The sequence below is a fragment of the Elaeis guineensis genome, chromosome 8 (assembly GCF_000442705.2).
Source record: "Elaeis guineensis isolate ETL-2024a chromosome 8, EG11, whole genome shotgun sequence".
Taxonomy (NCBI): Eukaryota; Viridiplantae; Streptophyta; class Magnoliopsida; order Arecales; family Arecaceae; genus Elaeis; species Elaeis guineensis.
In genome coordinates this window covers 4,095,962-4,233,249 of record NC_026000.2, presented here as the reverse complement: position 1 = coordinate 4,233,249, position 137,288 = coordinate 4,095,962, and the positions used below count along the sequence as shown (strand labels likewise).

General features: G+C 37.7%; 13 protein-coding genes across 29 annotated transcripts in view; 5 read left to right on the top strand and 8 right to left on the bottom strand.

Moving 5' to 3' along the window:
• The first annotated feature begins 20,054 nt into the window (after nucleotides 1–20,054).
• Nucleotides 20,055–30,480, top strand: LOC105050710 (two-component response regulator ORR22). Of its 4 annotated transcripts, none has more exons than XM_019852218.3 (7): nucleotides 20,055–20,709; nucleotides 21,037–21,189; nucleotides 21,488–21,901; nucleotides 22,003–22,079; nucleotides 22,543–23,799; nucleotides 25,748–25,831; nucleotides 30,148–30,480. In XM_019852218.3, the coding sequence occupies exons 1-6, from the start codon at nucleotides 20,562–20,564 to the stop codon at nucleotides 25,817–25,819; spliced, it is 2,121 nt and encodes a 706-aa protein (XP_019707777.1). In that variant the 5' UTR covers nucleotides 20,055–20,561; the 3' UTR covers nucleotides 25,820–25,831; nucleotides 30,148–30,480. The 4 variants fall into 4 exon arrangements, with proteins under 4 accessions (XP_019707777.1, XP_019707776.1, XP_073098476.1 ...); XM_019852217.3 differs by lacking the exon at nucleotides 30,148–30,480 and adding an exon at nucleotides 26,927–27,329; XM_073242375.1 differs by lacking the exon at nucleotides 30,148–30,480 and having other exon boundaries at nucleotides 22,543–23,548; nucleotides 23,648–23,799; nucleotides 25,748–26,078.
• A 202-nt stretch (nucleotides 30,481–30,682) lies between these two features.
• On the bottom strand, nucleotides 30,683–37,512 carry LOC105050711 (uncharacterized). Its single transcript, XM_010930829.4, has 3 exons — nucleotides 37,076–37,512; nucleotides 35,712–35,735; nucleotides 30,683–31,123 (listed from the first exon to the last, which is right to left on the bottom strand). The coding sequence occupies exons 1-3, from the start codon at nucleotides 37,278–37,280 to the stop codon at nucleotides 30,819–30,821; spliced, it is 534 nt and encodes a 177-aa protein (XP_010929131.1). The 5' UTR covers nucleotides 37,281–37,512; the 3' UTR covers nucleotides 30,683–30,818.
• Nucleotides 37,513–41,151: 3,639 nt separating this feature from the next.
• Nucleotides 41,152–42,241, top strand: LOC105050712 (temperature-induced lipocalin-1). The gene is made up of 2 exons (XM_010930830.4): nucleotides 41,152–41,614; nucleotides 41,744–42,241. The coding sequence occupies exons 1-2, from the start codon at nucleotides 41,234–41,236 to the stop codon at nucleotides 41,927–41,929; spliced, it is 567 nt and encodes a 188-aa protein (XP_010929132.1). The 5' UTR covers nucleotides 41,152–41,233; the 3' UTR covers nucleotides 41,930–42,241.
• A 1,624-nt stretch (nucleotides 42,242–43,865) lies between these two features.
• LOC105050713 (protein transport protein SEC13 homolog A) lies at nucleotides 43,866–46,007 on the top strand. Its single transcript, XM_010930831.4, has 2 exons — nucleotides 43,866–44,017; nucleotides 44,780–46,007. The coding sequence occupies exon 2, from the start codon at nucleotides 44,867–44,869 to the stop codon at nucleotides 45,773–45,775; it is 909 nt and encodes a 302-aa protein (XP_010929133.1). The 5' UTR covers nucleotides 43,866–44,017; nucleotides 44,780–44,866; the 3' UTR covers nucleotides 45,776–46,007.
• A 7,265-nt stretch (nucleotides 46,008–53,272) lies between these two features.
• On the bottom strand, nucleotides 53,273–54,585 carry LOC105050714 (probable CCR4-associated factor 1 homolog 7). The gene is made up of 2 exons (XM_010930834.4): nucleotides 54,282–54,585; nucleotides 53,273–54,194 (listed from the first exon to the last, which is right to left on the bottom strand). The coding sequence occupies exon 2, from the start codon at nucleotides 54,161–54,163 to the stop codon at nucleotides 53,336–53,338; it is 828 nt and encodes a 275-aa protein (XP_010929136.1). The 5' UTR covers nucleotides 54,164–54,194; nucleotides 54,282–54,585; the 3' UTR covers nucleotides 53,273–53,335.
• Nucleotides 54,586–60,187: 5,602 nt separating this feature from the next.
• LOC105050716 (uncharacterized) lies at nucleotides 60,188–65,575 on the bottom strand. Of its 4 annotated transcripts, none has more exons than XM_010930836.3 (3): nucleotides 64,356–65,575; nucleotides 61,548–61,629; nucleotides 60,188–60,430 (listed from the first exon to the last, which is right to left on the bottom strand). In XM_010930836.3, exon 1 carries the CDS (start codon nucleotides 65,460–65,462, stop codon nucleotides 64,422–64,424), a length of 1,041 nt encoding a protein of 346 aa, XP_010929138.1. In that variant the 5' UTR covers nucleotides 65,463–65,575; the 3' UTR covers nucleotides 60,188–60,430; nucleotides 61,548–61,629; nucleotides 64,356–64,421. The 4 variants fall into 4 exon arrangements, with proteins under 4 accessions (XP_010929138.1, XP_010929140.1, XP_010929141.1 ...); XM_010930838.3 differs by having other exon boundaries at nucleotides 64,363–65,575; XM_010930839.3 differs by lacking the exon at nucleotides 61,548–61,629 and having other exon boundaries at nucleotides 64,363–65,575.
• A 142-nt stretch (nucleotides 65,576–65,717) lies between these two features.
• LOC105050715 (gamma-tubulin complex component 2) lies at nucleotides 65,718–78,196 on the bottom strand. 3 transcript variants are annotated; one of them, XM_073242373.1, is made up of 22 exons: nucleotides 78,064–78,196; nucleotides 73,943–74,045; nucleotides 73,770–73,828; nucleotides 73,549–73,594; nucleotides 73,288–73,422; nucleotides 73,079–73,210; nucleotides 71,929–72,012; nucleotides 71,750–71,848; nucleotides 71,241–71,332; nucleotides 70,971–71,043; nucleotides 70,737–70,889; nucleotides 70,514–70,633; nucleotides 70,367–70,420; nucleotides 68,555–68,638; nucleotides 68,385–68,459; nucleotides 68,121–68,270; nucleotides 67,902–68,027; nucleotides 67,709–67,816; nucleotides 67,568–67,630; nucleotides 67,401–67,475; nucleotides 66,212–66,408; nucleotides 65,718–66,112 (listed from the first exon to the last, which is right to left on the bottom strand). In XM_073242373.1, the coding sequence occupies exons 2-22, from the start codon at nucleotides 74,009–74,011 to the stop codon at nucleotides 65,986–65,988; spliced, it is 2,121 nt and encodes a 706-aa protein (XP_073098474.1). In that variant the 5' UTR covers nucleotides 74,012–74,045; nucleotides 78,064–78,196; the 3' UTR covers nucleotides 65,718–65,985. The 3 variants fall into 3 exon arrangements, 2 of the variants coding, with proteins under 2 accessions (XP_073098474.1, XP_073098475.1); XR_012133821.1 differs by lacking the exon at nucleotides 78,064–78,196 and having other exon boundaries at nucleotides 66,212–66,368; nucleotides 73,943–74,220; XM_073242374.1 differs by lacking the exon at nucleotides 73,943–74,045 and having other exon boundaries at nucleotides 78,064–78,192.
• LOC105037628 (probable CCR4-associated factor 1 homolog 7) lies at nucleotides 75,408–77,945 on the bottom strand. Its single transcript, XM_073242376.1, has 2 exons — nucleotides 77,460–77,945; nucleotides 75,408–77,371 (listed from the first exon to the last, which is right to left on the bottom strand). The coding sequence occupies exon 1, from the start codon at nucleotides 77,943–77,945 to the stop codon at nucleotides 77,544–77,546; it is 402 nt and encodes a 133-aa protein (XP_073098477.1). The 3' UTR covers nucleotides 75,408–77,371; nucleotides 77,460–77,543.
• Nucleotides 78,197–90,194: 11,998 nt separating the features above from the next.
• LOC140859661 (uncharacterized) lies at nucleotides 90,195–95,560 on the bottom strand. 4 transcript variants are annotated; one of them, XM_073261830.1, is made up of 3 exons: nucleotides 94,361–95,560; nucleotides 91,555–91,636; nucleotides 90,195–90,437 (listed from the first exon to the last, which is right to left on the bottom strand). In XM_073261830.1, the coding sequence occupies exon 1, from the start codon at nucleotides 95,465–95,467 to the stop codon at nucleotides 94,427–94,429; it is 1,041 nt and encodes a 346-aa protein (XP_073117931.1). In that variant the 5' UTR covers nucleotides 95,468–95,560; the 3' UTR covers nucleotides 90,195–90,437; nucleotides 91,555–91,636; nucleotides 94,361–94,426. The 4 variants fall into 4 exon arrangements, with proteins under 4 accessions (XP_073117931.1, XP_073117933.1, XP_073117934.1 ...); XM_073261832.1 differs by having other exon boundaries at nucleotides 94,368–95,560; XM_073261833.1 differs by lacking the exon at nucleotides 91,555–91,636 and having other exon boundaries at nucleotides 94,368–95,560.
• A 161-nt stretch (nucleotides 95,561–95,721) lies between these two features.
• LOC140859660 (gamma-tubulin complex component 2-like) lies at nucleotides 95,722–104,069 on the bottom strand. Of its 2 annotated transcripts, none has more exons than XR_012143356.1 (21): nucleotides 103,946–104,069; nucleotides 103,774–103,832; nucleotides 103,554–103,599; nucleotides 103,293–103,427; nucleotides 103,084–103,215; nucleotides 101,934–102,017; nucleotides 101,755–101,853; nucleotides 101,246–101,337; nucleotides 100,976–101,048; nucleotides 100,742–100,894; nucleotides 100,519–100,638; nucleotides 100,372–100,425; nucleotides 98,563–98,646; nucleotides 98,393–98,467; nucleotides 98,129–98,278; nucleotides 97,910–98,035; nucleotides 97,717–97,824; nucleotides 97,576–97,638; nucleotides 97,409–97,483; nucleotides 96,216–96,372; nucleotides 95,722–96,116 (listed from the first exon to the last, which is right to left on the bottom strand). XR_012143356.1 is itself a non-coding variant. In XM_073261828.1 (21 exons), exons 1-21 carry the CDS (start codon nucleotides 104,012–104,014, stop codon nucleotides 95,990–95,992), a joined length of 2,121 nt encoding a protein of 706 aa, XP_073117929.1. In that variant the 5' UTR covers nucleotides 104,015–104,060; the 3' UTR covers nucleotides 95,722–95,989. The 2 variants fall into 2 exon arrangements, 1 of the variants encoding a protein (XP_073117929.1); XM_073261828.1 differs by having other exon boundaries at nucleotides 96,216–96,412; nucleotides 103,946–104,060.
• An 8,245-nt stretch (nucleotides 104,070–112,314) lies between these two features.
• On the top strand, nucleotides 112,315–115,302 carry LOC105050717 (U-box domain-containing protein 4). 5 transcript variants are annotated; one of them, XR_012134034.1, is made up of 4 exons: nucleotides 112,315–112,969; nucleotides 113,044–113,982; nucleotides 114,180–114,972; nucleotides 115,054–115,302. XR_012134034.1 is itself a non-coding variant. In XM_073242901.1 (3 exons), the coding sequence occupies exons 1-3, from the start codon at nucleotides 112,449–112,451 to the stop codon at nucleotides 114,140–114,142; spliced, it is 1,524 nt and encodes a 507-aa protein (XP_073099002.1). In that variant the 5' UTR covers nucleotides 112,315–112,448; the 3' UTR covers nucleotides 114,143–114,323. The 5 variants fall into 5 exon arrangements, 2 of the variants coding, with proteins under 2 accessions (XP_073099002.1, XP_010929142.1); XR_012134035.1 differs by having other exon boundaries at nucleotides 114,648–114,972; nucleotides 115,054–115,300; XR_012134036.1 differs by having other exon boundaries at nucleotides 112,316–112,969; nucleotides 114,687–114,972; nucleotides 115,054–115,299.
• A 3,758-nt stretch (nucleotides 115,303–119,060) lies between these two features.
• LOC105050718 (stromal cell-derived factor 2-like protein) lies at nucleotides 119,061–127,967 on the bottom strand. The gene is made up of 6 exons (XM_010930841.4): nucleotides 127,586–127,967; nucleotides 127,340–127,480; nucleotides 124,475–124,615; nucleotides 119,860–119,909; nucleotides 119,649–119,778; nucleotides 119,061–119,459 (listed from the first exon to the last, which is right to left on the bottom strand). Exons 1-6 carry the CDS (start codon nucleotides 127,685–127,687, stop codon nucleotides 119,376–119,378), a joined length of 648 nt encoding a protein of 215 aa, XP_010929143.1. The 5' UTR covers nucleotides 127,688–127,967; the 3' UTR covers nucleotides 119,061–119,375.
• An 8,075-nt stretch (nucleotides 127,968–136,042) lies between these two features.
• LOC105050719 (NADP-dependent glyceraldehyde-3-phosphate dehydrogenase) overlaps nucleotides 136,043–137,288 on the top strand; it is a 6,488-nt gene continuing 5,242 nt past the window's right edge. The window contains exons 1-3 of the mRNA XM_010930843.4: nucleotides 136,043–136,330; nucleotides 137,001–137,194; nucleotides 137,280–137,288. The exon at nucleotides 137,280–137,288 is cut by the window's right edge and continues 120 nt beyond it. Coding sequence (XP_010929145.1) covers nucleotides 136,186–136,330; nucleotides 137,001–137,194; nucleotides 137,280–137,288 — 348 coding nt within the window. The 5' untranslated portion in view covers nucleotides 136,043–136,185. The remainder of the gene's footprint in view (nucleotides 136,331–137,000; nucleotides 137,195–137,279) is intronic.

Genomic DNA, 137,288 nt, shown 5'->3' with positions numbered 1-137,288 from the left:
CTGCGGCCCCTCGACCTGTGCTCGCCGCGATTTCTCGCCGGAAACCTCACCGAAGTCGAAAGTAAGCCCCGGCCCTCCTTCCTCTCTTCCTTCCCCTCCTTCCCATGGCTTCGTACACCCTTGCCGGCCGTCGGGTTCGTCGGAAAATCCACAAAGATCCAAGATCATGTTTTGCTCTGTTCGGCCGAGCCATCTCCCTCCCTTTTCCGGCCACCAGCGCCGCCGTCCATGGCGCCGCACCCCTAGGTCTGGACCCCCACCCCTCTACCTATCTTCCCCGAAGGTCATGGCCGCCGGTGATCGGCCAATGACCGGAGAAAATTCAAGGAAAGGGGCGGTCCCCTGTTTTTCCATTTTTTTTCTAACTTCCCACCGGCCGAACCTCGCCGCCGGCCATCTCCGGCTCCATCGCCGTCGGTCGCCGCTGCCGGACCACCGATCGTGCCGCCACAGCCCGCCGGACCGCAGGCGACGCCCCTCTGATCCCCTTCCGTTCGGCCAAAGAAGAGGAAAGAAGGAAGAAAAGAAGAAGAAAAAGAAAAAGAAAAGAAAAAAAAAGAAAAAGAAAAAGAAAAGAAAAGGAAAAGAAAAAAGGAAAAAGAAAAAGAAAAGAAAAGAAAATATAAAATAGAAAAAAAAAAAAAAAAAAGAGAAAAATTTCCTCTCTTCCCTCTTTCTCTCTCTTCTCTCTCTTTCTATCTCTTTCTCTCTCTAAAAAGAAAAAGAAAAAAAAAAGAAATATATATATATATTAATAATAAAAATATATATATATATATACATGTGAGAGAAAGTTTCTCTCATCTCTCTCTTAAATCTTTCTCTCTCTAGAATTGAACTTTCTCTCTCTACCAAGAATTAGGCTTTAACAACAATTAAAACAATATTATTGCAGGTTGTTACTACTTATATGATGCCAATTATATGAATGGGGAGGGATTTCTAGCGCCATATAGAAGCCATCGGTACCATCTAAATGCCTAGAAGGATAGTCAGCAATCCACTGTGCATGAAGACTATTTCAACATGAAACATTCGGATGTGAGGAATTGCATAGAGAGGTGTTTTGGGATCCTGAAAACTAGATGAGCCACTATGAGAACAAAATCATACTACCCGGTGAAGACTCAATGTCGAGTCATATCTGCATGTGCATTGTGTTGGGTGGATGTATGGCCAGGACACCACCTCCCAAGACCCTTTCAGTACTCCGCGATGCAGCAGGAAGAAAGAAGAAACAAAACAAAAGGAAAAACAATCAAAATATGTGGATCAGCCACAAAAGGGCTCGCCTCCACGGGGCATGCAAACTTCATTATGAAAAGAAAATTTTACAAGAGGAGATCTCACCCTCAACCCTTGTACACCCAATTATCTCTCACATGAAGTTTCCCTCACAAAAGCTCTCTCTCTCTTGGAAACCCCCCTGAACCCCTGAAGAGCCTGACGACCGCTGTCCAGGAGCCACCCATGCCTCCTGCTCCTTCTCTCACAGCATACCCGCGCCTCTCTCTCTCTCCACGGGTCGTACGGCGGCGAGAAACCAAAACCCACTCCTTCTGTTTCGTTCTCAGGCCTTTTAAAGGCTTAAACAAGACCTAAAATGTGATTAGAGAAGGATTAGGTCTCCTTAATCAAGCCAAATCACCCCTGGACCGTTGGATCAAAACCGGGAACCACCCATGCCGTTGGATCGCGCTCCGGTCCACGGAATAGTGCCGTGGACCGCGAGAAACGCGTGGGAAACGCCCACGCGGTCCACAGGCAGGGCCGTGGACCAACCGGTCCACGGTGGACCGGGGCAAAGGGCCAGCAGGCCCGCTGGCCTGGGCCGGCCCGCGCGCGCGGGCCCGCGTGCGCCTGGGCCGCGCGCCCCGCTGGGCCGCTTGCCCGCCTGGGCCGCGCGCCCCCCGCGCGGGCCTGGGTCGGCGTCCCGCGCGCCGCCGCCTGCGGCCGCGCCGTCGCCGTCCGCCGCCGGCCGCCGGCGTTCCTCCGCCGCCTCGGTTTTCGTGCCATCTTCGAAAGCTTGTATCTCCTCCATCCGAGTTCCGTTTCAGGTGATCTTGGTCTCGTTGGACTCCGTTTTTCGCCGCGAACCTCGCTGTGGGCTCAATGTGGGCTGAATCTCGAGGCGTCAAATCCTAACACATTGCTTCATAATTACATTAGGGGAGAAATGTCAATTGACCCCATGGAGATTGTAGTTGGTGAGGGTGATGTTCAAGGTGAGAATAATATGGTAGATTACATCGATCATGTGGAAACCAATAATGCTTGGAGTGGTTGGCGAAATGCTCTAACTGAAGAGATGTTCAACAACTGGATGAGAAATCATCCTTGATTATTTTGATGTCATTGAGTTCAGATAATTTTATCTTAATGTTTGATTGTACTTTGTGCTTTGGAACTTCTATATTGTGTTTCTATTATATTTTGTGCTTCGGATTGCAGTTTGATTGCAGTTTGAGCTTCGGCTCTTTCTTATTTTGATTTTGAATATGGTGATTGTTTTTATTATATTTTGTGCTTTGGAAATTATCCTTCTTCGTTGTTTTGTGAAATTTTGATTATTAAACATATTCAATATGATTTTGCTATTGTGATATCAACAATTAGAATGTGCACATTCTCATTTTTCTTTAGGAATGGAACCCTCAAGTTCAAATGGAAAGAGGAGAATTACTAGAAAAAAACACCAATGGACTTCAAAGGAAGATGAAAAGTTGATTGAGTGCTTGATGAAACCTGCACATAAGGGTCAAAGGTGTGACAATGGCACTTTCAAGACTGGATATCAAGCGAAGGTGGAATAAATAATGGAGCACAAGCTTCCTGGATATGGCATCAAGGCATCTCCTCATATTGACTCTAGGGTCAAACTTTTGAGGAGGCAATATACTGCCATATAAGAGATGTTGGGGGCTAGTGGCTTTAGGTGGAATGAATCAATGAAGTATGTTGAATGTGAACAAACCGTATTTGACGAGTGGTTCAAGGTATGCTTTAGGGATTTTTTTTTTTTTTATAATATAATGGTGCTTGTATGTTGACTTAATGTTGGTGGGTATGATGGCAGAGTCATCCATATGCCACAGGCTTGAGGCAGAGGCCTTTTTTGCACTATGATGATTTGTGCATCATCTTTGGCAAGGATAGGACAACTGGAGAAGCTGCAAAAAGTCCTGCAGATGCTACTAAGGAGTTGAAAAGGGAAGAATCCCTAAACCTTGACTTGGATGATCGAGACTTATCTGAGAAATGTGATGATGGTGATGCTGAACTTCCTCCTTCGGGCTCACAGCCTATAGCACCTGGGAGCTCTTCTAGTACCCAACGAGGATTCAAGAAGAAAAGAGTAAGGAATAATGATGGCCTTATGGAGTCATTGGCAGAGGGGTTTATGACTTTTACTGAGGCTTATAAAGAAGGAATCAATGAAATGAGGAACATGGCTTACTCTTTTGAGGTGCAAGTTGGGATTGATGAGAAGAGAGCAAAATTGACTGAAGAGCTCTAAAAAGTAGTGGCCTTACTAGTCGTGAGTTGTTCAAAGCTAGTCGTGTCATAAGAAAGGAGCCACACTTGATTGAGATGTTTTTTGGGTTGTCACCTGAGCTGAGGGATTTCATTCGTGAGGAGATTGGAGCAGAGGAGGAGTGCCATCGTCCCACATTTCACTTCGGTGATTAGTCTCATTAGTGATATTTCTATGCTCTTGTTTTTACGTTATGTATTAACCTGTGGTGATGTATGGTTGTGTGCTATGATTTAAATATACTAGGTTTATTTTGTTTTACTTAATTGGATAACTGCCTCGTTAGAAGACTTATCTTGTTGGATGGAAACAATGTGATGATTTATTTTGCTAAATATATGACTTGGTGGAACTTGTGTTAAATACAGGACTTCTGCGGCTGTTCTTTTCTATTATGCCTACATGACTTATCTTGGCCTTTTTATAATATTACTACAGCAATGGCATTAGACGCATCACTATGTACTTGTGGTAATGACTCATTTTATTTTATATGAAGCAATGTTAAGGATAACATCTATCTCATGCAAGATTTATATAGAAGTCTCCATCAGATTTATATTATTCAATTAAGTGGCATGCATTGGTTGATTGTACATGATTGCACACTGGATTACTCCCACATAACATTATAAAAGGTTCGTGCATATTGCAAAGATTTTGGAGGAGAAAAAAAATAGTAGGAAGGACAAATAAAGAGCTGTCTTGTGCTGCATAGATAATATTCATGAATTTCTTGGCGTTTTGTGCTGTTGTTTGCTGTTTCGTTTTTATTGTCCTCTCATCTTTCGATGCGCTCTTTTGCTTTCCCTCTCGTCTCATTCCTTGCCATTATCACTTGACTTTTGTGGCTCTCAAATTTTTTATCCAGTTCCAGCTCAATTTTGACGAAAAGAGAAACTATTGCTTGGAACTGCAAAATATACAAAACAGCTTTTTAGTGAAATAATCCTATGTCCTAAACTAATTTTATATGATAATAACTAACAGTAGAACTGTGTAATGCATAGGACAAAAAAAATGGACTAAGATTTTTTCATATACCTCATATGATTCTCTACACCATTTGCCGGGGAATCCATGTCCCTAAAATCCACATTAATTAATAATAAATAAGGTATTTGAATGATGATATTCATGGAATAATTGATTAAAAATAAATGAATTTCTAAACCATATATTAGAGTGTGGTCAAAAAATAAATGATTCCAGTTGGAATGTGATTCTAAGAAAGCTTGAACCAAACAAAGTTATGTCAAGAGTAAAAATATAAACTAACCCAAAATACCAATGATATTATCCCCTTCAACCAAACACAAGAAATATGATTCCTCCGTAATATAACATGTCAACCAAACAGCTTTGAAGGTAATGTAATTTCAGGTAATGTGCCATAATCACATTACCCCATAATCACATTATCTCTATGCAATCACATTACCCGAACCAAATACTGCCTTAGGTTCATTGGTTTACCATCCCTGATTAAATGTTAAAATTTTTATGAATCTCTGAAGTACAATCTTTTCTTTTTTTTTTTTTTTTTTTGATAGAAGAAAATTGCATGCTCTTTCTTTCTTTGATTTTGAATATGGTGATTGTTTTCATTATATTTTGTGCTTTGGAAATTATCCTTCTTTGTTGTTTTGTGAAATTTTGATTATTAAACACATTCAATATGATTTTGCTATTGTGATATCAACAATTAGATTGTGTACATTCTCATTTTTCTTTAGGAATGGAACCCTCAAGTTCAAATGGAAAGAGGAGAATTACTAGAAAAAAACAACAAATGGACTTCAAAGGAAGATGAAAAGTTGATTGAGTGCTTGATGAAACCTGCACATAAGGGTCAAAGGTGTGACAATGGCACTTTCAAGACTGGATATCAAGCGAAGGTGGAATAAATAATGGAGCACAAGCTTCCTGGATGTGGCATCAAGGCATCTCCTCATATTGACTCTAGGGTCAAACTTTTGAGGAGGCAATATACTGCCATATAAGAGATGTTGGGGGCTAGTGGCTTTAGGTGGAATGAATCAATGAAGTATGTTGAATGTGAACAAACCGTATTTGACGAGTGGTTCAAGGTATACTTTAGGGATTTTTTTTTTTTTTTTTTTTTTTATAATATAATGGTGCTTGTATGTTGACTTAATGTTGGTGGGTATGATGGCAGAGTCATCCATATGCCACAGGCTTGAGGCAAAGGCCTTTTTTGCACTATGATGATTTGTGCATCATCTTTGGCAAGGATAGGACAACTGGAGAAGCTGCAAAAAGTCCTGCAGATGCTACTAAGGAGTTGAAAAGGGAAGAATCCCTAAACCTTGACTTGGATGATCGAGACTTATCTGAGAAATGTGATGATGGTGATGCTGAACTTCCTCCTTCGGGCTCACAGCCTATAACACCTGGGAGCTCTTCCAGTACCCAACGAGGATTCAAGAAGAAAAGAGTAAGGAGTAATGATGGCCTTATGGAGTCATTGGCAGAGGGGTTTATGACTTTTACTGAGGCTTATAAAGAAGGAATCAATGAAATGAGGAACATGGCTTACTCTTTTGAGGTGCAAGTTGGGATTGATGAGAAGAGAGCAAAACTGACTGAAGAGCTCTAAAAAGTAGTGGCCTTACTAGTCGTGAGTTGTTCAAAGCTAGTCGTGTCATAAGAAAGGAGCCACACTTGATTGAGATGTTTTTTGGGTTGTCACCTGAGCTGAGGGATTTCATTCGTGAGGAGATTGGAGCAGAGGAGGAGTGTCATCGTCCCACATTTCACTTCGGTGATTAGTCTCATTAGTGATATTTCTATGCTCTTGTTTTTACGTTATGTATTAACCTTTGGTGATGTATGGTTGTGTGCTATGATTTAAATATACTAGGTTTATTTTGTTTTACTTAATTGGATAACTGCCTCGTTAGAAGACTTATCTTGTTGGATGGAAACAATGTGATGATTTATTTTGCTGAATATATGACTTGGTGGAACTTGTGTTAAATACAGGACTTCTGCGGCTGTTCTTTTCTATTATGCCTACATGACTTATCTTGGCCTTTTTACAATATTACTACAGCAATGGCATTAGACGCACCACTATGTACTTGTGGTAATGACTAATTTTATTTTATATGAAGCAATGTTAAGGATAACATCTATCTCATGCAAGATTTATATAGAAGTCTCCATCAGATTTATATTATTCAATTAAGTGGCATGCATTGGTTGATTGTACATGATTGCACACTGGATTACTCCCACATAACATTATAAAAGGTTCGTGCATATTGCAAAGATTTTGGAGGAGAAAAAAAATAGTAGGAAGGCCAAATAAAGAGCTGTCTTGTGCTGCATAGATAATATTCATGAATTTCTTGGCGTTTTGTGCTGTTGTTTGCTGTTTCGTTTTTATTGTCCTCTCATTTTTCGATGCGCTCTTTTGCTTTCCCTCTCGTCTCATTCCTTGCCATTATCACTTGACTTTTGTGGCTCTCCAATTTTTTATCCAGTTCCAGCTCAATTTTGACGAAAAGAGAAACTATTGCTTGGAACTGCAAAATATACAAAACAGCTTTTTAGTGAAATAATCCTATGTCCTAAACTAATTTTATATGATAATAACTAACAGTAGAACTGTGTAATGCATAGGACAAAAAAAATGGACTAAGATTTTTTCATATACCTCATATGATTCTCTACACCATTTGCCGGGGAATCCATGTCCCTAAAATCCACATTAATTAATAATAAATAAGGTATTTGAATGATGATATTCATGGAATAATTGATTAAAAATTAATAAATTTCTAAACCATATATTAGAGTGTGGTCAAAAAATAAATGATTTCAGTTGGAATGTGATTCTAAGAAAGCTTGAACCAAACAAAGTTATGTTAAGAGTAAAAATGTAAACTCACCCAAAATACCAATGATATTATCCCCTTCAACCAAACACAAGAAATATGATTCCTCCGTGATATAACATGTCAACCAAACAGCTTTGAAGGTAATGTAATTCCAGGTAATGTGCCATAATCACATTACCCCATAATCACATTATCTCTATGCAATCACATTACCCAGACCAAATACAGCCTTAGGTTCATTGGTTTACCATCCCTAATTAAATGTTAAAATTTTTATGAATCTTTGAAGTACAATCTTTTCTTTTTTTTTTTTTTTTGATAGAAGAAAATTACATGCTTCTTGAAAATTTATACTATCGACTTGCACCAAACATGCAGCAGAACTAATATGCACGTGATCGGTAATCAAGCAATCATATATCATGTCTATGAATTGAGAATGTACCTTGCATCATAAATTTGACACAAGTGAAGTCTCCCTTATCTCGTTGAATCTACTAGAAATTAGGCGACAGATCAATTTTTTTCTCTCTAGTTCTTCGACTTCAAGAATTGGTATCCTCCTAAAGTTTACTTTTAGCCAGGAGAAAGAGAAGAGAGAGATGGGATTCCTATATTCATAGCTGCCACTCTACATTTCCATAACAATTGAAGTTCTAGCAGAATCCTTATCACTTACCAACATGTGATTAGGAAGAGTGTTTGAACTTAACTGAAAAACCTTTTTAAGGTGATTCAAATTTCAGCAAACCAAAGTTTTAAGGAGTTTTAAACTAATGATAATTTAGATCATATTGGTGGAAAAGCAAAGCTAAACATATCATTCTAGTGTAATGCACCCTATTTTCTTTTAAAAAAAACATAATTTTAAGTGGAACTATACCCTCATATATGCATAACAATTTGGATATTACTGATCAAAACATGTGCATAAGCAACTTAGGAAAATAACAAAAAATCAAGATTCTTCAAGTTGTAAAAAAAAGGAGAAGATGTAGAGTGAGGAGGTTTATATATAACAAATTTATCCACACCATTAATAAAAGAGGAGTGTAAAAGTAGAATTGATTAAGTTTAAATAATGTCTACAAACTTTCCTGGCATCACGTGTTCTCAACGGATGCAATGCACAACTTCACTTCACGTACAAATAGCATGAGGTCCGGTATTGCTTTTTCAAATGGAAAGCTAAGTAGATATACAAGTTATTCAAGTATTTTACATCGGTATACCATATATAGAATTTTAAAATATTTTAAATGAACATGAACTATGATAAATTTATTATATGAGATTTTGTTATGGTCTAAATCCTTCTCACTTACACCAATACATTGTGATACTAAAGCCATACTATTAATAGCATATAATCAAGTATATAATGAAAAGTCCAAATATAGCTATATAAGATAATTAATTACAGATGGTTTGACCATTGTATGCTTTGTAAAATCAAGCCAAAACTTAACAGATCCATTCAACTTGTTAGCAATTTAATATTCAAGACATTGAAAGAAGTGGGATTTAAGTCTATAATTCATCATCACCAATGCTAGAACATCAACTCAATGCTTGATACAACATCAATTCTTGAGTTCAAAGAAACAAAGTATATCATAGGAGTGATCGAAAGTATTGTAATCTAGTTTTAAATTCATCCTATGTAAAGTGCTCGATAGCTATAACATACAAAAGGTATGATCAGCTAAATACTTTTAATAGAATAATAATAGAAATATGTTAAAGTGCTTTAGTTATTAAAGAACTTCCAATAGGGCCTACTTATATGAGTATGAAGTGAGCCTACTTCTCGGAGTTAAAGCTCGGCTCTTAAAGCAACAATGCAAAGAATGTAGATATGAGCCAATAAAAATATTTTGTTTAATCAATATAAGAATACAACATGCAGGATATGTTCAATTAAACAATATAAAATTATTGATTTCAAAACTAGTCTACCATGACATTAAAACTAGCTCTAACCTATCTTCGCCGACTAAATATTCAAATTGCTGAATATAGTTATTTCTGCATAAGCTTTACAGAATTATCAAAGATCAAGTTACTAACTTATTTTGAAATATAAAATTCTATATAAAGTAAAAAACAAAATCATTTTTGGTTGAGCGGCTACGAAGGCAATTAATCAGATATTTTTAATTTGAATTAGTTTAAATTTTAAAATAGAAAATATCCGTTGATAAAACTAAATATTATTTAAGAAAATGTTTGTGATATATCTATTTAGAAAGAATAAAACTAAATATCATTTAATAAAACTAGTGCCAAACACTAGCGAATGCTCGGTGGTTGGATTTAGTTGGCTTAACATGTTATCAAGCAGTGGGTTCCACTGCATCTCAGAGACCTATCGTTTTTTTTGTGCACACCAGATTGGTGAAGCCGAATCAAGCTTTTTTTTTTTTTTTTTTTTTGTGCACACCAGATTGGTGAAGACGAATCAAGCTTTTTTTTTTAAAAAAAAAATGGTGATTCTTTGAAGTCTTTCCTTAAAAATTTCTAAATTTTTTTCCATATGGTCTAACACAAAAGGCTGTCTGCGAGTGCGTAAGTGACTCCAAAAATTTGATTGTCCGGAGTCAACTCCGACTATAAGAAGAATTGAGAGAGTGTTTGATTGGGGGGAGTGAGAGTCTGAAATCAAAATCGAAATAGATGGCTTTCATTCCAACCATTTGATTGGAAGGAATTTCATTTCGATTTCGATTACGAGATAAAATAGAAATAGATCAATCTATATAGAACACAATCCCTACTCTTCTTTATCGATTCAATTTTTCATTTCGATTCCGATTCTGATTATGAATCAAACGCTTTGGGAGATTTGGTCATTCCGATTTCGATTCCAAGCCATTTCGATTCTCATTCTCATTCTGATTCTGATTACGAACGAAATACCCTCTAAACTCAAAAAATCTTCGCAGTTCAACTGGCGGGCACCAAAGTATCTTTGATGAAATAAGTTCCAGCAAGGCAACCAAGTGCGTCTGGTTTGGTGCCCATTCAAAGAGGTCCGGCTCATATCATAATAATATCACACAATAATTTCAAAATCATTTCATTATCAGGTGCAGAGCAGTTCTCATTTACCACTTTATGTAGAGAAAATTCTTTGTGCACCATCGATGGTGTAGAAAATCCGACGTGGAGTGCACTACCTCATCTAATTGATCCATATAGTCATCACTTTCCAATGCGCATTTAATGCTTATAGATCGACTTTTTCATTTAAAAATTTTATATAACTAAAATACACTTATCTTTTGAAAAAAAAATTATGACATCCTATAGCGTAATATAGCCCAAGGTGTCATAATATAGCTTAAGATATCATGATATGAGAGGGATATTTTTCTTCAACTACTTTTCAACGCGCATTTAATACTTGTAGATCGATTTTTTTCATTTGAAAATTTTGAATAATAAAAATATTCTTATTATTTAGAAAAAATTATGATATTCCGTGTATATTATGGACATAGGATATTATAATATAGACATAGAATGTCATAATTTTTTCAAAGAGCAGGAATATTTTCGTTATACAAAATTTTTAAACGAAAAAGCTGATCAGCAGGCATTAAATGCGCATTGAAAAATAGTGACTATCTGGATCAATCGAATGGATGATGCACTCCACATTGGATTTTCTATACCATCCATAGTACACAAAGAATTTCACCTTCACATGAAGGTCCGAAAGGCGCAATCATGCATTTCAGCCCATCACCACCTTGATCAAATGACTGGATGGTTGACGGGGAGGCCTTTGCAAGAGTTAGGGCAGATGTAATTCTGAAATCGAGCTCAACATGCTTGGTTAGACTTCATACAAGTTTTCACAAATAAATTATAATGTCACCAAGTTCGTAGTTGGAATAACTTGAGTATTAAATATTGATATGCGAGGTACATGATATGAGCTTCAAATGATATGGACAAGCATGGCCTCGTTAACATCAACCAGCCACCACCCTTTCTCCCTAGGTATGGACCACTTAGTTAATTTCAGCACAGCCAAAAAAAAGACCACCCATTCAGAACACGAGTAATCGCACCTTTTAGAAAAGCTTATGCAACAGGACGCATGTGAAAGATTCCAAAAGAGTGATCACCACAATGGCATGGAAGAGAAAATGAGGAAGAGAAGGCAATGGTTCACCCCAGCGCTAGAGTTAGGGTTTTTGGGACCACAATAACAATACTACAAAACCATAACCATAACTAGCTTTGCAAATATGCATCATAGCACATCCCACATCTACCCCGGCCTATAATCCCTTCTAAACAATGATGCTTTTGGTCAAGGATCACAGCTATGTGTGTGTCCTTCATGCAAAGCGACAGCAGAAGCATGCTCTCCAAATTTTGCAATTTATTTGTAGTTTTGGTACCATCCTATCTGGTTTTATCGATATGGTTTTCCTAAATGGCTAGAATACTCTTAATTTAGCTTGTTTGCACTTTATTGAGGTAATTAGGTTTGCTACCTATTAGCCATCTTGTACACTGGAATGCCAATGCTGTGCCAGTAAGTTGGGAGAGGATCAATATTATCCCGAAAATTTGGATTGTATTTTTTGTGCAAAAGAATTTTTGTTCTTCTTTCACAACATTAACTATTGAATTGCATCATGTACACTATTGAATTGCATCATGTACAGATCTCAAAACATTTCATGCTTTTTTATTCGTCTACCTATATAGATCTCGAAGCTATCATTAGGCGATCCAACTGTAACTTTGTACAAAGGAAGATGAATCCTTCTTTCGTGTGAAAGATATAACCCCCACACTCAATTGAAATACATTAAGTCGCTGACCTCTCAAAGGGCCAACTTGCTAGGTTCAAACCCTAGAGTTAAAATTAATGGAACCTAATTTTCTAATTATACTTGTAATCAGTCAAATGAAATTAAACCAATATGACCTAGTATAGATAGACCTAACCAAATTTAGATGAACCTAGCATAGCATACTTCATGAAGTGGATTAGGTCTAGGTTAGATTCTGAAAACTAGGTTTAATAAAGGTTCAGATTCAAGTTATTATAATGTCTTATGCGGTTCCGTATAACCTGCACCATCTACTTCATTCTTAGTGGCTCGTCAAAATTAATTATTTTTGCCCAGCTCCAAAGTTCAGATCATCGTATAAATAACATTGGATTTCTTCAACCAGTAAATAAAGCAAGGCATGTTTGAAAGTGCTTAGGAGCATCAACTGAAACCAACCATGATTCTTTAATGAAGAAGACGTGTCTTAAAAATTAAAATATGGTAGAGATCATGATTTTGTAACTTGAGTTCTGTGGGTTATAGCTTTCTTATTCGTTGGTGTAACATAATTTGAAGTGCCTACACCCAATTTTCCAGCACCATCATCTTTTTCTCCTACTTCCTTGGAATTCCACCTTTAATTTTACCTGCTCCATTTATCTCATCACCTTCCACTCGATCCAATCAACCCGAACCACCTCCATCTGAGCACCTTAATCAGTCCAATGCTTGATGACCTGCAAAAGTCCAAGCTACACCAAGTCATTTTGTCTCTCATGACCTTACGTCTAAAGTTTGTTTTAACTCTCTCTCCCACTTCAAAACAAATTACTGCTACCTTCACCAAGCCACGTCGGAAGGATCGACTTCAATCTTTGAGTAGCAAGTTGGGTGTTCTTGAGATCCACACTCCAACTTGAGAGGGAGCGTTAAAATATAGAGAAGGTTCCGATTTTAATTACCTTGGTGAGAATTCCAAGTAGTTTGAACTACTCTTTATTGGTTGTAACTTGAGTTTAACTTAGTTGGAACGTCCCTGTGATTAGTTCGAATTTTTCATCCAATGCTATATATATATTCATCATGAGAAAGCTAACCCAACAAATCAGGGAAAACAAAAGGCGAAGAAAAGAAAATGGGGATGCTTGTTGGATTCCAGAGTCACATGGCCATCGGGTATCCAATTATTATATAAACCAATTCTTGATAGTGCTGTAATGTTGGGACCAACCTTATCAATCTCATACTTGTTAAATCTTGAGGATAACAAATGGACCACACGTTAACATATAAAATCAAATGCAACCCTCAGAGTCCAAGTAGAATTACTGTATCAGTCTTCTGCTCCCCCTCTCCCCTGAAGCAGGATTCGATTGCATTATTGATAGGCTGAGATCTTTAGGCAAACAGTACTCCATGTGAGGAAGTACAAGGTTTTCAGCATTTTAGTACTAAAGGTTGGGTTCACCCCCACCTTAAAAGGTGGTGGCATCTTTAGTTGAGCTTCAACTTTGACGATTATAAAACCCGCCTAAACGTTATGTAAGCCTTTCTGACCCACTAACCAATTATACCACTCAAGCAAGTGTGTGCCAGGTGACTGCAGAAAGCAAAGAATCTACAGACTATAATGCAGATAAGAAGCGTAAGATAAGGTTAGTGGGAAGATTAAATAAGGTAGGGGAGGGGTGGATAGCCACGCTGTGGACAACAACTTCGATCCAATTTCTTTTATATCAACTAACTTTATTATTATGTTTTATTTTTAATTCTGAGCATGATCGGTTAATTTTAAATTATGAGATGGTTCCACCAACCAGAAAAGATAGCCTTTCTGTAGGCAGATTCCCAAGGATTGGCATCAGTTGCCTTCTAAGTGACTCCTTGTCCTCATGGTGTCAATGAGGATATGAAATTGGATGGGCTTGGCTAAACCAGAAGTTGCCTTGGAATTAAGCCCAAGTCTCAGCTTGATGAGTCTTAGATTAGGGCTAGTCATTTGGTCCACAAGACAACATGATTTCACATCAAGATGCAAATACATACTTGCATGCAAACACAAAAAATATATGTATATACAGCATATTTGTGTGCCCATGTTAATATGTCTCTATGCATGGATAGATTAATGGATTGTACCTAACTAGGTTACTAATAGTGGTTGGAAAAACTAGTGAAAAGGTTTCTTGTACAATGGTTGTCATATGAAGGAAACCTAGAGTTGAGCTCTATGTTGCTGCATATTAACATAGATATGATAATCAACAACTTAAATGTGTCCTCATTTTTCTACAATTAAGGCCAATCTATATATTGAAAAATTTATTGATAGCCCTCTTATCAAATAAGCATTGCCCTTAAAATTTCCATGCAATTTTTTTTTTTTTTTTTTTGCATGTATTGATTCGGCTTTTTTATAAAGCACTTGAGTAAATACATCCACTTGCATCAGTCACCAAAATATTCTGAAGATAATCCAACAAAATAAAGATCTTTCGTTGCTTCGAGCCATGGTGATAAGCCATACGATAAACCACCCAATCAACTGCTTTATTAGCCTTCCTGAAGATATGTCTTATAGCATATGAAATGAGGTTCGATTTGAGTCTCCAAATATCCATCATTAGGAGATACCTAGGTCTCTAATTCTGCCATCCATATAAACATTAGAGAGATCCTTAGTTGGAATTAGGTAGTGACTTTTCTAGCATAGTTCTCAATATAAAATCATTCACGCATTAACACACTTCATGCCATATTTCTGTGTGGAAATATTTATTTAGAGATTTCTCCATCATCAAGATTTCTATAACAATAAATTAAATTCTATGAATTAATAGAAATGTGGAATAATATAATTGAAAACATCACACTTCACAGATTCCTTGAAAGACAAAATTGAGGCTCTTTTGAAAAACATAGATCTTTCTCTATAGAATCTATATATGAACCCCTCAAGATCTGTAATTTGTGAGTATCTTCTTGTAAGTTGGTAAAGTTTATATTAGTTATATTAAGAGATCTAGAATCAAATTTCAGTTCACCCTAATTTGGGAAGACTGAGGGATTTTCCAGAATTGTTTTTATTGCAACTTTAGGTTTAAAAAAAAAATGTAACTTAGTAAAAGACCATCTCATGCTAAAAGTTACCAGCTTGAGATCATTTTTTTCGTGTCATCTCTTGAATGCAATTTGTACTGTGCATCTACGATGCACAAGTTAAATCCCGCGCTCCATTAATTGAAACATTCAATTCTCCCAAACTGAATTAAGCCCTTCTAGTCTGCTACGTAGTGATTGAACCTTGTCCTTGCCTTGTCCGGATTTCGCCACGGCCGGGCTCGAGACCCGCCCTCACGAGCCCAGATTCGGTTGTCGGTCTCGGCGGCGGCCGGCTCTGCTCGCGTGCGCGTGGTGTGGTCCCACCACATCCCCGCCCACTTTGTTGAGGCGCTCCGCGGCCCGTACACTTGCGCGAAAAGCGGGAGCACGCATTCTTGAACGAATCAAACGGCAGCGGACCGTCCGATCCCCGGCACACGAGGAGCCCAGGTCAATACGGTGGAGCAGCCAACGGCAGCTCACTTTTGAGTGTTCCCCATCCAACGGCATGGGATAGCGGCCGTCATAAATGCCTTCACTGCAGGCCTTGCTGTCCATGGCAACGGCAATCGCGACAGTGTTTTCGGTTCCACCCATAGCCGGAAGAATTCAGCAAGTTCATCAAAGGTTCCAAAAGAATTCACGTAACCAATAACTTAAAAATAATAAACTTAAAAATAAATCTCATAATATATTTTTAAAATTATTTTAAAATAAATATAAAGAATATAATATATCACCACTACCAATAATATGTGATAACTATAATTATTAATATATATAATTTTTTTAGATTTTATGAATGATGTTGCAGCTAGAGAGCCGAGCTGACTCAGATCATTGAATTGGAACCAAGAGAGACGGTCGAAAGGTAGCTAGTCAGGACCTCCGAATTGAATGCTGATGCTGAGACTTTAATCGATCTCTTAAGTTGAATCTACAAAACCACTAAAGAAAAGAAGCTCCTCACAATGGGGATTCTCTAGTGATGGACCCTTCGATATCCAAATCAACCTCTTACAAAAATAAATAAAAAATGATTGAGCTTATAATGGAGTCAAGTATGAAGTATGGAAAATTGGAATAAGAGAATGGAGAGTGAAAATTCAGAGAATATCATTTGGAGCATGGAGATCATGAATGGAGTCATGAGAACTTAGAGCTTTATGGAGAAAATAAAATATGGTTTGTATAGAATCAGTCTGTGGAAGAAGGCATGCAAAGTAAGTGTTCACTTATCTAGAGAGTTTTAGGGAGTAGAGTTTTATAGATGAAAATATGTATCTGTCATTTTCAGAAACATGCACCATTCGCCAGCAACGATCGTGAGGATGTGCTCTGGCTATTAGGAAATAATGGCTTACATATTCCATAATTGTTGAAAATTACATATCTCGTTAAGTGGAGTAAGAAGTGGAGTAGCGAATAGGTTGGCCGCTTATTGTCTTGCAGATACAAGACTGTGGAGCTCCTCAAGCACGATCGTAAAATAATTAAGTGGCGGAGACGAGACAGTCACTCCATTACCTTCTGTTAAGAATATACATTGAGTTGCTATTAGGTCACCAATGCTATGGTGGACGGTCTATCTTATGGCGTATCAAACCCTTCACAAATGAATCATAAAATTTATATATAATTGGAGAATGATTGAGAGGTTCAGATTGAGTTTCAGATTGAGTTGCTTTTAGAATGACTTAGAAAATTATTGGGATAAAAATAAAGACCAGCTTGAAAATTTTTTTAATATGAAAGAATGTTATAATTATAACTTGAATATCGGGAACCTAGCTGTTTTGATTTGTCTTATCCTTCGTTTCTAGCTTTATCGGTTATCGTGCTATGTAAAAGAAGTTATTATAATTATCAATTTTATTATATGGTAAAATAATTTTCAATTAATAATTATAAAAGATTTACAAATGGATGAATATTTCTTTTTGAAAGCATCATCATTTGCTACCTTTGTTTTATTTTCTTTTTTCTTTAGTTAAACAATATTGTTGTGATGTTTGTTACTTTTATTTTGAAAAATCAATAAAGCTATTATTTTTATTACCATTTTAAATGACAACATTATTATAGGTTGATCTTTTTCTCAACATCATCCTATTATACAACAAATAAATAAATAAAGGTTCATGGTCTTGGAGAAGTTTTCTATGAAGCTCTTTACTCACAAGATGATCCAATTAAATCTAATTTTCGACAAGCATTGATCATCATAAAGAACCCAGGAACCGAATTTATTGTGAAATAATGAAGGACAGTGGCATTCAAATTTCTCCACCAGATATATTATTGTGTGAACTAAATTTAATTTTAATCACTCTTTCAATCTTTATTATTATCATTTGCTACATATTAAATAAGAAACAACAATAATAAAATATCATAATTATTTGAGTTGGATCTATGAATATAACTTTTAATCTGTAAGATAAATAACAATCATTTTTATGATGCTTTGTTACAGTGATTATAATAGTTACACAATACCCCTCATTTTATGTCTTTGTACGTTATTACTCAATGGGCGCACTCCAGAATGGTTCGTTGTCACGACGGCTGTTACAATATTGCAATAATTTGCATATTTAAACATGACCGTACCATTAACTTAACACGCATGTGTGGACGGCAGATATTGACTTCCGGCAGCCATATTATTGTGACACCGTCTCAGAAACACGGTTTCCCAGCTGTCGCCAGTCTATATCCCGATCCAACAGTCCACAAAAGATCATCCTTTGAAGGCCGGACACGTGTGCGGTAGATAACAGGAGAAGGAAGCGGACAAATAAAGCCCAGAAGAAGCCAGCGAGGATGCGTACGCGTGGGCTTCGGTCCACGTCAGCTGATATCACGTGGTCCCCGCACGCACGGACACGCCCGAAACGCGTCCTTACGGGCGGGTCCTTCTACCGTTATTTAATTAAATTATATTAATACCAGAGATGATGAATGATGAGCGATCTCGTCATGAGGGCCGGGTTCCCTCGTGAGCCGTGGGTGCTTTATTTTGCTCGAAAGGACTACCATTTCCCTGGTAACGCCCCCTTATCTACAAATATTTACTCCGTTTGCTATTTTTTAGTGTTTGCTTTCGCATGACTTCATATTAATCTTTGATAAATTTAATTGTGGATTTTCTTTTCAAGTACGTGTACTCTGCTTTGGAAAATGGGCTACATAGAGAGAAGCAAGGAATCATGAATTAATAATTGGAAGTGTTTATTATAAATCCATGTTGTAATGCAATTATTATCATCAAAGATTCTCTTTTGAAGATGGATCAATATTTTTAAATAATATATTGCATTAAATTATTAATAGGATGTCTAAAACTTGTCTACCTACCCAGATGATTAGAGAAATGCAAGTTTGGATGAGTCGTCATTCATCAGGGAACAATCCACATTGTTACTTCCTGCTATGGATGCTGTAAGTATTAGGATGGGATTGTGTTAGATGTCAGGCCTTCGTGTCCGTGTATATATCTCTTGTTATGCCGCAGCCACCTATTTACTCAGAATTTGTATAATCGACAACTAGAGCCAGAACAATCTACATTGCTAGAGAGGGAGAGACTAACATATATGTAGCATGTGAATGCAATATGATGCTCATTATTGGTCCCTGCCAGATTTCATGTGATGTGTTAATGAGTTTTTAGCAAGAGGACTGCAATGAGAATAATTTCATGCTGCGTAGATATTTATTTTCATAATACTTGGCGTTTCACTCTTTGCACAATAATTTAAAGGTACATGCAAGGATAAAGATGTCATTTAAGTTGCACATGTCTTTTAAATATAAATCAATTAAACAAGTGTAGTTGGTAATTTTCAATAACATATGTTAAGGAAGAAGTTATGTTATGACAGTGATAAAATAAACTAGGCTTTATTTTGAAGTACAATAGCATTTAATGGTCAGTTGTGACATGGACCCACAGCACAAAAGCAGGAGAAACCACTGCACCAATTTGGGGAAAAAAAGAAGCAGAAAAAAAAAAACAAAAGCAGCCAAGGCAAAGCACTAGTAGGTAAGACATGAACCCACTTCAACAGAGACATTTGGGCAGGGCCTGTGGAACCTCGAAACTGGTCCACAGAATGATAGCGACTGCTAGAAATGCCTTGCCAACGCGTGTGACAACCGGATCTCACGGATTTTTAAATATAATTCTCCTTATCATATATCCCACTAACTCACTAAGTCCTCGTGGAGTCAAAAAAAAAAAAAACTAAAATCCTATCAATCATGAAGCATTCAATAACTGGAATTGCATCAAGAGATTGAATCAAGTGTCTATGTTCTTCGCCATCATATCATCTAGATATCAAATTATTCTAAACAAATACAAGCTATAATTCAACACAAGACACACACGGACGCACAACCTTTCCAACTCAGTAACTTAGAAAATTTCTATCACTCGCTACTGATTCAGTGATTCCTGGTATTTATCATAAAATTACTTTCTCAGAAAGGGATATAAAACAGCATAATTGCCATATGTCGCTCATATGGAGAATTAATTGTATTCCACTTGTTAATTATAACATCTCGTTTGTATTTAAGAGTAATAAATATGGCTAATGGGGCATACTGCTTTAATAACATCATTAAAAAGGCTGTCAAAAAATTAATTGAATAAACAAAAGCTTTCCTTTTTTTTTTTCCTCATTTCCTTCGGCTGACTGGCTTCCTAGATTCCTGCTTTCCCATTTGCCCTAGAAATTTTTATTGCTTGTGTTCTCATTGATTGCAAGGGAAAAAAAAATCAAGAAATAAAACTAAAAAGAGGGAGGGAGGGGTGTTTTCCATTAGGTCCCCCTCTACCGCTACCATTACCAAGCTCCGTTGTTGCTTTCCCCATTTGACTCCCTTCCAGTTCCCATAAAACATTCCTTTCTATCAATCCTTTCCATCTATGTTTTCTGCCAACCCATCTTCCCCTTGATTCCTATCAAAGATTTCATCTTTCCTTCTCTTCGCTCTGTTTCTCGGTCTGGTGTCGAGGAAGGACTCGGGATCTCAGCGGTCTCTTTCTACTCTTCTCTCTTCTTCCCTTTGATTTCTTTCATACTTCCTTTTTCTCTCTGCCATGGTGTTCTCTTTAGAGCTTTTTCTCGGTTCCTAAAGAGAGTTCAGATAGTCAAGTGAAGAGCTTTTTGGGTGCTCTGTATTCCGTTCCGACGTGATCCTCTTCTTTTGTTTTGCTCGCTTTTTGGGCGGAAACAATTGGAGGAGATGACGGTAGAAGAGAGGAAGGGGAGCATGGGGAGAGAAGGTGCGCCCAAAGACCAGTTTCCGGTCGGCATGCGGGTTCTGGCCGTAGACGATGATCCGACCTGCCTCAAGTTGTTGGAGATTCTGCTGCGTCGCTGCCAGTATCAAGGTTGGATCTTTTTCTACTCCTTTTTCCTCTTTACCTCTCTCTTCCTTCAGTTTTGTGGATACTGGCTGCGGATTTAGTCATCATGTGACAAAAATTAGTACAGTTTAGTAGTTTTCCACATGAAAAGATCTTGATACGCATTTGATATCTTGATTATGTTAATTGATGTAATGTTTTCCTTTGACTCTCGATTTATATATATTTGGTGTCTTAATTTCCTTTCGTCTGGGTCAAGTTCGGATTTCTTTTCTTTTCTTTCTTTTTTCTCTCTCTTTGTTATGGTTTAACTGGGATCTGCTTAAAGATTAGTTCATTTGGTTCTTCTAGTTACGACGACTAATCAGGCGATCATGGCTCTGAAGATGCTGAGGGAGAACAAAGACAAGTTTGATCTGGTCATTAGTGATGTCCATATGCCCGACATGGATGGTTTCAAGTTGCTGGAGCTTGTCGGCCTCGAAATGGACCTCCCGGTCATCAGTAAGTCTTGGATATTGTCTCATTTTTTCCAATCATTCTAATAATGAGGGTATTATTAGCCTCCTTTGACTAAAAGCTTTTCTTTATCTTTAATCATGAGTGTGTACTGTGTAACAAGCTGGTTTATAGGCAGAATGTGTTTACCAGTGGCAGGAAAGATTTTTTTTTTTTTTAATGTTTTAATACGCTAATAGTGCATTTTGGTTCCCCCAGACTACCTTGTTAATAGATAGAGATCGAGTTTTTATCAATTATATAGAATAATGCAGTTGCTAAACTAAGAAAATCTATAATACAGTGCTATCTGCGAATGGCGAGACCAAAACTGTGATGAAGGGGATTACACATGGTGCCTGTGACTATCTGCTGAAACCTGTTCGGATCGAAGAACTCAGGAATATATGGCAGCATGTGGTTAGGAGGAGGAAATTTGATCACAGAGATCACAATAATTATGATAATGCGGGTGATTCCGAGAAGCCCCAGTGCGCAAATTCTGAAGGCGGGCAGGGTCACATTCCTAGTGAATCATCTGATTATGGTGGGAAACTTAACAGAAAGAGGAAGGAGCAGAATGAGGATGAGGAAGATGATGGTCAGGAAAACATGCATGAGAATGGAGATTCATCCACTCAGAAAAAGCCGAGGGTTGTTTGGTCTGTTGAACTGCACCGTAAATTTGTAGCTGCCGTCAATCAGTTGGGAATTGACAGTAAGATTCCCCTGCCACAACAGTTTTTTTTTTTGCAATTTCCTGTTAGGACTGGACATTCACAGTTAAGTCTTATGTTTCTGTTCATCTTTCTGTTACAGAGGCTGTGCCTAAGAGGATACTTGATCTTATGAATGTTGAAAATCTCACAAGGGAAAATGTTGCAAGCCACCTACAGGTGCTTCATTTCTTTTGATTGTTGATTTTCTTTCCCCGGTCCCTTTTTTTTTTCCTGAGTTGGCATGCCGTGATGGTATTGGGTTAAACACTGCCTAAAATTCCACTGCTGTTGTTGCTACCATTTTAATGAAATATTGTAATAGGTGCCATGGAAAGTCTTTCATGTACTGCTGTGCTGATAAATAGGGGCTTTTGTACTTGATGATGCCCTGAACATTAGTAGATGCATCAAGTTATCTAATTAGTCAAGTCCTCTTGAATGGTTATAGAAGTGAAGGACCAAGGTTTTAAATAAAGGAACACGCTTAATAACATTACCCTCCAATTAGGAAATATAGTTGTCCATCTCTAGTTCATCTAGTTTCATCTATAGTTGTCCATCTCTAGTTCATCTAGTTTCATCTATCATCACATGACTATATTCTTGCTCTGAAGCTGGCTGTCAAATGTTCTGCTTGCAGAAGTATAGGCTTTACCTTAAAAGACTCAGTGCTGTGGCAAGCCAACAAGCTAACATGGTTGCTGCTTTTGGGGGTAGAGACCACTCCTATTTACCTATGGGTCCCTTGGATGGATATGGAAATTTTCATACATTGGCTGCTTCTGGTCAGCTACCAGCACTTTCATCTTTCCAAGCAAATGGAGTGCTTAGTGGAACAAACCCAGCTGGATATGGACTGCGTGAGTTTGCTGCCTCTAGAATAGTTCAACCTGGACACTCCCACGGCAACACAAGCAATCCCATCAATGATCTTGGTAAGCTTCAGCGAATTAATCTACCAGGAAGCCAACATGGGAATTTGCTCCAGGGGATGCCCACAACATTGGAGGTAGACCAATTGCAGCAACACAAGACTATGCAGGATGCAAATATACATTTGTCTGGTGGTTTCTCTGGTACTGGACTGACTACTGGTAGCTCCAGCAACTCCTTTGTTAATGTAACAAACAATTCTTTCGTATCGCAAGCACATCAGCAGCATATGCAGTCAAAAGTGTTAGGCAATCACTCTTCTGTAGGAATGCCGTCTGTGACCTCGGACCCTTTCTCAGTGAGTGTTGGTGGTGCTTCCCATGTGCCTAACCTTGGTAGATGCAATGACACCTGGCAGGGTGATGTTCCATTAATTGGGCATGCATCCAACTCTTTTCATCATGATGACTTGGCTAATATGGGAGCCAATGTTCCAGTAGGCTTGCACATAGACAGCAATCCTCTGAATATTTCTTCCAGCAATGTAGTAGCAGCACCTCTGCATAATCCTGTGACCGGAGGAGATGTACAGTGCCAAGCCAGCTCTTTCGGTGGGAACATGATGCTAATGCCTTCAGCTTTAGATGGGGACTCAAAATTCTTGAACTTCGGAAATGCAGGCATTTCTAAACAGAAATTGAAGGAGCCAAATCGAGATCATATTCGTGAACCTAATCTTGTATTTAATTCTTACTTAAATTCTCCGTTGTCAGGTAATCCTATAATTGGTCCTATTGCTGAAAGTCAGAGACTGAACAATGGCCATTTTAACAAAAAATGGGACATAAGCCAAACAAATTTTGTTACTCCAGTTCCTACACAGAAATGCAAGATTGATAATTCAACCACCAATATCCAGCTGACCCACAAGGAGGAGTCTATTTTGGAAACTTCAAAGTCGCAGGGCGGATTTTATTCTAGTGGTTGCAGCTTCGACGATCTAGTCAATTCCATGATAAAGCCGGTATGATCCTTTTTCATTTGTTTACTTGTTGCGATAAATGTTACTCTTTTTGTCTTGGGTAGCATCACTAATTATCGGTGGTGCATGTGTCTTGCCGAAATGTTTATTTGGTGGTGAGCAAAGTTCTCAACTTAAGGTTTTATTAACATATCTGATGTTTTTAGAATAAAATATAAACCATCATATATTCAAAAATGCTCTTCAGATTAAAGTAAATGGAATCCAAACCTTCAACTCAAAAATAGATTGCTGCAGCTTCCTACCATTTCGGTGGTTTCACTGTTCATCTTCCAAATCCAAATCACAACCCTCTGCCAGCATGATTCAGCTTTGCCACTGTAAGGGGCATGCTCCCCTATGACAAAGCAGTAGGGATCACAAAACCTGAAAACCAGGCTCTGACAAATCAGTAGATATGGATGCCCTTGGGACAATTTGGAACAACCCAAGGGGTTGTAATTCCAGTGAACAACTTTTTGGGTAACGAGCACCAGCTTGGTCGTCAGATTTTGTTGAAGCTCTGTTGGTTATTATTTATGAATGTAAGACTTCATTGCATCATGGGGATCCAAATTAACAGTGTGATTGCAATCCTTGCATACAAAGCCTCCATATTTTATTACTTGTGATGGTCTGAGGCCAACTATTTGAGGATATGCACTGTGCAACTTGAGGAGCAATTGTTGAAGTTAATGCAAGTTTCTCATTAGGAAATGAACCAATAAACACTTGCTGCACTTACTTGCAGATCAACATGGATATAGAGGGTTATCATGGCCCTCTGATGAGTACTGACTCCTGATTGGAGCTATGATGCACATGCTGCATCACAACCTCTTATTTATTTCATTCACATGAGTTGAACAAGTGGACTGCAAGATTATGCTTCTCTTCTTGCTGCAGAGAAGGTTGCATTGCATGCACTACTACCGGATTATTACTTCATTGTGGTCCTTTAGTAATTCATGAAGTCAAAGTAGTATGCTGATGAGTTTTTTTATGTTACCTGAACAGCATATCTCTTAGAAAGTTTCTCCAAATGAACATACTATGAATTAGCACCTCATACAATGGGTCATTGGCTTGGTTGTTCGCATCAATATATGCAACTTTAAATGGAATGTTCAAAATAATCTTGGAGTGTCTAACACTGCTATGATATTTCGAGGTTTTACAGATTCATTGTGGTTAGGAGCAGACTTCTGTAAAACTTCCAAATGCTTTGTTTGGAATGTTATTAAACCTGGCAGGTTATACAAGATTGTATCTCTTGGACTAAAGTTGGGGTATGATAGAAGAAATATGGTTGAGGTTGTTTTGTCAGTTTTATCTGTGTCCCTGCACATTGTTGGCTCATCCAGTCTATCCCATTTTACTGTTGATTTGAGGAAATATATTTTCTGCTCAAAATTCTAATATACGCATGAGCTTTTCTTTCCGTAGGATAAGTTGCCTTTCACTGTAAAGATATGAAACTATAGGGTCCATTGCGTTGGTAGAGGAGCTCTTCCATAATATTTTGCTTGTATAACATCAAGCACCACATTCTAAAAGACATTCTCTCTTGTGAGAGTGCATTTCATGTCAAAATTAAATTCTGGCATGAGGCGCCAAATTATATGGTTACTGACAATATAAATTCAATTTATTCTTCCTATTTATTTGGATGATGGTGGGTTGGATTTGTCTTTAAAAGCTTATTTCTAAGAGAATCTGGTGAGGTATATTCTTTCTTATATATTAAGAGTTTTTTTTTCCTTTTTTTTTTTTTTTTGGCCTTTATACCTTTGCATGTTCACTTTCAATCTTTTTTCCGTTTTAGTCCTCTTTACGCCATCTCTGAGTTGAATATGAACGATCAAGGAATTACTTGGTTCGCTTTTGTACTGCAAAATTTACAGGTGTGGTGTTTCTCAGGTATCTAACTTCATTACCTTGTGCCCTGCAGGAGAGGGATGACATTGCATTCATGGATAATGACATAGGATGCGACTTCTACCCTCTAGGTGCCTGCATATGAAGCCCTTTATAGGTACGTTGGTGATGCTTTCCGGTGGAGTTTGTTACATTATGTTGCCGGTCTCTGTGGCAAAGGATTCCAGCTGCCATTGTTGCTACTTTTCTCTCTAGAATGATTTATCGTTGTGTAGGCTAGAATTGTTAGAAAAAAGATGGTCCTGCATCTGGAATTTTGTGATGCACAGCCATGGATTTTGATTTGATGGTTTCCGTAAATTATGATGCTAGTGTTTTTGGATGCATTGTGCTCTTAGCACCAATTTCTAGTCTCCATAATTTCCATGGCAGAATTTGGTTATTATGCAATGCTTTGGGGAGTGCAATCTCCATCGCTGCGTGTTGCTAAATATTCCATAAGATTAGAGTTGATGATTTGACTTTCATAAATCTGAGCTCTCATCATTGAGGTTCCAATTCATAGGCATCCCTTGATATTCATTAGAATTCAAGCTTTAGGGAAAAGTGGTTTGATGTTGTGTTAAAGCTATTAAAAAAAAAATAAATCATAATGGCATAAAGTTAAGCCCAAAAGTGACATTGCATGACAGTCTTGACATTTTTTATGTTCATTTTTACGATGCATCACTTTTCCAATTTGAAACCTTTATATTTTATAGAAATTAATCAGCAAAAGGAACTATGGTATTTGGCGAGCGCTGAAATGATTAAGCGATGCTGTTATTTCCTAGTTATTGTTTTATTATTATTATTATTTTTATAATACTAGCTAACAATTGCTGCTACACATTTGTATTTCACCAACAACATAATGCTTAAATGCTGGGATATTGAATACTTGCGATGTTATAATTAATGGCTAATAACATTTGCAGCAGAAACAGTTACATAGCTGTCAACTCATCCCCACATACTCTTCCCTTAATTTTTCTCTTGATTGCTTTTTATTATGCATTTATTAGTTGACTGGTCTGAAGTTTTATTATGCATTTATTAGTTGACTGGTCTGAAGTACAGAGATTTCCTACAATTTGGACAATAAAAGATGGGGCCAGGTCTTAATGATGGGTCATATATTGATGACATTATTTAAATTAATTCAGGCATCTAAAGGACTTACAGAGGTATGTGTTAATGGCTCTTCTTCTAGGATCAGATGCTGGATTTGATGAATGCTATACTCCGAGCTGACAGTATTATTAGCTGACCAGTGACAGTGAATTGAAGTAACGTCGGTAGCTTTATTAGTTCTGAAATCTTGAGGACAAGGAACCTTTACCCAGTGGGACGGAATTTTACTTCTTGGCAGGTTTTGAAAGGGAAATAATGAACTACTGTTAAAACGAGCTTTCCAAAGTAGAAGAGACGACCAGACATCACTCTTTTAGAGTCAATTCAAATGTTAAATAAACTAAGTGCATGGAGAGGGATTGTTCTTTTGAAGCTTTGAGACCAAAAAGATGTCAAAAACCTGTTCTCTTAAGAGGAGCATAGCCAATCTTTAATTAGGAATTTTTTTTTAAATCGAACACTAACTAATGCCGCCTCTTGCCAATTAATCGTAGTTGAGTTGGTTTGGCAGTGTACCATTAGATTTTCATTATCATGGTGAAGTATGAACCATGCATTGCATTGGGTGCAAACGTTGTACAACCAAGGATGCTTCAAGTGTTACAATTGCCCACTGCAAAAAAAAAAAAAGGGGGAGTGAGCACAATTGGGCACAATATTTTGCATCGATCAAGACCCTAACATCGAGAACATTTTATTACAATGTTCCGGGGCATGGCCCCAGTGTGCAGCTAAAGTTGACATCATGTGTTCATGTATTGCTCTGGAGCAATTTGTGGGTCGCTACGTCATTGGGTGGTACCTACTGTCGGTTAGTTGGCAGCAGAGGCCCGGGTTGGTCCAAGGCAAATCAGGCCCGACCGCATTCAGGTCGGGCTATTATGCTGGCCCGAGATGGTTGGGTCTCAGTTTCGACCTATCCTAGGCCAGCCTGAAGTCTAACTCAAGCCTGGCCTGTCCTGGCCCCACGCCCCCGGCCCCAAAGATCGGTTCGATATTCCAGTCTAAAGTTTGAAAAGAGAGTCTTTGTGCACCCCATGTGGTGCAATAAAGTTGACGTGAAATGCACCACTCAATTATCTTAGAATACGTAGCATATTTAACAATAGAACAGATATTTAATATCGTCCAATTTTTTTTTTAATTTTTAATAACAAAAATATCTTTTTCTCCATAGAATAAAAAATGAATAGTATTATTACTTCCTGATATTTTGTATAATTTTTCGTAAATATATATGATATCCTAAATCATATATATAACTTTCTGTATTTTTATAATATCTTAAATAGTATATATGATTTCTTGATGCTTGTATGATTTTTTATGAATATATATGACATCTTGGATAATATATATAACTTTCTGTGAATTTACATGATATCTTAAATAATATATATGACTTCCTAATGCTTTATATTACTTTTGTAAATATCTATGACGTCCTGAACGATACATATGACTTCTTGTGAATATATATGATATCCTACACAATATATATGGCTTTATATTGCCTTATATAACCTTCTGTCAATATATATGATATCCTAAATGATATATGACTTCTTATAAATGTATATGACATCCTGAACAATATGTATGATTTTTCAATATCACATATGACTTTTTGTTGGTCATATAACGCATCAAGAAGTCATATATATTGTTCAGGATATCATATATATTTACAGAAAATCATATAAGATGTCAGGAAGTCATAATATATTGTTCAGGATAGAAGCGGACTGTCCTAGGGGGGGGTTGGTGGGGTGCCAAGTTCCAACTTTTCCACAACTTCTATATATACCTTAGATTTTTTAGACAAAATTATATATATATAGATGTTTGGTCCTTCTTGAAATTGGCTGCTATTAAATACAACTTCGAGAATGTAATAACCCAGTTTCAGCAAAAAAAAAAAAGAATTGAGAGAAGATTCGGTGAAGGAGTCTTCTTCTTCCCGAATGACTTCGATCAGAGTTGGAAATCCTCCATCGGGGAGGAGTTCGGCTCTTCCCTCTTCATCCCATCAAATTTCAAGGCCCAATCTGACGGGGATCACTAGAGTTCCACCTTAGAAGCTGTTGCATAGCCATCGAGAATCTGAGGTGGAGAATCAAAATTCAAGGCCCAATCTACTTTATCCTTCCTTCTCATCATGTCAGTGATTGCCATCGGTTGCTGTGTTCGTTAGATTTTTTTAAGATTTTCCCTTCCCTATTTTTCCCTTGTTCAATTTCTTGTTTTTCTTGGGATTTTCCAATACTGGTGGTCATCATCGATCGTTGGACTAGTATGGATGGGCTGCAGTGCAGCAGCCCTGGCTGTCGTCGACCACAGTCGCATCGACCGTGACCCCTGGTTTGAGATATAAAAAGAGACTGTTCGGTCCCCTATTTTGGCCCAAGACCCACGAGAAGAAAGAAAGAGAAAGAAGAAAGAAAAAAAAAAGAAAAAAAAGAATAGAAAAAAAAAGATTTCATTATTAATGAATTTAGTTTTATGAAAGAACGTCATGTTCAATTCAAATAATATTTATAAAAAAAATTATTTAAATAAATTTTAATTATTTATTAATATTTTTAATTTTTATATTCTCTTAGTCTCCTTGTAAAAGTTGATGTGATCCATCTCTGATTCAAGATATTATATATATTCACAGGAAGCCATATATATTGTTTAAGATGTAATATATATTCACCAAAAATCATATATATTATTCAGGATGTCATATATACTCATAGGAAATCGTATAAGACGTTAAGAAGCTATATATTTTGTTCAGAATGTCATAAAAATATAAAAAATTATATATATTATTCAGAACGTAATATATATTCATAAAAAATCATATAAGATAAAATAATAATATTATTCTTTCTTTGTTCTATGGAACGTATGATATTTTTGCCACTGAAAATTAAAAAAAAAAAAACTGAGCGGCATTAAGTATCTATTCCATCTAAGTGCGCTACGAACTCTAATATTATTGAATGATACACTCCTATTGCATCGTATGTGGTGTATAAAGAATTACTCAATTTAAAAAATATTTGTAGACCACGCTTAGATACATGTCAATGCGGTCCGGCCGGATCCAATTTCAACTTTGGCAACAGGCAGTGATGTTGTCTTCCTTTGGGTTCTGTTGTCCCTTGCTAAAGAAATTAAATTTTATTACCCCAGCAAATTAGGATACAATTACCTATTAACAAAGAAGAATTTAAATTTTTACCCAAAAAAAAAAAAAGAAGAATTTAAATATCTTTTTGATGTATCTTTTATATTGATGCCTTGCAGGTCGAAGAACGCCACTAACCTACTCCCAGCGTGCATTGTCTTCAGTTAGGAGGCCGGGGGACCTATCACCCAAGAATTCTCTTGCGATTAATGAACGTAAGGTCATCTCCATCTCCATTCCAATCCAGCTTAGAAAGTGGAAGCTAGTCCTAGAGGATCAATACCAGTCTATTACGCATACTAGTAGAGATACTCTTAGTCCAACATCCTGGCCATGATTTCTTCACCGCCACTGGATCCGGACAAAGCTCCAAATAATCAATGCTTGGTTCACAGAAACGGAACAGTGCTCAGAGTACCTGGTTGGCCATCAAATGCTGGTCCACCGTGCAAAATTTCTTATTGTTGGTGGGAAGGCCGCTTAGGCTTAGATTGACAGCGTTTATTCTTTCTTTCTTTCTTTGTTTCTTCTTCTTCTTCTTCTTCTTCTTCTTCTTCTTCTTCGATCACACTACTATAATTTAAATATAATCCAAAATATCTTATAAAATTCATGGGCAAGTATCTCCCTAAACCCAGTCTCCAACGTACTCGATAACAAATGATGCAATTCAATTTATCGTGCTGTTCGTTTTCTGATAGATGTACTGAACACAAACCACGATGGAATGATGAAAAAAATTCTAAATGTCGCGGAGAAACGGATGAGCCTTCAAACACTACACCTCGTTTCAGATCCAACTGATAACCATGATGGAATCATTGTTAATGAAAATCCTCTCCACTCGTAACTTCTCCTTTGCAAGGGCTGCCTTGGCCCGTTCTCTGGCCTCCTCACATGTCTCTGTTGCAGCATTGCACTTTTCAGCCTCTTTTTGATACTGAGAAGCCAATCTTTTTGCATCAACAAGGGTGGCATTCATGTGATGGGTATGCTCCTCAGCTACAACCTCCTGCAGCTTCAGCTCCTCTGTGAGGAGATCCACAAACTGCTTCTCCATCTCCATGTTCAGCTCTGGATCATGTTTCCCACAATCTGTCATGTGAAACAGTATATCCACCAGCAAGTATGATAAGAACAGAGAATAGTTCTGGATCATATTACAAACTGAGACATCAATACAAATATAGAAGGTGAAGAGGCAATAACAGGGTCAATGACAATGAAGCAGTAATTTCATGCTGATAAATATTCTCTCCTTTGATATTACATGCATAAATACCGAGCATAAAGCCTTTAAGCAACTGAATAAGCAGTGGATGGAGTAGGCTAGGTTGGAGCTTGTAGATTCTACAGTCCTGTGATTTTTCAGATGCCACAGTTCATTTTAAAAATAATGATGATATTCCATTAATTGACACTATTGGAGCTGCAACTCAACAACAATTTCAAGTGCAGCTACGATCCATATATAGAAAACCCCATTCATATCACAAACAGGAAGCCAGGCACTTTCAGGATGCTTAGATACAATGAAATTTGACTATTTAATTTTAAGATACAACATTGCTTCACACATCTCATGTACACACACACAATCCACAAACAAATGTAAAACAAAGGCACAATCTAACTACCTAACATTGTGGGAGTACAGAGAAACCATTCTCTGTTGCATACAAGGAACATTTTCTCAGAATGGTGGTTAATGTATGTGTCTATGCAAGCGAATCATTTCATTTAAGTTTGACAAAAACCATTTTCATAATTCTCTTCCTCCAAATATTTTTTCTTTTCACATATTTTCTTCCATGCTCAGCCTCAGCACAGGGAAATTTTGGTAATAAAAAGACACTGAACTTGGAAGTGAATCACCTAATCCTACCAACTATGAAATTTAATCACAAAGAATTGATCCTCTTTGAGTTAACCTTCACAAATCACAATGATCTTCCTAAAGAAATGATGAAGCAAGCATTAACATACATGGCCCCTGTTGTAGACAAGGGCTCGGCCCAACACGTAAAGTATTGTCTGCTCTGGCCCATGGGCCTCACAGTTTTGCCCTTCAAAAGGTGCCTCGAGTGGGAGAGAAGGTTCTAATACATATAAGCCATATTCCCTCTTGATTCATAACCAATTTGAGACTAAAGATGCCCTTCCCAATTATACCACAACATCGTGGATCAAACAACGCCCCCTTGATAGTTCTAGCTAGGTCAGATTTTGGCAGCAATAGATTAGCGTGCCAGGAAGGGGCTAACTCTTCAGCCTTCCATTTCACATTTCTTATATCTTCTTATTACAGGAACGACATTCAATGTGAAGCAACAAAAGATCCATCCCGGATGACATTAAGCTGCAATAAACTCGGAGCAATCCAATTGACACCGACCTCATTCAACCAAGAAAGATCTCTACGAATCGCTCCTCATATCAGAAACGAGTTGAGTTGAAGATGCAGTAAGCCAAACACCGGAAGCAAGGAAAGCGGAAAATCAACTAAGGATCTAGATCCATCCAAGCAATCAAGGAAGATCAACTGAGGTCACCCCGGCTTCGACAGGGACCTCCAAATCTTGACTACATGGATAATCAACTAGCTCCGACCGAAATGATTCGATTTGATCGGTTAAATACCGATTTAATGACAAGTATGAGCTCCGGCTTGAAATGATTCAACTTGGTCTGCTGAACACCGAGCTAACAATAAGTATGAACTCCGACTCGATATGATTTGACTTGATCGGCTGAACACCAATCTAACGACAAGTATGAGCTTCAGCTCGAAAAGATTCAATTTGGTAGACTGAACACCGACCTAACAACAAGTACGAGCTCTGATTAGAGATGATTCTACTTGATCGGACAAAAACCAACCAAACGACAAGTATGAGCTATGGCTCGGGATGATTCAACTTGGTCAACTAAGCACCAACCTAATGAAAGATTCGAGCTTTGGCTCGGGATGATTCGATTTAGTCGACTAAGCACCGATCTAATGAAAAGGTGCGGGCACCACCAAAATTGTTTCTAATAACACTAAAAAAATGACTCAGACTCAGAAGTGGAAGGCAAATGATATGGCATATAAATCAGCCTCCCTATCATGAATGGACGCATGGCAAATAATTTTATAAAGGTTTGAATTCTAGATAGTTACATATTTGCTATTAAGATAATCTAAAAATAGAAAGATGATTATGACAGATTTATATCTAAATAAAAAGAGGAGGTGAGGGCTCATAATGAGAGAGTTATATCTTATCCCTTAATTTTTATCTCCAACCATGACTAATCCTTACTCTACACCTATATAAACAGAGCCAAGGGACCCAAAAAAAAAGACAGACTTGGAGAGAAAAAGACTCCCACAACTCAAAGCTCTTATGATGAGAGGCTCATAAGTCCTCATCCATCATATTCTTTTCTTTCCTCAGTGTAGGTCCACAGGTCATCAAAAATTCGAAAAATCCGAAAAAGCTGAAAAGGCTAAGAAGGCCGAGAAGACTAAAAAAGTCGAGAAAACTGAAAAGATCGAGGAAGCTGAAAAGACTGATAAAATCGAGAAGGCTGAGAAGACTGAAGAAACTAAAAAGGCTGACAAAGCTTAGAGGACTGAAAAGGTTGAGAAAGCTGAGAAGACTGAGAAGATCGAAGAAGCTGGGAAGACTGAAAAAGCCAAGAAAACTGAAAAGGCTGACAAGATCGAAAAAAAATGAGAAGACCGAACAAGTCTAATTTATCAGAAAATCAAATAAATTGATCTCATCAGAAGGCTGAGAAAGTCCAACCTCCTCAGAAGGTCGAGTAAGTCAGCCTCATCAAAAGGCCAACTAAATCGACCTCATTAGAAGGCTAAGAAATTCAATCTTATCAGAAGGTCGAATAAGTCAATCTCATCAAAAGATCGACAAAATCTAATCTCATTAGAAGATCGAGAAAGTCTAATCTCATCAGAAGGTTGAATAAGTCGATCTCATCAAGAGACCGAATAAGTCGACCTCATCGGAAGACCGAATAAGTCGATCTTATTAGAAGGTCGAGTAAGTCGACCTCATAAAAAATCTGAGAAGATCAAGCTTGTCAGAAAGTCGAGAAGGCCAAAAATGAAAAGAGATAAAGCCATCCGAAATCAAGCCAACCAAAATAGGATAACAGTTTATACCATAATTTTTTATTATAATCTCATTATTCATATTCTTCCAAAGTCCGATCTGATTTAAGCATCGGAGGGTCCGATCAGAGCCAATCCAGCGAGTTTTTTCGTCTTTTGGTGTGCAGATCCGCGACTCCAAGGTAGATTGTATTTCACCATTGTGAATTAAACAACACCCTCCGATAGTTTTAGCCTAGCCAAATTTTGAAAGCAATATATTAGTACATTAAGTAGGGGTCGAGGTTCGCCTCGGCTGACTGTGGGGCTCCTCAGACTGTACACATCGAAGTCCTCCTTGACTGAGGACTCCATTGTGGTTCTAGTAATGTGGAGAACACCAATAATCCCACATCGGTTGTGAGTCAAGGAGAAAATCGTGCTTATAAGGAGGGAATCATCATTCTCACGTGAAGCGCTTTTTGAAGGGTAAAATCATGAGGCCTATGGGTCAGAGCGGACAATATCTCACGTGTCGAGCCGAGCTCTTATCCACAATAGCCTCCATTCCTTTGGAGCATTTGCAAGCAAGAAGCCAAGAGAAGACAAACAAGAACAATGCCACTCAAACCACAAAGTATCATAGTACGCAATAAGAGGCCAAGCTGCCAGGACACTTGTGCAAGTTCATTCTGCATTTTTTAGCACAATATGAAGTTACTCCATTCTACAATCAGTTTTCTTATCATGGTAATTACTTTTGCTTCTGAATATACCAAAAGATAAAATCAGACTAAGTCCTACCAATTATCCATTCTCCCCAGCTAACAGCTCTTGGTGTTATGATCCATCCGGTCTTAAGCCATCTATTTCTTTGAAATAATTTTCAAAGTCAAACTGTTAGAGGGATGAGGACCACATCAACATTGAAGCAGCTCTACAAGATGATAAGAAATAAGTTCAATATTGAAGTTTCCACCTTCACAAAAAGTGAACAACAATTCACAAATGTCATTTTGTTCCATGCAGCAGATACAATGAGGCACTTACTGAATGCATAACACATCATGAATACATGCATCCACAGGATATCTATACAGTGGAAACAACATTCCAAGGCTTTTACAGAACTCTTTGATGAAACTCGTGGGTAATTCAACTGCAGAAAAATGAAGCAAAAGTGCAATATGTATGAATGCTAAACTACTAAACATAAAAGCAACTTTTACCCATTTTATGAGGCAAAGACTAGCAGACTGAGGCAAGCATGCATTGCCTTTCACTCTCTTCTGGCATGGAGATGAACATTTAAAAATGCCTATGCTAGAGAATATGTTTTACATTCCAAAATTTGAAAATCGGATGCCTAGCATGTTAGATACTCAAATGTGAAGAAAATGAGAGCAAAGCTGGCAGGAATGAGAAAGAAAAAGGCTGGATTCCATATATTAAATTTGGTGATAAATGAAAAGAGCTATGCCAAATTAAGCACCGTATCTTAACCTCTTTAAAAGCATATATATATATATATATATAGAGAGAGAGAGAGAGAGAGAGAGAGAGATTGTTCATGGGATGAGTTTAAACCTGTAATGGAGAGGTTTATCAATCCTGCAAAAGAATAAAAATTCAATAAGTCACCGGTTAAAATGACCAAACATACTGCAGAAATCACATAATTTGGAATTACAAGAATCAAGAAGATATAAATGCAGTCATCAAAAGAAGATGAGCATTTCTGAATGAATAGTTTGCAGTAAAAGTAAGCTCCTTTCAAAGGATGTATAATAAAATATGAAAATGTAGTGCCAATTGATGCGAATTCATTCACAACAAAGAAACCCAAACATCAATTTTCATCTTAAAACATCACAAGAAACATCATGGATAAATCGATCCTCTGTGATCTAGCTATAGTCTTCGAAGTGAATATCCTAGCTTGGTGTATATCCTCAATGTCAATGTCTTGCAGCAAGGCCCTGTCAACTAAGATGATACAATGAACTTCACCACTCAAACAAAATGGTGGGGAAGGGGGGCAAAAGAGGCTAACTTCATACCTCTAATCTAAAGAGCTACAATGAAAGTTCTAGGCAATTCCTAGAAAGTCTTTTCCAACAAGAGATGAACGCATTGTATGAAGGTGTTTCATAAATAAGTGCTTCCATTTTCCAGTGATTCCTTCTAAGTAATGAATGAATGCAATATATCAAGGTTCTTCCTTTTTTCATATGCTTCAGCCTGAACACGAAAGAAAGATACATTGTGTATTAAGGTAATCACTTGCTTCTTCTTCAAAAGAAGGTTGTTGGAAGGATGGGGAGCAAACCCTTTTTTAGCCATCCGAATCCATGAATCCCTTCAATGCTACTAACCATATAGCGTAGATCATAGACAAATAAGCATGTGATTCTACTAGTTTGTTGTTTGATTTAACATATCCTTCATAGCTTATCTGGTATGAACGGAAGGTTTCAGGGCTACAAGATATCTTGAGGCAGTCACACGTATAGATACACTAGAAGGAAATCTGGAATTCACACAGGAATAGGTCAACATATGCCAAAACAATCCAGTTGAAAGGGTAACATTACTAATTTGCAAGAAAATACCATCCCAACAGGTGGGAAAAAAAGAACTCAAAAGAGTTTTAGCTCAGGAACTAATGATTCCCTCCATATCTAGCTACCCATTCTAACATCAGAGAAAAATACCCAGGCAATAGGAAATTGGATTTTCTTCATCCATATTCCTCGGCGACACACGATCAAGCATTAGCAATCTTCAGAAATTGAAGCAAAAGTCAAGAACGGTCCCGACTTAAATTCATGCCAAACCTCGAAACACATCATCGAATGCTAAACAATCGTCAAAATCAAGAATAATTTGGCAAAAAAAGAAAAAAAAAAAGAATCGAATGAAAGGGGAGCATGAAATCAAGAAAAGGGTACCAGGCGCGATCTTCTGGAGGGAGATGGGAGGGGGGCAGTCGCAGACGCAGGGCGCGCAGGAGGAAGAAGGGTAGGAGGAAATGCCGGTGAAGCCCTTCTTGTACCTCCAGTAGAGAGCTGGGCCCGAGACGCAGAGAGCGGAGGCGACGGCGAACAACACCAGGCAGCACTTCACGCACGCCCCCGACCGCCGTGACCCGCCCATCCCCTCTCGCTCTCGCTCTCTCTCTCTCTCGCTCTTTGTCCCTTTCTTTGGTGTTACTACCTTTGCGAGCGTCGACGGCTCTGATCCTTTCAACAAATTCTATGGAAAGATCTTTTGCTGTCGTCAACCAGCCGTGCGCAGGACGGGGGATGTTCGGTCAGAGGAGAAGTGGAGGCGGAATAATTAACCAGAGGGACGAGAGTCGGCACAACCGCAACATTTCGGTGAGTGATGTGAAGAGTTGTCAACAGAAAATAAATAGGTTGCGTTTGATGCGTCGTTAAATAACCTTGAGAGATGACGTAGATTATTTGATTATTATTATTAAATTATTAATAATATTGGTTATTATATTTAATATATATAGATAATATTATAATAAAATTATTAAAAATTTTAATTGATATATTTAGTATGATAATCAAATTATCAATAATATAAAATTAAAATTTTAAAATATTTTTATAAAATTTTATAAAATTTTAAATTATTAAGGAAGAATTTTATTTTATTTTTTAAATTTTAATTAAAATTTTTAAAATATACGTGAGAGGAGAGAGCAGCGATTGGATAGTTGGAGGAGGGAACAACGATGATGGAGATAAGAGAAGAGAGATCGATGTCAGTGTAGAAGTAAGAATTGTGGTGAGGATGACGAGAGTGCCCGGCAAATAGGAGACGGTCGAGGGCGACAAGGGTACAGGAGAGTTCGGAGAAAAAAAAGAGGCTAAAAGCCGTCGGAGGAAAGAATGGAAGAATGAATTTTGTATAATTTTTTTTAAAAAAATAATTTTATTCAAAATTTTTTTTATAATATTATCAAATAAATAATAATCTGAATAGTTATTTTTTTCTAATGCAATTTAGATTGTCTTCTGAGAAGCAAATTAGATTGCAATCCCAAAAACATATCAAACATAATAATTTAATAAATTTATTTTAAATTATCATCAATCTAAATAGATTGTTAGCTACCAAACACAATCATATAGTCATTGTAAAACTACGTAATAGCTTAATCAATGTATAACATGAGTGTCCCATGTAGTTTGGACCATCCCTCGGTCCCCCCCGACAGGAGATAACTCAAGTACATTGGAGAGGGGGGCTTAAGTACCACTTCTGGCATATTTCTTTTTGGTACCCTTCTCTAACCTACCAAACAGTGGAGGCGGCTTAATCCTAATGACTTTGCTATTTTGACCCAACAATGCCAAGTGAGATCAGATCGTTTTAAGACCTTAGAATCTTTTACCAATCCTATGTCAATTTTCTCGTACCTTGCAGTGGTAGGCCAAAAAAAAAAAAAAAAGAAAAAGCATGGGCATCCAACATGTCATCCCAGGATTTTTACTGGGGGTGCAGATTTTGTTTTGTCCGCCGAGAGCCATAACGAATGGTCAAAGTGAAAACTACAAGCTGGACTCATACTATAAGAAAGTATATATGGTAATTTAGGCTTTCTTATATACTAAATTTTATCAGATATGCTCTAAAAATGTTTTATTTGTAATTATAGCTAATCGCATAAATGAGATTGGTTCAGATTATTGTAGAAAGGCAACTAGTTCTTTGTCTAGAATGTGACAGACGGTCATACTATGAGAAGATTTTGTAGCTATCTATAGCAAAAGCAAATTGAAGTAACATAGTGTTATCTTTCAGCATGTGCACAGCTTTGCTGCAAGTTTTTGGTATCACTTATGCATTTTGTTATTATTTATTCAAACTTTGATCTCTTGATTTTTAAATAAACATTAATTTTTATATTTAGTGATGAATAATAATTGGGAAGTTATTTTGATTAATTCTATCTTTCCCTTTTGAAAAAAAGAAAATCATCCTATGGCCTAGCATGGGATTATTTTTACCCATCTTTAGAAAGAATATAATAGACACCGTATTTCTAAGTTAATATCTCGCATCCATATAAGCACAAAAAAGAGAGATACCAAGCAATCAACCACAATTTAATTGAAAAGTACTATAGCAGAATATTTGCACTATTTTATCCTGAGACATGTACAAGATGGATATAAATAATAGTCTATCCAATCTATATCCAACTCGTTGTCATTCCTATCTCCTACCTCCTTATCTTCATGGGACTAGATTAAGCTCGGTTATTGAAAAAAGCCAAGGAAGAACCAAACTGATCTGGAGGAGTTTGGGCTGGGCCCACTGAGCAATGGAACTAGTATGGGCAGGACTATCAATGGATTTGGTCATCAACATTAAAATATTAGTTTATAGGAAAAGAGAGAGAATTTTTTTTATTCATTTTGCGTGCACTATATGATAGCCATACTGTTAAACGAGTCAACAACCTCCATTGGAAGTAATGACTTATTGAGAGCTTGTGGCAGTATCTTGTCTCTTAACCCATTTCTTTCCTATGGATAGGCTTGACTGGGTGAAGAAGAGAAAGTGCCTTGCGGATGATCGCATGGTTGTGATCCACCACTTGATCCTTGTATCGCTTGCTCCCTTGCTGTTTGCCTCTGGAAACGATCTCGCATCCTCTTTCCTCTCCCACTTTATCTATCTTGTCTCCCTCGCCTATTTAGACGGGATAGGCTAACAAATTAGATCAGATAAAACTATAAATTTTTTTATACAATCAAATAAATAAAAATATAAAAATATTTTTTAATTTTTCATATAATATAGAGTAAAATAAAAGGTTGATGAATAACAATATTTTTTAATTAAAAAATAATTAATAAAAAATAAATAAGGTATATAATTTTTTTACATGTTCAATCAGGTCGAACAACTCGGATAAAAAGATATGAAGAGGATTTATATGGTATCATACGAAAAAAACTACGTTGCAATGGTAATATGCGTCAAATTTATCATAACCAATGAAAATATTTGTATTTCATTGATTGCTATGTATTTTATCGATTTTCATGATGATACCTATTGTGCTGTAGTGAAGACTTTTTTAGTCCCACATCGATTATGAGTCAAAGAAAATATGATTCATATGGATTGAAATTTTTCTCTCAATATTAGACGTTTTTTAAAAAATAAAAATCATGAGGCTCTAAATGATCAAGATTCATTGAAACCTAAAAATCCATTAAAGCTTAAGGTCCACTGAAGTCTAAAGATAGTTATGAGTCAAAGTGGACAATACCTCACGTATGCGAAGCGGAGGTACAACCAACCATATGAACCATTCGATCTCTTGACTCATGAGCACAATAATATCCATACTATTTCATCAATTTTCAAATTTTGATTGGATTGTTATAAATTTGACATGATATTATCATTGCAATAAATTTTTTTGATATCATATATTTTTTATTAAATTTTAATTAGATATACCTTGAGGTAGAATAAATTGCCACCGGTGGCACGAGTCAAAGAGACAGCCAACGACTTCCCCAAAACACCCAGGGTTGCCTTCCCCCGCAAGTTACTCCTTTCAGCCTTTCACTCTCATAAAACCGTTCCCAAGCAACTGAAGCATTCGCTTATTAGGAACAGAGGAGAAGTCTCACTCACATCCCCGGTAGGAATAAACCAACGTCCAAATCGCCATCGAAAGAACAAAACCCTCGCTACGGAGGAAGTTTGAACTCCCAAGGAAAATAGGCGCCTGGAGCAGAGGCAGGCTCACCTGAAGGTGACCAAAACCCATTCATCATTGTTCCTCATCGTTTCAAAAAAAAAAAAATCCCCTTTCGCGTCCCCCACCGGTTCCCTGTCTGACCGTGGAGATCTAGAACCTCCCTTAAACCACCCGAGCCCACAGACACGAAAACGTGACGCTGGAGAATCGCCACGTCTCCCTCCTTGCCTCTTCCCTTATCCACATCCACCTCCTCCCGCCTTCGATAAAAGCCCCTTTTCCTTTCTTCCATCCCGCTCCAGGCTTCCAATCTCTTGTCAAAACCCCACCCAATAACCAACCCATCGCTGAAAGAAACTAAAATCTCATGGCGACGACGTCGACGAAGGAGATGACGGTGGTGAAGGGCCTGGACGTGGAGCGGTACATGGGGCGGTGGTACGAGATCGCGTCGTTCCCTTCTTTCTTCCAGCCCAAGAACGGGGAGAACACGCGGGCCACCTACACGCTCAACTCGGACGGCACCGTCCACGTGCTGAACGAGACGTGGAGCGACGGCAAGCGCGACGCCATCGAAGGAACCGCCTACAAAGCGAACCCGAACAGCGACGAGGCCAAGCTCAAGGTCAAGTTCTACGTGCCACCCTTCTTTCCTATAATTCCGGTGACTGGCGACTACTGGGTCCTCTACATCGATGACGACTACCAGTACGCACTCATCGGCCAGCCCTCCAGGAAGTACCTCTGGGTATGTTGCTGTTTCTTCTGTATAAATTAAGTTACTACTTTCCTTCAATTTTGCCTTTTTTCTCCGGTTTCGAGAGATCCGATGATGGTAATATTACTTGGTAATTAATATCTTTGGTTGGGATGACAGATTCTATGCAGGCAGACCCACATGGATGACGAGGTCTACAACCTGTTGCTGGAGAAGGCTAAGGAAGAAGGGTATGATGTGAAGAAACTCCACAAGACGCCGCAAGCAGACCCTCCTCCGGAGGCGGAGGCAGGTCCCAAGGACACCAAGGGCATTTGGTGGATCAAATCCCTCTTTGGCAAATAAATGGATAACGTTCTGCTGGAATAAAAAAAGAAATAGTTTGAGAAATTTCTTCTTTTGGTCCGCTGTAAATAGCCGTTGGTTGATGCTGATGTACTTTTTAGTGGTGTATATCGTGTGTAGGTGGAAATGTTAGAAATAATGTCTGTGGTCTTGCACATGTTCATGTCTACGTTTCAAAGTCGTCTTCACGGCGATCATGTGTTCACTGTAATTAACAAGACTCGACATGGAAGATGGCGAGTCTGATAAAAATTTGATGTATTAAATATAAATCAAAATAATGATATAATACTGGTTACCGTGGTTTAAATATATGATAATAGATTTGATTTTTTTTTATATATATATTTTTTTCCGACACAATTTGCATTCCTATGGCCTTGTAGCATAGTTTCTACATTCCTCTAAAGTATATTGAAAAGACTAGTTGTATGCTTATGTTACAAACATGTTGAAAGGAACGCTGGACTGCAAAGGGCTTTGCCTGCTTGTGAGTCGAAGGGGTGCTATCGGATGAGAAATTCGAGCATCTTCAATAATTCTCGGTGATGGTGGGGGTTAAAGATGGCGACAAATTGGTGGGTGTTTCGGTCTCTACAGCGGATGCGGGGATGGTGATTGGGTACCAGCATCCCGCATAGCCAACAGGACTTGTGTGGCCCTGGTCCTACTGTGGTAGTTTACAAGATCAACAACATGATCTCTTTTGAGTGAGAGTATAATTCAAACAAATTTCGTGACATTATAAAACCAGAGAAACTGACACAAACCTTTCATGAAGATATTTTCTACGGTGTCTGTGCGTTGGGTTCACAAGCACCTTCAGAGACTGTTAGTAACTGTTACATCTTCTTTAAGTGCCTAATTCCCCTCTTTAGTCAATAGTACCTCTCTTTATCTTTTCTATTTCGTCTCTTGTTTTTGTTCTTTTTTTCCTACTATTTTTCTACGTACTCAACAGTTCTCTTCCCCCTTTGATTGTTCACAAAATATCTATTGTGTGGTGCAGTGCATGTACGTCTACTGAACCTTATTTGTGTACAAGCATTTCTCTCTTAATCAGCAAATATTTCATTGGGGTGATTGTTCCTACTTGCTATATATCTTATCTACCACTGGCTTGTGGAGAAAAACAAAAGACCCGAGGAAAGATCAAAGGCCCTAACTCCCTTACATTAAACCTTGGGGAAAATAAAATAAATCTTTTTTTTTTCCTCACCAGCGGAGATTCCAAGCCTAACCCAACTAGATTTTAAGCCCATGCCCACCACACCCCAAATTTAGATCAAGCCGGAGCTCAACGAACCGGGATTTTGAAAACAAAAACCAACACCACTCGAAATTGAACTCTAATCTCGAGGCGAGAAGTGAGAGATTACATAAAATTTCAGGAGTATTGAACTAGGAAAATTCAAGATGGGCTGGAGTAGACATAGTCAGGAAAATTCAAGATGGGTTGGAGCAAATGTCCTCAGACATCCATGAGCAAAATTAGCAAGAACCATAAATGTATATGAGAAATTCTTTGTGCACCGCAGATGGTGCAGACCGCGTGCACCACCCACAGTGATTGATTCCCGTATGGAGCCGACGAAAAAAAAAAAAAAAAAATCACATGTTGCACTCCAGATCCGCACATGAATCAATCACCACGGACGGTGCACGTGATTCTACACTGCCTGCAGTATACAAAGAATTTCTCAATATATATTATTCTTCTTTTGATTTTGTTCTTGCAAAGTCCATAAATAAGGAGACTATCCATCTCCGATATGCAAAATCCGTTTTCTGGGTGCGTCTCATCTCATCTCATCAGAATTGGGCAAAACTTAACGGAAGGAACATCGTTGCCAACGGAGAGCTATCTCAGGCCCGGCCCACAGCCCAGCCCAAGTTGGGTCTGGCGCTCTGGAATCGGGTATTAGTTACATGCTTCATAAACTCCCGTACCCGATCCGACCCGATATCGGATCGAGGGGAGAGAAACTTCTTAACGCTGCACAGAGGCTGCCACGAAGAAAGAGAAGGGATCGAAGGTGAGGAGCGCTGCCCTTGCGCCCGATCTGGCGAGCGCGAGATATCGAAGAGGTAATACTTTCATCTGTTCTTTGATTTCAAATCATGCCATTTGGTTCTTTGCTTCTGGATCTAGCTATGGTTTTCTTTGTCGATTTCTTTCTAGCCAGATCTAGGGTTTGTGGGTCTCAGCGTTCTCTTATTTGATGAGATCTGGAATCGAAATACTAATCATTCGAGCTGAATCCGTTTTACTCGATCCCTGATTGATGTACTCGTGTCCGAGGTTTTTGTTTTTCAAAGTTGATATATCATATATGTATGACTTAGTTTTATGGATAATCTCAACTTGCTCATCTTTGCCTGATTGGTGAACTTGTGTAAAAATATAATGTAATATTTGATAATTTTTCAGTGTTATAGATTATAAGGAAATTGATGTGAGGGTCGATTCACATATTCTTTTTACTTTGCTTGATTCGATCTTTATCTCTGGTGAATTGGTTATAACCCTGAGACTGTGTCCCCTCCTAGGCTTGCAGGGATTTAAATTTTAATAACAGGGTAAGAATCAAGTTTGCGTTTTTTTTGATTTTTTTCCATAATCTTGCTATGTCGGTTGTGTTTTAGGATCGGTTGCATTACTTGTGTAACAAATTCCGGAAAATATTGCAGTGTGTTTAATGAACTGGAAATTGATGCATAAACTATGATATATAAGTTCTGATAAAGAAGACCGAGCTCTATACTTATTCATCTCACCTTTAAACCATGCTTAGCTTCAACCAAGTTGGGTGGCTACCAATTTTAATGCCTCCTTGCAATTTTGTCCAGCTAGAGTTGTGTCGCCCACTGGAAGCAACTAAACAAGAGAATTTGCAACGAATACGAACTTAAAGTTTTTAGTTTAGACTTAGAACTATGCCTTCTCAGAAAATAGAAACAGGTCACCAGGATGTAGTCCATGATGTGTCAATGGACTACTATGGCAAGCGCCTGGCGACAGCTTCTTCTGACTCTACCATCAAGATTATTGGAGTCAGTGGCTCCTCGCACCAGCATCTTGCTACCTTGACTGGCCACCAGGGTCCGGTCTGGCAGGTAGCATGGGCCCACCCCAAGTTTGGATCCATGCTTGCCTCCTGCAGCTATGATGGCCGCGTGATCATATGGAAGGAAGGGAACAAGCCTGATGAGTGGGCTCAGGCACACATCTTCACTGAACACAAGTCCTCTGTCAATTCAATTGCATGGGCACCTCATGAGCTTGGCCTCTGCTTGGCATGTGGCTCCTCAGATGGGAACATCTCGGTCCTTACTGCACGAACAGATGGAGGTTGGGACACTACTAGGATTGATCAAGCCCACCCAGTTGGAGTCACTTCTATCTCATGGGCGCCGGCAATGGCACCAGGTGCCCTTGTCGGTTCGGGACAGCTTGATCCTGTCCAGAAACTTGCCTCTGGTGGCTGCGATAACACTGTTAAAGTGTGGAAGCTTTACAATGGGAGCTGGAAGATGGATTGCTTTCCTGCTCTTCAGATGCACTCTGACTGGGTGAGAGATGTGGCTTGGGCACCAAATTTGGGGCTCCCAAAGTCTACTATCGCTAGTGCTTCACAGGATGGGACTGTGGTTATATGGACAGTGGCAAAGGAAGGTGATCAGTGGCAGGGTAAAGTTCTGTATGATTTTAAGGCCCCTGTTTGGAGGGTGTCATGGTCATTGACAGGGAACATCTTGGCTGTAGCTGATGGGAATAACAATGTCACATTGTGGAAGGAAGCAGTGGATGGGGAATGGCAGCAGGTGACAACAGTTGAGCCTTAGAAATTCATGTTACTGCTTGGACTTTCTTTTTCTATTCCTGTTGGATAATATGTGGCAACATTTTGAGTAATTAGCTAGTCCTAATTGCTTTGTCAATGGGAATATTTAGTTGTTCTTTCAAGTCTTTGAAAAGGTTTGGCCTGGATTGGTATATAGTGCTAGGATCTCTCTCTTTTAATACATATGAACCAGAGACATATATGGAATTCATGATTGAAATTGTCTTGTTCAACATTTGATACTTTTTCCCCTTTCTTAAGCAACTTGATATACTTCTCGTGTTAGTTGAATCTTACATATGGTTTTGCTGGGCGTTATATTCTTTACTTGCAAAGTGCATGTGACTAATGTCAAGTAGTCAGTGCTCTCTCTCCCTTTCTCTCTTCCCTCACCCCCCACTTTCTTTATCTGCATCACTAGCATATATTTATGTTCAACCATCTCTAAGAAATGGTTCTAGTGTTGGTGAGTTGGTTTTACTGTGTAACGAGTTTGTTTGTGAATGATTTGGATTAAGTTCAAAATTTTGAAAGCAATAAAAAGAGGGACCTAGAAGATAGTGAATGCCAGTGAAGTTTGGCTGTTGTTGCATTTGGATTTTACTGTTTCTTTTATATACATATTCTATCTAAGCCTCTCTCTTTTGTGTGTGTGTGTGTGTACGTGCAATAAGATGAGGACTGAGACAGCTTTGCATCATTTTTTCACTTACAATTTCCTCATTTTCTAGATTACTGTTGTCATTGGGTTCAGTTTAGGTGGGGGTGGGGGATGGAGGGGGAGAGATTCTTCAATGTTACCATTCTGGATTTCTTTTTTTGTACGTATATATACATATATGTATATACTAATGTATGTATATGTAAAGAATTGAGTAAATGCTTCATAATCTATTATTAAGGATAAAAGACATGATGTAGGTGCATTACAGCTATGATATAGTTTTGGTGGCAGATTCTTTTTGTGTCATAGAGGCTGCTAGACTACTTGGCCAAGGGAGAGTCCTGAGAGGAAGTGGTCTGGTTTGGTTGATTAACGTACTGATTTAGTTCATGGGAGTTGGGAAAAGCATAGACAGATAGGGCGAGCACCAAGAATACAAATTTCTGAGGATGGTAGTGTTTCTGAAATTGCACCAGCAAGTATGAGGAGTAAATCATTGAATTTTTTTGAAAACATGCTTAAATGATCATAGAGCACTATTTTTTAAAAATAATTTCAGGTCATCTTTGAGGCTATTCCTAATGCAGCTGATGGTAAATTTAGAATAAAGAGAGATTCTGGACAGATTATTTTTTAAATGCCTGAAGCTAGAAACCATTGAATAAGGGACTAGTAGATATGTAAGATGTGTACATTGAGCTAACACATCTCAGAGAGTGATGGAAAGCTAGAACAGCTGAAAAGTTTGTTAAGTTTTGAGTTTGATGGAGTGCCTCATGTTTAGGTTCTTTGCTGCTTTGCACCTGCCAATCTTGATCTAATAGCTACCTCGAGAAAAGTGAGAAAAGTAAGGGGTACTGTATATAACTAATGTTCTTGCTGCTGCTTTGACAAACTAGCTCCAGCATATCTATCAAAAATATACCAACTTCAGCGGGATCTGGTGAGAATTTTTCCATCAGTTTGTTCTCTCGTATCAATTTGCTAGTTATTTTCACAAAAAATCATTCATTTAGCATTTAACCATTCATTAAAAATGCAATGATATAGTGCATTCTTTTCTGACTTCGTTATTGTTCTTTCCTGTTGTTCCGATTTTCATGTCAGAGAATTGAACTTGTCCACTGGCTGGAAATATTATTAATTGAAAAATGCCCACTATGTTACATTTTTTTTTAAAAAAAAAAAGAAGGAAAAATTTTGCATAGGACGGGAATTACATGTCACTTTGATGGTTATCGACCTGTTCTGTTAAAAAAAAGGTTCGCTTTATCATCAATTCTTTAATTGATCACAGTGAAAAATATGAGAGGCGAGAATTATATCTAAACTTGAGGAGGAGCCTGTTTTGATCTGTTTTGATTTGTAGCCTAGCTGGTCATAGGCATATGCTGATTGGAACCAAGAACTGAATGTGTTTGTGGACCCGATAGAGTTAATGAACTGCAATAGGAAGTCTGCTTGATTGCTATGATTTTTGTTTAAATATTGAACTGCTCAATGAACTGCTTATTGTTTAAATATCAGAGAAGTTGCATATGTCAAATAAATATTGAATATTTAATAAAGTTTATATACAATTAAAAATGACAAAACAAGGGTCTTGGTTTTGCAAAAGCTTATATTAATCTATCAGATGTGTGTGAGAGAGAGAGAGAGATTTAATTATTATGTAATCGATGGGGAGCATAGAATAGAATGCGCCCAACAGAATGCAATCAGAAAAGACTAAAACCAGGTTTTCACCATATTGACCATATTAATCAACTATTTACACGATTCACCTGAGAATGCATGTACCCTTGCACGTTCAATATCTATAAAAGATAATGCAGCGATATTGAGTTCACATGGGACTCAAATCGAACGAAATCAAGAATGCAGCAACAATAACAACTTGAACAACTTGAAGACGGTCAACTAGAAACCTTTCAGCGAAACATCAGCTTTTTTTTTTTTTTTCTTCTTTTGGTAAAGATGGATCATTCATATAAATTTTGTATAAATATATTTCAAAGAATTAAAAAAACAAATTATCTTGAGGAGCCTTGGGGTTGTCCTCACATCCATCCAAAGCATGTTCCTAAAGTGCTCCACAAACGCGGCCATCCGATCCATCCATCTAATATCTAACACACATAGATGATCCTCGCCCAAGCTCGCAAGATCCGCCGCACATAAATGATCCTCGCCCAAGCTGCTCGAAGCTCAATACTGGAAATCGTAGGTTCAAAAAGGTGACCACTCTCTACTACCACAAGTTTTAAAGGAGATCCACGGATCATAAATCAGGCACCTCCATTCTTATTTCTGATGCTACCATCGAAATTGACCTACGAAGAGATTTTCATAAGCAAGATGGGAGTCTCAAATCTCAGAGGATCTCAAAATCACATCAGTGAGCTCTGTTGTCAGGATAAGAGTTTGCTCTACAATAAATTTAGTCAGACATCTCCTAGAATCAAACACCAAACTATTCCTAAACAGCCAAATATAGTAGATAATATAGGCGGCACGAATACCAATCATCCTAGTTGCTACGATCTCAACACACCACCTCAGAAAATCAAGGAAGATCTGAACCGAACCTGCAGGAACGCGCCGAGGTACCAAACAAACCTAGAAATAATTGCAAAGGACCACCAAGAAATTCCACACGATGTATATTGTTGCATGCGTGCAACAAATAAAACTAAAACCAAACCCTCAAGCCTTCTCCAAACTGAACTATTTTTGTCAAGACTACTAACGTTCCAAGATCCTTTCTCAGAACTTGTAATTCTCTTTGGCTAAATACAAACTAAAAAAAATGTAATGTCAAGAATAACAATGCATATGCAGCTTTAACATAACTGAATATTCAATGGATGATAATATACGACACATAGCTTAAATACATTATGCTCAGTTGTAACCGAATATCATTCACCTAGATTTATAGTATGACAGAATTATGCATGATATCACAAAAAGACGTCTTATTAAGAGCAAAGTATTAATTAAAACAAGCTGTATAATAGGTTATTTTGTTTCATTGCCTATAACATTGCATGACAGACTTTTCTTTGCAAGCACACATATAAAAACGTAAATAAGAGAACAGCTCTAAGAAAGCACAGGCACATGCACGTTATGAATCAACAATCAGGGGAGGAAACCATATTAGCTGACACTATAGAAGTAGCAATTTGGTGACACGTTTCCTTCTTTTCAGGAACACACTGCATGACTGCTTCTGCCTAAGAAACATAAAATCTTGTCCACAGAAGGAGCACACCAGCTCTTTGACTATATCAATCTAGATGATCTAAACACAGCTATAGATGCAAAGCATGAATTTTATTAATGGAATTTGAATCACCACCGTATCCTCAAAAAATTCGATTAATCTTTATTATGGAATGGATTGTTTAATGTACAACCTGTACGCATAGATGGAACTGTTAGAAGCATTGCATGTCATGTGTATGTGGATTTAGTAATCACAGCCATACTCAACAGGTCTTGTCCTAGTTATTGGAGGAGGGTCTTTGGAATTTTTTTTTTTTTTTTGACCATTTTAACAATCTTTCTAAAGTGAAGATGATGAATTAGTAAGTGAAGATTATGAACGGTAAATGCCAGATAGATTGTAAAGGAATTTTTTATCAGGTGGCTATAGGACTATCCTTCAATGTTTAAATGGGTAAGAGGATAGAAAATTACATTGCATAACATGAGCCTACTAATTATGGGGATGTTAGGGTCAAAAGTGGCAAAACAAGAAGAGGAAGGGAACACCAGCATAAATAAAGAAAGTGTGGAGGGAGAATTTATGTTTGTCTTGCCATCAGCAACATAAGCCAGAAGCGACATCTCAGAAAAGTGAGTCCTGAATCAAGAGAAACGGGGTCAGAGAAAAGAAGGGATTGGATACATTACTTAATTTTCATTGACTTGCCTGAGAAACCAGTGTCCTTTTATGCCATGACAAAGTACATTATGGATAAATATCTGAGTCAAAATCAAAAGATGAAATATTAGATAATGAGAACCAGAAGGAAAGCACCAAGTAACATAATGAGAAAAAGAGTCTCAATATTTGATATTTTCATGAACATACAAGACATCTTACTAGAAAGGGGCTTAACGATAAGCTGCAGAGGTACTTTTGGAGGTCAGCATGTACCTTGCTACTTGTACCTTAGCACGTTCCCAGAGCTTTCTCCAACAGAAAATATCCAGTTCTTGCACACTAAACCATTCTTGTTTCCACTTCTCTGAATTGATAAAGTAAAGAGTACTCTGGATATGATTGGCTTCCCTTTGCAAACTTCAAAAGAACCCTGCAATACAATAACAGCAAGAAACTCAGAAATATTCCAAATGCCAGTTCCAATACCAACTATTTGACACTTCAGAGGACTACTAATATTTGCAGGGCCAGAATTTGCACCCTCATCACCTGAACACCTTCGGTAAAGGATCCATTTATAACAGGAAGATTTAATTCTTGGTGCACAATATCTGCAAGCCCAACATATGTATCTTCCATTATAGCTTGCCATCTTGCATAGTCATAACTTTAATGCAGAAGATGTAACTCAATGCCAAAATATAATGTAATTAACATCAAAGCAGCAATCAGAGTGAACTTGATATTGTATGAAGATTGTATCAGACTTGAAGTCAAAGACACTGATAAATAGAAGAACTAAGAACATAATCAGTATCACTTTTGCTGTTCACTCATTGAAAACTTGCAGTTTCAATTATTGAATTTATAGAAAAAACCTAACCACCCATGAAACAAGCACAAACTGTGTTACCTTTACAAGCTGTGTTACCTTTACACTCTGTGTTCAGCTCCACGAATGTGCGATATATATATATATATATACCCAAATCGGATAAGCATCAGACACTTGATAATATATATATATATATATATATATATATATATATATATATATATATATATATATATATATATATGTGTGTGTGTGTGTGTGTGTACCCAAATCGGATAAGCATCAGACACTTGATAAAGACAAAAACTCTTTCAACTCATCATAATGCCTTTAGCTCTCATCCTTTGTTCTTTTTAGAGATCGGTCAAGGATGCAGGTATTAAAATAGTTTTGCAAAATGTCATTTTTCTTGTATACTTAAGCTGATTGGGACGTTCAGATGAGAAACATCCATACTGAAAATCCTCTAGTAAATAATAATTTCTGTATGGAATAATATAATTTGGATGATTTTTTTTTCCTTTATGTCCTTGTATGTCCTCTTTCCCTTCTTGCTATGTCATGCACTGGGAAACATCACGTGTTCAAATTTGATCTTTGTTCCTGTGTCCATGAAAAAGTTGAGCATAAGCAACAACAGGATTATACCATGATATTTGCACATATAAATAATTAATGACCATTCTAACAAGTTATTTGTTACAAAATGGGGTAAAAAGAAAGGAAAAGAAAGAAGAATGCGTCTATCAAACCATCCAAGTCTACAGGCCCAATAAAGTTAAGAAAAGATCCCATGAACATACCTTAATTTCCTAGTGCCATGCTCATATCATCTTACAATAGCCCACGTTACCTGACAATCTAATACATATGTGGGATGTCATTCAGCTTTCAGGAAGCAGTCACCTTGAAATGTGGCAGTAATCCAATGTGGAAAATGACAATTCTACATGTCAACCACTTCATATGTATATGCCTAATGGTGGACTTCTCACAGGTCATACAACTCTATATCCTATCACCAACCGCTTCATGACCAAATGCAACTGGCTTCAGTTCTCAACATCAATTTCAACTTCACAAAGATTGCTAAAAACTTTTGCTTTGCACATTCTTCCATATTTGTTCCTCTACTCATTCTCTTCATCCTAATCACTAACCTCACACATCTAGCCACCTCCTTATGGAGATCTACCCAACCCAAAATGGCTAGCGACTGATCTAAACCCCAAAACTAAAATTTTCAGTAAAAGAGAACCACTCTTCCATCCTTGTACCCGCCCAAATTCTTCAGCTCATTAAATCCATCAGAAGAAGCTGTAAGATGATGATGCTAATTCTGATTCCTCAGTAATATAAGCCATGACCCTTCTCCAACAAAAAAAAAATAAAGCAGAAATTTAGTAAACAAACTGCTAATTCTACTTCATCCCATGCTAGGCCAACCCAGCACTAAGAGCTAAAATTATCCTCCGAAATTGCCATGCAAGCATTTGCAATCATTCTAAGCAATAAATGTAACAATGACTTATGCTGACTAAGCAAACTGAAGAAAGGGCTTGCTACTGACAATAAATTATAGAAACTAATAAATGCACAATAATGACATGCATCTCCCAGAAAAGTCAAATTCATTAATTAGCAAGCTAATCAATTTGATAAAGATTGCGCTAAAATAATCAGAAGGTAGCAGCATCAAAATTTGCATTGATTATGGACCAATAACTTGAACAAGAAAGAGCAGAGACATACCTTGCACTATGACACATTGCAGAAAATGCTAGCATTTCCTCATTAGACAACTTGGATCACCACTGAACGACACAGAAATCATGTAGCTTCCAGTATCTCATAAACAAATGTATAAAATTCAAAGCAATGCGACGTGTAACATCAACAGCATGGTTGCAACAGCTCAAATAATTCAACATCACAATAATTCGCCGCAAACACATTAAAAAATAAACAGGTGAAAGTATAAGTGAACCTCAGCATGCACAAGGCAATATACCAAAATAATTAGAACTACGAAAAGGTGCGACCTTTTCCTGCCAAAGGACTAGAAATACACAAATAAGAAACAAGAAAGCATCAGACGCACATATACTCACCAAACAAACCTTTTTTTTTCATTCATGATCTTATTAATAATACTGATTTTTTTTACTCAATGAGTATTCTGTCCATTCTCAACACCCAGACCATACAACACGCCTGCATATCTCTCAGTGGAGCCGTTGAAGAACGACTCCTTCAACTTCCTAAATGTGCACGAAGTGAGCAGGCTGTCCGATCCGGCCTGGTGGCAGATCCCGACCCTCTCGACATCGAGCAGCTCCGCGAGCTTGTTGAGCCCACCATGGAGGCTGTTGCAGAACTTCATCAGGTGTTTGATGTCATAGACCGTCGGGAAGTAGATCTTGATCAGATTAAAGAAGCCGGCCTGGGTATCGGGAAGGTTCTGACAAGTGAGCAGCTTGAGAAGGTACCCAAAATCATAACCACTATGAAAGGTGACCCAGTGGACAGAATCATTGAGCACGATGCCCGACGACATGAGAAGCTCTCCGAAGCGGTTGGTGTCGATGCCCCTCTCATTGTTCTTCTTGAAATCGATGCCACTCTGGCGGAGGAGCTCGATGGAGTCGGATGCAAATATATCATGGTGGACGTCAAACTCCCGGAAGTTGAACTGCCAAACACAGCCGTGGCCGGTGCCGCAGGTAGGGAGGTTGCCGGACTCGTCCGAGAAGGTGAGCCCCAGCTGGATCAGCTTCAGCATGTCGACGTTGGCCTTGAGGGTGGCGTAGTTGAAGTCGGAGCTCGTCTTGAAGTTGCCGAGGGGGCGGGCGACGATGCCCGGGAACTCAGTGTCCATGGCAACATACGGGAAATCATCAACAATCTCGCGAATTAGAGCGAACTCCGCGTCGACGTTATCGTTCCACACCTCCCGGATCTGGACGGTCTCATTCTTCGGCAGGATGGACGACATCGCAGAACATGAACCAAAAAACCTAGCCGATCTAAAGGTCGAGCAAACCCTAACCCTTAATAAAACCAAATCGAGAGATGGAAACCCTGGAAATGGGAGGAGAGGGCCAAGATCTAACCTCAAATGGGTGGAATCTGGAGGAGGACGCAGCGGATCTCGCGAGATCTCGGCGAGGAGCAGAAGGGGGAAGCGGGAGAATTTAGGGTTGTGGGAATCTTTTGAGGTCGGCGGAGGAAGGGGGGAAGAAGAAGGGATTTTTTTTTGGGAGGTCAAGAGAGGCGCTTCAAGGAGGCCCACAGGGGGACGAAGGGCCTTTAAGGACGCGCTGTTCGCCTCACTCCCATCATCGCGTCGCGGCGGAAGGGGAGAGGGTCTCTCGCTGGCGGAGAAAGAAAAAAAGATCGGGAAGGAGAAGATGAGGATAAAAAGTACGGCCCCCCTCTCCTTCCCCTGCCCTGCCAGCAACGTCCATGTCCGAACTATCTTCCACGTGTTCCATTTTAAATGGCTAAGATGGGACACTAGGCCAATCGTCAGATGACGCGTGTTGACGTGGTTTCTCAAGCCTCCACCGGTAGGAACAGAGAACGAGCAAATGACTAATGGTGGGCCCGGTGCAACGCGTGTCGTTTATTGGCGGTGAGTGGTTTCTTTTTATTGGTTTTAGTTTTGATTTTTTTTTTTAATCTTTCTCCGATGGAAGGCGGGTGGTGGTGGTGGTGATGGTGATGGTGATGAGGTCTGTTATGGACCGTAGCGTTGGGGCCAGAAAACGGTTTCTACAAGTTTGAAACTTTTTAAGCCGTCAAGATAAGGAGCACAGCAGGATGCGGGATATCAGGATGGACACGAGTCATCGGCAGATGGGAAGTGGGAACACCGAAATGGACGGCAGGTTTGAAGGGCTAAAGCTGCTAATGGGCTATGGAATTGTCCGACAGCGTGGGCCCACTTTTGGAAAGTAGGTGGCAACCGCAGCTGGGTAGTGGAGCCTGCACGACGTCAAAGACGGACCCAACCCTCCTCACAAAACATCCAGCGGATGGATACTTGCCACGAAGCGACTAAAAAATGAAAATATTTTTTCTAATTAATGTAAAAAAAAAATTATTTATACAAATAATTTAATTTTTAATTTATTTATCAGATTGATTCAAAAAAAATAAAATATTATTTTGAATGATATTTTATCATCGCCTCGTCATCTCTCATTTTTCATATAGATGTTGTCAAAAATAAAAAAAATAAAAAAATAAAATTATCAAATAATATGATATTTTTAAAAACATCGTTTGGAATGGCGTTTTTAAAAACATCATTTAGAATGACGTTTTTAAAAATACTATTAGAAATGATATTTTTAAAAACACCATATTATTTGACGATTTTAATTTTTTTCTCAAAAAAAAAATAGTAAAAATTAAAAATAAAAATAAAAATAAAAATTTTAAATTTATAAAAAATAAAAATTTTAATTTTGATAAAAATAAAAATTATCATTTAAAATTAGCATCTCCATTTCAAATTATTTTTTTTAAAAAAATATCTAAAAAAATTGATGTAAAAAAATTAAAAATACCATAAAAAAAGAATTGAAAAGAAATAGAAATTATAATTCTAAATTTAAAAAAAAATAAAAATTTTAATTTTAATTCAAATAAAAATCAACATTTCAAATTACAATCTCCTTTTCAAATTAATTTTTTAAAAAAATATCATAAAAAAATAAAAAAAATAAAAATTATAATTTTGAATAAATTTTAAAGAATAAAAATTTTAATTTTAATTCAAATAAAAAAGATAATTTTAAATTATTTTGTCCATTTAAAATTAATTTCTTTAAAAAATATATCTCAAAAAGAAATCTTAAAAAATTAAAAAATAAAAAATATCATAAAAAAATGAGAAAAAAATAAAAATCATAATTTTAAATTTAAAAAAATAAAAATTTTAATTTTAATTCAAATAAAATTCATCATTTCAAATTACTTTCCCCATTTCAAATTAATTTTTTTAAAAAAATATGTCAAAAAAATAAAAAATTAAAAAAAGTACCATAAAAAAGTAAAATATTTAAAAAATAAGAAAAAAAAATAAAAATTATAATTTTAAAAAATAAAATTTTTAATTTTAATTAAAATAAAAAATACCATTTCAAATTACTTTCTTCATTTTAAATTATTTTTTTAAAAAAATATTCCAGACAAAAAAGTAAAAAAATGAGAAAAAATAAAAATTATAATTTTAAATTTTGAAAAATAAAAATTCAAATGTTAATTCAAATAAAAAACATAAATTCAAATTATTGTTCCCATTTTAAATTAATTTTTTTAAAAAAATATCCCAAAAAATCTTAAAAAATTAAAAAAATAAAAAATATCATAAAAAATAATAAAAAAATAAAAATTATAAAAATTATAATTTTAAATTAAAAAAATAAAAAATTTAATTTTAATTCAAATAAGAAACATCATTTTAAATTACTTTCTCTATTTCAAATTAATTAATTTTTTTCCCATACCGCACCGTACGTAGCTGTTCGTGCCCGTACCAGATCGAGATATACCAGTGCGGTCTAATTCATCTCATAATTAAATTATCTGATATATTATTATTATTTACGTTATAAGTTTTATAGCCCTTTTAGCATAACTTTTTCTCTCCTAATGTTCTGAGACACATTAGAGTATGTGTATCCATATCCACAAAGCATAATATCCGATCATTTGAAATTAAATAATATAATATAAAATTAATAATTAATAATATTAAATAGAATAAAAATATCAAACGTACAAAAAATAGTACAATAAAAGTTTCAAAAATACTAAGTATAAATCTAAAAAAAGCTAAGTCCCACAAGGACGTCGTGGTGCCCGTGGTCGCTTGGACCTTCTTAGGAAGGTCCTCAACGGCTGCTCCTGCTCCTGCTGTGATGGCTCCTCCCCTATATCAGTGGAGGAGGTCTGCTGGTCATGCTGCTCAGGAATAACTGATGCTGTCGGATCATCTTTTTTAATTTTTATGGTACTTTTTATTTTTTTTAATTTTTTATTTTTTTGAACATCTTTTTAAAAAAAAAATAATTTAAAATATGAAAAATAAATTGAAATGATATTTTTTATTTGAATTAAAATTAAAATTTTTATTTTTTTAAAATTTAAAATTATAATTTTTATTTTTTTTTCTCATTTTTTCTTTTTTATGATATTTTTTATTTTTAAAATTTTTTAAGATTTTTTGTAGATATTTTTTTTAAAAAATAATTTTAAATGAAGAAAATAATTTAAAATTATCTTTTTTATTTGAATTAAAATTAAAATTTTTATTTTTTAAAATTCATTCAAAATTATAATTTTTATTTTTTTCTCATTTTTTTTTAAATTTTTAACTTTTTTATGGTACTTTTTATTTTTTTTAATTTTTTATTTTTTTGAACATCTTTTTTTTAAAAAAATTAATTTAAAATATGAAAAATAATTTGAAATGATATTTTTTATTTGAATTAAAATTAAAATTTTTATTTTTTTTAAATTCAAAATTATAATTTTTATTTTTTTCTCATTTTTTCTTTTTTATGATATTTTTTATTTTTTAAATTTTTTAAGATTTTTTGTAGATATTTTTTTAAAAAATTAATTTTAAATGAAGAAAATAATTTAAAATTATCTTTTTTATTTGAATTAAAATTAAAATTTTTATTTTTTAAAATTCATTCAAAATTATAATTTTTATTTTTTTCTCATTTTTTTCTTATTTTTTCCTTCTTTTATGATTTTTTTAAAAATTAATTTGAAAAGGAGATTGTAATTTGAAATGATGATTTTTATTGAATTAAAATTAAAATTTTTATTTTTTTAAAATTTAAAATTATAATTTTTATTTTTTTTCAATTCTTTTTTATGGTATTTTTTATTTTTTTTACAATAATTTTTTTCAGATATTTTTTTAAAAAGATAATTTGAAATGGGAATACTAATGTGAAATGATAAATTTATTTTTATCAAAATTATAATTTTTATTTTTTTATAAATTTAAAATTTTATTTTTTATTTTTTTTATATTTTTCGTTGAAAAAAATTAAAATCATCAAATAATATGGCTTTTTTTTTTTGACGTCGAATGGAGAAAAAAATGGGTGACGTGGCAATGATAAAATGCCATTCAAAATAGCGTTTCATTCCTTTTGCATCAATCTGATAAATAAATTAAATATTTTTTTTTATTAATTAGATAAAGAATTCAAAAAAATAGCGAGGAATCCTGTGGAGAGAATGGGCAGGCGTGTCTAGAGGAGATGCACGACTCCGGATGCAAAAGATAGATTCTGGTGTGATTTGTGTGGTGGTGGGAGAAGGGCTCGTCTCGTACCTGAAACAAGTACTCCTATGAGGCCGAACCGCTTCGAGTTGCAAGTTCGACCCGGTCCACGCTTTAGACCGACCGGGGAGGATTGGGGGACAAATTTGGCAACGGAAAGCACCAGTTGGGCTACAGAAGCCGTAGCATGATCGACTTGCTTCTCGTCACCGCAGTGAGCTTAACGGTTAACTTTCCCGGTGATCATTAACCCTATGAAATTGCACTGTCAAAAGTGCACTTGTAATAACCAGGACTGACAAATTGGTTGGGTCAAAGTTCAAATTTTGGTATTTTTGACCGGACAGAAATGGCAGCCCCAGAGTTGTGTTGCAGCACAAGTCAATGTTCTCAAGAAATTGCTTCAGAATCAAAATTCTGAGACCCGAGTTCTACCTGTTTATAACATACCTGTTGGCTTCATAGTATGGCAAAAAGATGGGTCACCGCAATTTCTCCAATTCCTCCCGGTTAAAGGTGCTGAGTTTTCTAGCAAGATAAAGCGTGCATGTTAGACAACATACAAGTCGTTAAAAAACGAGTCGGAGACTTAAATCTTAATTTAAATGGAAAGAAAAGATCAAACATACGAGGAGGTAATAAGCATGGAGACGGTGAGCAGATTTCCAGGAAGTAGCTCGGAGAAAACGATGGGTGGGGATGGATCCGAGAAGGCACTTAAATGGCGATGAATTGATCAATCCCGGCAAGCTGGAAGATGACCTTACGCCGCCACGCTAAACTGGGTTGCGACCTTGAAACTCTTGGATGCGTTCTTCATTCAGACAAACTAGTCCATGGTCCCGTCGGAACCGTGTGGAAAGCAGCATGGAGCTACCTCACTTGGGAACGACCAACCATGACTATGACCCCAGAAAAAATATTTTGCTAAGTGATACTGATACATGCAACCGTCGACCATATAAATCTAAAAATAGTTGGAGAGTATGGACTCATCAATTCAATAATTATTCTTGCATATGATATAATCAGTTGAAGTTTCATCCAGTCAAACATTGGCAAATGGGTGAAGAGGAGTATTCTATTGTTTAAAGTGAAAGGAGTGCACATCCTTACCATCACCTGTCAGTGCCAATAGCTGAATCTTATACCCTACATTACATACACCACGTGGCCATGCACATACGTAATTACAACGCCTCATTCCTAGAGTAGTGCAATAAGATGAATGCTTGATTGAGCCCACAACAACGAGCAGCCATAAGTGGCTGCATGCACGACCATACGGTGCATGCAGTATAGGGCAAAATTTCTTGTAAAAATGGTCATTTCCAAACTCTAAAATGTATTTGGACAGAAGGGCATGCTGCTACAGTGATATCCTGGATTAGTTCGAAGGCCGATACGGGATATCCTTATTTTAAAGAGTTTTTTACTCCCTCAAATCACGTCTCACAAACCTTAAAAGAGTCTCTAATAAGGAACCAGAGCATTATCTGCAAATCATGGTGCTACATCCTTGCAAAGACTTCAATGACCTCTCAGCATCCGTACCTGTCCACTTAAAAGCTTTCAAGGAAAGCAACTCAGGTATCATAAGAGCAGCAACTAGCTTCCCTATTAGAAGTAATAAAATTGGATATATCAAGTGATTCCCAAGATGGAATAAGAAACCAAGCACTCCAACGAGCAAATATCAGAGGATTCTTCAAATTCTAATTTTCATAGTTTAAGACCGTTTAAATTTTAGGATATCAGTAGACTGTCATACAGGAACAACAGAATTATCTCAAACGGTACAAAGAAGGCAAAAAAGAAAGGTTGTTCATCAACTTTCTCTTCACAAAAAAACAACTTCCACTTGCCAGGAGTATCATCAAGTCGGTACACCTTAGTCAACTTCCACTTGTCACATCCATTTTCTACTTCAGATAGAGAGAACAATCACTGGCACAAAAAAAGTAAGGACAGAAACACATTTCAATGACTAATATAGATTGCTAAATACTCCTTACCAACTGTTTAGAATTTTACATAATAAAATGCTGTAGACGTTGCCGGTTGACTCAATCTTCACTCAGATTCAATCACAATTTAACAAGAATAAATCAAACAGAGAAAATGCATGATGGAAAATGACAGTAAGGCTGGTCATAAAAAGGGCTGCCTCTCTAAGCATAGCAACCTGATCAAGGAACTTGGGCGACCACCACATGCACTGTCATGCAACTATCAAGGTGCATCGAAGATGTGAAGCATAAGATACACAGGTAATTGTCAGCTACAACGTTAAGTTTTTGGGGGAAAAAAGCACAAAAGAAAGTCATCAATTCATTAACTCAATAACAATGTCGGTTTTCTTTGCAAAAGAATGAATTCCAGAACTGAAGACACAAGGAGTTGCATAACGAGAGGACAAAAAATCTTTTTTCACATATATGAGAACTAGGGAATGCGTTGATCTATCACAAGCAATGGTGCTTTGATATGGCTATGAAAACGAATAAAAGGCAGAGAGACACGGTATATACACCTCTGACCAATAAAACTGCAGCAACACACCTCTCATACCAAAATCTTATCAATATTAAAGTAACAGAAATAAAAAAACAAATTTTCAAGGGAAGGGAAATATAATATAAACTAAAACATAACCTTTAGCCTGAAAAATTTTGTAAGTTCACCGGTCATCAAAAAATATATGTATGGCTTGGGATACAGTTGGACATGTTTGCCATCAGATTTGTAGTCTGTCTTGTATTTTGGTTAAAAAAATGTTTCGTCCTTCATGCCTTGGTTACAAAAGAAAAAAAGTGGGGTGATGATTTTAAAGTTCCTCAAAGTCATCAACAGTCCAATAATTCAATCCCGAATTCCTCAACCGCATGGTTAAAAATAATAGGCACCAAAACAAACCTATAACTTGGTTCTGAATTTCAAATATAGTATAATCCTAAATAAGCTCTTTTTGGCCCTTCAGTTTTTAAAGTGAAATTCCTACTCCTTCCTAAAGTCAAGATTTGTGGTCCAACCAAGTGATGGAGAATACAAAGAAATTACTTACATCTGACCCATACATATTGCCAGGATCTGCAGGAAGAACATCAGTATCAGATGCTTCCACCAAATTAAGCTCACCTTATAAACTGCACAAACAAAAATGACATGATCCCATAGGAAAAAAAACAAGGAATAAAGACCAAGCAGCCTCTCAACTGAATCACATCAGAATTCTCCCAATTATTTCCCATGAACAAGCTAAAAAAATGTAGCACTATGTGCAGCCTCATATGCCATACTTTTTTTTTCCGTTCAAACACATAGTTGGATCTTACATAACAGATGCTGAGAACTAAAAGAGAAAAAAATAAAATATAACAGACTATCTTCAATCATCTTAAGACAAGGTATTTATAATGATTTGTTTGACAAGAGCTTTACTTTTAAGGTTTGCTAAATGTGAACATCCTTAAGGATCTTCAACAACTTAAGAGTGTTTCCTTACAAAGTTGAGATATCTTCATAGTCCTGGAAATGACTGTCAGAACATTGATATAGATACTTTTCTCAACATATCAATGTCAAATATCACTAATGATGATAATATTGGGATGCCAATGGATGCATCCGTTCAAGGCTTCCCAGCAAATGATGAATCTTAAGGCCACTCTAAACAAAGAGAAGATGGATTACAAAAACAAGAACAAGAAGATATCCTTCTCCTTGTTTTGTTTATTTCATCAAATTCTTTGCTCCATATAGTCAAAATATCTCCATAAAAACTCAATCATCTTATAGAATTGTCACACCATCCTGTTAAACCTTTCATGCACCTTAGAAATACAAGAACTTGTGCACACCATCTCACCTTGATTCACTATTTTGTGATAAGCATCTTAAACATAGAATTAGCGAATCGATGAAAAGTATAGGGACAAAAAAGAACATTTTTGCAAAATTCTCCAGCTAAGGATACATGAAAATAACCAACATTCAAACAATGCATTCCCAAATTCTAAAACTCAAAAAACACAAATATATGCATATGAAGATACTCAAAACACAAAAACCAAAGACACGGCACTCTGAAGTGCATCTGACTTAACAAAGAACTAAAGGTCACTTGGATGCCTTACAATCATAAGCATTCCACACCTTAAAAAAACACAGTGAGTCCTAATATGGCTCAGCAAAACAATATAATCAAGGCTTGCGATTGTATGCATGAAAAAGAAGCGTCAAAAAACACCCCACTAGTTATGTTGCATGTTTCCCATTAAAAAAAGACAATATCAATATAAATACTTATTCAACTACCCTTGATAAATCAATTGAAGATGAAACAGCTAGACATCAGCATTTACAATACTTGCTATAAGTGCCCTAAACGTAATCCTATATGATCTCATGCATTGCAACTAAGGCGGAAAAAAATTTATCTCCAATGATTTGTATATGATGCACAAAAAGAACTTGGATAAGTGGCAAAGTAATGCAAAGGAGAAACCTAGATTAATGCAGGAAGAAGGATTAATAAAAAATAGTTCAGATTTCAAAACAGGTAGAATGAACTTGATTTTAGAGACCAAGAGGGCAGTTTGCAGTAGCTCTGCGACTGATAAATGCCAGGTTCACAGACTGCAGGTTATGGGTGATCACTAGATTAAAGGACGACTCAAGGTTGCTAAGGGCGCCAGGCGCCCTCAAGGCGCTAAGCGCTGAAAAAGCGAGTGCCTGATTGAAGTCCAACGCCATTTTTTTAGGAAAAAAAAAAAGAAATAAATATAGTCTTTTTTAAAACTATAAGTCTTCATTACCACCTATTGTTCAAATGATCTAATCCAAAATTAAAGGTCTTCATCAGATTTTTTGTCTAAACACCATACCCAAAAGACTAAAACTTTTCTAAGTTTTTTGTTTTCTCCACTACTTACACAGGGCAGCCTATTGTTCCATTCTAAAAGTCTAAAACTAAAAGTCTTCATCAGATTCTATGCCTAAGTTGTCATAATGATCATCTCCTCCATCATCAAATAGGTCATTCTCTACGTTCTCCTCAATCTCTTCTTCTGAACTAGAACTAATCTCTTCATGATTTTAGTTTCGTGGCTCTAAATGTGAAGTTGAAGCTACTGCTGTTCTTGACCTTACTTGCAATCTGGTATTTTTTCTTCCTTCTCCAACACCTACTGCCCTAGCTACTGCACCCCATGTCAAGTCATCATCATCACCAAACATCAAATCATCCTGTTAAATTGGAAGCTAAACAGCCAGGAGAACAAAATCAATTTTAATTGGACGCCAAAGGCGAGTGCCTAGGCAGCAAAAGCGCTCGCTTGGTTGAAGGCGCCTCGCCTAAAGGAGGCTGAGGCGCTTTCAACCAAGGGCGCCTTGCTTGAGCACCTAGGTGCGCCTAGGCGAGCACCTTAATAACATTGGGACGACTTAGGTTGGTAGGTCGGGCATGCTCAATAGTCAGCTTCAAAGTGCACACTCACACACCTAAAACAAATTAATTTATGGCAGACTCATGTATGGTTAGCTCATTTAACCAAGAAAAATGTTTACATAGCTTATGTGAGTGAGTGAGTGTGAAAAGAATGGTTTGGGGGTGGGGGGGGCGCCGCAAGAGAATATATGATCCATATACAGAAGAAGGAGCTCAAACCCCCTCCATTCTAAGCAGCATGATGATCAAATGCATTAAAACAATATCTATACAATAAATTTGGTAGCACCTCCTTAATATTCAGCACATGAAGAAGCACAAACTTGATAAGTCAACTGCTCTAAAAGAGTTCTCCATGGCAATTTCTTTTTTTAAAAAAAAAAAAAATACACCAAGCATATTACACAACGAGTAAGAAGCAACCTCAAACCTCCATGAAACGGTATGATAAAACAGGATGCTCCTCTCTGTCCACCACATCCTTCCCCATCAGTTCCTCCCAAGCGGGAGCGACCTGCAAGTAAACGTCTCCTGGAAATCAAATTTCTTTGATGACGTGAAGATAGATGCATATACTTCCTTCGTAGCATGGGCTGGCATCATATCCACTGCCTTGAACCTTTTACCACCCCCATCCTTCTTCCGGTCATCCAAAGTACCATCTTTCTCATTAATGGCATGCTTTGTACCACTCAGACATGTACCCACCTTCTTCTCCTTCCTCCCCTTCAGCCGCCCCCTCTCCTCCTCCATCATCTCCCTTAGCGCTCTGACTTCCTCCGCGCTTCCATTAATCACAATCTTATCCATATTCGAGAACTCTTTATGACAAACCAAGCAAGTCGATGACTCGACCTCTTTCAATGCCTTGACACTCAAAACGTGCCCGCATCCACGGATCACCAGGAATCCATATTTCCCATTGAACTCTTGACCGGTGATCGGGCACTGAAACTTGGTCTCGGAATCGGCAGCACTGGGGATCGGGGTGAGATGGATTGGGATCATGTCCTTCAATCCCCGGATGTGGCTGAACTCCTTGGGAAGCTTCTTGTGGAGGAGGGCCTCAACAAGCGGCTCCTTGTTGAAGAGGTTGCCCAGACGGTCGATCACACACGGGGGAACGAGAGGCTCAGCGGACAGGGCGCAGGTGGTCCATTTGGAGAGCCGGGTCTCGTTCGGATCCACCTTGTCGGGCTTCTTGGTGGCGTACATGTTGAGGTAGCAGTCGCGAGACTCGGCCCCGGTGGCGCCGCCATCGCCGCCGCCGCCGCGGAGGCGCAGGCGGAGGGTGAGGGCGGAAGAATTGGGGATACCAGCGGCCGCGAGGGAGGATGAGTCTGGTAGGGGCTTACCGTTGAGACAGAAGTAAAGGGAATCAAGAGTTAGGGTTTGGGAAAGGAGGGATTGGGGGAGGAAGGAGAGCTTGAGGCGGCGGAGGGTGAGATCGGGGGCTAGGATCAGGGCTCGGGTGGACAGACCGAGGTCGGGGCATCGTACGAAAACCCGGAGCTTTTTCTTGGACTCCATTTCTAGGGTTTCTATTTCCCCTCTTTATCGGTGCAGAGAAGATTTCAGAGCGAGCTTTCGGACGCAGAGCAGGAGGTATTTATCGACAGCGCGCTCTCTCGAAAGAGCCCTTCGTTGGTTATCGGATACGGATGTCATATAAAACTACTTTAAGCGCGTGGAGGACGCGCAACGGTCAAAAGATCATCTCTGACCGCTTCACAAAATATTAATTACAACTCCCCTCAATTACAAATATGTCTTTAAACTGATAAATAAGTTCAGCAAAACTCGCTTAATAAATCCATGTATATTAGTACCAGTACAAGGATACAAATTTTGGCTCTTCTACTCGAGCAATAAAGAACTGCTACCGCACAGGCATAAAACAAACCTAAGAGAACACATTTAGCGTAGTTGGCTTAACAATGTACTTTGGATATTTGCATTTGCCTTTGCAACACAAAAATCACTATTCACAGTTTCACGTGAGGAAGAGAGTGACCTTTCCGGTACCAAAGTAGTGCAGTAATCATCAAGTAACTCACTGTTCGCTCCCTACCCCAAGAATGCACTGGGCAAGATGGGTCAGATAGGGCTCTGCTTGTGAACTGTTGCTCAAGATGGGCACAAGACTCTGAAGCTCAGCATTGAATTCCTTCTCAAATTTCCTGCATCACATGAAGCAAAAACAAATTCACAAAATGTAACAAAAGGACAAAATTGTTCATCTGGATTCTTCGCATGGTCTTGATAACAGAGGTTCATACATGATAGAATCACAGATTTTGGAGCTTTCTGCTGCAAGGTTCAATTGCTGATTTCTACTCTGAGATCTCCTTGGTTTAGATCTATCCAATCCCAACGAGCCAACAGCAGCATCCGGCTCAGGTACATAGATTGATGGTATCAACAATTGAATAGCAGCTGCATAGCGAAGGCATATTGATTTCAGCTTCTCCACCTTCTGCATGTAGTTAGATGGCATAAGAATCATGAACATTTTTTGCACCAGAACATTCTAAACCACCAAATAACAATCTTCCTAACATTATTTTAGCTGGAGGCATAGATAAATTTTAAATATATAAACATATGCTTAAGAAATGTATCATCAGCTCCAAGCAGACACAGCCCCCGGTATTTTCTCAGCATGGATGGGTGTTGTTTTATCACCTCGGTACTCTCTAATTAAATGTGAGGTGCTAATATAACAATCAGCGTTTCGAATAAAAAAATCTCATAGAACTCTACTTTCTGATAGCATATAGTTGTGCCAAGGGAATAATATTGAAAACTCTTTAACTGTTGAATGTAGAAAAGAAGAAACATCAACAACAAGCACATATGATGCATGCATATACATGCATACATATACATACAACATTACAACATGGGCACAGAAATAGCCCCCCAACACACGTGTGCGCGCATGTGCACACACACACACCCACCTGCATGCACAGCGATGGGCTTCTCCCTGCTTGCTTAAGTATAAAAGTATAACAAGACCAATATATGTCTATTCCTTCTAAATGGTCTTCCTAGTTTTATGTTCTCTTTCTTGCTCCAGAGGGTTGAATTTAGATCAAGAGCCACAGATACAAAATCCTCAATGCTTGCAAGGAGAAGCCCATAAAATAGGAAAAGGCTTGCTTTTCTTACAAATGAAAAGGCTTGCTGGATAAGATTAAAGTTACTGCAGCAATTGGCGCATTGGAAAAACAAATTCCCTTCAGGCTATATTTCAAGAAACAAAAAGATGACATGGGTTTCAAGTTCCAGAAAAATAAAGGAACAAGGAAAAAAAAGGCCTCAGTGCATCATATTCAAGTTGCAAATAAAGGATGATGGAATCTCCACCGTAAGGGGAAAACCATGAATAACATAATTGACTACTTATTTTTTCAGATATGTTTCTTTCTATTTAAAATTTGAATGAATAAACGAGCTGACCACCTTAAGAAGCTGAGGCAAAAGAAGCAAGCATTCTTTCAGACATTTCTGGAGGAAGAAGTCATGAAACTGGATGACCTGTAAGCATTATCCAATAGTAAATATGCGAATCCAGTACTGTTTCTATAATTCATAAATGTACCTAGGCAGATAATATCCAATCCACAAACCTCATCTATGCTCTTTGCAGTCCTAAGTCTATCATGCATCAGATGCCAATTTGGTTCTAGAACCTGAGAAAGATATACACCCAAAGAATCAGGATTCCAACACTTCCCGCCTATATGTTTATTAAAAATGCTGAATCTTACCTCGAATGTTAGATAATGTAAAAGGCTATTTATAAATTTAAGCATACTGCGACAAAGAATAGAAGATCGCAAGATGGGTGTTCCTAGTGTGTTGAAAGCACGAAATCCCTGTAAAATAATTTTCAGTGAATTTAATAAACATAGATCAGAATTGATCAAATGAACTATATGGAGGAAACAGAAAGATTCATACTTGATGCACTTGCCATGCCACACAAAGTTGGCGGTTAACATGTCTGCAGTGGAAAAGGAACCGAAAAATCAACTGATACTTTGTTAAAGCTTTTCTTGAGATAACAAGTGATAATGGCCATTGAACCTGAAATTTATCCAATTTCTAGAAGTTATGAAATCGTAATTGGAAAAGTCATGATAAAAATAGAAGATAAGTGGGCACGGGAATACACAAAACCTTGTAATTTAGGCAGAATGTTTCCAAGCCCGTGATGCTCAATGGCTCAGGCTGGTCATCACTATCAGGAATCGGTTTGTTTAAATGTGGAGGATAAGCACATTCCAAATCTTTAAGTGCAGTCAGCCTCTTGAGCAATGAGGTTCTTTCCTGCTTGGCAGTATATATGAATACAGATAATCAGAAGTAAATGTAAATATTATGTGTGTGTGTGTGTGCACGCACGCGCATCACACATGGTTAACAATGCACTGTATCACTTACCACACAACATGTCAAGTTCTCATGACATGGATCTGAAGCAGCAGCAGTGCTGCGCAAAGCAAGGTCAAGCAGAGACTGTAACATTACATGACAGAGAAACCATATTTAGGCCTGTTCACAAACTGTCATGTCTCTGCAAAAGCATGTGTGATAAGTTCTAAGAAAAGAACCTGCAGCTTCTCAACGGAAATGTCCTCTAACCTTTTAGCAAGCTCATCTCGAGCAATGTCCATAAAATGAACCAAAAAATCACCCTGTAAAACCAGGAATAGCTTAATAAGTGAAGGTACTGGAACAAAAAAACAAACACACACAAAAAAAAAAAAAAAAAAAAAAGCTCAAGGAGGTAATTATGATGATAGAAAGAAAATATTTTAGGATTTTTTGCATGTATACCCTCCTAAATATTCAAATTTGAATGAATATGCTTTCAAAATTGATATTTATATGCATACCCTCATAAAATACTTGTTTTGTATGTATATCTTTCTTTTTCCTTATTTTTATTTGTATATGTACCCACATCATTTAATGACGTTAAAAAATTAATGGTTTAAAATTTAAATGACTAAAATATTCTTATAGATAGATGTGCAAAAAGAAAATTTATAAAGGTATATATACAAATAGCAATTTCATAAGAAAATTTATGTAAATTTGAATGTTTAAAAAATATATATATGTAAAAAATTCTAATTTAATTTTTACCTATTTTATCTAGATGGATTTAAGCCCTCTTACTCTACAATGTAGTAGCATATTACATAATATAGCAACACGATGATGATATTATATAATATTTTATATATTAAAATACTATTTTTTTTTTTTTTTATGCAAGATAGGACGATTATATCCATCTTATAACAACATAATATACCTTATACACTTCACAAAGATATTTTTGATAAAAAATTTTAAAATAAAATATAATAAGATTATAAATTCTTATTGTTACATAATGTCCAAATCCACAACTATGTCCATTCTATGCAAATGTACAAGTTATTCATCTAATATTAGGTTTAGATACTTTTCTTAGAAACATATTATTATACATTAGAAGAAACATGGATGGTTACGATCTGTTTATTTTCTAAATAAAATAATTTTGATCTATCATTTGATAAAAAGATCATCTTATCTATATAAATTAATAAATTAAGTAAATTTATTATTTTAGTTATATATATTAATTTTTCTCTATTAGAATAAGGAAAGAATTAACAAACCAAGAAAGATGCATTTATGTTAAGGATTTTTTGCATGTATCCCCTTCTAAATAATCAAATTTAAGTGAATACCCTCATAAAATTGCTATTTGCATATATATCCTTATAAATTTTTTTTTTTGCATATCTATCCTTAAGGATATTTGAGTCATTTTAATTTTAAACCATTAATTTTTAACAGTGTTAGATGATATAGGTACATATGTAAAAAAAGATATTTTATAAGGGTATACATGTAGATATCAATTTTGAAAGGGTATTTGTACAAATTTGAATATTTGGGATGGTACACATGTAAAAAAACCCAATATATTATAATAAATAAGCAACCATATAGACCATTTCATCCCAAAAAGAAAGATAACCAAAAGAGTGTTGAGTTTTATGCCACCTCCATACTGCTACCAGGGAAAGAGGATCAAGAAACATTTGAAAACCAACAGCACACTTGGATCATTTGATTTTTTTTTTTTTTAAAAAAAACCTCTAATTAAGCATTTGATTGCAAATATCAATAGGCATACTTCAAAAAAAGGCATCCATTCACTAAATAAACTGTATAGAAGCCCACATAACAGATCAATACCAAACAACAGAGAAGGACAGATGATCCATTTAAAATGAAAAATCATTATGGTATATATCATAAGGAACCAAATGTTGGCAAATACAGAATACACTTGACAGCTGCAAATCATTTGCCCACCAATATACCGACTACTGTTGAAAATAAATAATGTGTTAAAGCACCTGGTCCAGAAGTAAGTAGCGCTTCAGCGACCGCAATTTTCCAATGAGGTCATACTGAGTAAATAATATAACATATTCTCATATTAGCTGTTGGCATAAGAAACCAATGTTCTATAAACAGGACAGACACCAGAAATCATCGTCTACCTTATCTTTGATGAGATTCAAGAGCTCACTACTTGCAAAGTCGTATGCAGCTTTGATACATTCAAGATAATGATGATTTGATCCAAAGCTTGTTAATTTTGAGTTTTCTGATAAGGGGACCTAACCATGACAAGTGGGGCACTCACAACTATGATCAAAGAATGGTGATTTGATCCTTCAGATAAAATTTAGACAGTGATATATGAAAGAATTAATGGCGTACCTGAACATTATGCCCACATTCTCTCATGACATTTAAATATTTCCCAGTTGTCAAAATTGTCCCTGCAACACTTGTAAGGAAACTAGGAATGCCCTCTTTGAGGCTATATCGCTGTTGCCAATACTTGGCATTATAGTCCTGGGTAAGGCTCTCCTGTAGAAACATATAATTTAAAGATCCATTTGAGCACAAAACAACGAGACAGGTTGTCAATCCACAACCCATATCAGATACCTTCAGAAGTGATTTGTTTTCAGCAATGAAAAATTCACCATAAGGATCATCAATTACTCCCTCATATACCCACCTGCAGACTAAATGATATTAGAAACAAAAGTAACAGGAGATTTCAGAAAGAAAGTAGATAACCTCAGAGCTTCTACAAAATAACTGAACATGATTGCTACACTAAATTAGAACCAAAACAGTAAGAAAGCAGAGAGGTCCATTAATGGTGAAACCATAAAAGTGAAATCTAATAACAAGGTTTCCATAAGTAGATACCTCTCTAGTATGCCCAGGTATGCAGAACTTGCACACTGTGTCATCTTCTCAAGCAATGACCGAACTGCATTGTCACCTGCCATAGCCTTGGCCTGCATGGCAGAAAAAAATAAGGATGACAAGTTGTAACATCTAGCAGAAGATAGAGCATATGCACAAACTTTTCAGGTGATGGAGGCTGCATGGATTGCCAAAGTCGAATCTTTAAACGATGGGAGAAAAGGTAGGGCACCGAAGTAGACAGTGCAAGTAAATCAGTGTCCAGATATTCTGACAGGAAAAAACCAATCTACAAGTTCAAATATTGTTATGGACTGATTGATAAATTCAAATGATCCTTAAAACAAAAAAAACAAAAAAAAAAAGCAAAAAAAAAAAACATTCAAGACAATGCAGATCATGAAGAGCAAAAGCGAAGAAATTTTATAACAATGTGGATACTCCATAATCTAAACACCGAAGCAACAAATACTCAATCGCAAACTAAGACTGCAGAATAAGATATTTACCTGGCTTTGCAAGAGGTTAAGCATTGCAGAGCCTGAGAAGTTGTTAGAAGAAGCCTTCTCAACCACAATGGACAAAGCATGCAGTGATCCCATCATTGGCTGGAAGCAGCACATAGTAATTGAATGAATACAAATGAGGAGTTGGTATATAAAAGTAGACACATTAAAAAAACCTCAACCTGACAATAAAACCACAATCCTTGAACAGAAAGTCTTCCGAGGCGGAATTGATGTTCAAGTTGTGCAACCATTGCTTGGTAATCCTGATATCAAACAAGAAAATAAGTTAATCACACTAAAGGTTGGACCTCCCACAATAAAAGAATTGTGTCTGAGAAACTGGAGAAATAATTCTAACAGTAGCTTCCACATTAAGTCACAAACTATTTTCAGTTAATTGAAAGCTGAAACGTCAATAATGTTAGAGTCATATAATAATTAACAGACATACATATTGGTGTGTTGACATATATATCATTAACTGGGATGAACCTACTCAAGTAGAATGTCAAAGTAATATTTGGTGATTGGCTTTGCTGGGAAAGATCATGGTACTCTAATGAGCCTTAAGATCCAAAGGTGCTATTCAATCCCCTTCTTATCAAAAGACAAAAAAGATGTTAAAATTCGCATTCTGATGTGAAGGAGAGCATTCTATTTCACAGAAAAAGTGGTGCAACATTATTTTCAAATATTCTGAGAAAGCATACATCTGGAATTGCACAAAACCACAAACATACTTCTACTCTTGATATAATTATTAAAGTTGGGAAATATCATCTAACATACGAAATATTCGAAAATCTCCTTATGTACTTAAATATTGTGTTTGATGAAGTCAAATTTTACTTACTATCGATTGCATGGGGATTCCATTTAGGTGCAGATTTAGGTCAGCATGCATTGGAAAAATAAAAAAGAGCAAGCAATACATGTATATATGGTTTTAGACCAGGCTGGGCAACTGCCTGCGACAAGTATGATAGGTGCATACCACAGACGACATATGCATTGATCAAATCACAAGAAACTCGAAAAGAAACAGCACATTTGTAGCACATCAGTCACACTCAAAAACTAGATGAAGAATCAGAAGACCTAAATAAGAGAAGTTTGGGTTTGTGTTAAAGGGTCAACAAATGCTAGCATTGAAACAAAAAAAAAAAATTAAAAAAAAAAAAGAAGTAAGCCTCAATTGATTATACAAAACTGGTTGGTTATGAATTTCAGTTGTATTGACTTGCCTTAAAATAAAAGGTACCTGAAAAATTCAGCACAAACAACTGTCATACTAAAGAAAAATTCAGGGAGAACAAAAAGGTAGTATACCAGAAGGAGGGCTCTCAGTGCAGCAGCAAATGCATGGTTAACCAGGCCATTCTTGAAATGGGACTTGGACTCAACAAACTGACAGATCAACACAAAGTCCTCGCATAAAGGGAAAATCCGCTGTGTCAATTCCTGCACCAATCAAAGCTGGTCAACCCCGGCTCCATTTTAATATTTTTCCCACAACCATTCACATCTTTTGGTCTCACCTGCAGTGCCAGGTCCATAGATGGATCGATCTGAAATATTACATGGCCTTCCTTCCCTCGCACTCTTTTTATTGAAATGTGTCGCCCCTCAATGCCCACCAGAGCAGACAGCAAGTCATCAATGACCAAGAGCTCCTACATTATCATTAAAACTTATAGCTTTGATATTCCATCTTCATTAAAGGTCAAGTCATTTTAGAAGTGACATTAAGTTGAATGCAGTGATCAACTCAAAGAATTTACTCGAGGAAGATGTCATACCTGGACTGAAACAGGGTAGGATCCAATGACATTATCCGTGCCTCGACTGCCGAACAGAAAGTTTCCAAAATGAAAATTTTAGTATAAAAAAGAAAAAAACAACAACTCAGCTACTAGAGAACACTGAAAATAAAATACCAATACGTAGAATTGAACATATATGCATGAAATGGAGACAATAGATGGAGCTGAATTGTTAGAAGACTGAGATTGAAGTATACCTGAAGGAATCCATGGAGAAGGGTTTCGATCCTGTGGTGTGAGTTGGGGCTTTGATTTCCTGAAATCGTCGGGAGGTTTAGGAAAGACGGCGAGTCAGAACGGATAGAGATAGAAAAGAATGAGAGGCCTTTCGATCGTCGAGGCGAAGGAGCTCAGGAGAGAAGCAGGGTACCTGATAGAATCGGCCGGTGAGGAAGGGACGCTCGAGGTTCCATCGGGGAGTCCCGACGGTCGAGTCCATGGCGATGGCCCGAGATCCGGCTTCAATCGAAACCCTAGATTTGATACCCTACGAATTTTAGAGAAAGAGAGGGCAGGGGCGGTTCACCAAAAAGGCAAAAAAAAAAAAAAAGGCGGGTTTTTTTTCTCTCTCTCTCCCCCTCTCCGTCGGGATGAACAAGGCTATTTGGCCCCTTTTTTTTTTTTTTTTTTCGTTCACAATTCCTTGCAGCCGGCTAGAGGATTTGCGGTTCGATTGTTAATATGTGGATCCGCTCCACTTTAAAAGGCCAGATCATGGCCTGGTTCATTAGTTTCATGTAGCACGCAAGAAGGATGCTGAAATAACCTGCGGATAGATTAGTTGTCCTTTTCTTGTTTACAAATTTCAGCGAGACATTAGAAACCTTGCTCTATTGTTATATGAAAAATGGGTCAAAACTTCCTCAAAAAAAAAAAAAAAAAAAAAAGGTGTCAAACCTTTTTATGAGTCACTTAAGAGAATGTTTGATCATTTACATTGCTATCTTTAATAGAAATGTCTCAAGGGAGGAAGTTATTTGTCTACAAGATAGATGGCAAATCTGAGTTGCATGATATGAAATTTGACATATAGTGTTTGCATGTGTGTAACTCAAAATAGAAGAAAACGTTTGTTGATATATAATTCGAAATAAATAAATAAAAATTAAAAATAATTAACGTATGGAGGAGATTGCACATCTGCATACAAGAGCTATCCATTGCAAGATTTGAAACATACGTGAGTTTTCATTCTTGCATTGTTGCATATAAAAAATTTATACATTGTAACCCAAAAAAAAGTTATACATTGAGATATTCACAATGGTGCTTGCTGTTGTGTTTGGGAGTATTATATATATAAATCTCAAAATTTATTATGAACTGTATATCTATGGTGGGAAAAAAACTCTCAACATGGTACTATTTATTCATGATATTTTGGCTATGACTTAAAGAAATAGAAAGTTTAGCACATAAAATGTTGTCTGCACCATGATACATTAATATTGGCAACTCAGTATCCGAGTAAACTATTGAGGAGAAAAACAACCATTTTGACCATGAATAACACTCCAACCATTCGCATATTGGTTTACATAAAAAAGATAATGACATACTTTTGGGTGCCTATTAGGATAGGAAAAAAGCATCATTATTTAAAACTAAAATTTCGAGCACTACAAAATAGCTTATACCGAACTAGCCAAAAAAATATAGTTATGAAAGTCACAAACTCCATTTCTTATGATCTAGTGTTTTTTTCATTTTTTTCCTCTAAAGTTGTTGGGTGGATGTCTGGCCAGAACATCATCTCCCAGAATCTTTTCAGTACCACACGATACAGCAGGAAGAAAGAAAAAATAAAATAAAAAATAATCAAAATACATGGATCAGTCACAAAAAAGCTCGTCTCCACGGGACATTCAAACTTTACTATGAAAAAAAAATTTTACAACAGGAGATCTCATCCTCAATCCTCGTACATTCAATTTCTCTCTCACTAGAAGTTCCCCTCACAAAAACTCTCTCTCTCTTGAAAGACCCTCCTGAACCTCTGAAGCGACCGACGTCCGCTGTCCAGGATCCTCCCGCTCCTCTCTCAGCGGTGCTGTTCTCTCTCTCTTTCGAGTTCCGTACGGTTCCGTATGGCGCATCCACGGCAAAAAATCAGACCACACTACCACTGTTTCTGTATACATCCCTTTTTAAAGGGTTTAAACCCAATTAGATTAGGTTTAAGACTCCTTAATCAGTCCAAATCAAGCCTCTGGACCGTCGGATCATGATCGGGAGCTCCTTGGACCCTCCGATCGCGCTCTGATTTTGGATGATCTTGATCTCGTTCGACTCTATTTTTCGTCACGGACCTCGCTGTGGGCTCAATATGGACTGAATCTCGATGCATCAAATCCTAACAATCTCCATCTCGACTCGATATTCGGTCTCCTACTAACTCCGAGAGCTTCTGGATCTCCTCGCCTCCATGCTTTGGGGCAATCGCCTGCTGATCATAGATGAGCAAATATGGGAGTTGAGCCAGGCTGCTCGATCTCATATCCGTCGTATGCGGTGCTCCTCCTGACCTGAGACCTGCTCGGAGCATTATCTTACGGCAATAGGAATCTCACCTTGCGACGTCACCTCTCGTCCTTCCGAGTCTCCTGTCTCATGCCCGATCTACCTCCTGAAGCTCTACTTCGCTCTGGGCTCCACCTGGCTCCGGAAGCTCCACCTCGCACTGAGTTCTCCATCAGATAATAATGTCCTCTGCTCCCTTTCTTTCTCTTCAGTACAATTCTATAGCTGTGTAGCACCCTCAGGATTCCTCCACCAGCTACCATCCTGTAGCCTCTCGAATCCAGTCTGCTAACTGAGATAAGACTCCGTCTGAAATCGGATATGTATCGGACCTCCCCCAATCTTCTCACTACACCATCATGTGTCCTCCAACTGACCATCCCAATACCTCTGATTATACAGCTCGATCCATCCGGCAGATATACAGTGCCTCACTGTTTTCTAGGGAGTCAAACTACTCTCTGCAACATACATGATAGGGGCATGCAGAATCTAATATCCACTGCTGAGAAGAAGTAGATACCTCGTCAGATATCTCCAGAACATCTCCATCTGAATCGCTGTCAGCCGTCGCTACAGCAGTCACCGTCCGATTTTTGAGTTGAGGGCAATCTCTGGCTAGATGTCCCAACTCTTCAAATCAGTAACACTTGATTTTGCTCAAGTCCCTCCTAGACCTGGATCGCCCTCGTTGCAATCTTCTGTCACTCTGTTTACCGTCTTCTGCTCTTCCAGAAGCCACCAAAGTTAAACTACCACCACCTGAGCTCGAAGCTGGGTTCTCCCTCCTGAGAATCTCGTTTTGGAGTATCGCCGCAGTGAGCTTGTCCATTTTGATGGTGCTCTTTCCCACTAGAATAGCAGGCACCAAAGACTCGTACGAAGGTGGAAGCGATGCTAGCAAAATCAGTGCCCCGATCTTCTCCTCAACATTCTCGCCAACGCTGAGGAGGTCAGTGAGGATCTTTTGGAAGTGGCTCAGATGTTCCTATACGCTCTATCCCTCAGCCATCCGCAGTTGGTAAAACTACCTCCAGAGAAAAAGAGTGTTGGTAAGAGACTTCACCATGTACAACTCCTCGAGCTTTGACTACAATACCGTCGGAGAAGTCTCACTCAGCACATGGATCACCATCTCATCCGTCAGGTACATGCGGATGGTACTCACCGCCTGCATCTGTAGTCATTTTCAATCCTACACCTCCATGGTGGTTGGCTTCTCATTTCACAAGAGAGCATCGATCAACCCTTATTGGATGAGCACGTCCTTCACCTTTGTCTGCCACAAGAAGAAATTGCTTTTACCATCAAACTTATTGATCTCTATCTTGATTGATCATGTCTTCTCCATCTTCAGTTTTGCTCACCACCGCTGCAATCTGCATCATTGTACCGCCTCGCTCTGATATCATTTGTTGGGTGGATATCTGATATCATTTGTTGGGTGGATATCATTTGTTCTTCTTGAAATCGATGCCACTCTGGCGGAGGAGCTCGATGGAGTCGGATGCAAATATATCATGGTGGACGTCAAACTCCCGGAAGTTGAACTGCCAAACACAGCCGTGGCCGGTGCCGCAGGTAGGGAGGTTGCCGGACTCGTCCGAGAAGGTGAGCCCCAGCTGGATCAGCTTCAGCATGTCGACGTTGAACTTGAGGGTGGCGTAGTTGAAGTCGGAGCTCGTCTTGAAGTTGCCGAGGGGGCGGGCGACGATGGCCGGGAACTCAGTGTCCATGGCAACATACGGGAAATCATCAACAATCTCGCGAATTAGAGCGAACTCCGCGTCGACGTTATCGTTCCACACCTCCCGGATCTGGACGGTCTCATTCTTCGGCAGGATGGACGACATCGCAGAACATGAACCAAAAAACCTAGCCGATCTAAAGGTCGAGCAAACCCTAACCCTTAATAAAACCAAATCGAGAGATGGAAACCCTGGAAATGGGAGGAGAGGGCCAAGATCTAACCTCAAATGGGTGGAATCTGGAGGAGGACGCAGCGGATCTCGCGAGATCTCGGCGAGGAGCAGAAGGGGGGAGCGGGAGAATTTAGGGTTGTGGGAATCTTTTGAGGTCGGCGGAGGAAGGGGGGAAGAAGAAGGGATTTTTTTTTGGGAGGTCAAAAGAGGCGCTTCAAGGAGGCCCACAGGGGGAGGAAGGGCCTTTAAGGACGCGCTGTTCGCCTCACTCCCATCATCGCGTCGCGGCGGAAGGGGAGAGGGTCTCTCGCTGGCGGAGAAAGAAAAAAAGGATCGGGAAGGAGAAGATGAGGATAAAAAGTACGACCCCCTCTACTTCCCCTGCCCTGTCAGCAACGCCCATGTCCGAACTTCTTCCACGTGTTCTATTTTCAATGGCTAAGATAGGACACTAGGCCAATCGTCAGATGACGCGTGTTGACGTGGTTTCTCAAGCCTCCACCGGTAGGAACAGAGAAGGAGCAAATGACTAATGGTGGGGCCCGGTGGAACGCGTGTCGTTTATTGGCGGTGAGTGGTTTCTTTTTATTGGTTTTAGTTTTGATTTTTTTTTTTTAATCTTTCTCCGATTGAAGGCGGGTGGTGGTGATGGTGATGGTGATGGTGATGAGGTCTGTTATGGACCGTGGCGTTGGGGCCAGAAAACGGTTTTCACAAGTTTGAAATTTTTAAGCCGTCAAGATAAGGAGCACAGCAGGATGCGGGATATCAGGATGGACACGAGTCATCGGCAGATGGGAAGTGGGAACACCGAAATGGACGGCAGGTTTGAAGGACTAAAGCTGCTAATGGGCTGTGGAATTGTCCGACAGCGTGGGCCCACTCTTGGAAAGTTGGTGGCAACACGCAGCTGGGTAGTGGAGCCTGCACGACGTCAAAGACGGACCCAACCCTTCTCACAAAACATCCAGCGGATGGATACTTGCCACGTAGCGACTAAAAAACGAAAATATTTTTTTCTAATTAATGTAAAAAAAATTTATTTATATAAATAATTTTTTTAATTTATTAATCAGATTGATGTAAAAATAATAAAATATTATTTTGAATGATGTTTTATCATCGCTCGTCATCCCTCATTTTTCACGTAGACGTTGTAAAAAATAAAAAAATAAAATTATCAAATAATATGATATTTTTAAAAACATCATTTGAAATGATATTTTTAAAAACATCATTTGAAATGATATTTTTAAAAACATCATTTGGAATAATGTTTTTAAAAACACTATTAGGAATGGTATTTTTAAAAATATCATATTATTTGATGATTTTAATTTTTTTTTCAAAAAAAAGAAAAAAATAGTAAAAAATAAAAATAAAAATTTTAAATTTATAAAAAATAAAAATTTTAATTTTGATAAAAATAAAAAATTATCATTTAAAATTAGCATCTCTATTTCAAATTATCTTTTTAAAAAAATATCTAAAAAAATTGATGTAAAAAAATTAAAAATACCATAAAAAAATTGAAAAGAAATAAAAATTATAATTCTAAATTTTTAAAAAAATAAAAATTTTAATTTTAATTCAAATAAAAATCATCATTTCAAATTACAATCTCCTTTTCAAATTAATTTTTTAAAAAAATATCATAAAAAATAAAAAATAAAAATTATAATTTTGAATAAATTTTAAAGAATAAAAATTTTAATTTTAATTCAAATAAAAAAGATAATTTTAAATTATTTTTTTAATTTAAAATTAATTTCTTTAAAAAAATATCTCAAAAAGAAATCTTAAAAAATAAAAAAGAAAAAATATCATAAAACATGAGAAAAAAATAAGAAAAAAATAAAAATTATAATTTTAAATTTAAAAAAATAAAAATTTTAATTTTAATTCAAATAAAATTCATCATTTCAAATTACTTTCCCCATTTCAAATTAATTTTTTAAAAAAATATGTCAAAAAAATAAAAAATTAAAAAAAGTACCATAAAAAAGTAAAATATTTTAAAAATAAGAAAAAAAATAAAAATTATAATTTTTAATTTTAAAAAAATAAAATTTTAATTTTTAATTAAAATAAAAAATACCATTTCAAATTACATTCTTCATTTTAAATTATTTTTTAAAAAAATATTCCAGACAAAAAAATAAAAAAAATGAAAAAAAAATAAAAATTATATTTTTAAATTTTGAAAAATAAAAATTCAAATATTAATTCAAATAAAAAATATATATTCAAATTATTGTTCCCATTTAAATTTAATTTTTTTAAGAAAATATCTCAAAAAATCTTAAAAAATTAAAAAAATAAAAAATATCATAAAAATGAGAAAAAAAATGAGAAAAAAATAAAAATTATAATTTTAAATTTTAAAAAAAAAATTAATTTTAATTCAAATAATAAATATCATTTTAAATTACTTTCTCTATTTCAAATTAATTAATTTTTTTTCCATACCGCACCGTACGTAGCTGTTCGTGCTCGTACCAGATCGAGATATACCAGTGCGGTCCAATTCATCTCATAATTAAATTATCCGATATATTATTATTATTTACGTTATAAGTTTTATAGCCCTTTTAGCATAACTTTTTCTCTCCTAATGTTCTGAGACACATTGGAGTATGTGTATCCATATCCACAAAGCATAATATCTGATCATTTGAAATTAAATAATATAAAATAAAATTAATAATTAATAATATTAAATAGAATAAAAATATCAAGCATACAAAAAATAGTACAATAAAAGTTTCAAAAATACTAAGTACAAATCTAAAAAAGGCTTAGTCCCACAAGGACGTCGTGGTGTCCGTGATCGCTTGGACCTTCTTAGGAAGGTTCTTAACGGTTTCTCCTGCTCCTGCTGTGATGGCTCCTCCCCTATATTAGTAGAGGAGGTCTGCTGGTCATGCTGCTCAGGAATAACTGATGCTGTCGGATCATCTACGGACTGAGCGATCCGCTCAACCCTCTCATTTGGATACACGGATGGGCCTGAAAAGAAAGTATCATACTCATGTGGCCAACTGATATCCGATGATATCATCTGGAGGATGTAGGAAGAAGAAGGTGCTACCATCTGTGGATCAAAAGGCGGTGGCATCTGTGCAGCATCTAGTGATGACATCTGCAGAATATGCGATGATAGCATATGTGAAACATATGGTGATGGCGTATATCTCATATCTGGCGCATCGGCTGCTCCATACCAAGGCGTACAGCTATATGGATCAACACCAATCACCACCAATATTTCGAAACTTGTTCTCTCTATCTCACGCAATATCCTAATCCGTTCGTCCTCATCAGTCGTAGATAAAGTACGACGAGCGTCCAACATAAGACCCGACATAGAATCAGTCTACAAAATAAAAATAAAACAGTCAAGATACTATAAAATATAAAATAAAAATATAACACAAACAACATAAACTAATTTTCGTAGTCTTACCAAAAGACGCACAGCAGAACTCTCATCCTCGTATCCGGAAACTACATACCGAGGTTGTCCAATGACTCGCACTGTAATGCTAAAAAATCAAGTCATGTAGTCATCGATATATGACAGCCTCTCAAAATGGGATCATCATGAACAATGTGATCTCGACGTGCATCTCAAATATCGATGTACTCTACATGTCTGATACGCCAATCAATATGAGCTCTCTCTCGTCGATCAATACGATGAAGTCCCTGGGTGGTATCAAACTGCTCTGGGATGTCCTGAATCTGACCAAACTACCGTAGGACACGATCGAAAAGATGCCACTCTACTACATCAAAATAAATAAGTGGTACCCTAGCAGTTCATATGTCATATCCAACTGTACACATCTGCGGTAATATAGCCAATATCTCATCTGTATATGGCTTCCACAAAAACTAATAGAGTTAAAATAAAAAAAATTAGTAAGCTAAAATTTTAATAGATTATGAATACTGTAAAATAATATTTATAAAAAATTTAAAATTTATTCATCTATATGTATCAACTAATGTATCCAACTGGCACCTATAAACCCATGTCTCTCATCGATACGTGATGAACATTGAATGCAACGTTCCATCTGTTTCACAATCTACTCATGTTAAATAAATTTTATCAAATTTAAAATAATAAGTTTCAAATAAAAAAATAATATTTTTATACCTATATTCTAATGGTCCATTTAGTCTGAATGGAACATTAGGATCATACTGCTCTGATGGCATCACGAGCAACTGTCATCGTAATGGACTGATAGTCGGCATACACTCCCATACCCAAATCTGCAAATTTTAAAAAAATCATACATGATATACCCAATGTTTGGAATATAATTGAATATTAAAAATAAAAATTTTTAATTCACATACCTATAATAATACAAGATAACCATCAATCTCGCTCTGATCAGCATAGAAACTCCGACACATAGCTCTGTACAGACAAGCTAGTACTGCACTGTCCCAACTGAGTCTATGAGCGAAGTCTAAATCCTCTAATAATGGCAAAAACATCAACTTCATCTTATTCGATGAAGTATCGGATAACAGAACACCACCTAACAACCGCAGCATCTGACTCCTAACATACTGCTGCACCATCTCCTCTGGTGCATCATCCGCAATATGAAAATATCGATAACGATCATCCAAATACTCAATACTAAGTCGTGAATGATCGAAAAGTGTGCATCGAACTCAAATCCTAGCAATCGCAAGCACAAAGTCTGTCACTCCGAAATGGTAAGCGTGGGATCAACTCTGATAACTGGATCGCTATCAACTGGTAGTCCAATAAAAATGCTGACATCCTGTAAAGTGATGGTCGCCTCACCAAATAGAAGATGAAATGTGTGTGTCTCTGAATGCCATCTCTCAAGCAAAGCAGTAATAAGACCAATGTCCATATGTATACGATCAATCTGATATACTTCATAAAATCCAAGATATCGTAAATAATCCATACTCTATGTGGGATGTCCTCTGTCCTCCAGAAGTTAGCATCGGATCATCGTAGATGAAGGTGTCTGAGCTCCTGTAATAAAATATAATAATTAGATAATGTATATGATTTTTTTTAAAAAAATTTAAATAGTAAATAAGATTGGAATACTTACGCCGCCATCTAAAATAGTCTGTGATCGATGGTACTTCTGCAATGTAAGAATACTGCTGTCTCGAAGATCGAAACACCGCAGATCGTAAGCCATAATACACTAATGAATCTAAAATAATGATATTATCACAAGTGTATTAAAAAATAAGAAATATGATAGTCATTCATTTTATGAAAAATATATTTTAAACACAATATTATCATACAATACAACTTAAACATAAAATTCAATTCATCTCAGGATATTAAACACGTATATTCAAATACAATATTACAGAAATACATAAAATAATGATGAAAATATATCTTCAGAGTCTTTAATTTCTTTCACTGCTTGAAGTTGAAGTGTGTTGAAGTATCCTAAGATAGCGGCGGTGGTCATGACCCTGTTCCTTACAAATGCCACAGTGGTTCTTACTTCTTATTTGCCTATCATCCATCTTATTTCGTAGTCTTGTTGACTTTGATCTACTTTTCTGTTTGGATCTCAAACGATGATGATCAGGAATATATTTGAACATACGTGTATGCATCCAATAATCTTCATGTGGTAATGGATTAAAGTCACTGCTCCAAGCATTCATATATGCTGTAATTGTATATGCATCATCCACAAAATCACTAAAATATACAGTAATTTTTTGACACAGCTAAAACGTGGGAACATGGATATTTATACATGCACCACTTTCCACAAGAATATTTTCTTTCAGCTAAAGTAACAGTATGAAAATTTTCTCTACCTCGTAACCCTGTGCTTACTCTCCTCATAAGCACTTCATATATATCTCTTTGAAGGTTGAATGCTGTTATTCGGTACTGGTTAGGTTTAACTTGATCTTCAGCAATCTTAATTGCAACATGAGGAGTAAAAAGATTATTTGGATTCTCTTCTACATATCTCAAAGCTTGGGCATGCCTCATATTGAAGTATTTCACAAGATGATAAAATGTCATTTGAACACAAGCTGTAATTGACACATTTCTAGCTCCTCGTAAAACACTGTTAAAAATCTTCGACAAATTTATAGTTAAGATATTATAGCGCATGCCATCATCATGTGCCAATGCCCACTTCTCTTTTTCTATCTCAGACAACCAGCTCCAAGCCTCTTCATTCACTGTTCTGATCCTACCCATGATAAAGTCGAACTTGCAAACTTGATGAGTACTTCCTGCTTGCCATACTGCTCTTTTCAGCTGCATATTATTAAAATGAGTGTTGAAATTACTGCAGATATATTTTAAGCAGTATCGATGATAGGTACGTGGTAGACTCCATCCAATAGACTCATCTACGATGGCATTTAATATACCTGGATGCCTGTCAGAAATTAAGTATTTTTCATTTCTATCTTTGATGATATGTGTTCTGAGCTAGAAAAGAAACTAACTCCAACTTGCAGTCGTCTCCTCATCCATAATTGTATATGCTAATGAAAATATCCCATTCTCTGCATCAATTTTTGTTGCAATTAATATCTTACCTTTAAACTTTCCATACAAATATGTACCATCAATGCTGATTACAGGATAGCAGTGCGTAAAACCCTGGATAGATGGTTTGAAAGTCCAAAAAATATAATTTAAAAGTCAGACATTGAAATTCACAGTTTGAAAAAAATTTCATAAAACAATTGTACTGGGATTTGCATGTTGAAGTGCAGCCATATAATAGGGTAATTTAGTATAAGACGGCTCCCATTCTCCATAAATAACAACCAATGCCTTCTGCTTTCCACACCATGCTTTTCTGTATGACACTGTATATTGAAATTGATCATTAACGGTTGCCATAATAGCTTCAACTTTAATACTGAGATCTTTTTCAACAATATGTCGGACTAGTGTGCCAATCATCCTTCCACTGACATATTTGTGGTCTCGACTCAACCCGTAAACAAATAAGTGTGAGGACCCTCATATTTTGTAATTTGAAAATATCCATATTTTTTCAACAATGCAACACGAAGCCTTCATTTACAATTTTAAACATTATCTGATGATGCGCATCGTACGGACCATAATTTTAAATGCGACTGAACTATATTGTATGTCCGATGCTTCATAATGTAATAAAGATCAACAGCTCTCCTTACATAATCTTTACTCTCAAACATTAGACCTTTAGAAAATTCAGTCATCGAGGAATCTCAAAACTGATAGTCAGAGTTCAATCTTCGACTAGCACTAACACAACCACCATCATCTAAATTTTTATCGTTAAAAAATTATGGGCGTTCGTGCAAACGAGATTGAGGTTCTCCCACATTAATATTAGTCTGAACATCTTCATCATCATTCTCATCTTCACCATCATCATCATTACTGTTACTGTCCTCATCCATCCAACAGTCTTCATCTTCGCTTTTATCTGACTCAAAGTCTAGATTATCAGAATTTATTCCACCGACTATCCAGTCATCATTCCCTATATAAGGGTCGTCTCCCGCACTTACTACTACTTCTAGCAAAGGAGAACTCACCATAGCAGAAGACACAGGAGAAGTCACCATAGGACTCTGAATAATTGGACAACTAGGGCCGACAGTAGTGGAATATTGTTCTGCAAATACGGCTTTAACATTATCGGTTTGCACCATAGGAGTTACGAAAGGTGAAGAAGGCCCAACATTATTGTTCGCTTGAGTTAAAAGCCGACTATAGTATCCAAAGCTCGGTACATCTTCCTTTTCAATATATAATTCTAAAAATCGACATTCTGAATATTTCAAGAGAAAGGTCAGCATTTCTTCGACATTTTCATCGTCATCAATTAGAACTAAGATATAATTACTCTACAATATATTTTAAAATTTTTAAATTATGATCAAATCAAATTTTAAAATAAATCTGAATCTAATGAGATAAAAATAAAAAATAAAAAGATCGAAATAGAAAGGCACCGTAGGGCCGCATGGGCCCACCATCGGAGAGCCACCGCGGGGCCGCCATCGGGGGCCGTCGGGCCCCCGCAGGGCCGGCCGCCGTCGGGGGGGCGTCGTCGGGGCCTGCCGCCGCGGCCCATCGCCGGGGCCCGTCACTGCAGATCGAAATAGAAGGATGCCGGAGGGCCGCACGGGCCCGCCACCGGAGGGCCGCGTGGGCCCGCCGCCGGTCCTCTGTCGCCGGCGGTCAAGGAAAAAGAGGGAGAGAGAGAGAGAGGAAGAGGGAGAGAAGAGGGTGAAAGAGAGGAAGAGGGAGAGAAGAGGGGGCCGGCCAAGGGAAGGGGAGGGCCGGGGCCCGTCGCAGGGGGCCGCCGTCGGGGCACGCGGGCCCGCCACCAGCCGTCTGTCACCAGCGACCAAGAAAAAAGAGGGAGAGAGAGAGGAAGAGGGAGAGAGAAAGGAAGAGGGAGAGGAGGGGGTCGGCCAAGGGAAGGGGAGGGCTGGGGCCCACCGTGGGGGGCCGCCGTCGGGGCACACAGGCCCACCACCGGCCTTCTATCGTCGACGGCCAAGGAAAAAGAGGGAGAGAGAGAGGAAGAGGGAGAGAGAGAGGAAGAGAAAAGAGAGAGAGGAGGGAGCTCACCGTCGCTGGGAGCTCGCCGCCATGCCGCCGAAGAGGAGAAAACGTCGGAAAAGAGGGAGAGAGATTTTTTTTTTAGATTTTATGCTTCAAAAATGTCAAAAGAAATGGCATTTTCTTCTATTTTTTTTCCTTTTTCTTATGATTTTTTTAATTTTTTTAATTTTCTTTAGTTATTTTTATGTAATTTTTTAATAAATAAATTTAATTTAAAATGAAGATAGTAATTTGAAATGATAATTTTTTATTTGAATTAAATTTAATTTTTTTTAAAATTTATAATTACAATTATTATTTTTTTACCATTTTTTATTTAAATTATAATTAGAATTTTTATTTTTTTAAATTCAAAATTATAATTTTTATTTTTTTAAATTCAAAATTATAATTTTTATTTTTGAATTAGAATTAGAATTTTTATTTTTTTCAATTCAATTCTTTTCCCTTTTTTTATGTTATTTTTTTTTACACCAATTTTTTTTCAAATTTTAAAAAAAAAATAATTTGAAATGAGGAAATTAATTTGAAATGATATTTTTTATTTGAATTAAGGTTAAAATTTTTATTTTTTAAAAATTTTAATTTTAATTTTTTATTTTTTTCACATTTTTTCTTTTTTTTCACTTTTTTTATGGCATTTTTTTCTTTTATTTTTATTGAATTTAAATTTAAATTTTAATTTTTTATAATTTAAAATTTTAATTTTTTCCCATTTTTACCAATTTTTCTGTTTTTATGAAATTTTTTAGGTATTTTTTTTATTTGAAATATTTTTTAAATAAATTAATTTGAAATGGAAAAAGTAATTTGAAATGATGTTTTTTATTTTAATTAAAATTAAAAATTTTATTCTTTTTTAAATTTAAAATTATATTTTTTATTTTTTTCTCATTTTTTTAGATTTTTAACTTTTTATGGTACTTTTTATTTTTTTTAATTTTTTATTTTTTTGAACATCTTTTTTCTTAAAAATTAATTTAAAATATAAAAAATAATTTGAAATGATATTTTTTATTTGAATTAAAATTAAAATTTTTATTTTTTTAAATTCAAAATTATAATTTTTATTTTTTTCTCATTTTTTCTTTTTTATGATATTTTTTATTTTTTAAATTTTTTAAGATTTTTTGTAGATATTTTTTTTAAAAATTAATTTTAAATGAAAAAATAATTTAAAATTATCTTTTTTATTTGAATTAAAATTAAAATTTTTATTTTTTAAAATTCATTCAAAATTATAATTTTTATTTTTTTCTCATTTTTTTCTTATTTTTTCCTTCTTTTATGATTTTTTAAGAATTAATTTGAAAAGGAGATTGTAATTTGAAATGATGATTTTTATTGAATTAAAATTAAAATTTTTATTTTTTTAAAATTTAAAATTATAATTTTTATTTTTTTTCAATTCTTTTTTATGGTATTTTTTATTTTTTTACAATAATTTTTTTCAGATATTTTTTTAAAAAGATAATTTGAAATGGGAATACTAATGTGAAATGATAAATTTATTTTTATCAAAATTATAATTTTTATTTTTTTATAAATTTAAAATTTTATTTTTTATTTTTTTTATATTTTTCGTTTGAAAAAAATTAAAATCATCAAATAATATGGCTTTTTTTTTTTGACGTCGAATGGAGAAAAAAATGGGTGAGTGGCAATGATAAAATGCCATTCAAAATAGCGTTTCATTCCTTTTGCATCAATCTGATAAATAAATTAAATATTTTTTTTTATTAATTAGATAAAGAATTCAAAAAAATAGCGAGGAATCCTGTGGAGAGAATGGGCAGGCGTGTCTAGAGGAGATGCACGACTCCGGATGCAAAAGATAGATTCTGGTGTGATTTGTGTGGTGGTGGGAGAAGGGCTCGTCTCGTACCTGAAACAAGTACTCCTATGAGGCCGAACCGCTTCGAGTTGCAAGTTCGACCCGGTCCACGCTTTAGACCGAGCGGGGAGGATTGGGGGACAAATTTGGCAACGGAAAGCACCAGTTGGGCTACAGAAGCCGTAGCATGATCGACTTGCTTCTCGTCACCGCAGTGAGCTTAACGGTTAACTTTCCCGGTGATCATTAACCCTATGAAATTGCACTGTCAAAAGTGCACTTGTAATAACCAGGACTGACAAATTGGTTGGGTCAAAGTTCAAATTTTGGTATTTTTGACCGGACAGAAATGGCAGCCCCAGAGTTGTGTTGCAGCACAAGTCAATGTTCTCAAGAAATTGCTTCAGAATCAAAATTCTGAGACCCGAGTTCTACCTGTTTATAACATACCTGTTGGCTTCATAGTATGGCAAAAAGATGGGTCACCGCAATTTCTCCAATTCCTCCCGGTTAAAGGTGCTGAGTTTTCTAGCAAGATAAAGCGTGCATGTTAGACAACATACAAGTCGTTAAAAAACGAGTCGGAGACTTAAATCTTAATTTAAATGGAAAGAAAAGATCAAACATACGAGGAGGTAATAAGCATGGAGACGGTGAGCAGATTTCCAGGAAGTAGCTCGGAGAAAACGATGGGTGGGGATGGATCCGAGAAGGCACTTAAATGGCGATGAATTGATCAATCCCGGCAAGCTGGAAGATGACCTTACGCCGCCACGCTAAACTGGGTTGCGACCTTGAAACTCTTGGATGCGTTCTTCATTCAGACAAACTAGTCCATGGTCCCGTCGGAACCGTGTGGAAAGCAGCATGGAGCTACCTCACTTGGGAACGACCAACCATGACTATGACCCCAGAAAAAATATTTTGCTAAGTGATACTGATACATGCAACCGTCGACCATATAAATCTAAAAATAGTTGGAGAGTATGGACTCATCAATTCAATAATTATTCTTGCATATGATATAATCAGTTGAAGTTTCATCCAGTCAAACATTGGCAAATGGGTGAAGAGGAGTATTCTATTGTTTAAAGTGAAAGGAGTGCACATCCTTACCATCACCTGTCAGTGCCAATAGCTGAATCTTATACCCTACATTACATACACCACGTGGCCATGCACATACGTAATTACAACGCCTCATTCCTAGAGTAGTGCAATAAGATGAATGCTTGATTGAGCCCACAACAACGAGCAGCCATAAGTGGCTGCATGCACGACCATACGGTGCATGCAGTATAGGGCAAAATTTCTTGTAAAAATGGTCATTTCCAAACTCTAAAATGTATTTGGACAGAAGGGCATGCTGCTACAGTGATATCCTGGATTAGTTCGAAGGCCGATACGGGATATCCTTATTTTAAAGAGTTTTTTACTCCCTCAAATCACGTCTCACAAACCTTAAAAGAGTCTCTAATATGGAACCAGAGCATTATCTTGCAAATCATGGTGCTACATCCTTGCAAAGACTTCAATGACCTCTCAGCATCCGTACCTGTCCACTTAAAAGCTTTCAAGGAAAGCAACTCAGGTATCATAAGAGCAGCAACTAGCTTCCCTATTAGAAGTAATAAAATTGGATATATCAAGTGATTCCCAAGATGGAATAAGAAACCAAGCACTCCAACGAGCAAATATCAGAGGATTCTTCAAATTCTAATTTTCATAGTTTAAGACCGTTTAAATTTTAGGATATCAGTAGACTGTCATACAGGAACAACAGAATTATCTCAAACGGTACAAAGAAGGCAAAAAAGAAAGGTTGTTCATCAACTTTCTCTTCACAAAAAAACAACTTCCACTTGCCAGGAGTATCATCAAGTCGGTACACCTTAGTCAACTTCCACTTGTCACATCCATTTTCTACTTCAGATAGAGAGAACAATCACTGGCACAAAAAAAGTAAGGACAGAAACACATTTCAATGACTAATATAGATTGCTAAATACTCCTTACCAACTGTTTAGAATTTTACATAATAAAATGCTGTAGACGTTGCCGGTTGACTCAATCTTCACTCAGATTCAATCACAATTTAACAAGAATAAATCAAACAGAGAAAATGCATGATGGAAAATGACAGTAAGGCTGGTCATAAAAAGGGCTGCCTCTCTAAGCATAGCAACCTGATCAAGGAACTTGGGCGACCACCACATGCACTGTCATGCAACTATCAAGGTGCATCGAAGATGTGAAGCATAAGATACACAGGTAATTGTCAGCTACAACGTTAAGTTTTTGGGGGAAAAAAGCACAAAAGAAAGTCATCAATTCATTAACTCAATAACAATGTCGGTTTTCTTTGCAAAAGAATGAATTCCAGAACTGAAGACACAAGGAGTTGCATAACGAGAGGACAAAAAATCTTTTTTCACATATATGAGAACTAGGGAATGCGTTGATCTATCACAAGCAATGGTGCTTTGATATGGCTATGAAAACGAATAAAAGGCAGAGAGACACGGTATATACACCTCTGACCAATAAAACTGCAGCAACACACCTCTCATACCAAAATCTTATCAATATTAAAGTAACAGAAATAAAAAAACAAATTTTCAAGGGAAGGGAAATATAATATAAACTAAAACATAACCTTTAGCCTGAAAAATTTTGTAAGTTCACCGGTCATCAAAAAATATATGTATGGCTTGGGATACAGTTGGACATGTTTGCCATCAGATTTGTAGTCTGTCTTGTATTTTGGTTAAAAAAATGTTTCGTCCTTCATGCCTTGGTTACAAAAGAAAAAAAGTGGGGTGATGATTTTAAAGTTCCTCAAAGTCATCAACAGTCCAATAATTCAATCCCGAATTCCTCAACCGCATGGTTAAAAATAATAGGCACCAAAACAAACCTATAACTTGGTTCTGAATTTCAAATATAGTATAATCCTAAATAAGCTCTTTTTGGCCCTTCAGTTTTTAAAGTGAAATTCCTACTCCTTCCTAAAGTCAAGATTTGTGGTCCAACCAAGTGATGGAGAATACAAAGAAATTACTTACATCTGACCCATACATATTGCCAGGATCTGCAGGAAGAACATCAGTATCAGATGCTTCCACCAAATTAAGCTCACCTTATAAACTGCACAAACAAAAATGACATGATCCCATAGGAAAAAAAACAAGGAATAAAGACCAAGCAGCCTCTCAACTGAATCACATCAGAATTCTCCCAATTATTTCCCATGAACAAGCTAAAAAAATGTAGCACTATGTGCAGCCTCATATGCCATACTTTTTTTTTCCGTTCAAACACATAGTTGGATCTTACATAACAGATGCTGAGAACTAAAAGAGAAAAAAATAAAATATAACAGACTATCTTCAATCATCTTAAGACAAGGTATTTATAATGATTTTTTGACAAGAGCTTTACTTTTAAGGTTTGCTAAATGTGAACATCCTTAAGGATCTTCAACAACTTAAGAGTGTTTCCTTACAAAGTTGAGATATCTTCATAGTCCTGGAAATGACTGTCAGAACATTGATATAGATACTTTTCTCAACATATCAATGTCAAATATCACTAATGATGATAATATTGGGATGCCAATGGATGCATCCGTTCAAGGCTTCCCAGCAAATGATGAATCTTAAGGCCACTCTAAACAAAGAGAAGATGGATTACAAAAACAAGAACAAGAAGATATCCTTCTCCTTGTTTTGTTTATTTCATCAAATTCTTTGCTCCATATAGTCAAAATATCTCCATAAAAACTCAATCATCTTATAGAATTGTCACACCATCCTGTTAAACCTTTCATGCACCTTAGAAATACAAGAACTTGTGCACACCATCTCACCTTGATTCACTATTTTGTGATAAGCATCTTAAACATAGAATTAGCGAATCGATGAAAAGTATAGGGACAAAAAAGAACATTTTTGCAAAATTCTCCAGCTAAGGATACATGAAAATAACCAACATTCAAACAATGCATTCCCAAATTCTAAAACTCAAAAAACACAAATATATGCATATGAAGATACTCAAAACACAAAAACCAAAGACACGGCACTCTGAAGTGCATCTGACTTAACAAAGAACTAAAGGTCACTTGGATGCCTTACAATCATAAGCATTCCACACCTTAAAAAAACACAGTGAGTCCTAATATGGCTCAGCAAAACAATATAATCAAGGCTTGCGATTGTATGCATGAAAAAGAAGCGTCAAAAAACACCCCACTAGTTATGTTGCATGTTTCCCATTAAAAAAAGACAATATCAATATAAATACTTATTCAACTACCCTTGATAAATCAATTGAAGATGAAACAGCTAGACATCAGCATTTACAATACTTGCTATAAGTGCCCTAAACGTAATCCTATATGATCTCATGCATTGCAACTAAGGCGGAAAAAAATTTATCTCCAATGATTTGTATATGATGCACAAAAAGAACTTGGATAAGTGGCAAAGTAATGCAAAGGAGAAACCTAGATTAATGCAGGAAGAAGGATTAATAAAAAATAGTTCAGATTTCAAAACAGGTAGAATGAACTTGATTTTAGAGACCAAGAGGGCAGTTTGCAGTAGCTCTGCGACTGATAAATGCCAGGTTCACAGACTGCAGGTTATGGGTGATCACTAGATTAAAGGACGACTCAAGGTTGCTAAGGGCGCCAGGCGCCCTCAAGGCGCTAAGCGCTGAAAAAGCGAGTGCCTGATTGAAGTCCAACGCCATTTTTTTAGGAAAAAAAAAAAGAAATAAATATAGTCTTTTTTAAAACTATAAGTCTTCATTACCACCTATTGTTCAAATGATCTAATCCAAAATTAAAGGTCTTCATCAGATTTTTTGTCTAAACACCATACCCAAAAGACTAAAACTTTTCTAAGTTTTTTGTTTTCTCCACTACTTACACAGGGCAGCCTATTGTTCCATTCTAAAAGTCTAAAACTAAAAGTCTTCATCAGATTCTATGCCTAAGTTGTCATAATGATCATCTCCTCCATCATCAAATAGGTCATTCTCTACGTTCTCCTCAATCTCTTCTTCTGAACTAGAACTAATCTCTTCATGATTTTAGTTTCGTGGCTCTGAATGTGAAGTTGAAGCTACTGCTGTTCTTGACCTTACTTGCAATCTGGTATTTTTTCTTCCTTCTCCAACACCTACTGCCCTAGCTACTGCACCCCATGTCAAGTCATCATCATCACCAAACATCAAATCATCCTCTTAAATTGGAAGCTAAACAGCCAGGAGAACAAAATCAATTTTAATTGGACGCCAAAGGCGAGTGCCTAGGCAGCAAAAGCGCTCGCTTGGTTGAAGGCGCCTCGCCTAAAGGAGGCTGAGGCGCTTTCAACCAAGGGCGCCTTGCTTGAGCACCTAGGTGCGCCTAGGCGAGCACCTTAATAACATTGGGACGACTTAGGTTGGTAGGTCGGGCATGCTCAATAGTCAGCTTCAAAGTGCACACTCACACACCTAAAACAAATTAATTTATGGCAGACTCATGTATGGTTAGCTCATTTAACCAAGAAAAATGTTTACATAGCTTATGTGAGTGAGTGAGTGTGAAAAGAATGGTTTGGGGGTGGGGGGGGCGCCGCAAGAGAATATATGATCCATATACAGAAGAAGGAGCTCAAACCCCCTCCATTCTAAGCAGCATGATGATCAAATGCATTAAAACAATATCTATACAATAAATTTGGTAGCACCTCCTTAATATTCAGCACATGAAGAAGCACAAACTTGATAAGTCAACTGCTCTAAAAGAGTTCTCCATGGCAATTTCTTTTTTCTAAAAAAAAAAAATACACCAAGCATATTACACAACGAGTAAGAAGCAACCTCAAACCTCCATGAAACGGTATGATAAAACAGGATGCTCCTCTCTGTCCACCACATCCTTCCCCATCAGTTCCTCCCAAGCGGGAGCGACCTGCAAGTAAACGTCTCCTGGAAATCAAATTTCTTTGATGACGTGAAGATAGATGCATATACTTCCTTCGTAGCATGGGCTGGCATCATATCCACTGCCTTGAACCTTTTACCACCCCCATCCTTCTTCCGGTCATCCAAAGTACCATCTTTCTCATTAATGGCATGCTTTGTACCACTCAGACATGTACCCACCTTCTTCTCCTTCCTCCCCTTCAGCCGCCCCCTCTCCTCCTCCATCATCTCCCTTAGCGCTCTGACTTCCTCCGCGCTTCCATTAATCACAATCTTATCCATATTCGAGAACTCTTTATGACAAACCAAGCAAGTCGATGACTCGACCTCTTTCAATGCCTTGACACTCAAAACGTGCCCGCATCCACGGATCACCAGGAATCCATATTTCCCATTGAACTCTTGACCGGTGATCGGGCACTGAAACTTGGTCTCGGAATCGGCAGCACTGGGGATCGGGGTGAGATGGATTGGGATCATGTCCTTCAATCCCCGGATGTGGCTGAACTCCTTGGGAAGCTTCTTGTGGAGGAGGGCCTCAACAAGCGGCTCCTTGTTGAAGAGGTTGCCCAGACGGTCGATCACACACGGGGGAACGAGAGGCTCAGCGGACAGGGCGCAGGTGGTCCATTTGGAGAGCCGGGTCTCGTTCGGATCCACCTTGTCGGGCTTCTTGGTGGCGTACATGTTGAGGTAGCAGTCGCGAGACTCGGCCCCGGTGGCGCCGCCATCGCCGCCGCCGCCGCGGAGGCGCAGGCGGAGGGTGAGGGCGGAAGAATTGGGGATACCAGCGGCCGCGAGGGAGGATGAGTCTGGTAGGGGCTTACCGTTGAGACAGAAGTAAAGGGAATCAAGAGTTAGGGTTTGGGAAAGGAGGGATTGGGGGAGGAAGGAGAGCTTGAGGCGGCGGAGGGTGAGATCGGGGGCTAGGGTCAGGGCTCGGGTGGAGAGACCGAGGTCGCGGCATCGGACGAAAACCCGGAGCTTTTTCTTGGACTCCATTTCTAGGGTTTCTATTTCCCCTCTTTATCGGTGCAGAGAAGATTTCAGAGCGAGCTTTCGGACGCAGAGCAGGAGGTATTTATCGACAGCGCACCCTCTCGAAAGAGCCCTTCGTTGGTTATCGGATACGGATGTCATATAAAACTACTTTAAGCGCGTGGAGGCACGCGCAACGGTCAAAAGATCATCTCTGACCGCTTCACAAAATATTAATTACAACTCCCCTCAATTACAAATGTCTTTAAACTGATAAATAAGTTCAGCAAAACTCGCTTAATAAATCCATGTATATTAGTACCAGTACAAGGATACAAATTTTGGCTCTTCTACTCGAGCAATAAAGAACTGCTACCGCACAGGCATAAAACAAACCTAAGAGAACACATTTAGCGTAGTTGGCTTAACAATGTACTTTGGATATTTGCATTTGCCTTTGCAACACAAAAATCACTATTCACAGTTTCACGTGAGGAAGAGAGTGACCTTTCCGGTACCAAAGTAGTGCAGTAATCATCAAGTAACTCACTGTTCGCTCCCTACCCCAAGAATGCACTGGGCAAGATGGGTCAGATAGGGCTCTGCTTGTGAACTGTTGCTCAAGATGGGCACAAGACTCTGAAGCTCAGCATTGAATTCCTTCTCAAATTTCCTGCATCACATGAAGCAAAAACAAATTCACAAAATGTAACAAAAGGACAAAATTGTTCATCTGGATTCTTCGCATGGTCTTGATAACAGAGGTTCATACATGATAGAATCACAGATTTTGGAGCTTTCTGCTGCAAGGTTCAATTGCTGATTTCTACTCTGAGATCTCCTTGGTTTAGATCTATCCAATCCCAACGAGCCAACAGCAGCATCCGGCTCAGGTACATAGATTGATGGTATCAACAATTGAATAGCAGCTGCATAGCGAAGGCATATTGATTTCAGCTTCTCCACCTTCTGCATGTAGTTAGATGGCATAAGAATCATGAACATTTTTTGCACCAGAACATTCTAAACCACCAAATAACAATCTTCCTAACATTATTTTAGCTGGAGGCATAGATAAATTTTAAATATATAAACATATGCTTAAGAAATGTATCATCAGCTTCAAGCAGACACAGCCCCCGGTATTTTCTCAGCATGGATGGGTGTTGTTTTATCACCTCGGTACTCTCTAATTAAATGTGAGGTGCTAATATAACAATCAGCGTTTCGAATAAAAAAATCTCATAGAACTCTACTTTCTGATAGCATATAGTTGTGCCAAGGGAATAATATTGAAAACTCTTTAACTGTTGAATGTAGAAAAGAAGAAACATCAACAACAAGCACATATGATGCATGCATATACATGCATACATATACATACAACATTACAACATGGGCACAGAAATAGCCCCCCAACACACGTGTGCGCGCATGTGCACACACACACACCCACCTGCATGCACAGCGATGGGCTTCTCCCTGCTTGCTTAAGTATAAAAGTATAACAAGACCAATATATGTCTATTCCTTCTAAATGGTCTTCCTAGTTTTATGTTCTCTTTCTTGCTCCAGAGGGTTGAATTTAGATCAAGAGCCACAGATACAAAATCCTCAATGCTTGCAAGGAGAAGCCCATAAAATAGGAAAAGGCTTGCTTTTCTTACAAATGAAAAGGCTTGCTGGATAAGATTAAAGTTACTGCAGCAATTGGCGCATTGGAAAAACAAATTCCCTTCAGGCTATATTTCAAGAAACAAAAAGATGACATGGGTTTCAAGTTCCAGAAAAATAAATAAAGGAACAAGGAAAAAAAAGGCCTCAGTGCATCATATTCAAGTTGCAAATAAAGGATGATGGAATCTCCACCGTAAGGGGAAAACCATGAATAACATAATTGACTACTTATTTTTTCAGATATGTTTCTTTCTATTTAAAATTTGAATGAATAAACGAGCTGACCACCTTAAGAAGCTGAGGCAAAAGAAGCAAGCATTCTTTCAGACATTTCTGGAGGAAGAAGTCATGAAACTGGATGACCTGTAAGCATTATCCAATAGTAAATATGCGAATCCAGTACTGTTTCTATAATTCATAAATGTACCTAGGCAGATAATATCCAATCCACAAACCTCATCTATGCTCTTTGCAGTCCTAAGTCTATCATGCATCAGATGCCAATTTGGTTCTAGAACCTGAGAAAGATATACACCCAAAGAATCAGGATTCCAACACTTCCCGCCTATATGTTTATTAAAAATGCTGAATCTTACCTCGAATGTTAGATAATGTAAAAGGCTATTTATAAATTTAAGCATACTGCGACAAAGAATAGAAGATCGCAAGATGGGTGTTCCTAGTGTGTTGAAAGCACGAAATCCCTGTAAAATAATTTTCAGTGAATTTAATAAACATAGATCAGAATTGATCAAATGAACTATATGGAGGAAACAGAAAGATTCATACTTGATGCACTTGCCATGCCACACAAAGTTGGCGGTTAACATGTCTGCAGTGGAAAAGGAACCGAAAAATCAACTGATACTTTGTTAAAGCTTTTCTTGAGATAACAAGTGATAATGGCCATTGAACCTGAAATTTATCCAATTTCTAGAAGTTATGAAATCGTAATTGGAAAAGTCATGATAAAAATAGAAGATAAGTGGGCACGGGAATACACAAAACCTTGTAATTTAGGCAGAATGTTTCCAAGCCCGTGATGCTCAATGGCTCAGGCTGGTCATCACTATCAGGAATCGGTTTGTTTAAATGTGGAGGATAAGCACATTCCAAATCTTTAAGTGCAGTCAGCCTCTTGAGCAATGAGGTTCTTTCCTGCTTGGCAGTATATATGAATACAGATAATCAGAAGTAAATGTAAATATTATGTGTGTGTGTGTGTGCACGCACGCGCATCACACATGGTTAACAATGCACTGTATCACTTACCACACAACATGTCAAGTTCTCATGACATGGATCTGAAGCAGCAGCAGTGCTGCGCAAAGCAAGGTCAAGCAGAGACTGTAACATTACATGACAGAGAAACCATATTTAGGCCTGTTCACAAACTGTCATGTCTCTGCAAAAGCATGTGTGATAAGTTCTAAGAAAAGAACCTGCAGCTTCTCAACGGAAATGTCCTCTAGCCTTTTAGCAAGCTCATCTCGAGCAATGTCCATAAAATGAACCAAAAAATCACCCTGTAAAACCAGGAATAGCTTAATAAGTGAAGGTACTAGAACAAAAAACACACACACACACAAAAAAAAAAAAAAAAAAAAGCTCAAGGAGGTAATTATGATGATAGAAAGAAAATATTTTAGGATTTTTTGCATGTATACCCTCCTAAATATTCAAATTTGAATGAATATGCTTTCAAAATTGATATTTATATGTATACCCTCATAAAATACTTGTTTTGTATGTATATCTTTCTTTTTTCTTATTTTTTTTTGCATATGTACCCACATCATTTAATGACGTTAAAAAATTAATGGTTTAAAATTTAAATGACTAAAATATTCTTATAGATAGATGTGCAAAAAGAAAATTTATAAAGGTATATATACAAATAGCAATTTCATAAAAAATTTATGTAAATTTGAATGTTTAAAAAATATATATATGTAAAAAATTCTAATTTAATTTTTACCTATTTCATCTAGATGGATTTAAGCCCTCTTACTCTACAATGTAGTAGCAATATTACATAATATAGCAACACGATGAAGATATTATATAATATTTTATATATTAAAATACTATATTTTATTTTATTTTTATGCAAGATAGGACGATTATATCCATCTTATAACAACATAATATACCTTATACACTTTACAAAGATATTTTTGATAAAAAATTTAAAACAAAATATAATAAGATTATAAATTCTTATTGTTACATAATGTCCAAATCCACAACTATGTCCATTCTATGCAAATATACAAGTTATTCATCTAATATCAGGTTTAGATACTTTTCTTAGAAGCATATTATTATACATTAGAGGAAACATGGATGGTTACGATCTGTTTATTTTCTAAATAAAATAATTTTGATCTATCATTTGATAAAAAGATCATCTTATCTATATAAATTAATAAATTAAGTAAATTTATTATTTTAGTTATATATGTTAATTTTTCTCTATTAGAATAAGCAAAGAATTAACAAACCAAGAAAGATGCATTTATGTTGAGGATTTTTTGCATGTATCCCCTTCTAAATAATCAAATTTATGTGAATACCCTCATAAAATTGCTATTTGCATATATATCCTTATAAATTTTTCTTTTTGCACATCTATCCTTAAGGATATTTGAGTCATTTTAATTTTAAACCATTAATTTTTAACAGTGTTAGATGATATAGGTACATATGTAAAAAAAGATATTTATAAGGATATACATGTAAATATCAATTTTGAAAGAGTATTTGTACAAATTTGAATGTTTGGGATGGTACACATGTAAAAAAACCCAATATATTATAATAAATAAGCAACCATATAGACCATTTCATCCCAAAAAGAAAGATAACCAAAAGAGTGTTGAGTTTTACGCCACCTCCATACTGCTACCAGGGAAAGAGGATCAAGAAACATTTGAAAACCAACAGCACACTTGGATCATTTGATTTTTTTTTAAAAAAAAAAACCTCTAATTAAGCATTTGATTGCAAATATCAATAGGCATACTTCAAAAAAAGGCATCCATTCACAAAATAAACTGTATAGAAGCCCGCATAACAGATCAATACCAAACAACAGAGAAAGACAGATGATCCATTTAAAATGAAAAATCATTATGGTATATATCATAAGGAACCAAATGTTGGCAAATACAGAATACACTTGACAGCTGCAAATCATTTGCCCACCAATATACCGACTACTGTTGAAAATAAATAATGTGTTAAAGCACCTGGTCCAGAAGTAAGTAGCGCTTCAGCGACCGCAATTTTCCAATGAGGTCATACTGAGTAAATAATATAACATATTCTCATATTAGCTGTTGGCATAAGAAACCAATGTTCTATAAACAGGACAGACACCAGAAATCATCGTCTACCTTATCTTTGATGAGATTCAAGAGCTCACTACTTGCAAAGTCGTATGCAGCTTTGATACATTCAAGATAATGATGATTTGATCCAAAGCTTGTTAATTTTGAGTTTTCTGATAAAGGGACCTAACCATGACAAGTGGGGCACTCACAACTATGATCAAAGAATGGTGATTTGATCCTTCAGATAAAATTTAGACAGTGATATATGAAAGAATTAATGGCGTACCTGAACATTATGCCCACATTCTCTCATGACATTTAAATATTTCCCAGTTGTCAAAATTGTCCCTGCAACACTTGTAAGGAAACTAGGAATGCCCTCTTTGAGGCTATATCGCTGTTGCCAATACTTGGCATTATAGTCCTGGGTAAGGCTCTCCTGTAGAAACATATAATTAAAAGATCCATTTGAGCACAAAACAACGAGACAGGTTGTCAATCCACAACCCATATCAGATACCTTCAGAAGTGATTTGTTTTCAGCAATGAAAAATTCACCATAAGGATCATCAATTACTCCCTCATATACCCACCTGCAGACTAAATGATATTAGAAACAAAAGTAACAGGAGATTTCAGAAAGAAAGTAGATAACCTCAGAGCTTGTACAAAATAACTGAACATGATTGCTACACTAAATTAGAACCAAAACAGTAAGAAAGCAGAGAGGTCCATTAATGGTGAAACCATAAAAGTGAAATCTAATAACAAGGTTTCCATAAGTAGATACCTCTCTAGTATGCCCAGGTATGCAGAACTTGCACACTGTGTCATCTTCTCAAGCAATGACCGAACTCCATTGTCACCTGCCATAGCCTTGGCCTGCATTGCAGAAAAAAAAAGGATGACAAGTTGTAACATCTAGCAGAAGATAGAGCATATGCACAAACTTTTCAGGTGATGGAGGCTGCATGGATTGCCAAAGTCGAATCTTTAAACGATGGGAGAAAAGGTAGGGCACCGAAGTAGACAGTGCAAGTAAATCAGTGTCCAGATATTCTGACAGGAAAAAAACAATCTACAAGATCAAATATTGTTATGGACTGATTGATAAATTCAAATGATCCTTAAAACAAAAAAAAACAAAAAAAAAAAGCAAAAAAAAAAAACATTCAAGACAATGCAGATCATGAAGAGCAAAAGCGAAGGAATTTTATAACAATGTGGATACTCCATAGTCTAATCACCGAAGCAACAAATACTCAATCGCAAACTAAGACTGCAGAATAAGATATTTACCTGGCTTTGCAAGAGGTTAAGCATTGCAGAGCCTGAGAAGTTGTTAGAAGAAGCCTTCTCAACCACAATGGACAAAGCATGCAGTGATCCCATCATTGGCTGGAAGCAGCACATAGTAATTGAATGAATACAAATGAGGAGTTGGTATATAAAAGTAGACACATTAAAAAAACCTCAACCTGACAATAAAACCACAATCCTTGAACAGAAAGTCTTCCGAGGCGGAATTGATGTTCAAGTTGTGCAACCATTGCTTGGTAATCCTGATATCAAACAAGAAAATAAGTTAATCACACTAAAGGTTGGACCTCCCACTATAAAAGAATTGTGTCTGAGAAACTGGAGAAATAATTCTAACAGTAGCTTCCACATTAAGTCACAAACTATTTTCAGTTAAGTGAAAGCTGAAACGTCAATAATGTTAAAGAGTCATATAATAATTAACAGACATACATATTGGTGTGTTGACATATATATCATTAACTGGGATGAACCTACTCAAGTAGAATGTCAAAGTAATATTTGGTGATTGGCTTTGCTGGGAAAGATCATGGTACTCTAATGAGCCTTAAGATCCAAAGGTGCTATTCAATCCCCTTCTTATCAAAAAGACAAAAAAGATGTTAAAATTCGCATTCTGATGTGAAGGAGAGCATTCTATTTCACAGAAAAAGTGGTGCAACATTATTTTGAAATATTCTGAGAAAGCATACATCTGGAATTGCACAAAACCACAAACACACTTCTACTCTTGATATAATTATTAAAGTTGGGAAATATCATCTAACATACGAAATATTCAAAAATCTCCTTATGTACTTAAATATTGTGTTTGATGAAGTCAAAATTTACTTACTATCGATTGCATGGGGATTCCATTCAGGTGCAGATTTAGGTCAGCATGCATTGGAAAAATAAAAAAGAGCAAGCAATACATGTATATATGGTTTTAGACCAGGCTGGGCAACTGCCTGCGACAAGTATGATAGGTGCATACCACAGACGACATATGCATTGATCAAATCACAAGAAACTCGAAAAGAAACAGCACATTTGTAGCACATCAGTCACACTCAAAAACTAGATGAAGAATCAGAAGACCTAAAGAAGAGAAGTTTGGGTTTGTGTTAAAGGGTCAACAAATGCTAGCATTGAAACAAAAAAAATTAAAAAAAAAAAAAGAAGTAAGCCTCAATTGATTATACAAAACTGGTTGGTTATGAATTTCAGTTGTATTGACTTGCCTTAAAATAAAAGGTACCTGAAAAATTCAGCGCAAACAACTGTCATACTAAAGAAAAATTCAGGGAGAACAAAGAGGTAGTATACCAGAAGGAGGGCTCTCAGTGCAGCAGCAAATGCATGGTTAACCAGGCCATTCTTGAAATGGGACTTGGACTCAACAAACTGACAGATCAACACAAAGTCCTCGCATAAAGGGAAAATCCGCTGTGTCAATTCCTGCACCAATCAAAGCTGGTCAACCCCGGCTCCATTTTAATATTTTTCCCACAACCATTCACATCTTTTGGTCTCACCTGCAGTGCCAGGTCCATGGATGGATCGATCTGAAATATTACATGGCCTTCCTTCCCTCGCACTCTTTTTATTGAAATGTGTCGCCCCTCAATGCCCACCAGAGCAGACAGCAAGTCATCAATGACCAAGAGCTCCTACATTATCATTAAAACTTATAGCTTTGATATTCCATCTTCATTAAAGGTCAAGTCATTTTAGAAGTGACATTAAGTTGAATGCAGTGATCAACTCAAAGAATTTACTCGAGGAAGATGTCATACCTGGACTGAAACAGGGTAGGATCCAATGACATTATCCGTGCCTCGACTGCCGAACAGAAAGTTTCCAAAATGGAAATTTTAGTATAAAAAGAAAAAAACAACAACTCAGCTACTAGAGAACACTGAAAATAAAATACCAGTACGTAGAATTGAACATATATGCATGAAATGGAGACAATAGATGGAGCTGAGTTGTTAGAAGACTGAGATTGAAGTATACGTGAAGGAATCCATGGAGAAGGGTTTCGATCCTGTGGTGTGAGTTGGGGCTTTGATTTCCTGAAATCGACGGGAGGTTTAGGAAAGACGGCGAGTCAGAACGGGTAGAGATAAAAAGAATGAGAGGCCTTTCGATCGTCGAGGCGAAGGAGCTCAGGAGAGAAGCAGGGTACCTGATAGAATCGGCCGGTGAGGAAGGGACGCTCGAGGTTCCATCGGGGAGTCCCGGCGGTCGAGTCCATGGCGATGGCTCGAGATCCGGTTTCAATCGAAACCCTAGATTTGATACCCTACGAATTTTAGACAAAGAGAGGGCAGGGGCGGTTCACCAAAAAGTCAAAAAAAAAAAAAAGGCGGGTTTTTTTTTTTTTCTCTCCCTCTCTCCCTCTCCGTCGGGATGAACAAGGCTATTTGGCCCCTTTTTTTTTTTTTTTCCGTTCACAATTCCTTGCAGCCGGCTAGAGGATTTGCGGTTCGATTGTTAATATGTGGATCCGCTCCACTTTAAAAGGCCAGATCATGGCCTGGTTCATTAGTTTCATGTAGCACGTAAGAAGGATGCTGAAATAACCTGCGGATAGATTAGTTGTCCTTTTCTTGTTTACAAATTTCAGCTAGACATTAGAAACCTTGCTCTATTGTTATATGAAAAATGGGTCAAAACTTTCTCAAAAAAAAAAAAAGAAGAAGGTGTCAAACCTTTTTATGAGTCACTTAAGAGAATGTTTGATCATTTACATTGCTATCTTTAATAGAAATGTCTCAAGGGAGGAAGTTATTTGTCTACAAGATAGATGGCAAATTTGAGTTGCATGATATGAAATTTGACATATAGTGTTTGCATGTGTGTAACTCAAAATAGAAGAAAACGTTTGTTAATATATAATTAGAAATAAATAAATAAAAGTTAAAAATAATTAACACATGGAGGAGATTGCACATCTGCATACAAGAGCTATCCATTGCAAGATTTGAAACATACGTGAGTTTTCATTCTTGCATTGTTGCATATAAAAAATTTATACATTGTAACCCAAAAAAAAGTTATACATTGAGATATTCACAATGGTGCTTGCTGTTGTGTTTGGGAGTATTATATATATAAATCTCAAAATTTATTATGAACTGTATATCTATGGTGAGAAAAAAACTCTCAACATGGTACTATTTATTCATGATATTTTGGCTATGACTTAAAGAAATAGAAAGTTTAGCATATAAAATATTTTCTGCACCGTGATACATTGATATTGGCAACTCAGTATCCGAGTAAACTATTGAGGAGAAAAACAACCATTTTGACCATGAATAACACTCCAACCATTCGCATATTGGTTTACATAAAAAAGATAATGACATACTTTTGGGTGCCTATTAGGATAGGAAAAGCATCATTATTTAAAACTAAAATTTCGAGCACTACAAAATAGCTTATACCGAACTAGCCAAAAAAATATAGTTACGAAAGTCACAAACTCCATTTCTTATGATCTAGTGTTTTTTTCATTTTTTTCTCTAAAATTATTGGATAGATGTCTGGCCAGAACACCATCTCTCAGAATCTTTTCAGTACCACACGATGCAGCAGGAAGAAAAATAAAATAAAATAAAAAATAATCAAAATACTTGGATCAGCCACAAAAAAGCTCGTCTCCACGGGACATGCAAACTTCACTATGAAAAAAAAAAAATTACAAGAGGAGATCTCATCCTCAACCCTCGTACATTCAATTTTTCTCTCACTAGAAGTTTCCCTCACAAAAGCTTTATCTCTTGAAAGATCCCCCGAACCCCTGAAGCAACCGACGTCCGCTGTCCAGAATCTTCCCGCTCCTTCTCTCTCAGCGGTGCGGTTCTCTTTCTCTTTCGAGTTCCGTACGGTTCCGTACGGCGCATCCATGGCAAAAAATCAGACCACACTACCATTGTTTCTATATACATACCTTTTTAAAGGGTTTAAACCCAATTAGATTAGGTTTAAGACTCCTTAATCAGCCCAAATCAAGCCCCTGGACCGTCGGATCATGATCGGAAGCTCCTTGGACCCTCCGATCGCACTCCGATTTTGGATGATCTTAGTCTCGTTGGACTATATTTTTCGTCACGGACCTCGCTGTGGGCTCAATGTGGACTGAATCTCGATGCATCAAATCCTAACAATCTCCACCTCGACTCGCTATTCGGCCTCCTACTAACTCCGAGAGCTTCTAGATCTCCTCGCCCCCATGCTTTGGGACAATCGCCTGCTGATCATAGATGGACAAACATGGGATTGAGCCAGGCTGCTCGATCCCATATCTGTCGTATGCTGTGCTCCTCCTGATCTGAGACCTGCTCGGGACATCATCCTGCGACAATAGGAATCTCACCTTGCGGCGTCACCTCTCGTCCTTCTGAGTCTCCTGTCTCATGCCCGATCTACCTCCTGAAGCTCCACCTCGCTCTAGACTCCACCTGGCTTCCGAAGCTTCACCTCGCACTGGACTCTTTATCAGGTAATAATATCCTCTGCTCTCTTTCTTCTCCTTCAGTACAATCCTATCGCTGCGTAGCACCCTCAGGATTCCTCCACCAGCTACCGTCCTGTAGCCTCTCAAATCCAGTCTGCTAGCTGAGATAAGACTCCGTCCGAAATCGGGTATGTATTGGACCTCCTCCAATCTTCTCACTACACCATCATGTGTCTCTAGCTGACCATCCCAGTACCTCTGATCGTACAGCTCGATCCATCCGGCAGATATACAGTACCCTCACTATTCTCTAGGGAGTCAAACTACTCCTCTCTGCAACATACATGATAGAGGCATGCAGAATCTAATATCCACTGCTGGGAAGAAGTAGATACCTCGTCAGATATCTCCAGGACATCTCCATCTGAATCGCTGTCGGCCATCGCTACAGCAGTCACTGTCCGATTTTTGAGTTGAGGGCAATCTCTGGCTAGATGCCCCAACTCCTCACATCAGTAACACCTGATTTTGCTCAAGTCCCTCCTAGACTTGGATCGCCCTCGTCGCGATCTTCTGTCGCTCTGTCTACCGCCTCCTGCTCTTCTAGCAGCCACCAAAGCTGAGCTACCACCACCTGAGCTCGAAGCTGGGTTCTCCCTCATGAGAACCTCGTTCTAGAGTATCGCCACAGTAAACTCGTCCATTTTGATAGTACTCTTTCCCACTAGAAGAGCAGTCACCAAGGACTCATACGAAGGTGGAAGCAATGCTTGCAAAACCAGCACCCTAGTCTTCTCCTCAACATTCTCGCCAACGCTGAGGAGGTCGGTGAGGATCTTCTGAAAGTGGCTCAGATGTTCCTGTACGCTCTGTCCCTCAGCCATCCACAGTTGGTAAAACTGCCTCCAAAGGAAAAGAGTGTTGGTAAGAGACTTCACCATGTACAACTCCTCGAGCTTCGACCACAGCACCGTCGGAGAAGTCTCACTCAGCATATGGATCATCATCTCATCCGCCAGATACATGCGGATGGTACTCACCGTCTGCATCTGTAGTCGTTTCCAATCCTGCACCTCTATGGTGGTTGGCTTCTCATTACACAAGAGAGCATCGATCAACCCCTATTGGATGAGCACGTCTTTCACCCTTGCCTACCACAAGGAGAAATTGCTCTTACCATCAAACTTGTTGATCTCTATCTTGATTGTTCATGTCTTCTTCATCTTCAGTTTTGCTCACCACCACTGCAATCTGCATCATTGTACCGCCTCGCTCTGATATCATTTGTTGGGTGGATGTCTGGCCAGAATATCACCTTTCAGGATCTTTTTAGTACCACGTGATGCAGCAAGAAGAAAGAAGAAATAAAACAAAAAATAATCAAAATACATAAATCAGCCACAAAAGGGCTCGCCTCCACGGAGCATGCAAATTTCACTATGAAAAAAAAATTTTACAAGAGAAGATCTCATCCTCAATCCTCATACATTCAATTTTTCTCTCACTAGAAGTTCCTCTCACAAAAGCTCTCTCTCTTGAAAGACCCCCCTGAACCCCTGAAGCGACTGGCGTCCGTTGTCCAGGAGTCTCCTGCTCTTCCTCTCTCAATGGTACGTTCTCTCTCTTCTCGAGTTCCGTACGGTTCTGTATGGCACGTCCATGGCAAAAAAATTAGACCACACTACCACTGTTTCTGCATACATGCCCTTTTAAAGGGTTTAAACCCAATTAGATTAGGTTTAAGACTTCTTAATTAGTAATAAAATATTATTATTGTTGATTAATAAAAAATATTTAGTAATAATAATAAAATATTATTATTTTATTAATAATAATATATATAAAAGATAATATGTAAGCGAAAAATCTACGGACTTTTCTATCTCCTCCGGTCGAGGGGGGAAGGTTGTGGCGGAGGCACCATGGGCAAGCAAAGTGCAGAAGATGGAATCGAGCCCGCCCCTTGCTCGGAGGCTATTAAATGTAGAGATTTGGCTTTCAAATCAATAGAGTACCATGCTTTGTTTGTAGATAATTTATTAAGTTTGATCTGATCCAATGGATCGATTCAGATCTCGAAACATATTATTTTAAAATAATAATAATATTACTATTTTTTTAAAAAATAAATTAGTATATTGTTATTTTTAAAATTAAAAAAAATAATATGTTAGCTCGCATAATTATGGTACATGCTTAGATATACTTGATTTATCATTTGAGGGGTTGTGATGCACTTATAGGTTATATGGCCGTAGGGTTGAAAATGGGTTAGACATGGATTGGAATATTAGAGTGTTGCCAACTCGGCTTCTCAAATAGATTGAAAGAACACTTCTTCAGTGCAATTATTTAATACGATATAATCAATATATTTTATTTTTCTACATCCGACCCCGTGCAATGCGCAGATTTTCGACTAGTTCTTTTATATATGAGAAAGTGGCTTCAAAATTTTTTATCAATTTTTTTTACATTATTATCTTCCTGGATAAGTTACTAAAATTTATTCATATTTTTCATAATATTCTTTATTCTTTTTAAATTTGAAAAAAGTGGATGATTGAGTTATTAGGTATTAAATGATGGAGACATTGAAAATCAGAATGAAATATTTTAGAAATAAAATTAAATATCTATTTTACTGATTGATGAAAAAAATAATTTAATCATCTTTAAATGGATAAGATTTATCCTCTATTTTATGAATAAATATTATTTATAAAAAATAATTTATCTAATTTATTTTTTATTTTATAAATAAATATTATTAATAAAAAATAATTTATCTATTTAAAAAATATAAAAATATGAATAAATTGATGGATATAAAAAATGAAATAACGTTCTCATAATATCTTACCATAAAATAACGGACCTAAAGATGTAAGCTGAACCCTCGGCCCATGCAGGCCATGCTCCACTCCACTCCACTCCACTCTCACTCTTTCCGTAAAGCCAACGACCGACAGCATTTCTGGATAGTGGACACAGATTCGCCACTAAATCACAGGTTTACCAGTAGGGCCCCCACATTAACTCCCCTTCATCATTCTGTCTGGAAATGGTGAAGTGAAGGGAGAAACTTTGCCATGCCTCAATACTCGACGCTCGTGGTTGGAGGGTTGGCCTTCTGTTATTTAGTTCTGGAACTTGCAAGGGCCCCAGTTCATGCTCTTGCCGCTTTCATGGTACAGTTTCCTTTGATTTTGTTGCCGCTGTGTTTGGGTTGTTAGTCCTTTGTTTTTAGTCCTGCGTACTATGAATCCATATTCTGTATACGTGCCTGCGACCCTGTGCTCGCAGTTTGTAGTCTGTGAACTCCGCCATGTCTTTGTCTATTAAGCCCTTGCTCGAAGATAACCTCATATATTCCGAAAAAATAATAAAGTTGAAGCTTAAAAAAAAAAAAAAAAACCTCCAGTCCTAGTGTTTTATATCATTTAATCATTTTAAAGTGTATGGTAAATATTGATTTGATGAAAGTAAATATTTTTCATGATTGAGGAGGATTTTTCTGAAAACATAATGGTTTACTTGTCCTCTGTTGCAATGAAAATGATGGTTAGGATGAATTACAGAAATTTTTTTAAAATTAGAGATAAATTAGGCTTACAGTTATCTTTTTGAATTTATATTTATCCAATACTTTAATTATAACTTAACAAAACATTTGTCAAACCATTTACCTTGAATGAGATTCAAATACTGTATTAGAAAAAGAATTAGAGAATAACCAATATAACTTCAAGAAATATAACAACTGCCCAGGGATATTAGAAAATATATAGAATCCTTCTCATCAATTTAAGGCAGTTTCAACCTTTCTTATGAGACCAATGATTTCATTAATATTGTTAATTTCACTGAACGTAAGTATAGATTTTACAAATTTTTGAATATGTTAAGTAAAACAACGTCAATTTGAGAAAGATTTTTAAAATTTATCTTAATAATTACTATTGGTTTATGCCAAACTCACTTATTAGTCTATTTGGAAATGAAGAACCGGTTCTCGATCCTTACTAAATGTATATCATTTCTTAACTGATACATAAATTTTAAAATATTATTTATTCACAAAAATAGTAAGAATACAAAATAGCAGACATTATCATTATTATAAAATGATTGTTATGATAAGATAATAAATAGTAATACATGTTTTTTTTTGTGCTAAAGAATAATACATGTTGTTTGAAAGGATTTTCCTATGCTGCTCCAAATTTTTTTTTAATCATTTTATTCTTAATTTTTTTTATGCGTTCATTTTAAGATAGATGACGTTGATCTATTTATCAGCAATTAGTTTTAAATGGTCATGTGCATAATTGATGCAGTAAATAACTTAAACTTCATATACAATTTGAAAAGCAAAAATGTTCATCGGGTGCTTTGGAAATTGCACCCCTTCTCCTCTTTTCTCCTTCATTCCGATAAACCACTATTCCTTCCTACTAAGGGTTGGCATGTGATGGTGGAGAGGCGAGCGGTGAAAATGGAGAAGGGGGGTGGCGAGCTCGAGCAATGGAGGAGGAGGAGGAAGAAGAGGGCGGTGGCTAGATTGGCAATAGTGGGGCCACGAGAAGATGACCTATGGAGGCGAAGGAGGAAGGGGGCATCGAGCTCGAGCAGCAAAGGAGGAAGAAAAAAGAGGATAGTAGCTTGAGCAGCAGCGGTAGAGCTACGAAAAAATGAGCAGCGGAGGCGGACCAAGAAGGGGACGGCGGGCCCGAACGATGGAGGCGTGCTGTGGGAAGGCAAGCGGCGGACCCGAACAGCAGCGGTGAGGCTATAAAAAGGTGAGTGACGAAATCGGAGGAGAAAGGGGGCGCAACTTGAGTGGCAGCGATGTAGCTATGGGAAGGCATGTGGCGGAGACGGAGGAGAAAAAGAGTGGCAAGTCCAAATGACAGAAGAGGAAAGAGGGTAAGGAAGTGAGTGATGGCCGTGGGAGGCGAGTAACAGCGAGAATGAGAGCGGCGGGCTCGATCAGTGGGGAGAGATGGGCGGCGGGGGAGAGGCGGGCAGCGGAAAGAAAAAGGGGGTTAGCAATCGACGGGCTCGATTGACTGGGGGAGACAGGCAGGAGGAGGCAGGTGGCGACAGGCAGGGCGAGGCGGGCAGTGAAAAGAGAAAGGAGGTAAGCAAGCGACAAGCTCGATTGATGGGGGTAGATAGGCAGGAGGAGGAGAGCGACAATGGGGCGGACTCGATCGGTGCAAAGGGACGGCGAGCGACAGTCTCGATCGGCAGGAGAAGACGGACGGGGGGAAGCGACGGCGAGGAGGAGTCACGAAGAAAAGAAGAATGAAAAATTAAAATATAATAAAATATTTTTTATAAAAAAATAATAATAAAATATATAAAAAAATTAGGTGTGTAATATTTTAAATATTTTTATAATAAAATATTATTTATAGAATATCGTAATAAAATTTTATTTGAAAATCAGTATTATGATACGCTGGACATGTTTCAAGAGCTGTTACAATGCTGCCCAAGGAGGGATGCAGAACTTTGCCTCCATCTTTAATCCTTTCTCACAAGAATCGCGCCATAACCCTACATTCGTACCGAGAAAAGCAATCATAGCCAATGAATGGACCTCCTCACCCGCTCCCGCTTCTCCCGCGCAGTTAAAGCTTCAGCATGGCGACTAACGGTGATGGAATCTCGTAAACCCAACTCATAACTACGCTCCACGCTCGGTCGTAGAGGAGAATTGGCATTCATGTAATTTAATCCATATCGACGCCCTAAAAATTATTTCACTAAAGCAGCCTATTTTAAAAAGGCAATTGATATTTTCCACCCATCGTTCACTAAAGCTCCGACAAATCAATACGTCCGTCCCTCCAGTATACAAAAGGTTAAAAAGTCGAAGAGTACCAATATCACTCCTCTTATCAAAACCGTTATTCAAAAAAAGTCATCCACAAATAAAGATTAACCGCTTCAAACAAAGATTAACTGATAAATTAACAAACAAATCCATGCTTACATACAAACTTAAATAATAATTTAGCAAGATCCTAAATTAAACCGACAAAGAGAGGTCTAATTATTACTTGGAGAGAGCCCTTCGGTGTCGTATTAAGGGAAGAAGAAGATAGAGAAAGAGGCTTCGAGAGTCGCGGCATAGTATATTAGCTGGATAGAGGGAGGGAGTGGAGAGAGACGTCTTTCGACTGCCGTCGATGTGACTCCCAAGGGGAGCTCTGAGATGGCCAAATGCGAGCGAGGCGACGCCGGATCCCTGGCCGCGGCCGGAGGATTCCGCCTGTGGGCGGTCTTCTCTGCGGCCGTGTCCCGCCGGAAGCTGCTGGAGGCCATGATATGCGGCGTCTCCACGCACCGGCGGAAGGGAGGCGCCACCTTCGGGTCGCCGAAGCAGCGGCCGAGGAACCGGTCGGAGCGGCTAGCGGAGCTGCTGCGAGCGGAGGTCTCGGTGGCCGGCTCCGACGAGGTGGAGGCGGAGACGAGGCGGAGGATCGTGGTCTTCGAGGAGCTCCAGCGCGTGGTGGGGAGGCTCCAGTTCGGCGGCGGGGACAATGTGGGAGGGGATCGAAGAAAGGAGGCCGCGGCGGAGGTGCGGCGGCTCGCCAAGGACGACGCGGAGGCGAGGAAGACGCTGGCGATGCTTGGCGCCATCCCTCCCCTGGTGGGAATGCTCGATTCCCCGGATATTGGCTTCCAGATCTCGGCGCTCTACGCCCTTCTTAATCTGGGGATCGGAAATGACTCGTAAGCGCTCTCGTTTCCTTCTCCGATCGGGATTCTATAAGCTCGTCGTTTCTGATTAGAGGTTTTGATTTCAGGAACAAGGCCGCTGTAGTGAAGTTCGGAGCTGTGCACAAAATGCTGAGCCTGATCGAATCGGGGAGCTCCCCGTCGGTGTCCGAAGCGATCGTCGCGAATTTCCTTGGCCTCAGCGCTCTGGATTCCAACAAGCCGATCATTGGCTCCTCCGGCGCGATACCATTCCTCGTGAGGGCTTTCAAGAACCCTAGCGCCAACGCCGGGGGTGGAGGCTCCTCTCAGGCGAGGCATGACGCACTCCGGGCGCTCTTCAACCTCTCCATTGCCACCGCCAACACCCCCTACCTCATCGACGCCGACATCATCCCCTGCCTCCTGGCGGCGGTCAGCGACATGGAGGTGAGCGAGCGGGTGCTTTCGGTGATCTCCAACCTCGTCGCCGCACCCGAGGGGCGGCGGGCGGTGAGCCAATCGCGGGACGCGTTCCCGATGTTGGTGGACGTCCTCAACTGGTCGGACGCCCCGGGGTGCCAGGAGAAGGCGGCGTACGTACTAATGGTGATGGCCCACAAGGCCTACGGCGACTGGGCGGCCATGATCGAGGCCGGTATCATGTCCTCCCTCCTCGAGCTCACGCTCCTTGGGAGCCCCCTGGCCCAGAAGAGAGCGTCGAGGATTCTTGAAATCCTGAGGGTGGACAAGGGGAAGCAGGTCTCGGAAGGGTTCGGCGAGGGGGGAGGAGGAGGGTGCTGCGGAGTGCCGGCGGTGTCGGCGCCGCTCGTCGGAGGGGCGGCTGAGGGGGAGGAGGACGAGGAGGCGGGGATGAGCGAGGAGAGGAGAGCGGTGAAGCAATTGGTGCAGCAGAGCTTGCAGAGCAACATGAGGAGGATCGTGAGGCGGGCGAATCTTCCGCAGGATTTCGCGCCATCGGATCACTTGAAGTCGCTCACCGCCTCCTCCACTTCCAAGAGCTGGCCCTTCCAGTCTAGAAATAAGAGGTAATTTTGAAGAATGGAAGGTTATATTCTTTCTTTGTTTTACTTCTCATTTTCGTCGTATTCACATTTTTGTCTCCTCTGTGCTCCCAAAATGAGGCCTCCTTCCCAAAACTACCACGGTAGTTTTACTCTAGAATATATATGCTATTGCTACAAGTGATGAGTGGCTTTGGTTCTCGAGTTCTTCCTTTGCACAGGACTTTCTTTTGTCATGTGGCCAACAACCGGGGCCTTTTACGTCATTGGGTGAGTAACGAAGTGTTGGCCGTTTTCTCAGTTTTGCATCTCCACGGCCGAATGGCAGACCAGAGCCCGATCTCCTCTCTGTAACTGGCTTTAGTTCCCAGCTTGTAATATATATATATATGTATGTATGTATGTATGTATGTATGTATGTATGTATAATACTTTAACCGTAACTATGATTTTGAGCAACGGCTGTTATGATGTTACGTTAGAGGTTTCAACATGTTGCACTATGGCCGTTATTTTGATATTTTGTACTGTTTTTGGAGTAGGTATTTATCTATTTTGGTGTGTAGTTGATATACAGATGCTTTCATTCATCTATTTGCAACGGTTTTGTGAAAAAAATGCAGTAGTTTTGCTGTAATTACTAGTTATTTCTTATTATAAGTGATGACATTGACTAAAAATTTCAAAAGCTGGACTGGGAAAATGATGGCCAAGTGCTGTTTCCATAGTAACCGCCGTGAACGGTAGCCTTGGCGCCTTTATAGCGAGGTAACAGCGTTATTTTGAAAGAAAGAGGTAACGGCGTCATGGAAACCCTGCATATCTTATGGATCTTGGACCCTTGGTTACCGTGACGAGTTGGGAATCTTTGGGTCTTCGGGAAATGGCTTATTAGAGTTCCCAAAAAATAAAGGGAGGATGGCTGGATCTTACGGCTGTACTCCTAATCTCTTTCTAGAACACATGGGGGCGAGAGAGAGAGAGAGAGAGATGCCATGCATAAAGAAATCCACGGTAACATTTTATTTTATCTGTTTAATTGTAACTTATTTTACTTTAATCATGCTTGCTGATAGAATGCACGTGCTGTTGCAGGAGGGAGGAGGGAATGCCAAGGGAGAAACTTGGACTTGAAAAGCCCTCTCGAGCTTTCGTTATCGTCTCTAGGTAACGGTCTTGTATAGCCAGTCTCTCTGCCTTTTTGTGGCCGTTTGTTTCGATCTGTCTTTAGGAATATATCTTCTTGTGAATTTAATGATAACGATTGTTAGATTGTATGAGAGAAGAGAGAGTGGATATACAAGGAGTTATTGTTGAATGTTGAATGAACTATCTTCGTTGCAGTCCGTCTCTGGCAAGGTAGTCAGTCGAAAGTTGAGTTGTTGCGTTTTGGAGTTAGAGATCCTCCGATGTTTAAGTTAGTCGAAGAAAGAAAACAGTTGACGAAAGCCCAAAACGAGAGTGAAAGCTTATCTAAAGAAAACTTACTATGTCTCCCATTTTTTACTGATATTTATAGAGTAGGTGATGCCGTTACTATGTAATTTTCATTCCTAAATGTTCAGGATGTGGGAGTTATGGTATTTAGTGGGTGGTTATCCCATTAACTGCCATTAAGATCGAGTAATGGATCGCTCATGAGCGACAATTATGCTATACATTCATGTATAGTTAACATCCAAGTCGAATAACTGTCGTCGATTCAGATAGTTAGTATGGCTCCAAGGAAGTAGTTGGATAGATGTCAAATATTTTCAGCTAATCGTAGGTTGTATGTTGAACCAAGTCGGTTATTTTGACTAGATCCGTCGCTTTTAGTCAGTGGTCAAATTTTGTCGATCTTGATCGATCGAACGTCCATCAAGTCCAGATTTATTCATCGAATCACAGCAATTCGGTCAGTATAGAGATTGGAAAGAATCGAATATTGTGCGTTTAATCAGTTAGGAGGCGAGAAAGAAGATTAGTAGTAAAGAAGACTAGTCTGTTAAGTGATGAGGATCTATTTCAATAATTTTAATTTTTTATTTTTTTAATATTAAAAAAAAATTGTATGGAGAAAAGAAAAAGAAGCAGCAGCAGCAGCAGCGAGGGAGGGAGACTTCACGGTTGGTAGTGTGGTGTGGGACAATTGGAATCTCGGGTGGTTGGTATTGTATGATTGTCATAGCCAGCTGCTTTATAATGCCTGAGCTCTCAGATGCATGGAAGAAATGGATTAGAAAGCGAAAAGGGCATTTCAGGGATGAAGTACTCTTTGGCAGTATCTCTAGTTCCCGAAATATGCTATCTTACTTGGGAATGTCTACGTAGTATTTATTTTAAGATGGTTGGCATCACGTGTTATTATTGAATATATACGTCCAGTAACACCTATGTGGCAAATGTAGATGTCGAAGTGTTGCATATGATCTCCATGTGCGTAGGCGATAGCTATCTGGATTTATTGTGGACTATAAACTACAAACAATCCGAACCTTGATTCGGATGGTACAATCTCTTGCCACTCTAGGCTAGGAGGAAGAGTTGGATTCCTAAGACTATCGGCTCTTCCCTGGAGGTGGGTACAGGGTCGAGAGAGCGCTGAGAATAGCCCTGGCCTGGTGGGGACTGGGGATGTATAGAGTAGAGAATGAGAAATAGCCCTTCCCTTGTTAAAATTCCTGAACAGATTCTGCATTCTATCCGCACACAACCCTACCAATTCAATGTTGAGAGTGGTTTTTAAACGTACAGGTTTCTGTAGCTTTCATGTCGGTCGGCACCATATGAATCAAATTATTCTATTAGTAGTCATGTTAGTTTCTACCCATTGCACAAATCCCTGATAAGATGATCGGCTGTTTACCATAGTGTTGCGTCTGGTTGTTGAATGGAGAGAAATCGGTAGTTTTTCAATGGAGGACCTCCTATGTCAAAGTTAGTTGGAGATAGAGAATAGTATCAAAGATCAAAACACGAGGACATAATATTTAATAGTCAAAAAAATTTTATCTCAATCTTTCTACTTATCATTTTATATAAGATAGAGAATGGGGTTATCATGTAACTTTTATTCCATAAAATCTGAAACGTGAGAGTTGTTATTTTTAGTGAATGATTATCTTATTAATCATCATTAAAATCGAATAAAGAATGATTAATAGTTAGTTATTATATCCTACGATCTCATGAACATGGATAAGCAATATCCACATTGAGTAACATTCGATCCATATTTTTTTAAAATTGAAATAGCCGGTAAAAAATTAAAAAAATTATTAATCAAATATTGACATTTCGCACGTCGAATTTAGTTGGTTCAAATCCGGCTTCATATTAACTGATCATCATCGGTTCAATTTTAAATTGAATTATCGATCGATGTGAAAGTTGACGTGATCCTCGTAATTGGTTGCTCACTTAATTGGGTGAGAGATGAGATTTACCACAACACTATCCTTAGCTCTACGTTCATATAGCGTCTGGACTCGTCTGCTTAATTTAAAGTGGTCCGTTGGCCCGACGTCAGATGTGGGGCATCATTTGGGAGGAGAATGATGGTTACAGTACGGGTGATAATAACCTACGCCCATATTTTGCTATTAAAGAAAACCTACATCCGGATGCACATAAAGCAATCGTTACGGCATTGGGCAAGCTAAATGCAGGCTAATAAGTATTTTACAGTGTTTCTATGTGACAACTGAAGCTGAAGCTGCGGCACATCATAGGCAATTTTGTTTCATGCTCTTCGTTCCATCCTGGTCGGGAAAAGGGAAGAAAATATTCATCAATTCACAAAAGATTTCTGACGCAGATGCGACATCTTATTTGTTGCATTCATATCTGTTTATGTCCAAGCCCCTTGAACAAACAACTTTAGATTTCTTACATATTTTTCCTCTTCAGATGGATCATGTGACAATAATTTGCATTAAAATAGAAAATGATGGGAAGGATATGTAATGCCAAAAGCACCCTCCCTCTTCATGCACCACCGCCGCTCTGCATGTTTTCCATGCTTATTAAAATATTTTTGCCGTTCCCATCCATCCGAGTGCCATTCTGAGAAAAAAAAAAAGAACATGGTTAGTCCCCCCCCATGATATAATCCAATATTAGCAAAGGAATAGTATTTAAACGAAAAACAAAAAACAGAGGGACGGTAAGTAAAGAATGGTGCTGAATCTCTTGCAGCGGTCTGAATAATATGAGGGTCACGTCATGCGATGGACAGGTGGGCTCCATATATCAATCCACCAACCGCTGCCGGCCAATCGCCTACTCGTACTCGGCGTTTGGTGTCGTTGATCGATAGCTAGCCACGATGCATGCATGACGGTACCAACTATTATTTTTGACAGCAGGGGAGGGCTTTCTACCCGCCGTGCCTGGCCCAATCATCAAGAGCAGTAATGCCTTGCTTTCGTCGTCTCCTGATCGGCTTCCGCGATGTCCGCATGGAATTCTTCTAGACCCAAGCCAGGGGCGGGAGGATAAAGGCAGCCTCCACCACCAACCGCACGCACGCACGCACGACGTTTGCTCTGCCTCGCAATTTGCACGCCTTTGAAGTTTAAATGGGCCTTCTTAGTATAGTATGTATATATATATATATATATATATGGATGGATGTATGCGTATGCATACATATGTTGATTGCATCTACTACAAATCAATTGTTGTTATGAAATTTAACTTATTATTTATACACATTTTAAAATATTTTTACAATTTCTGCAGCTAAACAAATGCTTTTCTAATATTTTTTTAAACAGCAAGTCAATTGGAAAGGAAAGGCCTAGTTTATAGTGAAAAGATAATCTCCAAGAACAAACCTTCAAAATCTGCTCCTGAGTCAATGGCTTCGGGTGATATCAAAGAGCAGAACAACCATTATGAGTCCAAATTTGCTGAAACAGAAATATACTTATTTTTGATTTTTTTTTCCCCCTTTCTGTTAACAACTGTTTAACAAAATTGAATTATAACCAGCTTGCAAATTTACTACTGCACTGGTCTTGCAAGTCCGTGGTTGTCAAATTTACTACTACTCATTTACATTTGGCAGATTGATCACAGAATATGCAATAGCATGAAAAGAAAACATTACAAGGGTATACATGGGAAGGTATGCATGTTGTACATGCCTGCAAAGTGTTATTTCCGTAAAAATCTGATATCTAATGTAAATTTGATAAATTGGTGAAGCTAGACCTCTCAAGAGAATCTCCATAACAGTTACAAAAATCGCCACAAAAAGAGAGAGAGAGAGAGAGAGAGAGCAAGAAAGAAAGATCTTTGTAGGTACATTTTATGCTTAACCAAGACGTGCTCGGTGCTACATTCAGGCTCAAAATCCACCAGCTTCCTTAATGGACATCAGTTCTCTATGGACTAAATATTTCTGTTCCAACTCTAATAAGAACAACCCATTACTTGCTTCCACTAATTGGAAGGTATACACCCTCTGCCGCTGACCAGATATTATCAGGGCGCTTATCTCGAACACCACAGACCTGCAAGAGTATCAAACCGATGTTAAGCAAAAAGGAAGCCTAAAATTCAGAAAGTTGTTGATACGAGAGTCTCAAAATAATCTCTGTTTTCCTTTTGGATTAAAAATAAATGCAGATTTGAGTTGGGCAGCTTCCGCAGCGCCATACTGTTGGAGAGAATAGATACAAGAACGAAGATCCTCTTCTTACCTCTTGCTGCCCTCCAGCTATGCGAGTGTACTTCCTGTCATGACTGTGCAGGTAACCACCAGTATCAACATGTCGGAGCCTTATTCTCTGGTCTTGCTTCCATGTTTTCCCACTACCCTCAATTTCAAGCCTGAAGAAACGTGGCATGAATAAATGGATAAGAGACAGAGTCAGATATTAGAATTTTTCGATATTGATATGCAAGTCTCACCGCCAAAAATCACCAGTATCTGACTCATTATCTCCTCCGAAACAGCTCACCTACAGATGATGGGCAATAAGACATTGGAAATAAAAAAAAAATCACAACTTTATACAAGCGTAGGCAAGGACTTTATATAACAAAAATGAAAATTGAGAAGATGCTCCCTAATATCTCATTGTTTCTTATACAATGGAGTTCATGCGAACATCAATTCTCCATGTTCAACCAGGCAAGATACAAATAGAATAGTACATTTGATATGTGATATAGAAAAAAACATGCACATCAAGCTGAGTCACCCATGGCCCAGCCAAAACAACCAACGTTCTAGGCATGCACGATTAAAACACTGACACGGTTGCCTGAACTTGCACCTGCCATTTTGTGGCCTGACTAGAGGTGGAGGAAAAAGGTGGTAGAATAAGGTAATATGCCCTCTGGTCTAGGTCGACTAAACACCAATAACTCGCAGTTCAGATCCTAAGTTAATTGAAATGGTAGGAGGTGCATATGTTATAAAGTTTCATAAGCTGGGGTTTGCTTAATCTAAAACTTAACAGGAAAACTATATGCAACCTTAAGTGACAAGCCTTCCCATCTGCTAGTTTTGCAGAGAAGAAATAAGTTAATTAAGTTAAGGCATCCCACCATACCCCACATTCTGCAATGCCAAAAATTAACCTCACCATGCCATACATACATACATACATACATATATGATGTGATAACTGATTTGGATACTTGCTGTTTAACAAATCCTTAAAAGGGTTATGAAGGATATTTTTTCATCATACATATTTACATGAAGAAAAAATTATGGAGACGAGAGACGGCGGACAGAGCATATCCCTTGGTGTTCAGACATGGCCAAGGGGAACTTTGTTAAATAAATACAAGCAATGGACACTACAAAAGTGGAATGACATGTTTTGTGTCGTTCACAATTTAAAGTTGCACACGGACTAGCAACAACAGTAGTACATGAACCAGTTAAACACAACAATTAATGATTACCAGTCATCAAGGCATTATGAGGACCAAAGAAACACAGAACAGACCTATGTTGAGCTTACTGAACCATGCCATAGGTGTCTGATAAATTGAGTCCAAAAAAAAAGCCAGCTTAAAAGGATACCGGATGAGCCCGCTCAAGTCCCAGATTCAAACTTCATCATTTTGAAGCAAAATGTTCACCTCTAATGCAGCCTCAGTCCATAAATTTTGTTTTCCACCATACATGCACATCTCCTAGGCCTTGTCTGAGAATAATACCTCTCTTTTCAACATCCACAACCATTTTGTGTTTCATTGTATTCTACTTTTCCCCCCTCAAAAAAAAAAAATCATATTCTACTCACATGCTTTTTCTGCTAAAGATGTTCCCTGTCATCCCAAATCTCAAAATAAACTAATGTTAAAAGCATAATTTATCCATCTAATGCTCCTAACGCATATAATGCCATCCATTTAGTCTTGTATGATATATATATATATATATATATATATAACTTGTCCAAAATCATTCCCAGGATATCCCCTAAAATTGTTTACTGCTGCAAAACTGGAGTTCTAAGGACATAAAAAGATGAAAGACTGTCTGAATTTGTGAGGCATGAAATGTCTCCAACACAGTGATAATTGTGTACCTACAGCCTCTTGTTCACAACAAATACAATCCAAGATGCCAAAAGGTAAACTTGGGCATCTTGTAGGTGCATCCTGCCATACAATACGAATCTTGGCAGGATATAAGGCCTTCCAACTTTCAAATTTAAGAAGGCATGATCTCATTTTCTAAAACTGAGCTGGGTTTGAGATTACTTCTCTCTTAGCCCAGAAAATAACATCCATGCAGTCATCATTTAACATGCAGAATTACAGCCCATCAGTACATACTTAATCATCTAGTTCAAAGAATTGTCACAATTTGAGATATATCACGTTCCTGGAGTCAAATTATTCTTTCTTCGGCATAAAATAGAAAAGATCATCCAGAAAATAGTTATTGATGAGGATATGCCAGTGACTATATTTCCAACATTTAATTCCCATGATAACCTTAATTTGATTTCTCCCTTGGACGTTTGAACCATGATAAACTTCTACAAAAAGGATCCTAACATTACTGGACTCCAATGACGAGGAGGAATCAAGGGGGAACCTCTCCTTAAGTTAGGATTTCCATGATTCACAGCAATTATCTTAATTAAGATCATCATTTACCAAATAAGAGTCAAACAATTTCATGAAAAAGGTATATTAACACCCATTTCATGCTAAAATCCTTTAAAAATTTATCCTATATCTAAAATCTTGATTAGCAACCTTCTGCTTCGGAACATGCATTATACCTAGTATTAGTAAAGGCAATTGATGTGGAAGGGATGGTCGAGTTGGGTTTAAATATTAGGAAACCAAATTGGCAAGTACCAAAATTCAAATAATGGGACTCTCTATCTTCTTAATCCTGCTTCTGCAATTAGAAAACACTCAACATAAAATAGATGAGGTGAGCTCTGCTGCTTGCATATTTTTAAGGGCTCGTCTGTATGCTAGAATAAACTGTCCATGGAATAAACCCACATACTGCTATCATCCCGGAGAGTTAGCAGTGGAAGGAATAGTTTTTCCAATCAGCAAAACCTACGGTCCAATTTCCCTTAAAAAAAAAAGGAGAAATCACCACTTTAGAAGGAGCCTGGTAATCCTATGTGATCCAAGAATGCTTTATTTGGGCATCCAAATAGGCTCTAAGTGTACAGATATTTTCACAACAATCTAGTCCACCCTTCCTCATCAGTATTCTTACCTTGATAGGCTAAAGTTATCTCTTTCCATGAATTCTATTTATGGTTCTCAACTTGATCGCTCATCATCAGGAGGGGACTCTTATATTAGTTGGGTTACGTTATGGCTGTATATTAATCAGTGAAACCTGCACCTTACATAGCCTAAGTGTAGCTTCATAAGATAAGTCCTAATCTTCAAATGCTTGGAAGAAACTAAATCAGTTGGAGCTAGGTGCAGTCAAGTAAAAACGGGCCACACCATCCCAATGTGTATGCCATAGGTCAAAGCAACTGAGTTAGCAGCCAAGTGCAAATGCTACCGATGCACAGGTTAGCTAAAGTTTTAAAAATCCAAATATCTTGGTTAACTTGATGGGCCACTGGTATTAAGGACAACCAAGATGTTGGTTTATGTTGGTTGACAATGAAGGCAAAAAATTTCGGAGAGAAAAATTTTCTGATATTGTGCCCAAGATGCAGGAAGTAAGATAAAGAAAAATTGGCAGATATACTAAAACCAAACTAACTTTCTTGTAAAACTTAATTCCAATACAAAGATTATTTAATTAGCATACATAACATCTCAATCTCTTCCCTCTCTTTTCCTTCATCTTAATCCTTTTTTGTCCTCCATTATCATCATCCAATACCATTGACTAAACCCATCTTCCCACTCCATCTCCCTCTTATTCTTCCCATCTCCTGCTTTATTTTTCTGTTTCTTTCCCCTCCAAGGTCCTCTCCCAAAGTGGCAACAATGGACAAGTTTTTCCATCATACATACCAAAGCCATCCATGAAAAGAATGCCTATAAACCTCCATCTGTATCCTACACCCTTCCTTGCTTCCCAAACACACCGGACTCTCCATCCATCAGCACCACTGCTAATGTCGTCCCCCATGAATCAATTCATCCTCCATGGAAACATGCTCCTCCGACACCGGATTTCATAGCAGATAATTACACCTTTAAACTTGGGGTTATCCTTGTCCTAAACCTCTTTGATTTGATGATCCTGGTATGGCTCGATTTTCCCCTTGACCCCCATCAAGAAGAAAGAAATCCACCATCAGATTGGATAAGTTATTAGTATATCTTGGATGATATATGGATATGGTATCAACCAATAGTGGAGATATATCAGTCGAATGAAAAACTCTGTTGTTAAGCAAGTGATGCTTTATTCAAATTAAAATACTAGCCAACCAATAGAAATAACTTGGACTAAGAAAGTCTATTTCAATCACAAGGATCCACATTTTTCAAAAAGAAAAGAAAAGAAGGCAAATGTTGAAGAGGCATCACTAACTAGGGTCCTTAACTCATTTATTCAGAGTCGGATACCTTTGTTGGTCAATATATTGTTTATAAACTAAAAATTCAAAATATCTATAATTTTTTGAGGAATCAAGTTGGTCCCAAGATTAATAAGTAGTCTTTGTCATCTAATATCTAGTAACTAACTTTTTATCGAAATTATTTTACTGTTGGATTCTACATTAAGTTAATGCATTTCCAGTGTGTATGCATATATACTATTACGAATATTGTATAAACATGGGCATAATGCAGTCCATATTACTTGTGGTTTCTAAATAACTTGATTTTAAACGAGATAGAAAAACAAGAAGATAAAAACATGGAACCACAACCTAAATGCCCTGTAAAGCACTCTTACATCTTTACCATGACTGAAGCAAAAACAACAAAGTTCAACCATGTTGTCTCCTATAGAAACAAAATAATACTACTAACCAATTGAATTGATAAAATGGAATAGATATATATCTTAGCTGCATAATATAAAAGTGAAATTCAAATCCCTATTAACCTCCAAGTTGCCAGAAATTGGGGAAGCATGCAAGTGGCTATGTAGCCACCTTCGAGTCCTCATATGTTGAAGCCTGATAATAGTTCCACTTTGAATGACATCACCTTGTTTGGCAGCTGAATCAGGCATAGGCCTTACAATCTGCAATGTTTAATCCATTTTTGGAAAAAAGAAAGATGTTAATGGATCAAATTAAGCCAAATAAATCAACAGTTCACACAATCTATTGAATAACTAAAGCCAGACCAACATTAAATTAATTTAGACATTAAGAATTGCTCTCACAAAGACACCAACTCTCTGAATATAAAAAAATTGGCATATGAGAAACTAAGAGATCAACAAGCTATAAAAATGGTTCTAACCTATACTTCAAGTAAATTGCAATAATAAGTTTGTTTGCTAAATATTTAGAAAGTCAAACTGTGCACAGATGTTTTAGAATGAATGGTTTTTGTCAATGACATTAGTCCGAGTTTAAAGCCTACACATGGTTGTTCATACATAACCTAAAACAAAAGGATCGTTCTGTCCTGTTTACATGAGATCATCAATGCAGTGAAAATAGTCAGTTTGATGATAACATGGGAATACATGAGGTTGTAAAGGACAAGTTCCAATCCCGGTGGGGTGCATCCCATTCCATAGAAAAACCATGATGGCCCTGTCCCACAGGATTTAAAACCTCTGTAAATAATCGCTATACGATTTTTTTTTCTTGCATTCTGTACTAGTGTTCTTTTCTACCTTCATGTGATCTATGCAGCAACTTAGAGGAGATTGTGAACCAGATCGTGGTAGAACATCAATCAACTAGCTGTACCTGGAATATCATATATTAAAGTCCTTATATTTGCATGAATTTCAGCTCCTTACCAAAGTTGATACTTGATAGATCTCCAGTCAGCTCTAAACTTACCAGAGAGACAACAAGGAGAGCTCTGTTATGCCGGGTGGAACCACAAAATACTAGGAATGAATGACTTTCTCAACCCAAGGTGCAGTCAGGCAATGTGTAGTTATCTTGGCCATCCAACTAGCTAATGAGTACCACAAGCCAAGAGGAAAACGACCTACACCATTACTGCTAGGGATTGCAGTACCAATGACGCCCCAAGCTCCTCTAATTCTTTCACCATTTTAATCAACTGGTTACCCCCATCCTTTAAAATGGTTAATTTCAACTATTATGGCTTCTTAAGGGACCCTTTTGCTGATGCAAGCTTTACCACAAATGATTGCCTAGGTAGAATGTTGTATGCTGATAGTCATCATCATATCCAGTGCTAAATGCCAACAGCATAACTAAGGGCTGCTTGGAAAGGACTAGCAGTAGGAATGCATGGACTAAAGCCTAATTTGATTTGGTTACAAACAGATTCTATGACAAAATTTAATGGGCTAGGAACCGAACTTCTGGTGATTAACATCATAGGGAAGATAATCAACCTGCAGATTGGACATTGGGAAGGGAAGTTCATGGTGATTACAGTTTTGGCCCAAGTGTGGAAGTGCCTCAACAGCTCTCCGCACTCATTGTAGCGGATTCAATTACTCTTTAAGGCCTCTTCTCCCTCTTTACCAAAACAACAACAGCAACAACCAAAGAATTAAAGATGGTTCAAGGAAGCACATGGTTCATCATTTCAATAAGTTGGCAAGAAGTTGAATAAAGAGTGGATCCTTTTCCTATGTTTTGAAACTTTATACAAAAACTTCTGCTCCATAACACTACGATCAGTGTTGGAATAGGAGCTGGAAAAATCATTTCATTCCCATAACATTCATATTTCTAGCAAATAGATGTCCTCACCCAAATTGATCAGATTTCAAACACTATGCCATGAATATAAAGTTGTATCTTTCAATCGATAACCACACATATCACATTATAAAACTACAGAGCTGAAATATAAGCTTCATCATGTCAGCAAATTCCGATACATAAAGGAAAAGTACTCTAACTTCCTCTAACTTGCAACATCTGTTGACCTTCCAACCATAAGCAATCCAAGCTAACTCATATTAGTTTAGACATTGAATAGGATGACTGGATCTGCAAAAGGGACTATATCCCATTAAGGGATGAAATACTAGTTTTATATTAGATTAGAAATTCTTTTTGAATCTATTTTGCTGAAAATTAGGGACAAAATGAACATATAGACACTCTGAGAGAAATGATAGCCAGATCATACAGTAATCCTCGAGTCCAAAAACAAAGGTGCATAAGGAACAGGAAATTAGTAGAAAAGAGACAAGAACTAGGAAATTCATTAACTAAACTCAAATTCTGGTTTATAGCAATTTTCTTCTCATTTCATAATGAAGGACCATCACATTACACTTTCAGACTTCCTAACAAAACACGACCAAAGTCTTTATAAACAGTAAAATTCGGAACTCACTTGTACAGAACCATTAAAGCCATATTTGAAACACAAACATAATGACTGTAAAACATTGTTTAAAAAGTTGTACCAAAGTAAGACGAATACAATAATCCAAATCATAAGAAGTCTTCTCAAACTAATAGCACATGACTTAATAATAGAACCCTGAACGAGAAAATAATAGAAATGGCCCTTGATAGAAATATAGCACCCCCTAAGACTAATAAATACGCTTCGTAACCTTTCTAGTAAAACTCATTCCACAATAGCAACATTCTCAGGACATCACCCTTTTTCCTCGCTCTACCATGGGGGCGGGGCAAAATTCATAATTCGAAGTTAGTATTACAAGTCACGGAAAAATCAAAGACTGCAATTTACAAGCGCGCAAATTGATGCTAAATAGTATACGTCTAAAGAAATTTAGATCAAAGGTGAAAAAGTCGACGATTAAATTGAACATAATACCCACCCAATAGCTATTGGAATCGTCGACATTGGGAAACCCGGTGACTGACTGCTGCCCGCTCCCCGACCCATAGGGCACCTCGTGCGAATGCAATCGAAACTTCGTCCCCTCGTGCATCAATTTAATAACACTCCCGTAGGTAATCTACGCAGAAAAAACCCAACAAGAAAAACCAAGAAATAGGTAACATAACCTGGAAATCAAACAAGTGGCTAAAGATCTAGAGATCTAGCGTTTTAGAAAGCGAACCTCGACACCCTCGGGGGCCGCGGCGGCTGGGAAGACGGAGCCCTCCTCGAGATCGAGGCCGAGGAGGAGGAAGGCGGCGAGAGCGAGGAGGGAGATAGCCATGACGAGAAGGAGGACCAAGAACCAGTTCTGCTGCCAGAAGGGGAAGTCCGGGGGAGGACGAGGGCGTCTAAAAGAAGGTTGAGAGGGCGGAGGAGAGGCGGTGACGGGATTCTTCCTTCGAGAGAGGCTCTGTGGCCCGGGTGGAGCCACGGCGCGCTCCGCCCGGCTCTCCAGAGCGAAGGACCGGAAGCAAGAATGGAATAAGGGGACCGATCCAGTCGTCTTCTTTGCTTTCTTGTTTAGATTTGCTTCGCGTCTCGATCTCTTGCCACCATTAATTAATGTGCTGAAGCTCTACCCGAGTTTCCTTCTTTGACGGGTCGCCTAGCGTTTCGATCGGGGGATGCGTCGGCTACGTCATGGAATGGTCTCTTGCCAATGAGACAGCGCCGCATGCACTTCATGCTGTCGTGGGTGAATTCCATTGGTGTAGTGATTGGGTAACGCTTCTAAGTTTGTTTGATTAGATGCTGAGCTGCGTTATTTGAAGACCTGACCAAACTTGCTTTTCTGACGGGCCGGACCGGATTCGAGCCGGGCTCAACGTCATACCTAACCAAAAGTAGCCAGATCCAAGTGCAGCCCGGCCGGGGCTTCAGGGTTACTTTCTAGTGCCTAGCTCTATAGCTTTGGATGAGAAATTCTATGCACCGCTGGCGGTGCAAAATCATATGCACCGTCGATTGTGATTAGCTTACATTCAAATTAAAAAAAAAAAAAAAATTCACACATCATGCTTGATCTCGTCGTGAGTCAATCATCACCGTACGATTTTGCACCTCTCGAGTGCAAAAAAAATTTCTCAGCTTTGGATGTCAAGCTAGCCTTAGGCTTTAGAATCCCAACGACACCCAAAAAGGGAGGGGACGACACCATGGTCGCGAGAGATTAAGCAGACGATGTGATGAGAAGGCTTGCTGAGGTGAGGAGGCAACCGGCTTTAGGGTTATAGGTTGGGATTGTAATCTTATAAAATTTTAAGAATATTTAAAAATATTATATACATACATAACGGGTTTGAGTCAAGCTCGGGTCGGATTGATGCAAATTCATGATCGGCCCGTTACAGAATGGGCTAAACTTCTTTCCCGGTCTGATCTACTGGGCTGAAAAACCGGATCCAAGTCCGTCCAAAACACGCTGGGCTCGAGCGGGGCAACCTGTTTTTCGTGCAGGCCTAGACCTGACCAAGAGGCATAAGAAGACAAACGCTGGGTCTTCAATCTGTCTTCCTCGGGCATCAATCGTGTGTCCCATAACGGTTGCAGGAGTGCCTAGCACAAAAATGCCAGTGAACGAAAGATGGTTTGGAAGTGTATAGGATTATGATTTTCTTTATTTAATTGAAAAAATTTTGTCATATCTAACTCTAATCTGATGTATCCATTCTAACTTTTGGGATGTAGATTACTATTACTCCTACTTTTTAAAGTAATAACTTGATCGATTGAGGAGTACTTATCAAGGCGAGAGCAACTCCGGAGACGGAGTGCCAGCCGTTTGGCACCATAGATGTGCAGTCAAATTACATGGCATCTCATCTTTTACATGTTTGTGTACCAAACTAATAATTTATTCACTCCGTGGGATCCGGTTGGGCAATTCAGGGTCAGAAATCTTCCTTCGGCACCTAATCCTGGTAAGATAAAGATAAAGAAGCAGCTTGTCTTTCCGGGTAATATAATTAAATAATCATCATTTAGTTTTACCCAAAAAAATCATCATTTAGTCGATTAAAGTTTGGCATCATGGATGCTTCAAAGTCAAGCAAGAAAGGTACATACTTGTTTATAGCTTAGACAACTAAAAAAAATAAAAAATTGCAACCAGAGCGCTGAGCTCAGCATGGTGCCTCTTTGTCTAACGATAAGGAATTAGGTATGGAGTATTGAGTGGTTTATCTCTCAGGATATTTAGGAGGTGCTTGATTTGTAATTAAAATCAGAATTGAAATAAAAATCGAAATGGATTGAAATCAAAATCGAAATAGCTAAACTCTCCAAAGTGTTTGGCTTGTGATTGAATCGGAATGAAAATTTGAATCCATAAGAAAAAGTAGGGATTGAGTTATAGGTAGATTGAACCATTTTCATTCTATTCTGGAATTGGAATCAAAATCAGACTCTTTTAAACTAAAAGGTTAGAATAAGAATCATCTATTTTCATTCTGATTATGGACCTTCACTCCTTCTAATCAAGCATCCCTTTAGATCTTTCAGAAAATTTTCAAGTAATAATCCTAGATTTGTAAGTTTGTGTGCCAAATAGACCTAAGTACCCCCTCTTCTCATGTGGGTCGAAATTTTCATTCTCTAGTTAAAAAGAAGGTTTGCAATACATGAATGAAGGTTCTTGTAAAAGTGCCTTTACAAAAGTCAAACAAATAAATGCTGCAAATTATTGTTTAGAGGTTAAAACTTGGATCACGGAGAGGGTTACATGAAGGTTCTTGTAGAAGTGCCTCTACAAAAGTTATTATTTAGAGGTTGAAATTTGGATCATGGATTATTATGCTATAGGTTCATGGTTCATATTTTTTAACTTTTTCTAGTTAAATAAAATATATTAAAAAAAAAAACCTATGATAAGTGGAAGCCTGCTTAAAATTGAGATGGGAGCAAAATTGAACCAGATTTCTTTGCATCAATATAACAATTTTTAATGGTCTAGATTTTATTGTCATTAAACATATTATGTCCAAGATGCATACTTTAGGTTTTGTTGTTACATAATATTGTTGTATATTATGTCTTTTGTATGAATATTGAATATTTATTTTAATGATTTTTCACAAATAGAATCAATGGATTGTTTACATTGAAATCCATGCTTTCATTATTTTTGGGCAATCAGATAATTAATTAAAAAAATCTTTCATTGGGTCAATTTGATTTGGTGTCAACATTTGCTACTCTGGTTTCGATTTTGAGAATTCATAACCAATTAAGACTGGTTTTGTTTTCGGCCGATCTCTGATTGTAGCCAATTCGAATCATGTCTATCATTGGTAGCTCACTTCATGAAAAGAAAAGTAGCGGGATTCATCATCATACTTCTATTTGCATACATGGTATAATATGCAACCAATGACTCGGTCCTCTTCATCTCCAAAGGTCTGATTGCCACAAAATTAAATGATTTTGGATACTCAGGTATGGAGTTGAATCTGAGACTTCCGCTTCCATGATTAATTCATATATTCAACAATGATCACAATTGTTTGAAGCCTTGTCAATACATTTATCAAAAAAAAAAAAAAAAAGCCAATACCAACCTTTCCACTGTCCAGGATCCACGTAATTGCAGCCATCACATGATTCATAAATGTCCATTACTGCACAAATTAGACCTCTCCAATTCAATTAAGAACAGGAGAAGCAGAGAAGATCCTAACACAAGGGCAAGGCAAAGTCCATTTTACATTTCAGCAAGTTTATCAAAGCCCCACAAACCCGAATAGGCCCTCCAATATTGGAGAAATTATATCCTACACGGCATACGCTAATATGGCTGTATACTATACGAATCAAAAATGATCGCACCTTCCTTCTCTGGGTCAATCACCAAGACAAGCACATCATGGATAAAGCCCGCACGAAGGAGATGCATGTGGTATATGGTATAATTCCTCCTCTGGTGGTTCCGGCTCAACATGTGGTCACCATTGTATGGAGCCTGAACGCCATCCTCCCATCAAAGCCACTCGTTTTTGGGCTCTGCTGGTCTTCACATCAGTTCGTGGCTACCCTTCCTAACGAATCCTATCCACTTGACTCACTGCTACCCATCCCAAAGACGCGGATGTGCTACCAGGTTATGCCATCATCCCTTCCAACTTTCCAACAAACATTCTTGTCTTGACATCCAACTGATTTGTGGAGCTGAAGACACCGAACTGCTGCGTGGAAACTTTTGGGCAACAGAGTTTAGGTGTCGATATACCCCGGGAGGATCCTTTTCCCCTATACTTTTCCTAAAAAAAGTGACTACCATTTTGCATTTCACAATCTCAAAATTGTTGTATCAAGCCTTGACTGAGACTTAGAACATATGGATTGTATGTTCTCAACGCTAATCAAAAGAAAAAAAAAAAAAAATCATGTGAATGCAAATAACTTTTTATCATAAAGTTGTTGCCAATTAATTTGTTGTGCACTTTGTCACGGCTAGCACTGGACCTAATTAGGCACAGCTATGCATTAGCTAGATTCGTGTTTAAGAAGCGATCCCTTCCCTATTCATGCAGTAACGTTCATCAAAAACATTACCCAAAAAAACTTGATGGCAGTTGAATCTACCATCACATCTTTTGCAACCATCCAACACTAGTATGTCATAGTCTTACCCCAGGTGGTGGAGGTGTATATAAACTATAGAATTGGTTTTGCAAACAAAACTGTTACTTGCATTCTATTGCATCAACAAAGCTTTTTGTTTACGCAGCCCTCCTTCTATCCTTCAATATTGTCATAACAAGTGGTCAGACGTCATATTATACAGTCTTTTGCCCAAACTGTAATTATCTTCTAGAATTCATTTCTCTTGGGCTTTTTTAATGAGTGTGAGTGAAGATATGCTTTGATATATGATTATTGTCCAGTAAAGTGGGAGCTCTAACTAACTATATCATGTGCTACTTACCACACTTCCTACCAAACCCATCCGACGATGATCCACATAAAGTGAGACGGCACAAAAGCTACTACCTAACAAGCTTCATGGAGAAGCTTAATAATTGTCCGAAAAAAACAGCCTAAGGTGCATGAGACTTCTAGATACAATAATATCTTGCGTTTCCTTGCATACGTTCGGAGGGGATCTCTACGCACTCTCCTCGGAGAAGCACGAGACCTTTCAGCACCGTTTTGCCTGAAAAGTAGCGTCCTTTTTGTGTTCCTTTGCAATCTATAACCAGATCGCTTAGCTTCAGTCCAAAACATTGGGCCATAGTTAAATACCTGGTGCAGCACGTGGAACCAACAGTTTGGTTCCAGTGCATGCCTTTGACAAATATATATATATATATAAAAACCTTGGCTTCGATCAGGGGACACCATATTTCTTTTGTCGGTTCCACTGGATTCAACAAAGCACTTGAACTAAAATTACTTCAAAGCTTGTAGTTTCCATGGCCTAAACAAAATCGTCTTCAGTCTTGTACCAAAAAAACCTTGTCTTTACTGCAGTATACTGTGCTTGATTTGTTCTCCATGGTCCCTTGCGGGAGTGCATATACGTACCTGTATTCCATATTCTCAATTTTCTTTCTTTCTTTCTTTTTTTTGCTTGGTAGGATATTATATACTTTTCTGTATTAAATTAAACTAAATGAATATAGATATATATGCCCATGAAAGTTAGAAAATAAAATATTTAAAAATTGAATCAAAAAACCAGTTGAAGAAATCCACAGAGTATTATATATGTGTTCTCTTTAAATTCAAGTAGTTGTCTGCCGCTATGTCTTTCTCTAAGTTGTAAATTAGGCATGCAATTGGACCATTTCGGAAAATTATGCGCTCCAATTGACCTACGCTGGGCTTATGATAGATATCTCAGTAGGCGACTAGCTTTTTTTTTAAAAAAAATTATTAGTTATTGTATTACTCTATTCTACAATGAGTATGGTGTCCTGCATTAATGCTTCCTTCTTTACTATACCGTGCGGCATGCCTTGTTCTCGTGTAATATAGTGCCATTTAATCAGCTGAGCAATGCATCCCATAATCAATGGTAACCGTAGCAACTGCTGCAATTATATTAAGTTGATTTAGTATATATAGTATTTAATAAACACCATGCAACATCTATATATAAGATAATATGAGTCATACAACATGTCCAATGGCTAAAATTGTACCGATCTTTCTCTATATACAGTTCCTGTTGGGAATTGGAATGGTATCTCTTATACTTCAAACAATAATTTTATGGCTATTTTCGAAATAAATACTTTTTCTTTTCTTTTATCAAGAAAATATTAGATTTTTGCTAGGGAAATTATCCCCGCATGGCAAAGAGGGAGGAAGCTCCAGAGGTGCAGGGAGTGCCGAGCATGTATTCTGTAATATCTTTAAAAATATTTATAACTTTAAACATCTATGTTTTGAGGTTGAGAGAGACCATATTGTTCTGTAGTTCCCATCCACTTTGTTCTATATTTATCTCAATTTGGATTACATGGCATGGCACGTAAATCTATCCTCACGATATATGCCCTTTAATCCAGTACCATCCAATTGGCATGAATCTACATTTTAGATGCAAAAAATTAAATTATTTAGCAACAATTCTCACCTGCTCTTGATGCGCCAACAGAACAATACAGTTACTCGAAAGGCAAAAATCTTACTCGTCTGAGATAGCTTCACGAGAAAGGGGCATGCATCACAATTTGAGATAGGAAACATGCAACCATATCATATATTCTTGCACCAAACTTTCAGATACCCGCTGTGCGGTCCTCTATGTTTCAGTAAATTGGTCCACAGAAATTCTTGCACTAAATGAACTATGCATAGAAATTGATGCACATGCATGCCAACAAGCTAGTAATGACATGAACACTAGCTTAATTTTATGCATAGTATTCCCATGAACATATATTCAACTCTTTTTTTTTTGGATGAAATATGCATCCAAAGTTATTACGTCCAACTATCTCCAACCACATGATATAATTCTCTCTGGCACCTGAGACATCTATTTTAAACGTTCTTTAATTGTTATCGGTCTAACCAGCTTTGATATTTAGCTCGATTATACTGACTGCTCATAATCGATGACGTACTCGCATCGTTAGGGGGAAGATGAAGTGTTGAGAGGTAGCTGAAGCACGTTCAATGTTGCAAGGCCATTACTTTGCAACCATCTCGTAGGCTCGTCCCATCCAACAGAACCTAAAATGATATCAGGAACCAGCCAGAATGAGACATGAACACTCCATCCCGGCCATCTGCTTATGGCACTCATGAGACCTGTTGAGACGAGGAGAACTTTAGTCCCATATTGAACAGTGAGTCTGAGAGCCTTATCTTATAAGGTTCGGAGACTCTTCTCCTACGTATGGCACGCTTTTAGGCTCAAGATCCAGAGACAAAATCGTACGGCTCCATATAGGATGGCCGGTCGTTTTTCGGACACGGCTCATCTCATATAGGCTAAAAGGGACAATATCACATATCGGAAGGTTCTTACCAAAAAAAAAAGAAAAAAACACATCTAAGGGCATTTGACTTTCGAATTCGTCCCAGCTAGTGTTCAATATAGTTCAACTGACAATCATGCAAGAGAGTTATGGACGAGATGAACGAACATGATGTACGGGTAGATTGTCTGAACTATTGCCGAACAGACGGTGCAAGTGCCCAATTTACTTGATGATAGACAACGACCCTCGTTTCTATTTATATCACCCAAGAAGTTTTAATGTAAGTTCTCGAGTTCGAATAATTGCAAACTTATAATCGTTCTACCAATAAAAAAAAATCTTAGAATCAAACATGTAGCCGCAATGTTTCGAGGCGAGGTGGAGTAACTTGATTGGTGAAGATCCAAAAAGAAAGCTCAATAATCGATAAAAAAAAATTTGGTCATCAGAGATTTTTCGATGGAAAATCTCCAATACTTAAGTTAGCTGAAGCATTGAGAACAATGAGGAAGAATTTAGTAAGAAAGTGGCATCTCTAAGTCGGTCCTTAAAAAAATTTATTGAAGAATTTTTTATCATCTCCTTTTATAAATGAGAGGACATGTACGTTATCTTAATTACCAATCGCTACTGAGAATCATAACATATGATGAGTCATGAGTAATGGATGATTAATGACATCAAGTGATACGCCATATTTCATTGTAACAGTTGAGAGTTTTATTGAAATCATTTGACATTTAAAGAATGTGAAGCTGGCTCGTATTTTTTTTGTAACGATCCAACGTCCAAAAATTTTTTTGAAACTGTTGGTCTAAGTTCGATCAAATAATTAGGGAGATTCGAGTCGAAATTACAGCGATGATGGACCTTTCATAAAATAAGCAGGACATATAGATGATGTTTGTTACCGAGGTATATTTTCGATGATGAGGACGACGGTCGAGATGATAAGTTCCTGTAGCAAAATATATTACGGTAGATGGAGTTAATAATATATTAATATAATTATTTATTATATAAATTTAATTAGAGTTATAAATAAAATTAAATATCAAGAAATAGATATAATATATATATATATTTTAAATCAATATTGTTTTGGACGTTAGTTGGATGCTCGAACTCCGATTCACGTTCGGACGGTGATTTGGAAACATCCGGCGGATTAATACCCGATCCGCTTTCATCGTTGCGGCTCTCCTCGTCTCAATATAGCGCCCACTCCTCACAGTCGCCCCCTATCGGCCGTTCTTCTCCGCTATCCGTCCTCCGCGCGGCGCCACCGAGGGCTCTGAGTGCAAGGAGAGAGGGGAAGAGAGGTAGGAGAGCTCGGAGGCTTGCGGTAATGGCTGGGAAGGGGGTGTTCGAGGAGATCATCGACGGGGACGTGTACAAGTACTACGCGGATGGAGAGTGGAAGAAGTCGGCTTCGGGGAAGTCGGTCCCGATCATCAATCCGACAACGAGGAAGACTCAGTACAAAGTTCAAGGTACCTGACGTAATTTTTTTTCGCAGCAAACTTTTTGTTCATTTGCCGGAGTTTTCGATATCTTGCACTGGGTTTTCTGGTGGTTGGGATGTGATTTTAACTTGTCTTTTCTTAATTTTCCGGAGAAATGGAATTTTAATGACTTTATCTCCTCAAAAATGGATTGTTTTCCTTTTTTAGACCGGGAACGGGAGCCTCAGTGGAAGGCCCGAGATCTTCGGCTTGTACTTTGGGATTCCTTATAATCTTTTTAATTCAAGATCTTACCTTAACTGGATTTTCCGTCTTCTTGTATCTAGTTTTCTGGCAACTGGAATCTAATTTCACCGGGTTTTTGTTGCAAAAGGATTTTTATGTTTTTTCCCCGCTATAATTGGATTCTTTTTGGGAACCAGGACGATAAGCCTTAGTAGTCAATACAAAGTTCGAGCTCGTCGTTTTCTCGAGAATTTCTTCTGTTTCTTCGACAATCTAAAATGATTATTAATTTATTGGGGTTTTTCGTTGTAACGAGATTTTGCTTTCAACTTTACGGTTCTCATTTCCCAATTCCGGAAAGGGGAAAAAGGAAAAGAGCAAACTTTGTCGCTTTTTCTCTGTAAAAAATGAAATTTGGGTTGGAGTGGTTTGAGGCCGGTTCTCGCTGACCGGAGATCGTGTTGTGGTGTAGCATGTACGCAGGAGGAAGTGAACAAGGTGATGGAAGCTGCGAAGGCAGCGCAGAAGTCGTGGGCTCGGACGCCGCTGTGGAAGCGGGCGGAGCTCCTCCACAAGGCGGCGGCCATCCTCAAAGATCACAGGGCCTCCATCGCGGAGTGCCTCGTCAAGGAGATCGCCAAGCCTGCCAAAGACGCCGTCACTGAGGTAAACTCACGTCCCGCTTATTTTATTCATTATTTACAAGAATCTTTTTTTCCTGGTTAAAACGTTTTTTGTTGATTTCTTTTAGGTGGTGAGA

What these genes read in the sequence shown, in the direction of transcription:
- LOC105050715 (XM_073242373.1), bottom strand. Translation starts at nt 74,011, where the DNA reads ATGGACTCGACCGTCGGGACTCCCCGATGGAACCTCGAGCGTCCCTTC. An exon ending in TGAATCTCATCAAAGATAAG is followed by an intron (nt 70,421 to 70,513) that starts GTAGACGATGAT and finishes TTATTTACTCAG; the next exon opens with TATGACCTCATTGGAAAATT. An exon ending in TTTCCGTTGAGAAGCTGCAG is followed by an intron (nt 68,460 to 68,554) that starts GTTCTTTTCTTA and finishes GTAATGTTACAG; the next exon opens with TCTCTGCTTGACCTTGCTTT.
- LOC105050717 (XM_010930840.3), top strand. Translation starts at nt 112,449, where the DNA reads ATGGCCAAATGCGAGCGAGGCGACGCCGGATCCCTGGCCGCGGCCGGA. An exon ending in CTGGGGATCGGAAATGACTC is followed by an intron (nt 112,970 to 113,043) that starts GTAAGCGCTCTC and finishes TTTTGATTTCAG; the next exon opens with GAACAAGGCCGCTGTAGTGA. An exon ending in TTCCAGTCTAGAAATAAGAG is followed by an intron (nt 113,983 to 115,053) that starts GTAATTTTGAAG and finishes GTGCTGTTGCAG; the next exon opens with GAGGGAGGAGGGAATGCCAA.
- LOC105037628 (XM_073242376.1), bottom strand. Translation starts at nt 77,945, where the DNA reads ATGTCGTCCATCCTGCCGAAGAATGAGACCGTCCAGATCCGGGAGGTG.
- LOC105050712 (XM_010930830.4), top strand. Translation starts at nt 41,234, where the DNA reads ATGGCGACGACGTCGACGAAGGAGATGACGGTGGTGAAGGGCCTGGAC. An exon ending in CCTCCAGGAAGTACCTCTGG is followed by an intron (nt 41,615 to 41,743) that starts GTATGTTGCTGT and finishes TTGGGATGACAG; the next exon opens with ATTCTATGCAGGCAGACCCA.
- LOC105050714 (XM_010930834.4), bottom strand. Translation starts at nt 54,163, where the DNA reads ATGTCGTCCATCCTGCCGAAGAATGAGACCGTCCAGATCCGGGAGGTG.
- LOC105050718 (XM_010930841.4), bottom strand. Translation starts at nt 127,687, where the DNA reads ATGGCTATCTCCCTCCTCGCTCTCGCCGCCTTCCTCCTCCTCGGCCTC. An exon ending in CAATTTCTGGCAACTTGGAG is followed by an intron (nt 119,910 to 124,474) that starts GTTAATAGGGAT and finishes CATCATCTGTAG; the next exon opens with GTGAGCTGTTTCGGAGGAGA. An exon ending in GATACTGGTGATTTTTGGCG is followed by an intron (nt 119,779 to 119,859) that starts GTGAGACTTGCA and finishes ACGTTTCTTCAG; the next exon opens with GCTTGAAATTGAGGGTAGTG.
- LOC105050710 (XM_019852218.3), top strand. Translation starts at nt 20,562, where the DNA reads ATGACGGTAGAAGAGAGGAAGGGGAGCATGGGGAGAGAAGGTGCGCCC. An exon ending in GCGTCGCTGCCAGTATCAAG is followed by an intron (nt 20,710 to 21,036) that starts GTTGGATCTTTT and finishes TGGTTCTTCTAG; the next exon opens with TTACGACGACTAATCAGGCG. An exon ending in TCAATTCCATGATAAAGCCG is followed by an intron (nt 23,800 to 25,747) that starts GTATGATCCTTT and finishes TGTGCCCTGCAG; the next exon opens with GAGAGGGATGACATTGCATT.
- LOC105050716 (XM_010930836.3), bottom strand. Translation starts at nt 65,462, where the DNA reads ATGGAGTCCAAGAAAAAGCTCCGGGTTTTCGTACGATGCCCCGACCTC.
- LOC105050711 (XM_010930829.4), bottom strand. Translation starts at nt 37,280, where the DNA reads ATGGGCGGGTCACGGCGGTCGGGGGCGTGCGTGAAGTGCTGCCTGGTG. An exon ending in CCTCCAGAAGATCGCGCCTG is followed by an intron (nt 35,736 to 37,075) that starts GTACCCTTTTCT and finishes ATTCTTTTGCAG; the next exon opens with GATTGATAAACCTCTCCATT. An exon ending in GATAAACCTCTCCATTACAG is followed by an intron (nt 31,124 to 35,711) that starts GTTTAAACTCAT and finishes TTCACATGACAG; the next exon opens with ATTGTGGGAAACATGATCCA.
- LOC140859660 (XM_073261828.1), bottom strand. Translation starts at nt 104,014, where the DNA reads ATGGACTCGACCGCCGGGACTCCCCGATGGAACCTCGAGCGTCCCTTC. An exon ending in CCATGGACCTGGCACTGCAG is followed by an intron (nt 103,216 to 103,292) that starts GTGAGACCAAAA and finishes TGATTGGTGCAG; the next exon opens with GAATTGACACAGCGGATTTT. An exon ending in CTGCAAAGAGCATAGATGAG is followed by an intron (nt 97,484 to 97,575) that starts GTTTGTGGATTG and finishes TAATGCTTACAG; the next exon opens with GTCATCCAGTTTCATGACTT.
- LOC140859661 (XM_073261830.1), bottom strand. Translation starts at nt 95,467, where the DNA reads ATGGAGTCCAAGAAAAAGCTCCGGGTTTTCGTCCGATGCCGCGACCTC.
- LOC105050713 (XM_010930831.4), top strand. Translation starts at nt 44,867, where the DNA reads ATGCCTTCTCAGAAAATAGAAACAGGTCACCAGGATGTAGTCCATGAT.